Source organism: Melitaea cinxia, chromosome 10, assembly GCF_905220565.1.
Source record: "Melitaea cinxia chromosome 10, ilMelCinx1.1, whole genome shotgun sequence".
NCBI lineage: Eukaryota > Metazoa > Arthropoda > Insecta > Lepidoptera > Nymphalidae > Melitaea > Melitaea cinxia.
The window spans coordinates 16,087,096-16,208,991 of NC_059403.1; the positions used below are offsets into that span (position 1 = coordinate 16,087,096).

General features: G+C 33.2%; 1 protein-coding gene and 1 long non-coding RNA gene across 2 annotated transcripts; both read left to right on the top strand.

Moving 5' to 3' along the window:
- Positions 1-16,869: 16,869 nt before the first annotated feature.
- LOC123657371 lies at positions 16,870-27,111 on the top strand. Its single transcript, XM_045592929.1, has 5 exons — positions 16,870-16,917; positions 17,682-17,864; positions 23,165-23,284; positions 26,172-26,318; positions 26,665-27,111. The coding sequence occupies exons 1-5, from the start codon at positions 16,870-16,872 to the stop codon at positions 27,109-27,111; spliced, it is 945 nt and encodes a 314-aa protein (XP_045448885.1).
- Positions 27,112-44,690: 17,579 nt separating this feature from the next.
- On the top strand, positions 44,691-120,519 carry LOC123657172. Its single transcript, XR_006743668.1, has 4 exons — positions 44,691-44,905; positions 111,159-111,305; positions 119,937-120,039; positions 120,361-120,519. It is a non-coding gene; the product is annotated as an uncharacterized LOC123657172 (long non-coding RNA).
- Positions 120,520-121,896: the final 1,377 nt, after the last annotated feature.

A 121,896-nucleotide genomic window follows, 5' to 3' on the forward strand; every position in this document is an offset into this window, starting at 1 on the left:
TCTAAAACATCTTCGAGCTCGTCAAAATAATTTATTTTGTCCTTTGGGCAGTATAGGACACCAAGCAATATTTTTTTGTGACGGACTACCAGTTGCAAGAACAGATATTCAAGAGGACTCTGAGGGCTAGAGTGGCAAACAACACTGGCGGGGATGTGGCTGCGTATGTAAATGCCAACACCTCCACCACCCCGATCAGCGCGATCATTCCGATACAACTGGAAGCCGGGTAGAGAGCAGAAAGTGGATGGGATTGAGGGCTTAAGCCAGGTTTCAGATACGAGGATACCGTCGATTTTGCCAGTGCTAAAGGATGTGAGAAGGTCTGAATAATGAGACATAATGCTCTGCGCGTTGATATGCACAAAGTAGAGGGAGTTAAGGTTATCAGGAAATGCTTTTGATAATTTCTCTTCTAGTAAGTCCGAAACAGAACTAGAAGAATCAAAACTATTTTCGGCGCTTGCGTAATCGTCTGAGGAGCAGGTAATGTAATCATCATCATCACAAAACATAATATATATTAAACATAAACACTAAATTAAATATGTATAAATATACTATATACAAATAAAAAAACTAATGCACAAAAAAAAAATAAAAAAAAAGTATTGTAAATTAAATAATAATAATAAAAAAAGTGTCAAAAAAAAATTAAAAACAAAAAATATTAATAAAATAATAATAACAACTAAAAAGCAACACACCATTTCTGATTAACTAAATCAAAATACGAATTACTTTGTACTAAGTAAATTTATTTTTCACTTTTTTGTTTCCTTTTTGAAGTCGGTTTTTTTTTTTGTTAAAAATTATTTTATTTTATGTATGTTCGGGGTATGTTCGTTGTTTATGAGCCGATTTTGATAATTATTTTTTTGTTAGAAACGAGATATCCCAAGTGTGGTACCATGATAAGAAAACCAGGTTTTGATGATGGGATCCCAGAGAAATCGAGGGAAACCCTTGAAAATCCGCATAACTTTTTACTGGATGTACCGATTTTGACGATTTTTAATTTAATCGAAAGCCGGTGTTTATCATGTGGTCATATTAAAATTTCATCAAGATCTGATTACAACTTTTGGAGTAATCTTTGATAATGCGTATTTATTTGACTATTTTTTCGTCTGCCTACGTTGTATGTGTATGTTTGTGTGTCGATGTAATTGTAGTCGGTTTTTTTCGTTTGCCAGCAAACACAATTATAACGTCAAAATAGGTCCACGCTTTGAAGCTCTAAAGTACGTTTAAATGTTTCTTTTTCCCGCTCCCGCTCGATGTTAATTTATGTTAAACATTTTAAGATTTACGTGAAAACGCGAAACATTTTTAATTATACACAAAATGTACATACATATAAATTATAAGTGTCAAAGGAAATGTTTGTGAGAATTAAAAACGGACTCTGTCTTCGAAAGAAATCCTTTTTTGTTTTGTAACTTGATTTCATTTATGAAACGTTTTCGTCTAGTCTGAGCTTAGGCGCTGAAGATGGTATTTGAGGCTCTACAGTTAAGTTTGAAAATTGATCATATACTAATCTTGACGGACCTGCAAATCTTGGGATGAATTCTGTGACGTATTCTACCAATTAAAGTGAAATAACATGATTTATTCTAAAATTGTAAACAATTTTTTGTTTTTTCTGTTTCATCTTTCGTAATAAAATATAAATGTAATGAGTTAATCTGTGTTGTGTCCAAAATTATAAACCAACGTATATATTTAGGGCATTTAACAAAAACTTTTTTTCACAAATTTTAGGTAAATAAATAAATAATATAATTTTTGGAGAAGTAGTCACTATTTAAAATCTTAACATACTTTAAATTTTCAGTAAATATTCATTGCTATGATGATTAACATAACGACAGTGCCACAATATCAATAAACAAAAAAGTTAAAAAGCAACTAAAAGTTAAGACGATGACGAGCATATAGTAGTCGGTTTTTTTAAGAAATAGTTAACAACAATAGTTTACATAAAGATGAAATAACAGTAGACAACACAACAGTAGATATGCGCAAAAGTTGAACTTATCGCTAAAACAGTGATTTTAGATCAAACATATATTCTTTGATAAACATTGCATCATTCGTATGATAGAACGAAAAACTAATAATCACCCTAAAACTGTCACACGTTAATTTCAACAATTCCAAGACTATTACTATTAGCTTATTAAAGAAAAACTTTGTCCATCTCGTCGGCACTTCGCTAAGTCGAATCTTGTTATATTTAATTACTAGCGTCGAAGTTCCCAACGACGCTAAAAGTTAATTTAGGGGGTTAATTAAAGGCATTAGATGAAAATTCTCATCTTTCAGTTGCCGTTTAGATTATTTTCTTGTTAAATTAACAAAGATATCGGGTAACGTTTTGTATTTCATTGTCAAACTCCTTTTGTTTAGTCGTTTTAGATGAGCGCAGAAAAGCTAATAATTAGTCTTCACAGGAGTTTACAATACTTTAAAAGGTATAAAATTAGAGTCTGTACTGCTGATGGTAGATAAATTTATCTTGCTAACTTACTAATAGGTTGTATAGGGGAAATTTAACAAAGCTCTTCCTATCTCATCTACTAATACAACTTTTAGATTTATATGTTGGAATGAAAAATACCTCAGGAAAGCGTTACCTGTTGTACGTCTGATAGCTTTGTCAGCGAATGGTCAAAGACTATGCTGCATGCTAAGCACAAATTGTAATGCTAAGCTATTAAATTACACATAAAATTTTATCAAAATAAATGAAATTTGAATAACGAATTTCATTTGATGAATATTAAAAAAGAATAGATCCAAATATTACCTGTAATTTAGAAGGTAAAAAGTATTCATTTCAAAATATTAATCAGCAGTCATGTTATTGAAAGCTTTTAAATTTTAATGGTATCTAATTATCTTGTTAACTCACATCGCTTTGGAAATCAATAAAATGTGTATTTTATCTTATTGAAAACTAGCTGTGCCCGCGACTTCGTCTGCGTGGAATTTCACAAATAATTTTTTGTTCAGTTCACAGAGTTATAAAATAAAAAAATTTATAAAATAAAAGTAGAATAAGTTACTCCTTAATATGTCAGCTATCTGCCAGTAAAAGTCCCGTCAAAATCGGTCCAGCCGTTTCAGAGATTAGCCGGAACAAACAGACAGACAGACAAAAATTGTAAAAATGTTATTTTGGTATATGTACTGTGTATACATCCATATGAATGAAGTAAAAAGCCGTTATTGTAATATTACAAACAGACACTCCAATTTTATTTATTTATATGGATAATATTTACGTTATAACTAAAAACATGTTTAAATTTTACCAGCCTAATAAGCTCGAATAAGCCTGTCTACAAGCGTGACCAGACTATAGATACACTAGCTGACTCGGCAAACGTTGTCTTGCCGCTAAACGCTATTTAAAAATAGGGGTTGGTGGTAGAATGGTGAAAATTTAGAGTTATATGTATTTTTCAACGCCAAATCAAAAAATGAAAAAAAATAGGGGTGGACTACCCTTAACATTTAGGGGGATAAAAAAGAGATGTTGTTCGATTCTCAGACCTACCCAATATGCACACAAAATTTCATGAGAATCGGTCAAGCCGTTTCAGAGGAGTTTAACTACAAACACCGCGACGCGAGAATTTTATATAGGTACTAGAAAATACCTAAGCATCTCGTGTGATTTCTTTCATATTTGACATCGGTTTGGCGTTCTTATGAACCAGATGATAGATTGATGCAATGATATAGCAACTGACTTGTGCGCTCTAATGACAAGTATCTATATAGGCGATACATATGTTTATCGTGGCCTAAGCGTTTGAGTATGTGCCGTGTGGAGGATCTCCGACACATTTTTTTTTTTTGAGAAATTTCGCACCAAATAAAAATGTATTAATTTTGAAAACCTTTTTTTTCTTTTATTTAGGAACAAACAGTTATATACAATGTAAAAATACATATATGAATACACAAAAATTAAAAACTTGAAGTTAGATATTGAAAAAAAATCGTATATATTAATACGCTAAGGTTATGATGTTTGCCTCCCTTTTTATAAAAAACCTCACAATTACTCCACATAAATTATATATCATTTTATAGATAATTGCTTGCTCTACCAGCATCAACAACTAAAAAATGTATTATTGCTTTTTTTGTAAATTAATTAATCATTAGAATTATATATACGACAGCATTAATTTTGAAACAACGTCAACATGATTGACGGTCGGTAAATTTTTGGTTCACTTTCATATCAACTCACGTATAAATAAATACTTTTTTGTAAAGTGATAATTATTATACTTATTTAGTGCGAATTATTCGCATGGGTATATATTATTTCATTTAGTATTCTTATTGGATCTCTTATATTATTTGGTTATGTTTAATCATGATTGTGTAACAGTAAAACTTTATTTCAATTAGGTATGTATTTTTTCTTACTTTTTTTATACAGTCAGTGTAAATCAATCAAAAACACTCTGTTGTCACAACACACACAATCTTCAACATATTTTAATTTGTATAAATTAGTCTCTACTTATAATCTATATTACTTTTAATAAGAGCCACCAACAGAATTACATGTTAAAAAAATTACAATGAGTTAAATGCCTATATTATATTGAACAGTATATAATAATGTTAGTTAATTTAATGTTGTCGACATACCACAAACTGTTGCGGTGACGAAAGAATGTTACTTAGTTAACGCTAACCAAATCAAACCTGTCATACATACCGCAGAAGTGAATTTATTAGTGTATATTATTATTGATGTTCGTTAATATAATAAAACACTGATCCATGATATCCATGATAGGTTTTGTATTTCAGATCGACAACCCTATTACTATCGTCAGACGTCATGCTGACAAATAATAGGAAACTCGAGCAAAAAGTAATTAAAACTAATTTTTTGTAAAAGTCAACTTTTATTTTAAATATCTTAAAAATAATAAAAAAACCTTTCCTTTAAATCTTTTACTATTAACATATAAAGTCATTACACAATTTATATGATATAAAAGCTTGTCGCGAGATGTTCGCCATCTTGAGTATTACACCATGGATTAAGAATGACGTCACACAGCTTACCGTGCATTGTTATCCAATGTAAAGGTGTATACGAAATTTCAGCTCAACCGATTGAAGATATATGCTTTAAAACTGAATTCCAAGATTAAACCCTAACCAACTTACATACACACATACATTACAAGTTAAATAAAATCTTTTAAAAACACAGAGCAATCGTAAGAATCTCATTTTAGATCTTTTCTTATCAAAATATAGTTGATTTTTTCTCAATTACTGATTATAAAACTATAAAAATTAAAGAAATTTAAAAACCTATAAACTATGCAAGCGTAACGCTTATGACAGTTCGAAAGACAGGATAACTTCTGTTGGTTTAACTTATTTGTATATGAACAAGAAAGGAACATCCATAAATTATCATTTCAAGAACCAAGCAACGCGTACTTTGTCCCATATAATTAGAACAGATATCCTAATGTACACAACTTTATATTTGACCAAATAACCGGCCCATTAAAATAAAATGCTTAAAATAAAACAAATGCCAGTAATTCGAGTGTCTATACGTATAAATGAGCAGGTCGGCCATTATACCAATATCGACAGCTTGACGTACAATCCGAAGTACGGTACAGTCACACCAAAAAACAAATATTTGAACGGATACAAATCACCAGACCCGTCATAGATCAACGTGAAAAAATATTTGAAGTGTTTGAAAATTTAAATAAAAATGATGCCCTCTTTTTGTTGTCAGTAAATTTACTTATATTAAGTCGATCGCGTATTTCACTTTACCGTTTAATATTATCTATATATTAGCAAACCAAAAACTTTGTACCTCCTTTTACGAAAATTTCGCGGACGGAGGAATTTTGCTCACTTATAGTTTATATAAAGAAGGTATGCTATTGTTTTTTTTTTTTTTAATTATGCATTAACATACATTAAATCAATAAAATTAATTACACAGACTACCATGTATTTGACACACAAACGCATATTATATTATTTTGTCGATTCACAGTCTGTAGCCCAATAAAATTTTTAAAAAAAGGTTCTTTATTTTCATTATTTTTCTTTTTTATTCCATTTAAATTATGGTCGAATTTCGACCTCGGGGCGAAAAATACTTTGTTTTAATAGATAATATATGTATTTAAAACTATACGTTTTCATTTTTAACTGTATCACTATGTTTGATATCAAGAATTTTTTTTCCGTATTATCTAGACATTTTACAAATTATTAGTAAGACTTATGCGTATTATTTCGTATATTGTTCAATCAACAATGGTATCGTGATCCAAAGCCCAAAGGGTCCTTTTTGAAATGCAATTCATCCAATTTCCAAAACTTTGGTCACAAATAAACAACTCCCAAACACCAAGTAATCATACTATATTATTGTAATTTTGGACACGTCGCTCAATAACACGATACACGAGGAACCATTTAGGTAACTTAGTATGGAGAATGAAACAAATAATTATTTGAACTATCAAATGTCTTGCCTAACCCATTGGTGAAGTTTTTAGTGACCCTACTTTCTGCTCTGGGGGTTGTGGGTTAGATTTCCGCCCCGAATCTGGATTTAATATTGGTATGTAAGTATGTCGAAAAAAATGTACTTATATCGACTTCTGCCTATAACAACACAAGCACTTGTTGCTTACCGTAGGAACAGATGACTATGTCCATAGGTATTAAATGTGTTAACATACACTGATACTTCTAACCGTAAGACAGTATCTTTCATCGCACTTACCCTCTCCTCGTATTTGTGGCAGCCCTGTCAGACTTTAGTCAATGAAACGGTACATCTATTTCCACCCGGTGATTCGTAGGAAGCCCAAACCCTAGCTTATTTTGGAGGCTGTCCCGCCACCACCAAAAATAAACTGATTAAGTGACGTGTCGGAGTAGGAAACTGTTGTATAACCCGGTGACTAAAGGAACGGATCGGGGGTTCTTCCGTTCTAGGCGCCAGTTGATATCATCTTGTACCTGGTGTAATCATTGTCTACGGGACTGCTGGAATTTTCATATGACTTTTTCCTTTCTTACCCTTGTTTAAAATTTGGTAATACAGTACAGCTGTTTCTTTCTTTTAATTTGAAAACAATAAAAAACAAGTCGGTCTCCATAGTGACGTATCTCAATACAATATCCCGTATAGGTACATACTCGTGATACCTGTCCCGAATTTTCCCAATACATCAATAAGCCTTATCAGATTATCCAATAACAATATAATAACATTATCTATTGGGTTAAATAAATTCTATAATATTTATAACTAGACAAGCCGCGCGGTTATACCTGCTTTCATGTTAATTTCTTTACTTTCTTTCATAAACAAATAAAATTCATAACTATGAACTATGATTGCGATTCGACAAGCCCGTTGACGCAGTTCCCACTAGAGCCTGTGTGTCATATTTATTTTGTTTTATGTGTAAAACAAAAATAGGGTGTTCTATCAACTGGCTGATATCAATAATACAGGCTAAAAAGGCTATATACATGTATAATTTTGACGACGCGTTGGCACAGCGGTCACAGCACTGGTTTGTGGCTGTTGCGCTGGCGGTTGCGCATTCGATTTCCGCACATGGCATACGTTTATTTTGACCATACAGATATTTGTCGCGATCTGTGCGTTTGTGCGTCTTCGGTGCGACAAAGCCAGTAGTACTGCGGTCACCAACCCGCCTGCCCAGCGTGGTGACTATGGGCAACACACATGAGTTCACGCTATTTTTGGCGTAAACTTGTGGAGGCCTATGTCCAGCAGTGGACTGTATAGGCTGTAATGATGATAATGATGTGCGTTTGTGCTTGTGTATTGTGTGTGTTTCTGCGCCCCCGAAAAGGAGATAAGCCTAGTGGGGGCCGTTGAGTGTGAAGCGATTATTTATATAATTATATAGGTATTATTTATTTATTTATAAACTTTCCTTATATAATATTAGTAGAGATATTTATTCGTTAACATTACTTTATCTTCAGCGACTCAGGCACATTCAGAAGTCTCAATTGTTTGTGCTACATGTATTGTTCTTAAAGTATAGTATATTTATCTACTTATATTTGTTTAATCTGTACTGTTTATTGGTTGTTAATAGTTTCCCTTATAAGTCGTAATTACTTCAGTACTTTTTCGTCTACCCACATACTTTGTATTACTTGTCAATGTAATTGGAGTCAGTTTTTTTTTTCGTTTGCGAGCAAACGCGAGCAAATTATCGGTCTATATTTTAAATTACCACAAAATTAACTCTCAAGACTTTATAATTATATGAGCAATAGGTAAAAATGGGCAGGTTACAAAAATAGATTATTATTAAAAAAAAAGAAAAAAAAATACCCGTGATCCGAAACTGAAAAGAAACTACTCTCACACATACTCATACAATACTTATTTACAAAACGCAAGAGACTTAGTAGCTTTTTACTGCTCGTCAAAATGTAAATCGTTCTAGAACTGTGAAAATTACTAAAACAAACTACGGTTTTAACTAACAAATTCGTTTGTTGGAGTTTGTTGGGAACCGCGCCGAGTGCAACCGCAGGCTGCGACAAATATTCGGTTAGTGGTGTACTTTCATTGAAAACTGGGTGAAAATTTTAAAGTAATAATATTTTTAGAAAATCATGGAAAACTTTAGTAAAGAAAAAGTGCGTGCGTACAAAGTACACATATCAGAAGTGAAACTTCTTTGGCAAACTAATTTTTGAGTCTCGTTTATATTTATACAAATCTAAAGCTTTAGATTTCCGTTGCAGCGCCATCTACATAAACGTTGTAGTTTCATCAAAACATCGCCGTTTCATTCGTAAAAATTTTACCCTCATGGGCCTAAAAAAGTTTCACTTCAAGAACATTTTGAAAAGTTATAAAATTATCAAATCATTCATTTATTAGAATAACCTAAAAATGGCTATAGTAGACCTAAGAAATGACTGTTTTAGTACGATTGTTCTATAGAGCCTTATCGAGAGGGAGTGTGAGCAATCTGGTTGTTCTAGCGTACGAACATCAAACCGCAAACCTGTTATACAAAGACGATTGAATTATAGTAATATAATCAATAGGTACTACTCTAGCACCTATTTTTTAATGTAATCAATTTCTACGCGAGCGAAGACGCGGGCAACAGCTAATATAAAATAAAACCTTATCGAAAAAAGACCCATTTGAAGTAAAATTTCTGTACGCACGCTTGACTTGGGGAGTAAACTGGTGAATACGTAACGAGATCGTTACGAAATGTGTGATCGGGCGAGGCGAAGGAAGTTGAGGGGAAGGTATAAGTTATTGAAGATAGAAAAATAGCGAGTTACGTTTCGTATATTACTATAGGGGCAAGAGAGAAAGTTGTATACTATAGATATATAAGCACATAATATGTATATGTACATATATATAGATGGAGCAAAAACAATTTTACTTCAGTCGTATGGTCTAAAGCACGTTCGTTTTTTTTTATCTCACTTTTCTCGTATTATATTATGACTAGCTGACCTCGCAAACGTTGTTTTGCCATATATGTTATTAACCCCCTTAATCCCCCCCCCCCCCTTTAACTTAGGGGTATGAAAAGAAGATGTTGTTTGATTCTCAGACCTACCCGATATGCACACAAAATTTCATGAGAATCGGTCCAGCCGTTTCGGAGGAGTATCGTAACTAACATTGTGACACGAAAATTTTATATATTAAATTAAATTACGTTTCAATTTTAATCTATCCTGTTGAAAACTATAATATTATTTTGATTTAAAAGTAACGAAATTCCTTCAACCGCTTAAATTAAAATAGGCTTTAATTATAAATCCTTTGAACAAACAAAGGAGCGTTATTTTAAAATATTTCATTTAATTTTAATTATAAATTCTCTTACACTACTACAAATAAAGGAACTGAGGTAGGGCGCAGCAGGAATTTCCTGCTCAAAATATGGAGCAGCCCGACTGGGGTAGTACCACGACCTTACAGAAGATCACAGCAAAATAATACTGTTTTCAAGCAGTATTGTGTTCCTGTTGGTGAGTAAGGTGACCAGAGCTCCTGGGGGGATTGGGAATTGGGACGGTAACGCACTTGCGATGCTTCTGGTGTTGCAGGCGTCTATAAGCTACGGTAATCACTTACCATCAGGTGAGCCGTACGCTTGTTTGCCGATCTAGTGACATAAAAAAAAAAGGAGTATGTATAAAGATCTTTTTAGGCTTTTCTAAAGAATAAAGTTACTTAGAACATTCACTTCATGATTTCGTAATATTTAAATTAGAAAAAAAATAGTCGGAATTGTGGATTAAGCTCTGATCCTTCTCCTACGTGGGGAAAGAGGCCTGAGCCCAAAAGTGGGATATTACAGGCTGATGCGTATAATTGTCAGATATTTACATAAAGTTGACATTTCTTTTAAGCCTTACAAAACGTAATTAACTCACTCAATATACAGGTAGAATCCCCCACATTGGTCAGATAACCCTGGCGTCGTGCCGGCAAAAACAAAAATACGTAATTACTAGTTCATTTTTCGACTTACATTACACTACATTAACCATTGAGCTCACTTCGTCTGTACCGCATCGCGTATTACATTTGGCTAGCTCGCAGAATACTCTGCCAAAACTATTTTGATTTTAAATTGATTCCGCTGTAAAGAATTGGATACGAATATATATTTTCGAGATGATTTTATAACGATATGGATTTATGCATGAATCATAATTGATTTTTCTGCTTTGTTTTATAGATAGAATTGTGAAGTGGAAAATTTTGGCTGTATATTATTTTCTGGTTTTGACTAAATTAATAATAATACTCTTTAATATACACCATTAAAAGAAGCAACAAAATAATAAGATAAAATGAAAGATGTACAAAGGTGGGTGTTATCGCTGAAAAAGCGATCTCTTTCAGACCTTTGGGTATAGGACACAAAATAGAAACTTCGGTTAGGAACTGAAAAAATAGTTATGTGCAAATTCGAATATTTTGCAATAAAATACATATAGATACTATATAATAATAAACGTACTATATACATAATACATGCATTTATAAAATACATTACTATATTAATTAGTTAATTGGATTAGACTCACAAATAGATTGTTTTTTTTTTTTACACAATACTTTTAATAAGGAGTGAATTGAATGCACTTCTTCAAATTTAGTCTTAGAGTTTGTAGTGAAATCATTATGTAGAATTATTCAGTTTAGATATTATTAATGAAAACTTTACTCTGATGTTGTAAAATTCCATAACAGTTTAGCAATATATTTATTACGTAATAAAAGAAAATATTTTCTGCAACTCATAGAGTTTAAGAGAGTCATAAAAAGTCATCACATAATACGAGTATATCTCTTATCTCAATTTCCGGTTCATGAATTCTAAGATCGTCTAAGAAAGCCCTATTACAAGAACTTACGGAATAACGTCCAGTAAGAACGGTACAATTAATTTGTACTGTTAGGCAGTGCCATAGGAATCATGGGGCTCGTGATCCAATGGAGTCCCAGCGGACCACAAACGATTCCATTTATTAAAACGTTTTTACTCCGAGTGGAGCGAAATTAATGGAAAATTTAAAATTTCCACGCAATAGCTCGGAGCACACAGAGTGAACTGTAAAATATTTTGTAAAATTTACTGTTCTAAATCCAAATTATTTTAATCACAGATTTTACATTACCTTTTATTTTTTTATTTTTTTTTTTTTTTTTGATAGTGAAGACAAAGTTCTCACCGATTTATTTTTGAATAATTGTTATTTGTCATATCTATACAAATAAATAAAATTGGAGTATCCATTTGTAATATTAAAATAACCGCTTTTTACTAAATGCATATGGATGTATACACGGTAAATATACCAAAATAACATTTCTTAAAATTTTTGTCTGTCTGTCTGACTGTCTGTTTGTTCAGGCTAATCTCTGAAACGACTGGGCTAAATTTTATGGCACTTACAGATGTAATAAGGAGTAACTTAGACTACTTTTATTTTAGGAACATTTTTATTTTATAACTCTGCGATCTGAACAATAACTTTTGTGTTAAATTTCACGCGGATAAAGTCGCTGACACAGCTAGTATAAAATAAAAATAAAAATTGCTGATTATAATATTTAGTAAATATTATAATCAGCAATAAATAATCTGATAGACGCCTGCAACACCAGAAGCATCGCAATCGCGTTGCCGACCCCATCCCCAATCCTCAACAGGAGCTAAAACTACCAAACCATCATGACGTTAATTATCTCCCAATGATCTTAATTTATTCATATTTTACACACCAATACACAATTAACAAAAGACAAGATTAAATTTGGAACTAACTTAGTTGCATCAGTTCCAATAGACGGCCTTATCGCTAAAGCAGCAAAGTTCTACAGGCAACCTTTGGACATAGGACTGCTATAGAAAGTGTGGAAGGCACTAAAATATAAAAAAAAAGAAAATAAATAGATAAAAATAAATAATATATTATTCATATCTTTTTTATTTATTTTTAGTCTTTCTTTGATTTGCGTATATTGAAGGGTCAAGGGTCTTTTTGAAGAATGTTTATGTAGTCGAAACTAACTTATCCTGAACCTTTAAGATACTTCGAAAAAAATGACAAAGTCGATAGAGTTTACAAATTGCTTTGGGTCGGTTCATCGTAGGTCGATGAATGCTGACTTCCAAATTCAAACTTAAAAAAAAACGAGTGTGCTTTAGACCACACGACTGCGACTGAAGTAAAACTTCTTTTGATCCATCTAACTTATATCTCCCTCTCATCTTCCATTCGCCTCACCCGATCACACTATTCGTAACGCTCTCGTCACGCATTCACCAGATTACTCCCCAACTTAAGCGTGCAAGAAGTTTTACTTCAAAAATTAATATTTGATTTGAAGTTCGTATTGATATTATTTATAGTAATTTGACTCAAATGTAGCATTAACCAAAAATTTCTATAAACTCTCAATATAGAGGTTAATGACAGCTCTTTACTATACTTTATTGTTCTGTGTAATATTTCTTTTAGTGTAGTACATAATGAATAGTACGCGGCGTATTATTATGACGTTTTACAGACTATTAATCATTGGCAAAAATATACAGTGTTATGGTCATCTATAGTTCAATGCAATATCAAAATATCAAAGCACTTGTTAATTATTTTGTATTCTTTATTTAATTCAATCTTACATATTAAATTCTCGTGTCACAATGTTAATTACAATATTCCTCCGAAACGGCAGGACCGATTTTTATGAAATTTTGTGTGCATATCGGGTAGGTCTGAGAATCGGCCAACATCTATTTTTCATACCCCTAAGTTATAAGTGTAAGTTTACTAGCTAACCCTGCAACACAACGTTTGCAAGATCAGCTAGTAATCGTATAAAACTAAGTTATATATTTGTGAGCCTGTTAAAATTAAATAGCAAAAGTTCGAGAGCGGAACTTTGTGGACAATTTTTATGATTCATTTTAATTTAAAATCTGAACCATTTTCCCAGACGTATTTGAACGCGAACGTGTTGAACCAATAAAAACTCTTTAGGGGTGTTTTATTAAAGACTGTTAAAAAAATATCAAACTCTTGAAAGTACATTATCTTATACAATGAAACGAGCAATTCTTGTATAGCATGTATACAATCTGAATCTCGGAAACAGCTCCAACGTTTTTTGTGAAATTTAGATGCAAGGGATTTCGAGGGAGATAAATAAATCTAGCTAGGATTCATTTTTAGAAAATGTCGTTTTATCCCTGTTTTTAGGCAATGAAAAATGGCTACAATATCGTTAGAATACGAAGGTAAATTTCGCAGACGTCAATAAAGTTATAATAGGTCGGGTGGCAAATCAGCTGGTAGCGATCGACCGAAAAGACCACGGTTCAAATCCTCATGATTCCAGATCGATTAATATTTTTCTTTTTTTTTTCTAATTGCACCCTTTATATCTTATTTAAATATAGCCAGTTCATATCTTTTTTCTTATTCTATCTATACCTTATATATTATATCTTCTATATTATATCTTTGTTCATATCTTTTTTATTATTATGTCGGTAAAATCGAAAAATATTATTCATATTTATATTATTTTTATAAGTCTCTATTAAAGAATTACAGACCGATCTCACTTCTGAGCCACGTCTATAAGCTGTTTTCGAGGGTTGTTACGAATCGTCTCGCCAGAAGACTCGACGAATTCCAACCACCAGAGCAGGCTGGGTTTCGAAATGGCTACAGCACCGTGGACCACATCCATACTGTTCGGCAGATTATCCAAAAGATGGAAGAATATAATCAACCGCTGTGTATGGCATTTGTGGACTACGAGAAAGCCTTCGACTCCGTCGAGACCTGGGCTGTCCTGGACTCTCTGCAGAGATGTCATATCGACTGGCGATATATCGAGGTACTAAAATCTATGTACGACGCGGCGACGATGACCGTTCATGTCAATGACCAAAGAACAAGACCTATTTCCCTCCGGCGCGGGGTAAGACAGGGGGATGTAATATCACCGAAACTGTTTACCACTGCGCTAGAGGATGTTTTTAAGACCTTAGATTGGGGGGAACGGGGCATCAACGTCAACGGTGAATTCATCTCTCACCTTCGTTTCGCCGACGATATTGTCATCTTTGCGAAGACGCTGGATGAGTTAGGCCAAATGCTGGCCGGCCTAAACGAGTTCTCCCGACGTGTCGGTCTCTGCATGAACTTGGATAAGACGAAAGTTATGTTTAACAACCAAGTCATACCGATACCGGTATCGGTCGATGGTACCCTTCTCGAAGTTGTTCAGGATTATATTTACCTAGGCCATACTATCCAACTAGGCCGCAACAGCTTCGAGAATGAGGCCGATAGGAGGATTCAGTTGGACTGGGCGGCGTTTGGCAGACTCCGTCGAGTCTTCACTTCGAAGATTCCGCAATGCTTGAAGACAAAAGTTTTCGAGCAATGCGTCCTGCCTGTGTTAACATACGGAGCCGAGACGGGGACACTGACCAAGGGACTGGTCCACAAGTTTAAAGTCGCTCAACGTGCAATGGAACGGGCTATGCTTGGGGTCTCTCTCAAAGACAGGATTAGAAATGAGACTATCCGCGAGAGAACGAAAGTAACCGACATAGCCCACAGAATTAGCAAGTTGAAGTGGCAGTGGGCTGGTCATCTGTGTCGCAGGACCGATGGCCGTTGGAGTAGACGGGTCCTAGAGTGGAGACCGCGTCTTGGCAAACGCAGTGTGGGACGTCCTCCTGCCCGTTGGACCGACGATCTACGTAAGATTGCCGGTGTAGGCTGGATGAGGATTGCGGAAGACCGGGATGTGTGGCGCGAACTTGGGGAGGCCTATGTCCAGCAGTGGACTGCGATAGGCTGAAGTGAGTGATATTTTATCAATATGTAATTCGTGTTTAAATATGATTTCCAAAAAACACGATTTACTAAAAAATACCGAGCAAACCTCGGTCACTCATGTACTATTTTTTTATATACACATACACTCCTGATGATAAATAGCTACCGTAGCTGAAACAGGTTTCAGTTACGGTAGCCACACAACACAGGTAGCAACACCAAAATCATCTTAAGCGCGTTGCCGAAACCACATATCCCCGACCATCCCCACGAGCTCTTAATCACAAAAAAAATAACATAACACCAAATTAAGCATTATCTAGCTACGATCTTTTGCAAGGTTAGGGTGCTGCCCCGGTTGGCCTGACACATTATTATTTTAAAATAGAAATTTTAAAAATTAATTTAACATTATTGAATCATAAACTACAAGGATATAACCGATTATAATTAAGATTTAGGGCCGTCATTATTACTACCGGAATCCTCAGCACTTTAGAATAATGAGGGCCTTCGACAGCTTATAGCCAGGGCCTCCTATTACAGTTAGTAATCATCATTTGATTTAAGTTTCAAAGTTTCGGTTAATGCTTTTATTTAGGTGTCTCCAACCGCATATCAGGCATAATTTGGTTTTTAGAAAATATTCGTACTTTTTTTCAGAGAAGTAGCTATATAAAGATGGACGGACTATCTACGTAAGATCGCCGATGTAGGCTGGATGAGGATTGCGGAAAACCGGGATATCTGGTACGAACTTGGGACATATTCAGCAGTGAACTGCGATAGGCTGAAGTAAATTAGCGAGTGAGCTATATAAAAGAAATATTTATTATTGAATCTAAAGCCCTACGTACTAATTTAAATTGAGCAGAAAGTAAAAGACCCCTTGTTGCTTAACACAAGCTTTATTAAAGCTATACTTAATCCTCCAGGTTCTTAGATTCGCGTTAGACGTTAATTTAATATCGCTGATGTATAACAAATTGAACACTCGACGATCGCTAATGTAAGAATTTTCTCTATTGGATTATGTCGTTTCTAACTTATTTCACTACTTTATATTCTATTAATAGCGATACTAAAAATGGCAGGCAGTAAAATTTCGAAATCAAAAGATATTGATTCTGCTTTCATAAAAAATATACAGAGCTACATTCCTGCCTGCACCGTTTCCAAAAAAAAATCTAAAAAAAATTTTTACTATCAACTTTTGACAGAACGAAGTCTGTCCGGGTAGCTAGTATAATTATGTAAAATAGGGAATCTGTATTTTTGTTTCTTAATAAATAACGAGTGTATCTGAACTACTTATCGCTTCTACTAAAGATAAAAAGATCACGGTTTAAGGTCCACCGAAATTAATTATTTTCGTTTAGTTTTACGAATATTAACGTAAAGAACAGTTGTGTGAGAATGTGGATTAAATTACTTCTTATAACGTTCTTCGGATGCAGCAACATTGTAAGTAAATTTTAATTGTCTTTAAATGTTGCAATCAACTATTGAAATTATTGCGATGTATTTTTTAATATCAATTTTTTATACTACTATGTAAGCGACTTCTAGCTTATAAGACGTCTGCAACACCAGAAGCATCGCAAGCGCGGTGCTGACCTTACCTTCAATCCCCCATAAGAGCACTGGTCACCTTACTCACCACACAAATACAACACTACTTGTAAGCAATATTATTTAGCTGTGATCTTCTGTAAGGTCGAGATTTGATTTTATTTAATGCCAAAAATATTGGGGTCAGCACACCGTAAGACAAAGCTAGTAACTATTCCAAAAGAAATATTTTTTGTAAATGTTTATTTCAGTAATTACTAATCTTATTAAAATATTATATTTCAGTAAGTTAGTCATGCATTACGTGCATGTTTTAAAGATTATATATACTGTACTATCAGCGATCAACTACTAATATAATACAATAAAAGAATCCGTTTGTTTCCTGAACGCAGAAACGTGATGGTGCATCGCTCGAGATTTGATTTGTATCAGACGATCTTTTGTTGTCGATTCAGGGATTTTGTACCCAACGTATAATTTCATACAGAAATATAAAGTATTTGAATTATTCTTTTTCAACTTGTCTATTTAACTCATTTTACTTGTCTATAATGGAATGGGTCAGTGACATCGCATTAAAATTCCGACCCACCAATTTGAATTTTTTTTTCTGTTTTGCTATATTAGAATGAAAATTTATTTTTATATTTCAGCAGTCAACGTCCTTTGACCTTCGGGGCGTTGTATCTGGAAACCGCATGGCGGCTGTCCCTCTAGGGAGATCCCTTGGAGAGGGAGACTTGGACATAGAGGGAATTTGCAGCGAATCTGGAATGGCTTGTGAAAACTGCACGCATGCTATCACCTGCATACCTTTACCTGTTGGATGGCTAAAGGTAAGTACATGCTCGAAGGCCTAGTTTTAACTGTTACGTTTTTTGTTATTCTTGAGAAAGTTCTAAGGAAAAAAGTTCCAAGATGTCAAAAGATGGGTGAATATCATGTCACTATAACTAATTTATGTAATGAGAAATGGTGATATTAGTAAGACGTTACAATCGCAATAGTTCTTTAGAAACATAAGAGCATCATGCAAAAGAGGAAGATGCTATCCATTCAAAGAAACTAGTTTTTCGCTGTTCAGAACTAGAAAAACAACTGATTAACGTGGTTGGGATTTTTTGGGTATACTGTACAAAATTTGAGGTACACTTACAATTTCATCCACATCACCTCGATGTCTGGAGGTCTACGATAGCTCGATTTTTGCGCCATTTTCTGCCACACATGACCCCTCTATGGAACCAGCTACCACCAACGGTATTTCCGAACCGATACGACCTAGGGACCTTCAAAAGAAGAGCACATTCCTTTTTGAAAGGCCCGCAACGCGCCTGCTAATCCTTTGATGTAGCGGGTGTCTGTGGATGTTGTTTTTCACTTACCATCAGATGAGTCCACAGTCCATTTGCCCCCAATTCCATTAAAAAAAAAAACACTTTCTTTCTTTCATCTGGTCATGTTTCATCGACTTTCTAAACACAGACAACAAACAAAGAGCTATCCATGTGTAGTGTAGTGCTGCTTTACTTTGTTTAAAATGCCAACACTCTTGGCATTTGACTTTTTAAGAATAAAATTCCTAGTTGTACCTCTTTGAAATGTAGGTTCTATTTTGATTTACGAATAATATGAGTGCGTACCCAATATTTAAAGTTTATATTCGTAAAACTACTTAAACATTATATTTCATACTAGCTGTACCTGCGACTTCTTCCGAGTTTTGGGTATTTAAACGTTCAACGTGATTCTTTAACAATAACAACAACAATAACAATAGCATTTATTTCAGGACTAGCCCATATAGTGTTAGTAACAATGTTTTTTATAACCTAGTGTTAGTACAGTACTTTAAATTGGTATAACTTTTTTATTCATGAACCGATTGATATGAAACAAACAGTATATTAAGTAATATTAAGTAAAGCTTACCACAATATACTAGTCTAAACTACATCTAAATCGGGTAAGCCATTTCTGCGATAAGCGTGCACAAATGCACAGACAAACAGACAAATAGGCAAACCGAGAAATATTCTAACAATCATTGTTTTGGGTGCAATTTACGTTGATAAAGGTTCCAATAATATTTTTTCTCATATATCTTAGATGTACAGACAGCGGTCCGTTACAGTTTTATATGTATTGATTCGTATTATCTTTTTTACAAAGAAAACGTTTTCAAAAACAATAACTGAAAAATCATTGAACCTAACAATAACTGAAAAATCATTTCAAACAATAACTGAAAAATCATTGAACCAAAATATTAATGTATGGAACGTGACTACGGCCGAGTGGTTTTCTAATAAAAATATTTTTATTTATAAGGATATTTTATTTATATTTTTATTTTTATTATTTTGTAAGGAAAAAATTTGGTCCGCTTCTCTGCTTTTTGTATTAACAAAGTGGTCCACAAGAACTTTTGAAGAATGTTTGCATATACATGACATATATATATATAAAATATATGTAAATAATTTAATGTAACGAATTTATTTATTACAATTAAATAATTAAAAACTGGACTGGAAAAAGAATATATAGATTTGTTGTCACTGTGTAGATATTTATTTATTTATTTATTAATCTTTTTATTATTAATTCGCAATATCAATAGATCTGTATTGTCACATCTGCTCTATGACGAAACAAACCTATCTATTATCCTTATCTTATATATAAAATTCTCGTGTCACAATGTTAATTAACATACTCCTAAGAAACGGCTGGACCGATTTTTATGAAATTTTATGTACATATCGGGTAGGTCTGAGAATCGGCCAACATCTATTTTTCATACCAGTAGGTTATAAGGGGGGGGGGGGGGGGTTAAGGGGGCTAATAACATATATAGCAAAACAACGTTTGCGGGGTCAGCTAGTAATCATATATTCTTCACTGCACTAAATATTTTTTCAATAGTCATTGTAATATAGAAAGTTTGCAAGGGCGAAATTATCTCTAAAAGAGATCTCTACCAGCCAACCCATTATCATCTCCATATCACAAAAGCTAGAATACATATGCTTTGCTGCTTGTGACTGTTCTAATAATAAATAGTTTAATTAAATATAAGTAAAAAATAAAAATAAATACCTAAAAATAAATAAGAGCTAGTTTAGATTCAACTTAAAACTTACGTAGTTATTTTTAGAAAAACTGAACCACAAAGTAGTATTTACGTAATACCCACTAATTACTGAAGACATTTTTTTTAACTAGGTCGGCAAATATGCGTACGGCTCACCTGATGGTAAGAGATTACCGTAGCTTATAGACGCTAGCAACACCAGAGCCATCGCAAGCGCGTTGCCAACCCAATCCCCAATCCCCCCAGGAGCTCTGGTCACCTTACTCACCAACAGGAACACAATACTGCTTGAAAACAGTACTATTTAGTGATCTTCTGTAAGGTCGAGGTACTACCCCAGTCTGGCTGCTCCATATTTTGAGCAGGAATTCCTGCTGTGCCCTACCTCAGTTATATATTTCCTACATAGTAAATCACACCACAACATATGGAGATGAAAACTTTACTGTCTACTTACACACAAACAGTTGTAAAACAATGACCGACAACAAAAAAAAAACCAATAATATGCCAAAATATTATAGAAAAGATTCATTAGAAAAAATGAATTGTGATAAAATATCCATTTTTAACTTTTAAAAGAGCGCACTTCATTATCTCTTCGTGATAATTAAGCGTTAATTGGAGCAAGATAACAAAACACTAAATTTTTTTTATTTCGCATATGTGTGACGTTTCAACTACGACATAGCATGACTTTATGGTTGGCCTCACCATAATAGTGAGCTTATCTTAGATGAAAAAAAAAAATTGTCCGAACTACCAATCGTATCATTGTTACAAACGGAAGGAAATATCAGATCAATCTGAAGCAGCCTGACTGAGCCTTGTTATCAAGTTGTAATCGTGTTAATTAAGGTAGCCAAATCTCCTGGGCTCCGTTTTGTTAGAAGGGTCAGTAATGGACATAGTTATAGGTCCAGGTGATTTAAGTATCTAAGGCATGGCAAAGCATCTACGTTACTATAACCACATACTTAATCTTATATTACGTTTCCTGTACTCGTCACGATTGAGGAGTTTTTTATTTAATTTTAACAATTTGTCTCAGGCTATCGCCATATTTTATAAAAATAACAAAGATATACAAACTCTTTAACGAAAAAATAATTACTTAATTCAAATTCAGAAGTATGTTTATGAGGAATGAAAGAAAAACTATTTTTGAGGATTTTTTTGAACTTTCCTATTTCAACCGTCCGTATCATAAATTGTTGAAAATGAAAGGCCCTCGGGCAAATATTCATTCAATACGGTCAACATCAAAAGGAGATAGCTCCGAACTTTAAAAAAAATACAGACGAGCGTATTGTCAGTCTCCTTCAGTTTTTGATGGCTTTGGAAATATCCTATTCTTGATATTTCTATAAATTTTATTAAGTTCAAAATATCTATTAATTTTTTTTATAACCAAACGAAATGACGTGGCAAAAATTATTTTATGGTAGTTTCACTAGTACGACCTGCAGATACCAAAAGTTTATATAAACATTATCAGATGACGTTCATTATAGAGATAACAATATTATTTTTTATACGTTTCCAGAACTATTCACTAAGTAATCTTCTTCGCTCTTGCTTCATTGTCTGCACTTTATGTATTAGTTGACAATTATGGTTAAAACAATTATTCTTTGGAAGTACTCATTACCTACTGTCTAGTATTATTAATTGTGTTTGCTTGCAAACGAAATAAAAAACTGACTTCAATTACATCGACAAGTAATACAACGTAAGTAGACGAAAAAATAGACGAGTAGATGCGTGTTACCAAAGATTACTCAAAAAGCAAACATCAGATCTGGATGAAATAAAACAAGACAAGCATCAGCTTTCGATTAAAACAAAAATCACCAAAATCGGTATAACCAGTTAAAATTTATGCAGTATAATAACAACGTTGATCGACGAAAAGTAGTTAAGAAAGTACGCATTATTAAATATAACTCGAAAATTTCTTGTTAGATCACAATTAAAATTAAATAATTAGCCACATGACACGCAAAACCTTTCGATTAATAAAAAAATCGAAATCGGTGCACCCAGTCAAAGTTCTCATCATTACAGCTCATACAGTCCACCGCTGGACATAGGCCTAAACAAGTCTACGGCAAAAATAACGTGAACTCATGTGTTTTACCCATAGTCACCACGCTGGGCAGGCGGGTTGGTGACCGCAGTACTGGCTTTGTCGCACCGACGACGCTGCTGCCCGTCTTCGGCCTGTGTATTTCAAAGCCAACAGTTGGATGGTTATCCCGCCACCGGTCGGCTTTTTAAGTTCCAAGGTGGTAGCGGAACTGTGTTATCCCTTAGTCGCCTCTTACGACACCCACGGAAAGAAAGGGGATGGCTATATTCTATAGTACCGTAGCCACACAGTACAGTTCACAGTTCTAATACAATCGAATTGAGAACCTCCTCCTTTTTGAAAGTCGGTTAAAAATTGAAGGTTCATGCTAATGAAGGTTATATGCTGTAAGACAGACCTAAATACGAAGGGGGCGTTCATAAAATACGTGAGATGTTTAAGGGGGAGAGGGAGTCGAGTCAAATCTCATCTAATCTTACGTTGGAGAGAGGGGGTCTTCCTCAAATATCACGCAATTTTTTTTCTGATTGAAAAGTATTATTAAAGTATTCTATTGTTAAATTTTTATTACACTTATAATTAAACTCTCAACATTATTGATTAACTAGTAAGTAGTAGTAGTAGTAAATAAAAGCACGAAGCATTTTTTTTTTCTTTTTACAATAACAATCCAACGCGTTTACGTAAGAAACCCACATTTTGAAAAATCTCACGTGAGATTGGGCGATGGGGGTTGAATAAAATCTCATGACATCTTACTAGGGGGGAGGAGGGACAGAAAATTTAAAAAAACACCTCACGTAATTGATGGACATAAAAGGAAAGGAGTATACATAAAATTCAACTTGGGTTCATTCAGGAATGGAATTCAGGAGTCTAATCTAATACTATATTAAAAAAAATTAACAATATAATGCAGATTACAAAACCTGTACTTTTCTGTTTAGGTACCTCTTCAACAGTGTCCTGACGGTCAAACTTGCAACGCACATCTCCGACAATGCTCCAACGAATCCGTACCTGAATGTGAGGTTGTAACGAATAAATTTCAACATATCTGCGAACAGGTAATCTTTATTCTTTTGCTATATGATTATTGAATATTATTTATAATATTATTATCGAATTTAAAAAAAAATCAAAAAAACAACTATAAAAACATATTTAAAAAATTTTTTTTAGACCAACATATAGAGAGAGATTGAAATTGCCGCACTTATTATTTTTATTATGATTATTATTATTCTTTAACCACTTGATGTTAATTTTTTTTCCAATTATCACATGTATAATCTATTATTTGTATAGCTTTCTATCATATTTTTATGTTAGTATATAATATCGTATGTATTTTAATATTATTACTTTAGAAACACAGTGCACTGTTAAACTGTTCATTGTTTTTGCTGCACTGTTTATCACATAAATTGTTTCTTTTTTTTCTGTAAATAAGTAAATAAATAAATAACAAATAAATAAATAATTTATAACATTTCTATTGCTTCACGCTTCAGCCTTATCCACCACGCTGCTCAATGCTGGTTGGCGGTTCGGACTTCAATTATTTACATCATTTCAATACTTAGAATGAAACATCTTTTTCGGATTTTATCGCCCCTCTATAGAGTCCTCCCGTGATGGTTGCTGTAAAGTATCCGAAACGTCGGGTTTGTACTTTAAAACCCGCGATAAAAATCCGAGTGAATCGTCTTCGATATATCTAATGTAAGCAAATTACAACTTAAAATCAAACTTACATAAATAGATATATTTTAGTAAACAGGAAAAGAAACGTTTGAAATGTTTTTATGAACTAGAAAAATGTCCGCATATCAAGGTCTATGAACGTGAACAAAAACATCGTATGAACTGTCTTATTGACCTAAATTTAGCTTAATACTTGTGTAAAAAAATTTGAGATACGAAATTATTTATCGAATTCAATTAGTAAATATAAGATATAACAATTATAAAAATCTCATCGTGATCTAGTACAGACATGCTATTTTAATCGAGATAAAATTGAAACTATTGTTTAAGAAGAAAACATTTACAGCACGATGAACGCCAGACAATCGAAACGGAAAGGAAATGTCAAGGCGAATAAGTGTACTGTGAAATTGATAGTCATGATGCGTTTAACCTAACTGTTAAACTTAAAAATATACCCAAAAAAAAACTAAAATATATTCCAAACAATAAGAAATTGGCTAACTAAGACTAGAATATATCTATAGATAGCATATCTAATCGAAAAGTTTATCGTGCCGAAAGGCAGTCTTTTATACATAAATAATTTTATTGATTAAAACATTAATAAAAAAAAAATAATTTTAATGTACAGAGACATTTTATTGCAAGAGCTATCTTGAATCACTTTTAGTGTACAACCTAGCTAGTAGAAGTAGAGATCATACTTAGTAATTACTTTCAAATTACATCTAGAAACTAATTGTTCCTTTTTAGTTACTTGTTACTTGAATATGTTGTGTAAATACGGAAACAAATTAATAAATAGTTTTATAAAGAATCGTGTTTAATCCAGTAAATAGGGAGCACGAGGGAAACACCATTGAGCTGTTATTGCGGACTTTCCAAAGTTCATTAAGATTACACCCACGTTACCAAAATTAATTCGGCTTGTCTAAAATAACCCTAACATATTTTTTACTGTTAATCAGAGAACTTTGTACATAAACTACGTTTTATTTCGAATAAGACACTGTTACGAAATAACACAAGACAGAGTTTTATAAATATAAAAAAAAAAAAAAATATTTTAATTTTATTGTTGTTATAAGAAAAATGTGTTACTAACACTATGTGGGCTAGTCCTGAAATAAATTTTATTATTATTACTATGTGATTGGATGTCATGTTATAATGTTATGATGTGATAATTTTATTATTATTATTATTATTATAAAGATTCTAAACGTAAATTAAGAGAGACAAAATCGCGGGCATAAATGACAAATACATTTGATAGGCAGAAAAAAAAAGTTATCAACGCCGTTGACAAATATTTGTGTAGTTTAACCGTTTACCGCCTGAACGCAAACGGTACTTTGTTAAGGGCAATTGCGCGAATAAAATTTATACACCAAAAAAATCTATTTATATTTTCACACATCATGTATATATTGTTATTTTTTAAATTATTTTTTTAAGATTTCTGTTTTTTTTATATTCATATAATTTTCTATTTACAATTAATCGTTGAAATTGTTTTGGATTATCATTAATTTGATTTTAAAACTAAAAATGATACACTGGCGATTTTTTAAAAAATGTTTTTATCGTTCGTGAGAATACTATTAATAATATTAGGATAAGCGTCCATGCTTTGTACGGAGCATGAATGGCTGCAATGAACGGATATGCTATTCGAGCTATAATCGACGTTATTTCAGTTCTACTTTAATAAATTAGTAACTTATACCAACCATTACTGAGTTAACAACTTTATTGAGTTAGATTGTAAAATATTAAGATCAGATTATTATAGAATCGACGCAGTATACAATAAAAGACATAATGTTACAACATAAGCTCTTTTTCAATAAACTAAATTGCTTATGATGAAAACTGAAAATTCAATAAACATAATTTGAGATACCAATTAATCAAACAAACTCAACACATACAGTAACCATTAACACAAATATGATAGTGGGTCAATGAATAGTTACTTACTTAACATATGTAGGTATATTTGTTTTTATCTATTTATTATTGATTTTTCCTTCTTAATTTGTGCACACTTCTAATCGCTGCTACTGTATCGTGTCCAGTATCCAAAGATTATCTGGAAGAAATCGCTATTTCGATATTTCTTTATGTGTCTGTATTTCGGTGTACATTAAGAATAAATAAATAAATTAAAATTATTCTTAGTATTTTAACAATTTATCTCGAATTTTCTTAAAGTAATTCATCTTATATATTTTCTAGGTTGGCATATTCCCAGATGCGTACGACTGTCGAAAGTTCCACCTCTGTTCACCACCTGATGGGCTCCCTGAGGGCAGACCAGCCGACCACAGATCAGCCTTGTGTCCCAAACAATATGGCTATAACCCAAGAACAGCTCAATGTTCAGTAAGAATTTGAATTATTATTTTGACAACTTTTATATCCACATTGTATTGTATTGTATTAATCTTCTAAAACGATTTCTTCATAAACTCACTTTAATACTTTGAATGTCAAATTTGATTGATTGGAACTACAGTGAAAAAATATCAAATATTTGTTCAATGTCGTTGAATTATACTTCATTTGATGCACCTGAATTAATCAAAACATTAATAGAATATGAAAGAAATAGGAAAATAATTGAAGTTTAATTCACAACACTATCCGATGCAGACAATTCTCATTACAAGAGTTTTTGCTACCAACGGTTATCAAAGATAGTAATTAATCGGGCCATTTTTATTTGTAGATAATTCTAAAAAATGGACAATGCGACAAGAAACCAGTTCCTGACTGCAAGAAAGTTGGCCAATCCGGTGCTTTGGAGAGCAGTCCGAATCATTACTACGTGTGCCTTTCAAGGCACGGTAACTTGTACCCTCAAATATTTATCTGTCCCCACGGTTGGTACTTTTTGGATAACTATTGTCAACCAGAACTTAAAAACCCAGTTGAAGAAATTAATAGTAATGGCCATGAAAATAATAAAGATCAAAATAACTATAATGCTGCACCAACTGTAAAACAAGTTGCGTACAAAATTGATTCATTCTTTTCAACTGAAAAAGCAACGACATACCCAGTCGATTCTTTCTTAGCAGATAAATTTGATTTAACAAATTATGAAACAACCGATGACGTTGCACAGAATACAAATGATGAGTTTGCTAATTCTTTTGAAGCCGATTTTTGGTGATTTTTTAAATTCTATTATAAAAATAATAATTGTATTATAATAAGTGTAATAAAGAGTTCTTAATAATAAACATTTGTTACAAATAGTTTTTTAAGTTTTTCAATATTCAATAATATTCAGTCTTACAAATTGTGTCAGATCAATAAACCATAAGAGTCATTGAATGTCAACAAAATAAAAATAAATTAAGATAAAATTATAATTGAGGTACATTTGATGTAGATTTTTTGTAATGGTTTTACCAAGCAAATTAAAAAAGAGCAACAGAGTAGACAAAATTTTATAAAATAATCTCCATGTCAAAGTTTGTAAGCAATTTGATTGAAATAAAAGCGTGATCAATTTGACAATCAGACAAAGGTATCTGTAGTATAAAATCTAAAATAAAAGAAATGCAATTCAAAGAGGAGCAAAGAAATTAAGCCCACCACGTTTCTAATTGACTGTCTGCCAATGCACTTACATGATTACGCTCTTAGTTCTCCCCTGACTTCCTTGTACACAGCCACAGACTATACCTGCAATATATCGCACTGCGCTACCATGTTAACAAGCAAGCTGTCTTCAACCAATGGTATTGAGCACAAAACTTTTGCTTGACGCATGAACTATTTATCTTTCAATTCATTTTCTGGCCTGACTTCACTCGGTTAAAATACTTTTTTGTAGTTAAAATTATTTTAATATTACTTACTTTTCTTTCTGTCGGCGCTAATGTCGAGAAGCTATCCTTACTAGAACACAATGAACGCAATATTTACGTAAAAGACGCGGTGAATAGACACAACAACTCCATACAAAAGTACCTTATTTTCTATCCTATTTTTTTATCAGCCAACTTTTTAACCGATTTCAAAAAGGAGGTTCTCAATCCAGAACCAGAGATTTTTTTAAGTATGTCACCTCATAAATTTTTACTAGGTCTACCGATTTATGTGATTCTTGTTTTTATTCAAAAGCTAGTGACTATAGTTTTATTTTAATTTAATCCAGATCGCACAAGTAATTTCGAATTATCCCTAATTATGCGTTTTTATTTGAGTATTTATCTCGACTCGTTAATGATGATCTCATTCTATTACATGAATACCAACGATTAATTCGTTCATTGATTAACAACATTCTATTTCAAAGTATAGAGAGTCACGAATGGTCTGAAGAACTAATATTTAATTTAGTCGATTTAGTAGGTCCTAACATAATACATATATACTAAGCCCACCATACTAGAAATAAAAATTTCAAAGTAAGATATAGATGATGAATAAACACAAATCCATGCTACGTGCCTTCTGTCTAGGTAACCTAATCTGTCCCAGTATGAAAATTGTTTGAACAGGAAATGGTGATTCCGAATGAATCAGATTATACGATTAGTTTTTTTTTATCTGGTTAATACAAAACATCTGAGATTGATGTTACGTAAAGATTCTTGTCACATGATGATTAAGTTTAGAATAATGTCATAATTAATATAAATTATTAATTATAACAACTTGTCTATGACTATATCAACAGATAAAAGTTGTCATAATTAATAATGTCATAATTAATATAAATTATTAATTATAACAACTTGTCTATGACTATATCAACAGATAAAAGTTGTCATAATTAATAATTCATAATTAATATAAATTATTAATTATAACAACTTTTACCTGTTGACATTTCACGTCATTTTGCGGCATTTTTTTTATCTACAATAACCCTTACAGTATATAAAAATATAAAAAACACATTGGTTTAAAAACAAGAAATGAAACAAAAATAGAATCTCGTTTTACATATTTTATTTTTGAAATAACAAAATGTCTTTCAATGTAAGCGACACCCAAAAAACTTTATCAAAAATAAATACTTATTATCGACTGTTATTATTATATAATTTCCATAACTTACTTTACATAATTGAAAACTAATAAAGTACGAAATATTACATGAACATTTATGTTTTTCCGGACGATATAAAATCGCTTTGATGAACGAAAAATAAGTAAAAGAGTAGCGAAATATTCCATGAGACTGGAAAAATTTAAAAAGGCTTTGCTATTGAAAATTTCTGTAGCCAATGCGGGCTTGTTTTGTGGACGCCGCACCAATATTTGCGATCCTTTGGCTAATATAGGTGATGTTTTTCAAAGCTTCTTTAAATGAAAGCTTGAAAATTCTTTACACATACACTATAGCCTGCGGAAAACATTACCGTTGCCTATAAAACGTGCACAAAGTTTGTTTTTAAAAACATGGTCAAAGTTCATTACATCAATGTTATTTACTATAACATTAATTGTTAAGCGTAGTTCTAATTCATTTTTATTTTACAAAATTAGCAATACTTAATCATTTTTTTTTTACTTATGTGCTAGCTGATTACTCATACCACAGTATTTTTGAAGTTTACTTCTTACAAATCAATTTTCATTTAAGGCCCCCAGTATAAAAATAATATGATCAGTAAAATCTACTGAACGAATGATCTCGTTACATTTTTGGACAAGGCGTTATTTGTATCGTTTATTTACCATTTGATATGGTATTCATCTGATTCTTATACTAGAAAGCCTTTTTTGTACCTATTTAGACAGTCGATCTGATGGAGTAAACTCCAGTGGTGCGGCGAAGGAGACACACACACTTTTTTATATATATGCCAATTGTGATTGATTTTCTGCATTAAGTACTGGCAAACGAGGAACAAGCTGAACAATGTATCTGAGTCACAACTCGACAAAAGTCTAAAGAATTATGTTTCATAACGTATGTTCGCTGTGTGTTCACCAACGTTCGACAGTGTTTTTTATTCTGGTCACTAATTTCAATTTCGTATGGAGGCTTTCCTTTCACGCTAGGAGACACAAACAACTTTATTTACTAATATCCGTTTGATACAAAAGCAGGAAGTATTGGCAAATAATTTAATAATATCTCAATATTAATTACAAAATACAAACAATCATCTGCTACCAGATCAAAAACATTTGCTGCGCCAACCTTCATCTGTAACATACATACACGTGCAATTGGACCAAATGTTTCAAAGTCAAATGTAAATTTATTAGTCACAAATATATTGGAATATAAGGCCGTTGAGTTTCTCTTTAAATGCAATCTCAGTATAGAATCTATAGGTACTATACAGTTTTATTACATTATATGTACATAGATTTGAATTTAAATTCACCGATAAAACGTCGGAACAATGTGAGTGGATGGTCCCATGGTGATCCCAAGCTACAATCATACCAGACCTTTGTCCCTGAGGTTGCAGACGGTCTTATCTTGTAGATCTTCGTTTGCGTGTGGAGCAAATAACAAATACAATGAAGTATTACTTGGTAATGCAATGTGTGAACATTTAGACTACAATCTTAATTCAACAGCAACACAGCGTATTGACGATATTTTTACTATAATAATTGAGCTTTAATGTTTAAACCACATTTTTTATTGCGCTGGTTGAACAGGGGCGGTACTAGATCCTTGCAGAAAAAACTAATGAAATAACTAGGATATTAGCATGAGGAAATGATAGCATATTATTTCTTTATCCTTATCTCTTCTTTTATCTTTACTGAATTGTTTTAAATTTGAATTAAATAAGTGGAAATAGACACATGTTTAAGAATTTTATTTTATACTGAATATTATTTAATATTTGGTAGAATTCATTTATCTGTCGGGTTTTGACTCAAATCAGGCTTATACTGGTCTTCAATATATATGGTTAATGCTCAACTTTTCAGATTTGTATAATAATCTTTTTTGGAACTTTTAGAATGCAATGTAAAATTCTAAACAGAAATAACAAACGAACTAATATAGCCATCTAGCGTCTGTTACGTTGGAGATGGACCTCTACTGATGCAGATCTCTTGGATTGCATACCAACGAACTTAGTCTTTTGCATCGTCTATTAAATTAGTTTAAAAAAAATCTTCCACTGCATAGTTCTCATTATGCAGCAGCTATCAGTGATTAACTACTTTTTGGATTTGGTGTCTCCGTTTCAATATTATAAGAGTAACATTCCGATGATCACAGCTAATTAATACTGCTTTCAAGTATAGTTGTGTTCCTGTGGTGAATAAGTTAACCAATACTCCGGGCGGGGGGGTTAGGGTCAGGAACGCTATGTAAAAGATACTGGTGTTATAGATGTCCATAAGCTAAGGTATCTTGTTTGCTAATTTAACAGTGTAACAAAAATATTTAAGAGACCTTATCTCCAAACTTTTCTTTTCAAAATGACTTTCAGCATGTATAAGTTGATAAGCGATTTGCAAAAGCAAAACAGTTTTAACCGGTTTATTGCTACAGATAAAGCAAGATGTGAGATGGCTAGGTTTTTTCTTGGCCGAGACCCAACGAATTTGGCAAACACGAAATATTCGCCTGCAAGTTATTGCATCTCCGGATAAATTTCGCCCTTAAATTTTCATAAACTTGCAATTTTAACGTGATAAAAAATATTGTAAATTGATATTTTATCCAACCAAAATATCTTTAAAAAATTACATGCCATCAAAATATATTTACCTAATTACAAGAACAATCATGAAATGTTACAAGTGTTTCATATTAAAAAATTCAGCGCTAATGTGTAAATTATGTCAAAGAATAAAACGCAGCAGAATTTGAAGTCGAGTTTGATCCCTCGAGTTTGACGTCGAAATTATTATGTCAATTACGCCAAGTGTCCAGGAACCAGCTATGACGATACACTTGGAACATTTTAGTACAATAGGCACTCTATAGTTGACTCTCTTATTTCTTACTCTCTTGCAGTACTCGTAAAATTTTCCGTCTAATAAAAGATTTATTATATTTCGCTAAAACTCGTTATTATTAATCAATATTTTGACAATTATTTTAGAAAGCAAACAGATTAAATATTATGGGCAAAACACATGAGTTCACGCCAAAAATGGCGTGAACTCATGTGTTTTGCCCATAGTCACCAGGCTGGGCAGGTGGGTTGGTGACCGCAGGGCTGGCTTTGTCGCACCGAAGACGCTGCTGCCCGTCTTCGGCCTGTGTATTTTTAAGCCAGCAGTTGGATGGTTATCCCGCCACCGGATTTTTTTATATGTAAGTGATATATCCACAGGCTTATAATGCCCGTGCTTTTGTTATTCCATATTTTTTAATTTTTTTCTTTTAAAACATGCATCGGTACTTCACTGTAACTTCAGAAAACTTAATAGCTAGCCTTAGAATATCTAAAAATCGACGCGAGTCCACTGACCAAGACTATTCTACATATTGTTTTTTTTTTAAATAGTTTTTATTTTTATTATATTTACACTTATTTGTTAACTACAATATATGTACACCTATTTGCTACTTACAATGTACCCTTAATCTATATTATTGTTAGTAGGCACTTTTTTTGTGTACTTAGAAAATCTGTCACCTTAATCTGGTTTTCATCGTAAGCTGACACAGCAGAATTATCGATTTAGATACAAGAATATAAATCTTAAAAATCCATAATAGTTATATTTAAATAAGCATATTCATTGGCTCCAAATGTCCCTTGCGTATTTGTGCCTATTTTCATAAGACATATGTGTGTTTAATTAATGATATAACTGCAGATGGACAGTCAAAAATAAGACTTGGTAACTCAAACTTATTTAATGTTTTTAACCAACAAAATTTGTCCCTACAACTCTGAACACATCAAAAATATCATTTATTTTAATGGGTGTTATAATGTTGTAATTAAAAGTATTAAAACATTATTATTGCCGCTGTAGCTTATGACTTGTGCCACATTATAACTGATCTTTACGCGCAATCGTGACATTTCGTAGATTTGCAAATAACTTTACAATATACTCGTAGGTGCTCAATAAGTAATTATCGTCTATTCAAAATCTTTATGTATTTTCCAAGTTGTAACAAAAAGAAAATGGCATGTCAACATATAACATGTCACATCATTTTATTAATTTCCTGCCACAGTTAATGTAGAAACCTCTAACTTTACAATCCAATTTATAATAAATTACACTAAAGTTCATATTGGAATTTTGTTTGTAAAGAAGATCAATAAAATTGAGAACTCTAACAGTCGCTTGAAAAATACTTAATTATTCATCATCATCATCATCATCATCATCAGAAGAAACTCAACGTTTCGGAAAATCACAATCTAACAATGTTAATCTCAAATATGTGTTCTATTTCAAAGAAATAAAATATGTATTTATATAACTGGTCGATAAAGAATACACTACCAATGGTCACCAACCCGCCTGCCCAGCGTGGTGACTATGGGCAAAACACATGAGTTCACGTTATTTTTGGCGTACACTTGTGGAGGCACCTATGTCCAGCAGTGGACTGTTTAGGCTGTAATGATGATGATGATAATGATGAAAGAATATGAACCGAATATATAAAAATAAATTCATAATATTCAAATTAAAACTACTGCACTGCTTTATCAAATGTAGTTATTCTATTGTATAATAGTCATGGTTTTGAGGTGGGAATCATTAGAAAATATCCTGCTCAAACTCTGAAGCAGCCACTCGGTGGAAGTATCTTAACCTTACAGAAGATAACAGAATAATACTACTTTCCAGCAGCAGAACACAACGTTTCTGTGGTGAGTAAGGTAGCTAGAGCTCCTGGGGCGGGTCGGGGATGGGGTTGGCAACGCATTTGTGATACTTCTGGTGTTGCGAGCAAGTTTATAAGCTATTCTAAACGTAGCAGTTAGCCATAACCATATTAACCATAGTTAGTATCAGGTGAACCGTACGCTTGTTTTCCGACCTAGTTATATAAAAAAGTGGATTACTAAAACGCTATCGCTTTCCACATAGACCACAAAACAAATAAATATATCTGTTTTGTACAATCTGTAAATATACATCTGTCAGTCAAGTGTCACTATTTCTAATGTTTCAATGTTGTAAACATACAACATTAAGAGAAATCGAACATTGATAGTTTTGAGCATATCTGAGAGATAATCTCTATAACTTCATCTGCTTGAAGAAATAGGCTATAAAACAACATGCTACGATATACTAGAATATTTAAAAAAAATATTTTGTACTAGAAACAAATATATATTCTTGCAAAAATACTGATTGGACAGCAAAATAATTTATGTTCGTGACTAATCGCTATTTATTTAAGTGTACAGCTTTTTTATGAACGCACATCCAATAATCTATCGAACTGTAAACTTATTGCATCATTTTTTTTTAAACTAGATTTCTATTTTTATCACATACTTTCATCTAAGTGAAACAGCACTTTATTCGAAAAAATAATCTAAATATCAATTAATTATAATCAATGTTAGTTTACTTACTGTGAAATATTTGATGTGAGAAACATTTAATTGCTAGACTAATTTATGTAAATAATGGAGTCAAATAATGACTATCCTTGTGTGTGTCTATGGATGTGTGTGAGGTTTTTAGTGTCCTATAAAAAAAGAATCTCACCGCGTTGGCGCAACGGTCACAGCCATGGATTGTACCCGTTGTGCTGGCGGTTGCGGGTTCGATCCCCGCACATGACAAACATTTTGTATTGGCTGTACAGGTATTTGCCGTGGTCTTGGTGTTTGTGCAGTCCTTGTGGGTCTCCCTACCGTGCCTCGGAGAGCAAGTTAAGCCGTCGGTCCCGGTTGTTATCATATACACCTGATAGCGATCGTTACTCACAGTAGGGAATATATCCGCCAACCCGCATTGGAGCAGCGTGTTGGATTAAGCTCTGATCCTTCTCCTACATGGGGAAAGAGGCCTATGCCCAACAGTGGGATATTACAGGCTGAAGCGAAAAAAAGAATCGCAAATGCCTTTGTAATTCCTACTATATTTCCTAGCAAGCTGTCATATCTATGACCTAGCACTAACTTTCCATTGCCCGCTTAATACACATATAGCGCATATATACACATACTCACACATACATTCATACACACGCGGTAATCTGTTGAAACGGTAAACAACTTAAGACTTGTGTGAGCCTGCTGATATAGCTAGATATTTTTTTTTCGATAAATACCTACCTATAAACAATACTACTATATAAATAAATATAATATACCACACCTAGATTCGATGCGGGAATCGAACTCATAACCACCGGAGCAAAACGCAGGGTCACTGCAAACTGCGCCAACGGGCTATGTTCAGGATGGTAAGATAGTTAAGAACGGTGACGGTTAAGTAGAAATTCAAATTTCGTATTCAGACAATCTTGGTTAAATCTAAAACTAAGCTGGTAGATTTAATATATGGTATGTTTATCGTATATAGATATCGGTACATGAATTTTTTAAGTGATATTATTGTAATGTCATTCTGATCTGATTAAGAATTAGGAAAATGCACAGTCAGCGTATAAACGTCGTATGCTTTTAACGTGTTTACCAGTTGTGCTTTTTTTGACGTGCTCTTATAAAACCCTTTTTTTTTTCAATATATAATACCAAATTTTTTTAGATTTTATTTAACTAATTAAATCGCCACCGCCTGTAACTTACACCGTACACAGCGCAGGGCTAACGGTGTACAAAAAACAAGAACCTCTGACATTAGACAGTGGAATTGCATCAGAGGCTGGCAGACGTGGGAAACCTAGCTGCGATCGATTCGTCACTGTGGAAATAGACTGTTTTTACAATTAAATTTTGTTTTTTTATTTTATTTATTGAAATAAAACTTCTTTACGTATGCTTGACTTGGGGAGTAAGCTGGTGAATGCGTGATGAGAGCGTTACGAAAAATGTGATCGGATGAGGCGAACGGAGCAAGAGAGAGAGAGGTGCGAGCACACGTTCCTTCCTCTCTTTCTCTCATAGCCAGTAACGTTTCGTATATCTAAGACACAGTGCAGGCATACTGTGCAGAAATTTCACTTCAGGCGTGGGGTCTAAAGCACACTCGTTTTTTTTTATATGTTATTTGTTATTATGTAATGTATGACTGGAATTCACATTTCAATAAACGGTTATAAAAAGTTTCGAATATTTTTACCGACTTCAAAAAAGTAAGAAGTTCTCAATTATATTGTGCTATTTTAATGTGTATTTACCAATTTTGATAACGTTTATTTTTTTAGCATTGTCATGACTACACTTTTACCTGGGTTTTCTCATCCTGAGTCTCTGTACCTTCGAGCTCAGTAGCATCAATATGTCGTAATGTCTGTCTAAATTTCAAGCGACATAATAATATAACGATACCACATCTTGTTTGTACGATACCAATTGCGTAATCTTAGTACTGACAGAGCGCAAAGTCCTAGTCCTGGAATATTATTAATTCATGAGGTACAAAGGGCGGCCCTATCGCTTAAAAGCGATCTCTTCCAAGCAACCTAGGGTCAGAGGAGATGGTATTGTGTCGGTGTGGGTGTACAAATTGAGACATAAACGTGTGAATATATTTACTTAAACACATACATATAAGTACAAGTATAAGACAAAATAATGTTTTAATCAAAATTATTATCGTTATAACTTTGAAATTTTTAGTAAAATAATCACTCTTCCTTAATTACTTACCCTCTGTGTCGTATTTAAATTAAACATATTTTATGTACTTGTGTAGTACACGATATGAACGGTAGCAGTATTTCGAAATATAAACCAGTCCAGTAACGTCAAGGAACGCATACGTGTACATATTATATAACAAAAAAAAGTGGTCAAGTGAGAGTCGTTATAGTAATAATAATAATATATTACCAAAATAGCTTTTCAAAGCGCTGTATATGCTGTGCGGATACGGCAGTAAAGAATATAGCCACCCCGTCTCTTCCCGTGGGTGTCGTAAGAGGCGGCTAAGCGGTAACGCAGTTCCATTACCACCTTGGAACTTATAAAACCGACCGGGTGGGATAACCATCCAACTGCTGGCCTTCGAATACATAGGCCGAAGACGGGCAGCAGCATCTTCGGTGCAACAAAGCCAGCCCTGCGGTCACCAACCCGCGCTCGCAGCGTCGTGACTATAGACAACACACATCACTTCACGCCATTTTTGGCGCGAACTCATGGAGGCCTATGTCCAGCAGTGGACTGTGATAGGCTGAAGCGATGATGATAAGCTATGTCAATGTGTATATAATATGTAACAACCAAGTCATATCGAGACCAGTATCGGTCGATGTTATCCATCTCAAAGTTGTTTAGAATTATGTCTACCTAGGCCACACTATTCAACCGAAATAACTTCGAGAAGGAAGCTAATAGGAGGATTCGGTTGGCCTGGGCAGCGTTTGGCCGGCTTCGTCAAGTCTTCACTTTTATATCTATACAAGGATGTTGTTGCTATACAAATAATAACTACAAATTTATTATTTTTATGACTTATAAATTAAACTATCATAAAAAATAATCTTCATTACCTTTAAAATAAACAACAAAATAAATAAACAAAATAATAACATAAAATAAAAGATATACAAAGGCGGTCTTGAAGCTCAAAGAGCGATCTCCTCCAAGCAATCTCTGTGTATAGAAAATCACATAGAAACTGCGGTCCTGAAGTGAACAAAAGTAAAGTAATTAGGGAAGTCTTATTAGTTCAATTGCTTTTTTGTTAGTGGGTTTCGTTTTTATATTTTGAGTGGAGACCTTTTAAATTATTTCTACTAATATAAATACTACTGTACTGTGTAGCTACGGTACTAAAGAATATAGCCACCCCCTCTCTTGCCGTGGGTGTCGTAAGAGGCGACTAAAGGATAACACAGTTCCACTACCACCTTGGAACTTAAAAAGCCGACCGGTGGCGGGATAACCATCCAACTGCTGGCTTTGAAATACACAGGCCGAAGACAGGCAGCAGCGTCTTCGGTGCAACAAAGCCAGCCCTGCGGTCACCAACCCGCCTGCCCAGCGTGGTGACTATGGGCAAAGCACATGAGTTCACGTTATTTTTGACTTAAACTTGTGGCCTATGTCCAGCAGTGGACTGTATAGGATGTAATGATGAATATAAATATGTAAACAAAAGAACATTATAAAACTATTCTCGTATTTATAGTTCTTGGAGCGTTTAATTGTGTTTATCACTATCGAATAGTCGCAAATTAAAACCAAATCCTGTAATATTCTTTAATTTAGTATTTATCTCATAAATAAATTAAAACTAGGTCGGGTACTTTTAAAGATATTAAAAATTTTCTAAACGACACATTGTCTTTGCGGTAGCAGTGTAGTCAATAAATAAAGTCGATAAATATTCAATCTAAGAAACCAGAAACAGCAGCAGCAGCGTAGGCCAGGAGCAGCGTAGCCAGGAGCAGCGTAGTGGACTAAGCTCCAATCCTACTCCTTTATGGACAAAGAGGCCTGTGCCCAGCAGTGGAATATTACAACTGAAGCATGTGTATGTAAAATTTTACAACCTTTTAGGTAATATTTTTATAATTATATAGGTACATCAAATATTCTATGTTTAGACTACCGAAAGCAAGATTGACGTACAAAAACAGATAATACGGCAGACTGAGAAAACTAGTAACAAACAAAATACTTAGAAAGTACTCTAGCTTATTTTTAAAGCTAACGTTTAATATGAAAGTAATTAAGTTAACTGTTGTTTATTTAAACTAAATCGCCACAAGAAAAAATGCTAACAAGACAAATTCATCTTTAGAATAAAAAAGAATCGTCAATCGTCAGAAAAGGTACATCTAGTAACTGAAAAAAAAGGAAACACCGAAATGAAAACCTCCCCCTTAAGTCGGTTAAAAATGAATCGAGATAAAATGCATACAAATTAAAACCTCCTTTCCCGAGCCAATTAAAATCTTAATCGAACAGAAAACTTAAACTTGCATTGTATTTCATAGCCACGTAATATCATATTGATATGAAATCACGTTTGAAACGTGACTACCGAGTTATTTTTCCATCCCTTGGGAAAACCTTCGATTCGGCGTTAAAAAGTGTCGTAAATAGTGTATCAGGGTTTTCTGTTTCATGTATTTTTAAGGACTACAGATGTTGGATTATGTTTTTGTAATATCTATAGTTTATTTCTGGGTAATATATATAATATTTATTTTACATAATATCATTACATAGTATAAAACAAAGTCGCTTCCCGCTGTGTGTATGCTTAGATCTTTAAAACTACGCAACGGGTTTTGATGTGGTTTTCTTTTGTAAATAGAGTGATTTCAGAGGAAGGTTTATATGAATTTTATATAAATGCATAACATAGTAGAGGAAAACTGATAGTTTTTGCAATTTTGCGAAGTCGGGGCGGGTCGCTAATTTATATATAAAAATCAGTTGCTGAAATAAGCTCGCATAACATCTGAGAGTGCATCAAATTGAATAATTATTTTGTTTTTATGTTCATTATTTTAATGGCAAAGTTAATATAAATAATAATTTAAAAAAAGTATATGTCATAAAAAATTGCGAATTGAAATTCAGCAGGTCAGCTAGTTGTGTAGACTAGAGTGGCGTTCTTCTTATGCACGCCTGGTACAAAACGACAATACCTTACGTATAAGTAAGTGGCTCTAATTCAATTTATGTTACGTTTTTTTTTTTCTTATAACTTGGTCGGCAACAAGCGTACGGCTCACCTGGTGGTAAGCTTATAGCCTGCAACACCAGAAGCATCGCAAGCACGTTGCCGACCCCTACCCCTAATTCCTCTCCAGGAGATCTGGTCACCATACTCACCACAGGAACACAACACTGCTTGAAAACAGTGTTATTTAGCTGGGATCTTCTCTAAGGTCAACTTAGCAGCCTGCCCAGTCTAACTTGCCCAGTCGGGCTGCTTTAGATTCTGGGTAGGATAGTTCTTGCTGTACCCTACCTCCGCAGCTTATAGAGTCTCCCTCCCCAGGAACTCTGGCCACTTTACCCAATACAGAAACATAGTACTTGAGAGTAGTGTTAGTTTGCTATAATCTTCTGTAGGCTTCGGTCTGCTCCGAATATTGATCAGACTTTTATTTCCCACTGTGCTCTCCTCAAAGAATTAAAGGGTACTTCTCTCAATATTTCTTACTAACGTGACGGCCTGTCACGTCATACTTAATTGCGTGATAATGTGTCTAAGCCCTTATTAAGATCTGATAAATATCATGTTTGCGAAAATCGTTTCGGTGGAGTTCCATCGGGCTCACAACTTGACCCTTATTAAAAAGGATTTTATTCATTGCTTGGAAAGAACCTTTGCATAAAATTTGAACATTTAAAATGCAAAGGTAGATTTATTTACATTATTATTTAATTACTTAAATGTAACCCGAGGAAAATGACATTGAGATTTAAAAAATTGACAGCTTCGATAAATTTTTCTCAATTGGGTCGAAGTATAATTTTTTACAGCCTAATTATTTTTAAATATTGCATTTATTTTTGTAAAATTATAAGGATTTATCACTTTATATACATAACTTCTATATTATCTTTTCATATAACCGTATAATAGCTTCTTCTTTTAAATTATTAGTCTAAATACACAGCCACAATATTTTTATGTAGTAATCTTGGCGTATCTTTGTCACACACAACTTTAAAAATATAAATAAAAATCCGTCTAATTACAAAAGACACAGCGTTTCCATCTTTATCATACAAAACTAAATAATTAGTAGTAATATTTTATTTGTCGTCATAGCATCGCTTTGTAAAAAATAATGTAGTGTTCTAAAAAATTCTATTGCTACAAAATGAATCTTATTGCCGTTGTATTTAAATCTAAAACGCTCTGTATCACGAGCAATATGAAAAAAGCTCCAATTAGAAGCGTATATCTTTTGTTTGTGTTTTCTTTGCAAAGCTACCCACGTTACATCAAACAGAACCAATATAGGACATTAATGACTTTTTCTATCAATTCATTTATATAACACATATACATATATTCGTGTATATATGTGTGTATTGTCAGTAGGCTAACGACTTTTTTTCCATATATAAAAAGTAGCGTGCTGTGTGGCTACGGCACTAAAGAATTTAGCCACCCCCTCTCTCCCCGTGGGTGTCGTAAGAGGCGACTAAGGGATAACAAGGTTCCACAACCACCTTGGAACTTAAGAAGCCGACCGATGGCGGGATAACCATCCAACTGCTGGCTTTGAAATACACAGGCCGAAGACGGGCAGCAGCGTCTTCGGTGCGACAAAGCCAGTACTGCGGTCACCAACCCGCCTGCCCAGCGTGGTGACTATGGGCAAAACACATGAGTTCACGTTATTTTTGGCGTAAACTTGTGGAGGCCTGTGTCCAGCAGTGGACTGTATAGGCTGTAATGATGATGATGATGAAAAAGTACTCAAAGAAGATTTTTGTTGTGTCTGAGGGCATCGTGCTACTTACCTATTTTATAGAATAAATTATGTTACACTATCTAGTCATTATTTATTATAATGAAACAACTTTTTCGAATTTTATCGCGGGAGGTCTTCCCGCAACCATGGTTGCTGTAAAGTATCCGAAACGTCGGGCATTTAAAAAACCTAATGAAACGAATAAAATTTGTTTCATTATGATTTGTGAAATTTGCGTAAACATTAGAAAACAATAGTCATTATTTAATTAAAATATATGTAAAAGAAATTGAAAGAAAATTAACCTATTTTTATACGCTTTTAGTTATTTGGTGAACTTGAATAGAATACTACTATATATATCCTTGAACTACAACCACAATTTATAAAAATGTTCTATAGTTTTTTGTCCTCTTGTACTTAATTGAAAACTTAACTTACTATGACTACATCCATATCTTCTTTTCAATCTATCTTCTGCTCTACTTCAGCCCATAAGACTAGCTATAGATGCGAAAGAGACAAAAAACGATCAATCTATGACTTGGAAACCCTCACATTTATCAGATCAGGGTCAAGGATAAGCCATGTATGGACAAACTCATACATTTAAAGCGATGGTTAAAGATAAACCGCTTGGCCATTTACCTTCCTCAATACTGGAAACAAAATCATATAAATTGATAAAAAGTTAGGCTTTGTAAAAATTAAGCTTGGTTTGTCTTAACTGTGCCTGGTAGGTTGTTATAGAAATGGCTTATTAGTAGGTCCAGAAGTTATATAAAAATTTCTCAGTTACTCTTCAACTATATATATTTTTGTTAGTGTCCGTCCGAAAGTTTGGTTTCGGTTTCGGTTTCGGCCGAGTTTCGGCCAAAAATCAAGTTTCGGCGTGCTGAAGCCGAAACTGATTTCGGTAGTTGTCGTGCACGCTAACCTTACTTCGTTACTCGCGGAAACGCTTTAGATTGATGATTCTTCTAAGTACAAATACAAAACAAAGTATTAATTGATAAGATTTCAAAATAACAATACTTAGTATTTATTATTTAATGAAACAGTAACAATTACTGATTTGATTATTATTGGATAACTGATAAACATTTTGCTATGAGAACTTAATTTGAAAAAATAATAAAAACATTTTCAATATTTTTTATATAATATTAAATAAATGATAACAATAAAATAAATATACTGTGTTTTCATGTCATGTCCTAATTAAAGCAGAATAATGGGTAAAATGCACAAAATTTAAATATTTTAAGGAATTTTATACTTGAACACGTGAGTTTCGGTTTCGGTCAAATCTGGAGCCACGCCGAATATTCGGTTTCGGTTTCGGTTTCGGCCTGAAACCTAACTTTCAGTCGAACACTAATTTTTGTGTTATTTGACTGCATTTGACGTACGATTAGGCTGCTCCAGATTGTAAACAGATATAACCCTACCTCAGACTACCTACGCTACTCTAGTCGAATGGATTGAGTTTCTAAGCCATTACTATATACACATATATGTATGCACATATATGATAATTCAGTTAAATAATAAAATTGTGTCAAAATCTGGAACTCAACAAACACACAGGTATCTGTATGAGACAAAATAACATTTGTCACATGTGGTAATGCGTACGTACCCTACGGTTCAAAAAAAATTAGCTTGAACAATTTATCGTAAAATTTGTCAGCTGGAAAAATTGGTTCTAATTTTTTTAGTTACACAGAATTTCTCAGAAAAATTATAGTAACGCCACTGTCACACTTTAAAATTAGTAGCATACGAAATCTGTCAAAAATGACCATTAAAGTGTTATTATCTACTAGCTGACCTAGCGAACTTCGTTCCGCCTAACAGTCAAAGAATGGGCAGATTTGACCCAATTGAACGGCTACACTGGGGTTTGGATTTTTTTTTAATAATAATTTTTCATATTTATAATGGCATATTTAATAGTTATTGGTCTATTTCGGACAAAGACAAATCCTAATACACAAAAAGAATAATAATTTGTCCAGCCGTTGTCGTGTTACAAATGGTGTATGTAACCCGACTTGTCTAATATGTGATTTTATATATATGTGTGTGTATGTATATACATATAGTATATATAGATACTAGCTGATCCGCTGAACGTTGTTTTGCCATATATATTAACCCCCTTAATCCCCCCCCCCCCCTTTTAACTTAGGGGTATGAAAAATAGATGTTGACTGATTCTCAGACCTACCTGATATGCACACAAAACTTCATAAAAATCAGTCCAGCCGTTTCGGAGGAGCATGGTAACTAACATTGCGACACGTGAATATCCTCGCCGTGAATAGCCTCGGTATATTTTAATATGTAAAATATTAATTGTTAAGAAAACTAACAAAATACTCTGTCATTGTGAATCGTATTACTTTTATGAATCTGTAATATCATGAAGGTATTACAAGATTCGTTTACTAAGTTTTTATCCATATCTCATTAGGTAACTTATTTCTAAGAATCAGTTACCTATTACGATCACAACCAAAAAGTTTGTATAAATAAAACTGAAACCTTTTTTAACAACAAATATTCACAAGAAAATGTCTGTTGCATATAGAAACTTTTTTTAAATTTCAAAGAGACAAAAAAGTTTATAGCTAAAAAGTTTAATATGTTATAATAAACATTAATTATCAAAGTTAATCGGATACAGTAAAGCAGACGATAAAATCTTTAATCGTTAACACGAAATCTCATCAATTTTACAGAATAATGTACTTGAATGCGTTTATAAAATATCGTAAGCGTCTTCTAACGGTACTTCTAATGTTTATAATTAATAATACCAGTCTCTTGAGAGCAAGCGAGCATTTGTCAGCCGAAATGCCAAGTTGAATCGTAGTTCTATGGATTACACTATACAACAAATGAACAATGTCGATGTAGGTATGTACATATTAAAGTTTTCTTTTTTTTTTACGAAACGGTGTAATGAGGTTTCACTAAAAATACAGTTAATATTTGGTATTGTTTAAATATTTTGGTATTGTTTACTATTATTTTCACTGTAACTGTTGTTATATAATTAATAGATTTCAAATAAGGTTATTACCCCAAACATTAAATATATTTAAAAAAAATCACAGCTAATTGTATCCTTTTTTTTGTACAGTAATTTATATATTAGTGGCAAATGTATTAAGACGGCAATGTAGAGCGAATAATTTATTTAGTAAAAATACACATAAAAAATAAAATACACTAATGAAAGCATCAACAATCATTACTCCCGCCACATTTTACACATTTACTGACAAAGCCGCCGAGCACCTCACTACCATTCATTACAGAACCGACGCGAATCGCGATGCAGTCGCGACACTAGTTCGAAATTTTAAACTTTTTTTTTATTTCGAATCAGCCATTTTGACAAGCTGTCAGTTTTGCGCGCCATTTTTACGTTTGTGTTTTTTTTTTGTTTATGTTTTGTTTTGTCTGTATGTGATTGGCTGTTCCGAGGGAAAAGGTGAGTAATATTTTTTAATATTTTTTTTAAATAATAACTGAAAGGCTGCGGATAAATAAATGAAATCCGCATTAATTAAGGCTTTTGGTTTATTTCGTTTCGGCTTAGTTATTATTAAATAATAGAATACCAGGCACGGGGAATATGACGCAATTTGTAACTATGATTTATCTACGTCGTAATTTCGTAAGCTGAAAATGTTTTTGTGCATTACGCGACAATTCTTTTTTGTTTTTTGTGAATTATTAGATAACTTTAACAGAAATGCATGTAATAAATCGCGAATTAATTATGATAGAATTCTTAGTACTCGTTTTCTAGATTTTTTTTCAAATCTACATAGTATATTAAAATTGATTAAATGTAAAAAACTATACGGTATTATTATTATTATTATTATTTTGGTAATATGGTATATATCCCTTTATTCTAGTAACACTTTATTTAAAAGTTGCATTTCAAAATCATATACATCAAAAAAATCACATCTAGAAATCCTGTACATATTTTTTTTATTCTTTAAAAAATAGTAGGTATATATTATTTAACAACACAATCATCTTCAAATCAACATAAAAACAATTTATCTAAATAAAGATCCAAATTAAGAATGATCAAAAAGTATATTCAAACATACCTTTTTACAAACGCAGGTATAATACTTGTCGATTATACCACCCCATAAAAATACAATTATGATTAAATATATTTTTAATATTGTATTTTAGTTAGTATTACCTTTAAAATTCCAGTCATGTTTTTTTTCTATATTATGTAAAAAACAAACTAGAAAGCCCGGACAGATTTACCTGACTTTTAATTGTAATTTAATATAAATATAATTTATATAAAAACCTTATTATATAACACACTTCAGCCTGTCACAGTCGACTGCTGGATATAGGCCTCCACAAGTTCGCGCCAAAAATGGTGCGAACTCATGTGTGTTGCCCATAGTCACCACGCTGGGCAGGCGGGTTGGTGACCGCAGGGCTGGCTTTGTGCACCGAAGACGCTGCTGCCCGTCTTCGGCCTGTGTATTTCAAATCCAGCAGTTAGATGGCTATCCCGCCATGGGTCGGCTTTTTAAGTACCAAGATGGTCGTGGAACTGTGTTATCCCTTAGTCGCCTCTTACGACACCCACGGGAAGAGAGGGGTGACTATATTCTTTGCTGCCGTAACAACATAGCCTATTATAACCTATTATATTAACAAACTTTTAATAAAATATCGCATCGTAAAATTCAGCGCGCTTAACTTATTGCAGCAGTGCAACATTAGTACAAGCAGCTCAATTGTATTATGCACTAAGGTCTCAAGAGTTATGAGAACGAAAATAATAAGAAAATAAATCATTATTTATTACTATAGTATTAATTGGATTTCATATTAATTTTTAATACTTTTTGTATTTTAATTTTTACTACAGTAATGCTGATCAGCATAAACTTTTAATAAAAATTAAACAAGTTTACTATCAAGCTGTGCGTATTATTTACTTTATGAGACATATTATTATATTTATGAGACATATGTTATAGCTAGTTTAAGAGATACTATGTTCTTTTAAGTTCAAATATATTAATTTTAAGCATCGAACAAAAAGATCTTTATATTTTACTAGCTGTGGCCGCGACTTCGTCCGCGTAGAATTTATTTTCAAAAAAAAAATGTTTATTTCGCAGTTATAAAAAAATAATAATAATTCTAAAATAAAAGTAACACCGAACTATACTAATATAACTAAGTTACTCCTTATTAAATCAACTATCTGCCAGTGAAATTCCCGTCAAAATAGGTCCAGCCGTTTCAGAGATTAGCCGGAACAAACAAACAGCCAGACAGACATAGATAGATAGATAGACAAAAATTGTAAAATATGTTATTTTGGTATATGTGCCGTGTAAACAAAATTGGAGTGTCTGTTTATTTTTAAAAAGAGGTTATTTATATTAAAATAACCTCTTTTTAAAAATATGAATGTATATACGGTACCAATACCAAAATAACATTTTTTACAATTTTTATCTGTCTGTCTGTTTGTTCGAGCTAATCTCTGAAACGGCTGGACGGTTAAGCTCTGATCCTTCTCCTACACGGGGAAAGAGGTCTATTCTCAGCAGTGAGATATTACAGGCTGAACCGAGATTAGCACAAATATAATTAATAATTTAATGACATCGAACCTAAAATCTTAAATCAGAAAGCAGGGTCAATCCAAACTACACAAACAGACCGTTCTCAATAAATACAATATGTTGTTACTTGAAATAATAATACTAATATTTCAGAACAAATCAAAGCATTCCAAACATCAATTTACTGAAACAATAAAGTAATCAATTTCACATGAAGTTGTAAGTAACGTTGAACTATAACAGAGTAGCGATAAGCAACCTTTGTGAGAATGTTTTAATTACATTTAGGAGGGTGGGGTCCTGAAATATAGTCCAGTAAACCATAAATCGTCTACATATATACTTTATATTTAATTTTATCCTATAGGATGGATAGCAGAAAATATATACATTGTTTAAAAGTGATATAATTGTTCTATTTGATATCATCATTACAGCCTATACAGTCCACTGCTGGACATAGGCCTCCACAAGTTGACGCCAAAAATAACGTGAACTCATGTGTTGTGCTGTGTGGCTTCGGCACTAAAGAATTTAGCCACCCCCTCTCTTCCCGTGGGTGTCGTAAGAGGCGACTAAGGGATAACAAGGTTCCACAACCACCTTGGAACTTAAGAAGCCGACCGATGGCGGGATAACCATCCAACTGCTGGCTTTGAAATACACGGGCCGAAGACGGGCAGCAGCGTCTTCGGTGCGACAAAGCCAGTACTGCGGTCACCAACCCGCCTGCCCAGCGTGGTGACTATTTGATATGATTTTTGTAAATAGCTGAATATATAAGAATTTATGAATCGCAATCATATAGGTAATAGTAATCTGTTTAATTTATATACAATATTTCTATACTGTATTTTTATTCTAACTGTAAGTTACTTATCATACTTATTTATTTATTTATTTGGTTTATTTGGTACACAGCACAGGAAAAATTATAAAACGAACAAGAATGAAATATAATAAAAAAAGCCAATTACGACCATCCATCCGTTTAAAGTTTAAATAAACAAACGTGAAAAAATAAAATAAATGGAAAAACAAAAAAAAACTTATTTTTATATTAAACCTATAAATACCATATAATAAAAAATATAGTTAAATATTAGTTACGTGACGCAAATCAATACAAAATGAACGATAAAATGACAAGTTGAAAAATCAGCAAACGTTCACGGGTTCGACGTTATCGTTGGACAGATCGACTGTCCCTACGTACAGTATCGGAACTGAATTTTTTTTTTATTGCATGAAAAAACTACTTTTTATGTATATTTTCAAAGAAAAAAGATAAAATGCTATAAAATACACATAAAATCACATTTTTACTTAACAAATCATTCAGCGTAAAAAATGTAAAGTGCCTTTTTTCAATTTCGATATTATACGTAGGGACAGTCGAGATACTTAGATTCAGCCTGTAACATCCCATGCCGGACATAGGCCTATTTCTCCATGTATGAGAACGGTGAAGCCTCCATCACGATGTTTCACTGAACTTTGTACTTTATATTCTTTCTTTTATATATATTAATAATACAAAATAAATAATCTTAATGTCAAGTAATCTGGTCAGTGCCACATTAAAGTAATCCCATAAACAATCACAATATTTTATGGAACACTAAAAATATTAATAAAAAAAAGGTTTGCTTGTCGACGTTACCAATTCGCCAATATTGGTTTACGATAAATTATCGTTTGCCCACTAAAAGTGGTAAGTGACTGCTGTCATGTTCTGAAGTAATATAATATTTATTTATTACTTTATTTCTTTATTCAAAATCAAAATCAAAAACAGCTTTATTCAAATAGTCCTCAAGAGCACTTTTGAATTTACAAATTAAAACTTAAAAAATAAATTATTATTTTTGTAAAATTAAAGCTACTACCGATTCGGAATGTAGATTCTACAGATATGATATTATTTATGGATATTTTTGCTAGAAACAAATATTTCTGTCCGGTCTGGTTGTCCATCCTTGTCTTCCTACCGTGCCTTAAAGAGCACGTTAAGCCGTCAGTCCCAATTGTTATTACATATTACCTGATAGCGATTGCTACTCATGGTAGGGAATATATCTCTTAACCCGCAGTCGAGCAACGTGGTAAATTAAGCTCTGACTGAGGATGCTATTGGCTGAATTTGATTACTTCATTTCATACACTTAGTAGAATATATAACAGTACAAAAAATACACTGACAGCAAGCAAAGGCGGTCAGTCAATCTTATTATTAAATTATTATAATAATGTAGTATTATATAATTAATAGCATATAATATACAGCTACCACCTTATCTTATATTATTAACAATATTAATTAAAATGTCGTCGTGGCTTTATGTCCAGACTGGCAACAACTTAGAATGATTGATGAAAAGACCTTTAAAAGCGAAACGTCCTGGTCGATTTAAATTTTAAATAAGATAATCATTAAATATTATAATTTAATTTTACTATCTAATTTAACAAAATTTGTACACCAATAAGTTTTATATATATAATTATCTATAATATATATAACCGCGAAAGGTCATTCATCACGAAATCTCCGAAACTATAACACCTACAAACTTGAAATTTGGCAGGTAGGCTCCTTATAAGACGTAGGCATCCGCTAAGAACGGATTTTACGAAACTCGACCCCTAAGGGGGTGAAATGGGGGTTGCAAATTTGTATGAACGTCCTATGATTTTGAAGTAAGAGACTTGAAATTTAAAATGTGTGCTCTATAGATGATGAGAAGGTATTCAAATAATATATCTTTAGAAATCAACTCTCTTTTGGGGTTAAAACGGGGGATGGTAGGTTGACTCACTCATCACGAAACCTCCGAAACTATAACAGCTACAAACTTGAAATTTGGCAGAAAGGCTCCTTATAGAGTGTAAACATCCGCTAAGAACGGATTTTACGGAATTCAACCCCTAAGGGGATAAAACGGGGGTTGGAAGTTTGTATGAAAGTCCCATGATTTTGAAGTAAGAGACTTGAAATTTAAAATGTATGCCTTATAGATAATGAGAAGGTGTCCAAATAATCTATCTTTAGAAATCAACTCCCTTTTGGGGTAAGAACGGGGGATGGTAGGTTTACTCACTCACCACGAAATCTCCGAAACTATAACACCTAAAAACTTGAAATTTGGCAGATAGACTCCTTATAGGGCGTAAACATTCGCTAAGAACGGGTTTTACGAAATTCGACCCCTAGAGGGGTAAAACGGGGGTTGGAAGTTTGTATGAAAGTCCCATGTTTTTGAAGTAATCGACTTGAAATTTAAAATGTATGCTCCATAGATGGTGAGGAGGTCTCTAAAAATGTACCTTTAGAAATCAACTCCCTTTCGGGGTTAAAACGGGGGATGGTACATTGACTCATTCATCACGAAATCTCCGAAACTATAACAGCTACAAATTTGACGTTTGATAGGTAGGTTCCTTATAGAGCGTAAACATCCGCTAAGAACAAATTTTATGAAACTCGACCCCTAAGGGGATAAAACGGGGGTTGGAAGTTTGTACGAAAGTCCTATGTTTTTGAAGTAAGAGACTTGAAATTTAAAGTGTATGCTCTATAGATGGTGAGGAGGTGTCCAAATAATGTATATTTAGAAATCAACTCCTTTTTGGGGTTAAAACGGGGGTTCGTAGGTTGACTCACTGATCACGAAATCTCCAAAACTATAACACTTACAAACTTGAAATTTAGCAGGTAGGCTCTTATAGATCGTAGACATCCGCTAAGAACGAATTTTACGAAACTCGACCCCTAAGGGAGTAAAACGGGGGTTGGAAGTTTGTATGAAAGTCCTATGTTTTTGAAGTAAGCTATTTGAAATTTAAAATGTATACTCTATAGATGGTGAAGAGGTATCCAAATAATGTATCTTTAGAAATAAATTCTCTTTTGGGGTTAAAACAGGGGATGGTAGATTGATCATTCATCACGAAATCTCCGAAACTATAAGAGCTACAAATTTGATATTTGACAAGTAGGTTCCTTATAAGGCGTAGACATCTACTAAGAACTGATTTTACGAAACTGGACTCTTAAAGGGGTAAAACGGGGGTTGGAAGTTTGTATGAAAGTCTTATGTTTTTGAAGTAAGAGACTTGAAATTTAAAATGTATACTCTATAGATGGTGAGAAAGTATAGAAATAATGTATCTTTAAAAATAACCTCCCTTTTGGGGTTGAAACGGGGGATGGTAGGTTGACTCACTCATCACGAAATCTCCGAAACTATAACAGTTACAAATTTGACATTTGGCAGGTTGATTTCTTATAGGGCGTAGACATCCGCTAAGAACGGATTTTACGAAAATCGACCCCTAAGGGGATAAAACGGGGCTTGGAATTTTGTATGAAAGTCCTATGTTTTTGAAGTACGAGACTTGAAATTTAAAATTTATGCTCTATAGATAGTGAGAAGGTGTTCAAATATAGTATCTTTAGAAATCAACTCCCTTTTGGGGTTAAAACGGGGTATGGTAGGTTGACTCACTCATCATTAAATCTCAGAAACTATAACACCTAAAAACTTTAATTTTGGCAGATAGGCTCCTTATAGGTCGTAAACATCGGCTAAGAACGAATTTTAGGAAATTCGAGCCCTAAGGGGATAAAACGGGGGTTGGAAGTTTGTATGAAAATCCTATATTTTTGAAGTAAGAGACTTGAAATTTAAAACGTATGCTCTTTAGATGATGAAAAGGTGTCCGAATAATGTATCTTTAGAAATCAACTCCCTTTTGGGGTTAAAACGGGGGATGGTAGGTTGACTCACTCATCACGAAACCTCCGAAACTATAACAGCTACAATCTTGAAATTTGGCAGGTAGGTTCCTTATAGGGCGTAAACATCCGTTAAGAGCTGATTTTACGAAAATCAACCACTAAAAGGATAAAACGGGAGTCGACAGGTTGTATGAAAGTCTTATGTTTTTGAAGTAAGAGACTTGAAATTAAAAATATATGCTCTATAGATGGCGAGGTAGTGTGCAAATAATGCATCGTAATCTATATATATAAAAGAGAAAGGTCTCTAACTCACTCATCAAGAGAACTCAAAAACCGCTGGATGGTCTATCCATCCAGGTTGGACAAAGATAAAATTTGGCAGCGTGGTAGATTATAGTTAGCAAACGTCCGATAAGAACGGATTTTACGATATTCCACCGTTAAGGGGGTATAATTGGGGTTGATAGTTTGTATGAAACATATACAGCCTGAAAATAAAACTAAAAATTGGTGTATAGAGAGATTTTATAAAAATAACTAATAAATTATACTAAATTGTGACTTTTAAAAAGTTACTCAGTTTGATAAGCATTTCAAGTGACTGAAATAAAAAAAATAATTTGCGTTAAACATCTTAATAGTAATGCATATCTTCATAACCACGCGGACATAGTCGCGGGCAACAGTTAGTGTATTATAAAACAAAGTCTCCAAAAGTGTATGTGATCGATTCGCTCAAAATCTACTGAACGAATTTTCATGCGGTTTCACCATTGGAGAGAGGGCTCCACCATTGGCAAGAGGAAGGTTTACGGTACGGCTAAACCAAATTTGATGAGAGTTTCACTGGAAGTTTGCCGGGAAAACTTTGTGACACACTAATTTCAACGCGGGCGAAGCTGCGGGCACAGCTAGTATATATATAATACGATTTTTGTCCTGGCAGCATACAGAAAAAAAGGACTGTCCAATTTAATGCAGTCATTCGGAAATTATTGGCGTGTCATTACTTCAGACTTGGTTTCGGCCTTTTGTTATACTGAAACTTACAAATTCAGACTAGGCTGTATGGATTATAATCCTTTGCCTTTCCCTATTGGTATTAATTTTAAAATAACAACAAAAATTGTACACGTGTCACATAATATAAACAAAGTAAGTGTTATAACAATAGTTTCGATTAATATACAATTGATTTAAATAAAATTATATAATAAAAACTTGACATTGCACCAGTAAATTGATTTGTGAAGGTAATGACAATACAATATATAGCAAACAACTGAAATTTTAAATTAAAAGACCGCAGCATGAAAATGATACAACGTTAACTCGCTATCCAGTGAAGTGTGCGATGCTATGCGGTAAATATAGCTTATAGAAACAACAAAATTTAAAATCCTAGCCTAGTATACGTTGGGATTGCAACAAAATAGTTGTTTTACTTCATCAAATAATTTATTCTATTTACATATTTAATGTTAAAATAAAATACTAAAAAAATTATTATTTATAGACTTAAAACTAAAAATGTGCCCATTATAAATGTGTTGTAAAACTAATTACGCAAAAAAGAAAAAAATATATATATTTACACACAACGAAAGGATTTTTTTTTTTCTGTTAAGCTTAGAAAAATTAGGCGAGATCTCTTTTTCATAACATCTTTTGTATATTTACAATTACGCTTTGAAAATATATTTGAAAATAATATACGATTTCGACTGTGAAACTATAAATGGCTATGACTTGCGTGTGGTATTGATTTCATTGTGAAAGAATGAATGTATGTGATAATGTGACATGGTCGCATCATTAATTTTTTTGAGACCGAAAGTTAATTATTTTTTTACAAGGGTTGCAAATAAGCTTATAAATCGATGTAGATATCTCCTATCCCTCTATTATCCTAACCAACTACCAACAACTAACCGGACTATTATCCTAACCAACAACTAACCGGTAACGCCAGACGCATCAAGCGCTTTGCCGACCTTACCCCTGCGTATCCCCATTGCGTTACTAACAGTTACAAACTCAAATCTCAAAATATTTATATATATCAAACAGGCATCCTGATCTTAATTTTTCCAAACGATATTTCCAATCATAACCTCTTGGTCACCATTGCATTTAATATATTTTATATGTTCAAGTGGATAATAAGCATAATAGAACGGCACCTCATTTTTGGTAGTCGGTTCATTAAATCCAGCCTTGAGACAGTCGCTTGGATGGTATTTGACATTCTTAAAAGTTGCGATTTTATGATTTTTGTTGTATCGTAAAACTACTCCTTAGTGTTCGCTTTATCGATTACGGTGATACTTGAAGTGAATCATAGGACTCGAACGGGATAACTCACGGCCGTAATGTCGCACTTTAGTTAAATTTATGTTTAATGAACTTAAACTGGTTCCTTTACGTTTTTATATTTTTCGTTGATGGTTTTTGTTGACGCATAGCAATATTATTTGTATAAAGTTCTTGTGAATAATATAATTACGCTGAATAATTTGTTTGTAATCTTTAATACCCGTCATTATTTTTTGCTGATTATTGTTCTGAAGTGCGGCCCTGCTTATATCCAAGGGTTTTAAAAACCGAAAATTAACTACGTTTCATCATTTCAGTTCACTGCTGGACATAGACCTCCATAAGTTCGCGCCAAAATTGGAGTGAACTCATGTGTTTTGCCTATAGTCACCACGCTGGGCAGGCGGGTCGGTAACCGCAGGGCTGGTTTTGTCGCACCGAAGACGCTGCTGCCCGTCTTCGGCCTGTGTATTTCAAAGCCAGCAATTGGATGGTTATCCCGCCATCGGTCGACTTTAAGTTCCAAAGTGGTAGTGGAACTGTCACTACTAAATGAACTAGATTGATATCTAGCAAAAAATTATTAAAGTCCAAAAATATAATTTGTAAGTCCTTCAATAGTCACTGGCAACTATATCGAGAAAAAAAATTATTTGTCATTAATATAATTTAAAAATAGTAACAGAGAACATATGTCTCATTGATGGATGGCAGCAGTAAGTCTAACCAATCTGGTGATTCTAGGCCTCACGAAAGTCTGTTGCTCGACTATATGATAATGGAAACAGTCACTCTAAGTAAGTGAAATGTTAACATTACAAATTATGTCATAATCAAGAGTCAAAAACAACTCTGAATTCTGACAAAATTAATAAAACAGTAGTAGAGTAGTAGTTGATGGTGATCCATGAAAGCTATGATAGGAAAGAGGTCGGATTAGTGTGCACAGTAAAGTGTAAGGTGTAGACTTTTGATAAGATAGTTGTGGTACATAATAGTGACGTAGATTGACGCGATCCAAGAGATTGTTAGCAAACCACACAATGACAGTTACTCGATATCAAAAACAATTGATCTAGTATTTTAATTCAATTGCATCATAACTGTACCAAAATTATTCTAAAATGTTATCATATAATACACTAATCCATAGTTTTGGCATAGTTCCAATAGGCCCAGAATGTGGTCGAACATTGCGGGAGATATTATCAGAAAATACTTGTAAAGCCCCGGATGCGCGGTAACACGGATTCGAGTGCATTTATTGCGAGCGTTTAGAAAGTGGGTAACCAGTTCAAATTCCGATTGAGACGTATTGATACGAGCCGCCGATAATTACGTACGGCAGCTTAAATTACCTTTATCTCGAAACATTTATCATTTTTAACTTCGAAGCCTTTTTTGGTAAGACGATGTTATTATTTATAAATAATAATTATTGAAATAGTTATCCTATGCGAGAATAAAAACATTAACGAGAAGGAATTTCAAATAAAACATCATTGATCAAAGTAAAGTTTTCATTGGTAACTATTTTTTTTAACTGTGCTTTACTTTTACCAATAAAACAATTTTTGTTATAACTTTGCCAGTACTGCGGTCACCAACCCGCCTACCCAGCGTGGTGATTATGGGCAAAACAAATGAGTTCACGTTATTTTTGGCGTAAACTTGTGGAGGCCTATGTCCAGCAGTGGACTGTATAGGCTGTAATGATGAAATAAAATACACTCACACAATACCGAGAAACAACATATAACAACAACCGAGATAAAGGTTTACTTTTTTCTCACTATGACACCACATTTAATTAATTCTTAACTAATTATAGCTGTATCACTATACTCCCCTAAAATACCCATGCATTTAATTAAACATCATGCATTGTAATTAGGCTTGTCCAACAGACGATTTATTACTTAAAACTACAGATCGACAGTCCATTGACTGCCTAGTAAAGCTAGGATGTGGTCCGATACTAATGGAATTATTCTGTTACAATATCTTAATTTTTAACCGACTTCCAAAAAAGGAGGAGGTTCTCAATTCGACTGTATTTTTTTTTTTTTTTTTTTTTATGTATGTTACATCAGAACTTTTGACCGTGTGGACCGATTTCGACAAATTTTGTTTTAATCGAAAGGTGGTGTGTGCCAATTGGTCCCATTTAAATTTATTTGCGATCTAACAACTACTTTTCGAGTTATATCTAATAATGCGTTTTTACTTGACGCTTTTTTCGTCGACCTACGTTGTATTATACCGTATAACTTTCTACTGGATGTACCGATATTGATAATTCTTTTTTGTTAGAAAGGGGATATCCCTAGTTTGGTACCGTGATAAGGAAACCAGGATCTGGTGATGGGATCCCAGAGAAATCGAGGGAAACTCTCGAAAATCCGTAATAACTTTTTACTGGGTGTACCGATTTTGATAATTTTTAATTTAATCGGAAGCTGATGTTTATCATATAAATTTTATCGAGATCTGATAACTACTTTTTGAGTAATCTTTGATAACGCGTAGTTGCTTGACTATTTTTCCGTCGATCTACGTTGTATTACTTGTCGATGTAATTGAAGTCGGTTTTTTTTTCGTTTGCGAGCAAACACAATTATGTTAATCTGTACATTTTTTTTTTTGTGTATAACTGTATAGCCTAAGCGGCCGTGTACTGTTTTTAAGTTTTTTTTTTGTTTTTTTTTTTTACTCACACACACACTCAACATTCACACGTAGATACACACTTAGATATATACATTTTTTTTTATTTTCCAAAGTATTAGTTTTCTTCCTTTGTTCCTATTTCACACCTCTCTATGGAGCAGCTATTCTAGCTAGCTCTGTTACATATATATAATACACTACCTTTTCGCTGGTCGTCCCTTTCTTATCATGTAATCAACTTATTTATCCACCAACCCATTTTCAGTTTCTTGATTTTAGTAAAATTTATAGACAGCGGTTGTTACATAATCCGATGAACTGCCCTCTCCAGTTCGTACCAGCTATTAATCATGATATCTCATGAAACTATTACTAATATCGGATTACCATATATCTTAGTTCCTCTAGCTGGCACCTCTGCCAACGTATCGGCTTGGCAGTACGACTACGTATAATTTGTTGCCAAAATTTTTGGCACTTTGTCTAGATATCGCGTAGCTTTAAAAACAAACCTTACAATTTGTTTCTTCGTTAAACGTTAAATGTTATATTATTCTTACATTTTACATTTTCGGAGAATTTACTTGATTAAAAAAAGTGTAGAATTGATTTTTTCTTACTTGTCGTTTATTGAATTCGCTAAATCCGTGTGAACTTTTTATTCACTTAAATACTATTCTTTATTAATATAATATCATACACGTGAATATAGGCTACAAAACATCAAGTTATGTTGCTTAGCTTAGCACACTCACACAATCAGCACAACAGACCAATCTAACAAGTCTAAGAATTGCACACCATTGACACGATCATCTAATATCGATATAAATATTTCGATAATTTATGAAACACATAAATGCCTACACTATACTACTATATGTAAACATTAACTTGTCTGTACATGTCATATACGATTATATTAATCAAACCCCACATTAAATCAACAATGAAACATTGCGATTATAAAAACTAACGATAAATCATTGAGATAAATAACATGTAAATCTAGATCTGAGATAAACAGGAAAACAGTATATTTAAATTTCTTTCAAGCCTTATAAAATCGTAAGCCTTGGTGATAACTTATTAGTTGATTAAGGCTGGCTACATATTGTCAGACGAGTCAAGAATCGTACTATACTGTTAAAAAAGTGTGCGTGTCAGCTGTTCGATTTGAGTCTACTCTTTAAGAACGGTTGCCGTGATTTTTATTTTTATTTATTTTATTTTTATTTAACAATTTTTTATACGTACAAGATTATACACAATATTTTGTCATAGAGACTCACGTATAATGGGTGTGCTTATCCCTGTGAGAGATTTCTTCCAGCACACCCAAAAAGGAACGATTACAGACAGAAATTAAAGTAGGTAGACAGACGTACAAAAGAAAATATTAAATAATTGATATATATATATACACACACATACGCGCGCACACACACACACATACATATATATACACACATACACACACACACATACAGACACATATGGACATGCACACGCGCAAACATATACTCACACAGTCCATAAAGTTCTAGTTTTAAAAATATGTTTATCTCTTTCTCGCGAGATCATCACTGACAGGGCCTTGTATTGCTTGACACTACAACCTTGCCAATTTTTTTTCATACCAGGGGCTTTATATCATTTCGTAAGGAGTAAAGTACAAAACTTTGTTTTTTTAAATAAAACTAGGTAGATAAACAACCGTAGCTCACCTGGTGGTAGGCGATTACCGTACCCTATAGACGCCTTCAACACCAGAAGCATCTTAAGCGCACTGCCGACTCTAACTCTAGTCTCCCCAAAAGCTATGGTCATCTTACTCACCACAGGAACACAACACTGTTTGAAAGTAGTGTATTAGCTTAGTGTTAGTATTTAGCTTTGATCTTCTTTAAGGTCAGGTACTTCCCCGATCGAGCAGCTCCAGATTTGAGCGGATACTTCCTACTGTGCCCTACCTATATATGTACTATGTTGGCTCATTTATAAGTTGTAGTGAGCCTAGCACGTAAATCATTTATATTATACGAAGAGGACATTTTTAAATCAAATATTTTTACAGTAGCCATATCATGATCAATATAATAAAATTTTAACTATAAAACGAACAAAAATAATTATTATTATACGTAAATTGATAAAAGTTTTAATCTATTACGAGCGAATGAGGAGAAAGAGGGAAAAGAGGGCAAAAGAATATTTTCCGCAATTGGGATAACTTTTAGATTATTTTTTAATGGTATTGAGAAATTTACAAAATATTCATTATATTTTTTACATGGAATGCCGCCTGTTTCCTTTTATATTCAAAAATAAAAACTAAATTTATTAATAAAATGTTTTTTAGCTTATAGCCTGCCTTAGAGCTTATTACCTTTCCTTCTCTGTAGAATCTACATGTAAATCGGTGATAACTTCACTTCAACAAGAATTAATTCATTAAAACAAATACTATGTTTAATTGGCGATACAAAAGTGAGGCCTACTTAAATAAATTAATCATTTTCTTAAATAAATTTTTAATGAACAATAAATCAATCAATCACTACAGCCTATACAGTCCACTGCTGGACAAAGGCATCCACAAGTTCACGCCAAAAAATAGCGCGAACTCATGTGTTTTGCCCATAGTCACCACGCTGGGCAGGCGGGTTGGTGACCGATAACCATGAACGTGTACAATAAATACTAGGCATAAAAAAGTATTCCTATAATTATTCTGTAACCCAATCTTATTATGGAGTAATTTTAATAACAACTCTAAACCAAACATAACCTTCCATACTGTTTTGTAATTGTGCATTTAACCCTTAATTACTCGCACAAAGAATATTACATTACTGCTCGCATGGGGTCACAGATGACCCCAAATAGTATGAGTAGTTTTTAATATATTTTGAAATATATAAGTAAATGAAACTATTTTATTATTAAAGTGCTTTGTTTATTTTATAATATCTATAAGTAATAACATGAGTTACTTATTAATTGTACAAAAACAAGTTAAACTAAAATTACTATCAATAATCAACAATTTGTACTTAGGTATACTGAGATCATAGTAAATACTCGTATTTTTTAGGAACTATCCAAATCACTCTCGTTACACTGTTGACAGTATATGTCAGAATAATCATAGCACACAAATCTTGTACCTTTCTTGCATTTTTCTTGCACTTTGATCGCATTTCTTCGGGCAGCTGTCGCAACGTCCACGTTTTGCAGTGGTTGGCGGGACGCGATTTTCCAACTCGTGCACTTCCATCAGACGTTTAGTCGTCGTTTTTGGTTATTATGAATAAGTTCAACAGACAATTGCCGCAAAAAATTACGCCTCATGTGAGTACGTGATTTTTCGGTATTTACTCGATGTACAATGAGTGCATTTATGCCTGAAACATTTATCAGGTGGAAGGAAATGGCTAACGGCCACCGTTTGGTTCACCTCCCTACGTTGAATGTACCACACAAATGATCATTGGTGTCCACTCCTCCATTAGTGCTGTTGTAAAATGTTATTATTTCAGGTTTCTGCTTGTCAGTTGAGGCTGGGTCGATATGAGCTACATGATGCATGGAAGATAACAACACAACAGCTTTAATTGGTTTTTGAACATAAGAAACCTGACCTTCCTTCTTCTTCTTCATCAGAACCTCCTTCATCCTCTATCAACCATTGCGCAATTCGCTGTTCTCTCCTATCCATGACTAATTCTGACAAAAAGACAAAACTCGTAGTAAAACGGAATTTTTTGATAATTTCATTGTATAAAGATGTAAAAAACATATTTATAACAAACATTTATTCACTGAACATACAATAACACAAATATAATTCATAATACACAAAAAAAAATACATAAAATAAAAAACTTACCTTTTCCAAAAAAGTAACATCGCACGGGGTCACCGCTGCAGAGTGCAGCGACGCATCCTTCCACTCCTGTGACTTGGTCGCTACTAAAATACAAACTTAGACGTGCGTTATGAAGCTAGCGAGGGCGCGGGGGAAATCGGGCCGCGCCAAATGCTTCATTTTTTAATCCGAAAATTAAGGGTTAAAACTTGTAAATTACATTATTCATATTTGAGTATTCGCCATCTTGTTAATAATTACAACTCGAAGTCTTGACGGAGTTCCATCTATCTCTGTCATAAGGAAGTACCACCCACCCTTCAAAGGGCTTGAGTTTTCTTCACTTACCCTCTCAATATTCATATTGCTATTGGCCACATCAAGTTTGCAAATATTAATCCCATACCCTAAATTTGAATACGGTAATTGCGAATTCGAAGGGTGCGCCGTACTGCAGTCAACTCCATGACCACGAAATATGTAACTAAGTCTCATTTCAGTCAAACCAAAATTAAGTTACTTAATGACAAAAAGTATATAAATAAATAAGCGCCTTTTAATAAACCTTTCATACTCAAAGGCCCTAGTAGGGTTTTCTCCTGTGTCGGCGATCCGGAAACACACACACATGGCCCCAGATCCCGCTCGGTAACATATTGAACAAAAATAATTATATACATTTTATCGACGATTTCACGTAATGCGCAATCAATCACGAAGTATTTCATACTTTTACGATACGATTTATTTACGACACAGGCACTAACATGTTAAGTCACTTGAAATGTCCGAGAAATAATTTTTTACAGTCAATACGATGTACATTTGTATCATTTTGACATTGTAAAAGTAATCGTAAAGATCAATTAATTTTATAACGTCAAATAAATTTTATATATTTTTAACAACTCAGAATTGGGCTTGCGTTTTTATGAACAAACATAACAGCTGATTTTACTTCCTTACGTATTGCATCTTATATTGCATCTCATATTATTATTTAGTAATTATTGAAAATTACCCATTAAGGGTATAATACTTTTAGACGCAAACTGGATAACTTTTGTCGATATTCCAAAACGCATTAACAAAAATTTCGAAAAATTCTCATGCGTTGACTACTTTCATCACTAGCTACTGTCTAAGTCTTTTTATCCGACTGTAGGTGTTAAAAAATTACCAATCGGGCTTTAATAGCTGCGTTGTTGAGAATTTCGAATGTGAAGTAACTGATGTGTTATACCGGATCTCGAACAAGCTTCATTTAGGCTTATTTAACTGATCTAGTAAGATTGAGTAACAAACATCTATCTAGTGGCGTAGCGTGGGGGATACCGAGGGAGCCATAGCCCCGGGCGGCACACGAAATGGGGATGGCAAAATCACCACGATTTTTTCAATTGAGGAAAAAATTCAAATCGCGTCCGCAATGTAACAAACAGTAGAATTGAGAACCTTCTCCTACTTTGAAATCGGTTAATGAATATTATGAAAACAGTGCTTGCAATCAATGTGTTCAATTAATTTGGTAAAAAAAAATCAATTGGTAGGGGCGGCAATGTTTCGGTGGGGCCCTTGCGGCTAATTTTCGGTGGGCCCCGGGCGCCAAGTCCACGCTATGCTACTTTATTATTATACTACGAGTATTAGCGTTCATAGTTTTCTCCTCATAACTACTTATCCTTTGGGATTATCAGGATAAAAATAAATTTATCCTGATATCCCAAAGGATATCCTATCGGTTTTCCAGCCATCTATGTACAAATTATCAGTACTTCTCAGTATTTTAATTACAATGCATTTTAATAGATTTTTGTATGAAAAAGTAACGATAGCCATTAAAAAAATTTTTGCTCATTAGTTCTGGCATTAGCAGAGACTAATTTAACTGCTTGCAAAATGTATCAAGTACCATTTTTAACCGACTTCCAAAAAAGGAGGAGGTTCTCAATTCGATTGTATTTTTTTTATGTATTTTACTTCAGAACTTTTGACCGGGTGGAGCGATTTCGACAAATTTTCTTTTGATCGAAAGGTGATGTATGTCATTTGGTCCCATTTAAATTTATTTGAGATCTAACAACTACTTTTCGAGTTATATCTAATAATACATTTTTACTTGACGCTTTTTTCGTTGACCTACGTTGTATTATACCGCATAACTTTCTACTGGATGTACCGATTTTGATATATCTTTTTTGTTGGAAAGGGGATATCCCTAGTTTTGTATCATGATAAGAAAGCCAGGATCTGATGATGGGGTCCTAGAGAAATCGAGGGAAACTCTCGAAAATTCGCAATAACTTTCTACTGGGTGTACCAATTTTGATAATTTTTAATTTAATCGAAATCTGATGTTTACCATGTGGTCACATATAAATTTTATTGGGATATGATAACTACTTTTGGAGTAATCTTTGATAACGCGTAGTTACTTGACTATTTTTTCGTCGATCTACGTTGTATTACTCGTCGATGTAATTGAAGTCGGTTTTTTTTTTCGTTTGCGAGCAAACACAATTATAAAGAGACACAATGAATAAAAATAAATCTTAGTAAAACCTTAACAACGAGTTCCGCGGAACTCAAATGCTACTAGCATGTACAAGTAATTACTAGTTTCCAGTTAAACAAACCAGACACAAAAAAATGGCAATCACTTCTAATGCCACATTTCTAGGTTTCAGCTTTCTACAACTAGGTTCAAAGGCCCTGTTACTTTCTCATACCAAGCTCGTTCAAGATGGCACAGACGGTATGACGCTTGGATTTTAAACCAATCAAATTCAATCTCTTATTTATTGAAGAGCGCTTCAAGAGTAATTTTGAATTGTAGTTTTACAAAAAATGTTTTTTAACCGACTTCAAAAAAGGAGGAGGTTACTCAATTCGACCGTATATATATTTTTTTTATGTATGTTCGGAGATAACTCCGTCGCTTATGAACCGATTTTGATAATTCTTTTTTTGTTGGAAAGGAAACATCCCTAGTTTGGTACCATAATAAGGAAAACAAGATCTGATTATGGGATCCCAGAGAAATCGAGGGAAACTTTTGAAAATCCGCATATCTTTTTACTGGGTACCGATTTTAATGATTTTTAATTTAATCGAAAGCCGATGTTTATCATGTGGTCACATTTAAATTTCATGGAGATCTGATTACAACTTTTGGAGTAATCTTTGATAATGCGTATTTACTTGACTATTTTTTCGTCTACCTACGTTGTATTACTTGTCGATATAATTGAAGTCGGTTTTTCTTCGTTTGCCTACAAACATAATTATCTAATTAATTATTATTTTTAATTAATGTCCATCCAACTATCAAATTCTTCGTATTGTTTATTTTGTTGAGCATAATCAACAAATACTAAATAGTTTCTCCTTAAAAAAAAACGTCCATATAATAAGTGACTTAATAAGTTTTTATACTAGGTTTTAAAAAAAACATGCTATAAATATTCAATTTATCAATTTATTTTTCAAAATTTTAAAAAAAAGTCTCCTTATTTCCGCATTAATGCTAAAAAACGTTGAATGTTAAAAAACTAACTTATAGGCATTCAAATTATTATATAATACTCAAAGAAGAACCTCCCTAGAAGCCATGCAGCGTGTGTAAATAAAGCTGCATTACATGTTACAGAGTCATCCCCAATAACAGTTCTGCTCTTGCAAAGCAGATTTTTATTAAGATAAGGCGCAGCAGGAATTATCTTAATAATAATAATAATAAATACTCTTTATTGTACACCACATACAAACTTTACAAAAAAGTGATACATGAAAAGAAAAATGTACAAAGGCGGTCTTATCGCTAAGAGCGATTTCTTCCCGACGACCTTTGGGCATAGGACATAACGTAGAAAAGAGAAGCGGTAGGGAAGTGTACAAACAGTTAATAAAGAATTGGCATATAGTTAACGAGCAATATGATATTAAAAGAATTAAATATACATACATATACACACAATATACATACACATACATATATGCAAATAATTATATACATAACAAAATACTACATGATATATTTATTATCTTCCCCAAAGGTTGGAGCAACCCGACTGGGGAGTACCCGAACCATACAGGAGATCACAGTTTAATAACATTGCTTTTAAGTAGTGTGGTTTTCTTGTAGTCAGTAATGTAGTCCAAGCACCTGAATAGTCGGGAATAGGGTCAGCAACTAGCTAGTAATGCCCTGGTGTTGCAGGCGTCTATATATATAAGTATATATAAGTTACAGTATTCGCTTACCATCACGTGGACTGTATGCTTTTTTCATCTTTTTAGTGTAAAAATAAAATAAGGCTTTGTGTTTAGGTTGTAAGAATATACAAGCAAGTATCTTCTATACAAAGAAAAAGAAATTTTTTGTGATAGCACAAAAAAATAATAATAAAATAATACTTATTTTTTAAACGACTTCATTCCAATATATTGTCCATTGGACAATTTGCAAATTCATTGCTATGCCTACCAAGTCCCTCTGGTGCGGTAATTAAGAACGCGGCAGAAAAAGCCGATTTTATTAAAATGCTGATTTATCGCTTGTGCTGTGAAATCATATTTACTTTTCTTGTTTTTTGTATGTATTTTTAAACCACAAAGTTTTTACAAGAAGAATAGCTTTAAAGCTATTGGAGCAGCTACTAGTATAAATTTGGATAGTAATTATTAGCACCGATCTATCTCTAACATTTTGCTAAAATATAACATACTAGCAAGCTCTGTCCGTACATATTTGTTTACAATATAATACATTATAATCACCAAAATATCATATACTAAAACCTTCTCCGAAACACGCTGCATCTTATGGTATAAGTATTATTTCGATCGGTTCAGTAGTTTTCGCAGTATAAGCGAACAAAAGAAAACCGACTCTCCATTTATTAGTATAGATATACAAGATTACATTTTTTATCCATATTTTTAATATTATTCATTTCATTCATTCAGATTAATGGCTTCCAATATTTAATATTATTAAGCCTATAAAAACAATACGAATTTCTTCAAATTTTGTAATAACTTTAATGTAAATAAAAAAAACAGTTTAAATAATATAATAATTTTATTTAAAACAATATTAATATGCTTTATTTATCTTTAGTCTATTTGTCAAGGATTACTATTCATTTATCAAGTATTTCATATTTATATATGTTAATATTGAATGATATATTGATAAATTATATTTATGATTACCTTTATGAATAATTGCTTGAATTTTAGAATTAAAGAAGCATTTGACCTTTCTAAATTTCAATACAATTTAATACAATTGATACATATGTAGGATATATAGGATACATATGTAGGATATATCATTATATATACATATCTAATATATAAAATTCTCGTGTCACAATGTTAGGTACAATACTCCTCCGAAACGGCTGGGCCGATTATTATGAATTATTGTGTGCATATAGGGTAGGTCTAAAAATCGGCCAAAATCTATTTTTCATACCTCTAAGTTATAAGGAGGGGGGGATTAAGAGTGTTAATATCATATATGGCAAAACAACGTTTGCGGGGTCGGCTAGTTTTAATATAATATTATTTTTAAGGTTAATGTTTTAACTGACGTAAAATGTTCATGCATTATTTGTTATTCAATGTTCAAGAATTTTTTTAAAATGTATTTAAATAGTAAGTTGAGTGTAAATTCCATTTATTCAAAACCGCAACAATTATCGCAATAATGACTAACACAAAAAAAACAACAAATATTTCTTTGATAGAATAACAAAAAAGTTTTTGCTTCGTGACATATGAACAATTATCAAAGCACTGGAAATGAATCAGTGCGGTTGTATGAGTAATAATTATTGTTATTATAAGTTACTGCTTATTAAAAGGCACATTACTAGTAGTCTTATAGTACTTGTATTGACTAATATCGCAAGTTTGACTATGCCGTTGGCGCAGTTTCTAGTGGCGTACTTTCTGCTCCGAGTATGGTCGCTTCGATTTTCGCCTCGAGTCTGGATGTGATATATGTATTTGTTTAGATGAATTTATCGAAAAGACAAGCATATAGTTGCTTACCGTAGGGTCAGACGACAGTTTGCGTATGGTTATAAAAAATAATCTATCTAGCTTTCTATCTTTGTAAGTTTTAGATAAATATTTAAAAAAAATTGTCTCGTGTTCCGTGATGAAAGAAAACATTTTAAGACTGAATTTATTACCTGAATAAAAATCAGAGTTAGACAAAACTGAATTGGAACAATGGCATTTCAAAATATACTCAATTACACACAACTACAATTACAATTTAGTTTTAAAGTCCGATATTCCGCAGTCCTTTCAATTTCAACATTACTCTTTGTAGGATGTCATACAATAACACTTAGACATAAAATACTACCAGAAAGCGAAATAACAATGCATATGCTGCTAAATGTCAGTATCCTGAGCCGTTTATCATTTACATATATTACAATATTTATGTTTTGGTTGTAAATTTCATCTTTCACTAACCAATGAACAAAAATATGGTTGGAAACTGACATCCATGTATCTCTCTATGACATTACAAATAAGGCTCGCCATCATTATCAACTCAGCCCAATACAGTCCACTGCTGGAAACTGGCCTCTACAAGCTCTTACCAAAAATGGCGTTAACTCGTCTGTTTTGCCCATAGTCACCACGCTGGGCAGGCGGGTTCGTGAGCGCAGGGCTGGCTTTGTCGCACCGAAGACGCTTCACACAAACAAATGGCAAAAGACTTTTGCTAGAAACAAGACATACATTCTAAGATAGCTGACTTAACTCTAAACGTCAATCAACCTGACAAAACTGTGACTATTGTTGACAAAATGTATGCGAATATCCGCAAACCGCATACTTATCGACATTGTCGTGCAACAAAGACACATTTCACTCTGTGACGATGATTCAGTGCGATCATACGACCTTCTGATGACGACGGAGTGACAAGGTAATATTTAGATAGTCATGTTTTCATTTTATATACGTAAAGTCATTTTAATAGCGTAACTTTAACATATTTCTATAATGGATTGACAGATACGCCATTTACATTATAAAAACTATTGTGACGTATTTGTTACGTTAGTTAAGCTTTCGTCAGTTATAACCCAAACTGTAGCTGTTATTCAGCAGGCCCGACCAACAGGTTACTAAAATCTCATACAAAACCACCCTCAAATGTCTACGTTAGCGATAACTGTCCTAATAAACGCTTCATACTTACCAGCATCTACTAGGGTTTTCTACTGAGTTGGTTGATAGTCAAAATACACAAGAACAAGCGCCCACATTACGATACAAACTTCCACATGACCAAAACATATGTTTGTCAGGAGCTGATATCGAACCGGCAACCGCAAGCACTATAATTAGTGCTGTGACCGTTGCGCCAATCACTTCAGCCTATCGGAGTCAACTGCTGGACATAGGCCTCCCCAAGTTCACTTCAAAAACGGCGTGAACTCATGTATCTTGCCCATAATCAATACGCTAGACAGACGGGTTGGTGACTGCAGGGCTGGCTTTGTCGCACCGAAGACGCTGCTACCCGTCTTCGGCCTGTGTATTTCAAAGCCAGCAGTTGGATGGTTGACCAATGCGTCGTTGAAATAACAGTAATAACGCACTAATGACTCCTCAGCTGTGATCAATATTCTAACACAAGAAAATGATCACTCACCATCTCGTAAGCTGGCTGGTTCAAGGAACACTATTTACCTTTAATAAATACCTATAATTTTTTATAATCAACCTTGTTTTATTATTGAATCGATTACGCTTTCGTAATACTTGAGTGACCCTTATGACGAATCGTACTGATTCAAGTCTAAAAAGTAGAGCATTATTCATAAGACGTGGAAAAATGTTGCCAATTGTTAACAAACTGATATAAAAGGTTCTGCAGACAGATAAAAATGATCGCTTATATATTATTTTATAATGTTTACGCGAATTTCACTCATTACAACGAAACAATTTTATCTGATTTTATCGTTAAGTTTTTTAAATGCCCGACGTTTCGGATACCTTACAGCAACAGTCCTTCCGTGACGATGGAGCAGCCCGACTGGAGTGGTACCTCGACCTGACAGAAAATCACAGCTAAATAATACTTACTTTCAAACAGTGTTGGTGAATAAGGTGACCAGACCTTCTGGGGGGAAATGGGGATAGGATCTGCAACGCGCTTGCGATGCTTCTGGTGTTGCAGACGTCTATAAGCTACGGTAATCGCTTACCATCAGGTGAGCCGTACGCTTGCTTGCCGATCTAGTTATATAAAAAAATTACAAAAACATTAATTTTTATAACACTAATAAAATTGAAATTCGATTAGAAGCAAAATGATGTTTTTTATTATAGTATTAGAGTAAATACAAGTGCGCTTTTAATTAAGATTGTTTATTTAAATTGTCCTTAAAAGAGACAAAAAAAGTCGAACAATCGTCAATTCAACGAGCATTAAAATAATTACATTTTAGAGGTCAATGGATGAATTTTGTCTCTTAATTTTTCACTTCGAATTGCCTGCGATAAAAAAGAGATTTATTCGTCTTTAAATATTTTAAAATTACGATATCCATAAATTTGAATCTCTTCTAAGTAAACATTGTTAAAAGCGATTTTTGTGAGCTTTATTTCTGTATTTACCATTTTTGGATATTGTTGCAAGGATATGTTCTGTTTCATCATCTAATTGATACGCCGATCACCGTATCGTTGTTTTTTTTATGAATATACGATTAATATTTTTTTTATATAAACATTGTCTTGATATTAACGCTATGTTGTTCATCACTCATCATCACTTCAGCCTATCGCAGTCCACTGCTAGACATAGGCCTCCACAAGTCGCGCCGAAAATGGCGTGAAATCATATGTGTTGCCCATAGTCACCACGCTGGGCAGGCGGGTTGGTGACTGCAGGGTTGGCTTTGTCGCTTTGAAGACGCTGCTGCCCGTCTATATGGCCTGTGTATTTCAAAGCCAGCAGTTGGAAGGCTATCCCACCATCGGTCGGCTCTTTAAGTTCCAAGGTGGTAGTGGAACTGTATTATCTCTTAGTCGCCTCTTACGACACCCACGGGAAGAGAGAGGGTGGCTATATTCTATACTGCTGTAGCCACATAGCTAGTTGTATTGTTGCTAAATGCTAAAAAAATAAACAATTGGTGCAGTCGTTTAGAAATTATTCGTACACATACATTTCGGCGATTCATTTTATGTTTAGGTAAAGAAGATAACAGTACAGGAGTCTCTACTGATAGTGTTTCTACCAGTCCAATTTGAACGAAACTTGTATTAGACAGTATACTAAGCAAGTTAAGTTCAACAATAGATTTTATGCTGGTGAAACCGGGAAGTTTGTTTTTTTTTTTTTTTACACACTGTCGTCTGTTCCTAGGCAAGCAACTTGATGCTTGTGTTATAGGTAACAGCCGACTAGTACAGCTATTTTTTTTTCGATAACATACATATAAATTATACATATATAAATAAATATATATGATTACACCCAGGCTCAGGGTGCACATCGAACCCACAACCCCCGAAGCAGGGTCACTACAAACTGCGCCAACGAGCTAGTCGAGTGTTTAACAAAACCGTGCAACATTAAATAATGTCTCACACCTCACACCTATGTTATTTAACTATAAAATCACTAACTGAATTATAAAAATTTACGTATGTACAATATTCATTCTACATATTTTTTTTTTTTTTGTAAATAAATATCTATGTATTTCACTTTAATTATTTTAATCCTTTTATCCTTTCCACTTCTTGCACAAGATATTCTTAACCTTGGTAGTTGAAAGAGATCACACACATACAAGAATATACCTAAATATCCTTTCAAAATGCTTTCTTAAAAAAACCTTCTCATCCCAGGGGATATAAATTTTTCTAATCACATACGCTTTCCGGCTAACCCTTAAAGCCCTGTACGAAAAATGTATCGTAAAATACCTATTCTTAATCACCATTAATTAAAGGGTTGGACCCGAATCGATTTATCTAAAACGAACACAGTATCGACATATTCAATCTATGGAGAAAACAGGGCCCATTTTCAATTTAGGGCATCTCCACACCTAGCGTTTAAATAAACGTTGGTATTTTGTCAACTTGTGGTTTCGCTAGCTAACGATAGGTTTTTGACACAATTTGTATGGAGCACGTTAAGCCGTTGGACCCGGTTGTTATCATTTACACCTGATAATAGGAAATAATACGCATTGGAACAGCGTGGTTAATTAAGCTCTGATCCTTCTTCTACGTGGGGAAAGAGGCCTATGCCCAGTAGTGGGATATTACAGGCTGAAACGTATGGACCGTACATCAAAATCAGTAGTAAGCAAAATCAGAGGTAAATAGAGTATTGAAACTGGGCGTTAATCAATAATGCGGAAAAGGTATTACGACCAGAAATATTAGTTTAATTGATTAATTTAGTTGCTAATATTTATTGGAAAAACTAAATAAATTGCAACAAACCTTGCCGTTAAATGATTACTCGTTTTGGAATGTAGTTATTTTTTACGTGAACTAGACAATTTAAATGAAGGTCACACTTTAATAGTATTATAGTATCATGCTATCACAATTAGTAATAAAATAATGCTATTTTCTTGCTTTATTACAATATTAACACGAATCTAATATTTAATTATGGCTTGGTGGAGAGGTCAAAGTTACAGGATTTCGTGCTATCAGTCATGGCGGGTCAGTCTTGACTTCAGTCTCAACTGTCAGAGAGATTTGTATCGTGGCGCTTAGGTTTTTGTGCATGTGTGTTGTGTTTCCGGAGACAACACAGAATTCTCATCCTGTTGGGAGTCGTAGTCCTTGAGAGTGATTAATAAATAAAATTTAAAAAATAAATAAATGAAATAAACACTAATTCGTTGGGAATAGTACACAATAATTAATTATATTAAGCCTAACAATATACATTACATTGATTATTTGATTTCACGGTACTTATTATCTTTTTACACATTTTATTACGGTTTGGTACGGTTTTATTTACTTTAATTATATTCAAACAGATAAAAATGTCGTAACTGCTATACTTTTAGTACTTTGGCATAAAAATATAAACATTAATTGGTTAATACATATTGTTCTGTAATAGTCCTAAATTAAGGTTACGAGTACACCATAGATTATTTTATTATTTGCTTCTAACAATAATTTATTTATTTATTTAACCATAGATTATTTTATTATTTGCTTCAAACAATTATTTATTTATTTATTTTAAAAGTTTATTACACAACAAAGCACCTTTTTTCGCAAAAGTTGATCTTTAATCCATACAACCTAATCTACCGGTCAACCTTAAGACGTACAAAAACAAAAAAAAGGGTTGAGATAGGTTTAAACAATAATAAAAATAAATAAACAAATAATAGTAATGATAATAGTAATGATAAAAACAATAAATAAAAATTTAATATATATGCTAATATATTTCTATTGGATTGGCTTTTAAAGTGACATTTTACTGATCTCATCAAATAGATTTTTTTTAAATATATAAAATATTAGATTATACTCATTTACATTTTAAAATTAATTAATAAAAAAAATAATTATAATTAATATATGTTGGATTTATTTAATTATTAATAACGAACGTCTTCTCTAACGTCCAGTGTAAGAGCGGCCTTAATGAATACGAGTAGAATAAGTTTGAGGTTATATTACGACCATCCTCTTTTATTAATTAATTGTCAAGATGAATATACAAATTATAATATGTATAACATTCACCTATTTCACTTATAACTGAGGTAGGACATAGCAGGAAATTTACCGGCAATTGGCTCGCCTGATGATATGCGATTACCGTAGCTTATAGACATTTGCAACACCAGAAGCACCAGGAGCTCTGCCCACCTTACCCACCGACAGGAACGCTGCTTGAAAACAGTCTTATTTTCTGAACTTCTGTAAAGTCAAGCTATTGACCCTGTCAGGCTACTCCATATTTTGAGCGGGAAATTTCCTTGCCCTACCTCTGCTACTTAAAGGCTTTCCTGCCTTTTACCTAAGCACAGCAGCGTAGTTTACAGTGTGTTATGGCCTTATTTCTACGAAAATTTATAAACAATTACAGTTAGTTATTGCTTCCGATTAGATTGCGGGTATTATATAATTAAGTTGTTATTCCGCGGTTTAGTATGCAAATTACTCTGAATAAAATCAGAATAATACAGTCGGAATTCGTGCTAACGTAAAAAAATTGTCTAGAGCACCGGTTCGGAGCTAGTAAGTATCACTCTGAGAGAACTTGTGTAACGGAGTACAGAGATAAAATTTTAAATTTTAAATTAAAAAAAAATGTCTTTTGTTATCTTTACATAGTACAAAGCAAAGTCGCTCTTCACCTTTGTCTGTCTGTTTCATGTTCCTTCTTTTTAACAACGCAACGGATTTTGATGCAGATTTCACTATTATTTAGAATATTTATTCCCGAAGATTTATACACACATATTTGTAAAATAGAGAAAATTCCATGTTTTGTGATGAAACCCTCAAAAAAGCGATTTTTCGAGCGCTTAAATAGTGATCGTTGACGAAAGCGTATGAAATATATCAAAATAACGTAATACGGAATGGTATTAGGCCTACAAAAAGTCCGCGATAGCATATATCTATCTCCCAAAGTTGACTCATAGTAACCATTTTTATCTTTAAGTATTTAATATAAAAACATTATTTTATTTCCAAAGCTAATTTCTACTAATCAGTATTAATCCTTATTCAAATAAGTATAAATAAATATTTATAACATACACACACGGTCGTCTGTTCCTTAAGTAAGCAACCCAATGCTTTTCAACTTCAACTTTCAAATTCAACAGCCGACCGCTATAGCATTTTTTTAATAAATATGCATAAAAATAATACATATTACATAAACAAATACTAATATCATACTCAGACTCAGGCGGAATCAAAACCACAAACCCCCGAAGAAGCAAGCAAGGCCTCAGTCTGTTATACAAACTGCGCCAACGGTAGTCATAAAAATCAGTTCAATCTATAAAAAAATAATTTGAAATGAAAAAATAAACAATATAGGTATATAATTTTACATAAAAAAAGGTCGTGTGCTTAATAAAAAATTACAATGTAATAAAAAATTATAAAATACGAAATCCAGAGCAACCGACGAAACAAATTATCCAAACACAAAGCGTCCTATCCATTTATGGTTTACGGAAAAAACAAAAAAAAATCGAACCATACCATCGGATACATTCACATTGGCAGACGTCCAACTAACAATATGGTACCATCAATCACTGGGAGGACGATGCCACAACCTATGCTAATGGTCCAGCCGTCCGAGTTTTTTTCGATATTTTTAACCGACTTCGAAAGAAGGAGGATGTTGAAGGTGGGTTTTCAATTCGACTGTATTTTTTATGTGTTATACCTCATAACTTTTTACTGGGTGTACTGGTTCCAATGATTCTTTATTTGATCGAATGTTGTTACTTGTCATGTGGTTTCATTTCAATTTGATCGTGATCTGTAAGTTGTATTACTTGTTGATATCATTGAAGTCAACATTGAAGCAATGCAACATTATTTAAACGATTTTTTTAAAAATTCTTAAAATAAATATTTGAACTATATATATTGTTGTGTTGTAATAAAGTTTGGTAAGGATTGTCGTTGTTTCGATGATGAATGAATAAATGAGCGCCTGTTACTATTTGTAAGATTATTTATTTCAATTCTGGCTTTTGGCTGGTCTCCCAATAGCAGCTTAGGTCCCTGTTGCTATCATAGACACCAGATAACTTAGCAGTTAAACTTGATAGGGAAACTATACACTAACCCGCACTAGGCCAGCTTGGCGAGTCAATTTAAGATTTTCTAACATCTTTTCTACGATATGATTAAAGAATCCACGATAATTGTCAATTACAAGAAAAATACGCAAAAATCACTTGACAGACACATCTATGTTACACTTGCGAACCAACTTCGATCGATCGATCAATCCACTGCTGGGTAGACCTCTTTCTCCGTATAGAAGTAGTGGAGCTTAATCCACCACAGATAAACGTTCGCTATTATGTATTTATCATAACAACCGGGACCGAGCACTAACCGTGGTCCCCGAGGCACGGTGGGGAGATTCACAACGACGAAATCCAAACTGGAAAGATATATTTGTACAAATACAAATATTGATTCTGAGCAAAAATCGAACCTACAACCCGTCGATGCTTAAGTCCCTTCACGTAAGAGCCACCAGAGCGATTGTTAAACCAACTTGACAAGTAATAAAACATATTGCAGGTGTGGAAGCCGCATATAGGCTGTGTCGCATAAAGGTAGGTGTAATTTTGGAAATATATGAAACTGATAACGTTCCTGTCGTTACGTTGCTATGTATAATTAATTTGTATTATTACTTGTTAATTTACAACGCAACTAGCGAAACAATCCATCTTCACTTGAATTAATAAATTAAAAATAATAATAATAATGATAAAATTAAATTTACAAAATTTCGCTAAATATTTGCAGTGAAACTTCTCTACGCACGCTTGACTTGGTGAGAAAGCTGGTGAATTTGTGACGAGAGCTTTACAAAAAGTGTGATCGGGAGAGGCGAACGGAGCAAGTAGAGAGAGGTGCAAGCACACATTTTATTTCTCTCTTTCTCTCATAGCCAGTTCAGTTTCGTATATCTAAGAGATAGTGCAGGCCTATTATGCAGAAGTTTTACTTCAGTCATGTGGTCTAAAGCACATTCGTTTTATTTTTACATGTATTTTATTAATCCATACATACAATATATCGTAGGGATAACAGTAGAGTTTTATCAATTTTTTAGTGTTGGATAGCCCGTTTACCGATAAAGGCTATAGGCTACTTTTTTCTCAAATTAACGCTTATGAAATCGCGAGCCACATCTAATATAGTATAAATGGAAGTACAGTGTTATTTAGGAAGTTAACCCAAAAGAAAAAATAATGCGTGCCAAAATAAACCCATTACGGGTCTCACACAGATTACGGGATTTCCTTGATTCAACCACGATTGTCGCTGTCACTTAAATCGTTATATACTACATATGTATATAAATTTGGGGAGACTTGCTAGTCTACTTATATAAATAAGAATGAATCGCTAAATATATAACTTCAGAACAACTTACAAACTACAGTCAAAAAGTCACATTCAACAGTTTCCATACTTCACAGACTGAATTTTAGTGAAAGAAACTACTAATTTTTAAAAAAAAATGCGAAGCAAAAACTTTCTACCCCTTTTTACGAAAATTGCGCGGACGGTGGGGTATGAAATTTCGCACACTTATAGTTTATATAGAGAAGGAGTGCAGAATGCTATTTTTTTTTAATTATGCATAAAAAAATATATATATATATTTTTTAATTATACATAAAAAATACATTATATCAATAAAAAATAATTACACACACTACCATGTATTTGACACACACACGCATGTATACTCTTTTGTTTATTATTATAGAGATGTAGTCTTTGACAACAGAACCTTATTAATATTCAAACTTATAATTTAAATAAATTATTGTCGAATTTCGACCACTGGGCGTCCACTAGTTATAGGAAATAGAAAAATAAATATAAGGGACGAAAACTTATATATATATTTATGTGTCGCGCTGACAGTAATAACGAAACATGATATCATATATAGATTCACTGATGGAGCTAACAAAATAAAGTAGGATAGACATAGGATAGGCTCGCTGCTGATTACGTCGTGTCTCGTAAGGCTGGTGTTTCCCTGTGAAAACGATAGATACAAAAGCTGTACTATAAATAATTTCGTATTTTTATTATTTTGAGGAAATAACGTAAGTTGAACTAGCAGTTCCTTGTCTGAGATTTGCATCCAAACAAACAAACAAACTCTTCAGCTTTATAATATAAGTGTAGAGAAAAATCCATAGTTTCTTAGTTTCGTGACATAATTATTGAGTAAAAATATTAATAAATGCCTCATACTACCGCGACTATATAAAATCTTGACACGCAGATTCTAATATAGGTACATAGCATAAACTTTTTTATGGCCAATGACTTTTCTTAACCACAGTTTACCTAAGAGAACTAATATAAAGATTTAAATACGAGTACAAATCCCTTTAAACTACATTTTATTTATAACCAACTTATTAGCTATAGGCTCTAAAATGTCACGCCACAACTTACATATTACATATACATAAGTTTAATTTTCAAGTATTGCCTGCCTTTTACGTTCTTGTGTTTTATGTTATTAGCAATAAATCAAATCAAATTAAAACCAACTTTATTCAAATAGGCTTCAAAAGCACTTCAAATCGTCATTATTCACGTTTTATTAAACATGTCTGTCCACTTTACAACATAAAAAAAAAGCAATTACAATATCAAAAAAAAACAATAAATTTATAAGTTAACATAAAAGTAAAACCTCGCGTATAGTTTAGTTCAAATAATTGACAAGAAAACGCTTCATTAATTAAATCAGCTTACATTTTTAAATAATGTAATTCGAAAATAATTAAGTCGAAATAAAACAAAGAAATTACTACGATTAAAGACACGACGTATTATTAAAAATTGATAAAAATCTCACCAACGTACAGTTAATTAAATCTCTTTCAAAAAATTTACATTCACACGATAAATCAAAGCTATTGTTTGGTTCAAAATTTAAGCGATGCACGGACTAAACGTTATAAGTATATCTTCGCGTTGTCTCGCCATCTAATACGCGTATAGCGTGTGGCTTTGGCTAATATTTAAATCGCACGATCTAAGTCGTTAAATTGAACGACTAGCAATTCCATGGACAACTAAATTAGTCATCCAATAAAAGTTGAATAACTCAACTAATTAGAAAGACACTTATACAATGCAAAATGTATATATGAATAGAACACGGCACGAGCTTCTTAGGCACTGTTAGTAATATTATCCCCTTTTGAACCTCGAAGTGCATTTGCTGTGCACGTGGTCTCTACTCCAGGACACGTTTGCTCCAGCGACCATCGATTCTACAATACAAGTGACCCATTTTTCGCCTACCTTCGTTGCATTAATTAAAAACGTGCGTAATTCTACCACTTTTCGTGTTCTAAGTTCTAAGTTTTTATTAGCCATACAGGTGTTTGCCGTGGTCTGGGTGTTTGTGCAGTCCTTGTGGGTCTCCTCACCATGCCTCGGAGAGCACGTTAAGCCGTCGGTCCCGGTTGTTATCATGTACACCTGATAGCGATCGTTACTCATAGCAGGGAATATATCCGCCAACCCGCATTGGAGCAGCGTGGTGGATTAAGCTCTGATCCTTCTCCTATATGAGGAAAGAGGCCTATGCCCAGTAGTGGGATATTACAGGCTAAAGCGATATAAGCGATACGTGTTCTAAGAAGAATTTATACCTATTTAATACATTATTAAAATTATTTCCTAGAGTTATATAACTAATTTCAATAAATATTTGTAAATTCATTAAAAAAAATACATCGACAATGATGTAATTGAAGGCGGTTTTTTCGTTGGCAAGAAAACACAATTATCAAAATTACAACTGCGCTAAGTCCCGTGCAAGTAGAAGTATTTCATCGGAATTGCTGTCGAACCTAAGCTCTGTAATCAACTAACTACATTTCAGATTAAGCACAGTACAGTTAAATATATATCTTCGGTACATCTCGTTAAAAAGGCTTTGTAACATAAATCAAATGTTGAATCTCTTTTATCGTTTGATTCGTTTGCTTTCTATTACTCCGAACCGGAAATTTTCTCCTAATCCGCTTTAATCTGATTGAATATAACATTATTTCAATACCAACGAACAAAATTCTTATTTAAAAATAATAATATTTCATTAAATTAACACAAAAACCTTAGTATTTACGGGTGTATTATTTGGTATACAGAATGTTTTTTGATAACATTGATAAACTTTTTTTTAACTGAGGTAGGCTATAGTAGGACATATCCTGTTCAAAGGCTGGAGCAACCTGACTGGGGATGTACTTTGACTTAACAGAAGATGACGGTTGGTGGAAGTTCCTACTATAAAACATTTACGACCTAATTTTAATACCAAAATGATTACACGATTAGAATTACGCGAGTAAAACCAGAATATTTAATTAGTTAGTTATAAAATAAACACCCTTTCAGATCTACGAATTATTACATTAAAACGCGAGATAATAGATCTTATCTTAATCTTTTAATCTTATTATTTTTTACAAAACCTGTGTGTTATTTTTAAGCAGGAAATTATTTGTTTCGTCGGCTTAAAAGCTCAGAGAAAAAAAGGTTTAAATTAACCAATTTTTAAGGAAATTTTAAATTAATCGCCGACTACATTAGCTCAAGATAAGACTTTGCAGTTTATGCTCAAACTGCGCTGATCATGTAGTACCTATAATGAAACAATAGCTGTGTAGATAACTGACAGTGTCAGTACTACACTGTCAGTTAACTACCCACAGACGGCCTTCTCACCACGTAGAAGAACAGTTGGAACTAAATCCGTTGTGATGTTCCACTGATAGCAGACAATTACTTTTTTTTATACTTTATTGTACACAACAAATATATTACAAACAATAAAGATAGTTACAGACAGTGAATTACAATGGCAATTTCTTTCAAACCACCCAGATCATAATTAATATATTGAGTATCGAGAGTAACATAATATAATATCAACAGAAATCTACGGCTTTACATGTTCTCCTAGACATTGTAAAAAGATTCAGAGAGAAATACAAAATTCTGCTAGAAGAGGGAAGCGAACCAAAATTAAAAATAACTTACCACTATACCAGAGGAATTATATGGTATAATGAATTGTAGAGCATCAATTAGCAATAAATCGCTATCTGAAATTGTTATAAATACAAAAATCTACTCCGAAACAGACCTCAACCAGAAATTGGAACTTACTGACCAGTTGTTGCTGTGTGTTGTGTTGTAAGTAAGTTGATATAGCATTGTATAGCATCAGATAGTTCATCGCTCGCTATCCGACCGAAGCCTCCCAACACGTTTTTGTTATTGAGACCGCGGATCAACCGCGTATCCACTTTCGATTACGAACAGGGTTCGATATGTCTAGTATTAGATTTTATTAGTTTTTGCTTCCAAGTTTTCTCAATACACTTGTACGTCTAGCCTATATTCCATTCGAATAAATGACATCTATATACACAGTCCAGTCATATTAAGGGTTTCACATCAGAATGAGGAATATTAAGCTGTAAACTTGTAAGTCGTAGAGATACACCTTCATTTTGATGTTGAAAAGGTTAATATGTACGATTTTATTTTTGTGTTACCCTCACATTAGGAATTCTAAACATTTCATTTCATTTTCATTGTAATATGAAACTTTGAATTGTTACGGGTCTCTGTAAAGAACTCACTATAGACGGCGCCACGGTTCGCTTAAACCGAAAATAAAAATCATCATATCAAAAATTTCGCTCTAGCGGGTACAACGTTCCATAGCTTAATTGGCTAGAGCGCCGACACGGCCAGTCGGAGACGCGGGTTCGAATCCCGCTGAAGCGGTCAATTTTTGATATGATATTGAAAAATGTTGAAAAGGTTCTCACAAAAGTCTAATAAAATCTCGTGTCTGAGCTGTAAGTTATTCAAGGTCAGTGGTCATAAAAATCAGTTTTTCGCGTTGGGTTTTTATAGTATAAGTGAAAGGACTTTAATTCTTTTAATATTTGCGAAAATTGAAGAAATAAGCAACTGATAATTAGATTTCTTAAAAATAAAAAGGAATTATTGTAAATTATTTGTAGGCAAGTACCCGTTTGGAACTATTGAAATCGACTAATCCTAAAGAATAAGAGAAATTATTTTTTCATTTGTTATATAAAAATTTAAGCATTTGTAATTATTAAATTACTGTATAAATAATTTTTTATTGCCTTCTTAATTATGGTTGAAAAATTAATTATGTAAACAAGCTTTGTGATTTTATTTGACAAATTTTCATACTTGCCAAATAATTCAATTTATGTTAATAATGAAATGTTTTACATGAGTTATTTTTCAAAAAGCTATGTTAGTTTGATTTTCAAAGATAGTATACACTTGCCATATAGTTGTTAAACATACACATATCCATATGCTACATTGTTACAGCTTACGATTATTGTAGCTTGAGCCTGATTTTTTTCGGACACAATAAATGGTAATATTGTTTTTATTATCACGTACTTTTAACGCGAACGATTCACCAAAACTAATAAAATTTAAGATTATACCATCGCTTAAGTATTAATATTCAAAAATACAAATTTAAAACTAAATTAAAAAAAAAAAAAACACAAAATAAAAGCCGCCATACATGAATAGAGTTCACTAGAACTTCGAACAAAAAAATTCGTCGGCGAAACGTAATAAAAACTACGAAAAATAACACGTAAAGCAATGTTTATAAATAAAATTAATTACTTTAAAGCGAATTTTAAATGTGACGCAAAAAATATGTAAATTCAATGTGACCGCGAGTGATATAATTTATAACTATATTTTTAAGCTAATCTTAAACAAAACAACATTAATTAAAAACTCTTTTATAATTATCTTTTTAAGATCTATATTTAAATTTAAGATCTATGTCACTGAACGTATTTCAAAGTAAAACAAATATTGATTTATATTGGCTTATGACTATAGTATTTTTTAATTATTTTTTTTTTTTATAATTTGTTTGTATATGTTTTTATGTTTATGTGTATGTATGATATTAGTTTTAAATATATACTGAGCCTTATTATTATATGTATTACATATACTTATGCCTAGTTTTATAACAAAATAATTATAAAAAAACCGTGTTGTGTCGTGGGACACTTGATAGGAATGAAGTTCCTTATTATAAAATATTAATTTCAAGTTCTATTCGAGGTACAAAGAAAATAATTATTCGTGTTGTATTATGATATTTTTATCGATAAAAAAACTACTTTATAAAATTATCTTAACATCTTTATTTTATTTAAAATGATTAAAAAATGTGTAATAATTATCGAATGATATAATAATAATAGCGAATTGCAATATTAACAACAGTCATTCTTAGACTATACATTAGACACCATCATACATGACAATACATAAGAATCTTACGCTTTTTTAACGTTACGGACGTTTTTTGTCGGTTATGGTACCTCTCCGCAACGCCCCATAAGGAATTTCGTTTCAGTAAGTTTACTGATGTTAGCTTTTAATAGTGATTTGTATCTGGCAGAGAACATGCTTTCTAGTATGGGGCCGTCGGATATTGTAAAAATTTGTAAATGTCTTGTTTTCAATAAGTATTTTTATTTAGATGAAAAATTAGAACTACAGAATATAATAGTATTTTTCCCTTATGTTTGTTGAAAATAATTAAACAACTCGAAAACTATTTATCAAATTATTCTGTTAATTCTTTTAACATACTATTGTAAGTATTACATAAAATATAATATTAAAATACATAAAAAATACTATATTAAATTAGATTAATAATTAGATAATTTAAATGAACAATTGAATATATATTTGTCGACACACATACAAACTTTTTTATTTCAAATAATAATCAAACCTCATTTCAGGTTTTTTATATTTTTTATTAAAATATTTTTGGTAGATATCAAGAATTTCGTATTTTGAATTCTTCTTCTTAATTTATGTTTTACAATTTATTAATTCTAATATATATTTTGCCACCTGAAGGTTGTTTTTTATTTTATTATTAATTAATAAAAAATCGTTGGAGATATCGAAGCGGAACAACTTTCTTTTATTATGTTTTTTGTTAATATATTTTAAAAATTATTTCCTTCAATAACATATTTTAGTATTTTTGACAGTGATACTTACGCAAATAAACAATATTATTTAAAACGTATATAAACATTTTAAATGAAGTATTTTTTTTTTCACTAACAAAAATGTTTTACAATGTTATAAAGATTATATATATTAAATAGTCATTTTGATATTAATTAATTCCTGTAATGACAGACTTTAATTAGAATAACTGTTGACTTTCTTATCGTTTCCTCTCATCACTATTTACATTCCGAACAAGTGATTCTCATTAACAATTAAATTTATATTTATTCATAACGATGATTCAGAATTGCTTTTGAAATATACTTAAATAAAATGTATATTAATTTCGATTTTAATTTACTATACTTCTCTCGTGGTTTTACTTGCATTAAGTTTAAGTAATATTGTTACTTTTCATTGACACTGCGAATAAAACCTTTTTTAACAGAACATACTAAAACTATGACTGGTAACTGGTAACTACAGGAGAGGTTTTACCAGTGTGGGGCCGCCAGATATTGCAATAACTGTAAATGTCTTGTTTTCATAAATATTTTTAATTTTTCTAATCTTTTTAAAGCTATTCTGTCCTGCAAACTTTCAAACGCATAAAGTTAAAATATAAGTTTTGAAATATTCATTGAGGTAAGGCACGGCAGGAAACATCCTGCTCAAAATCTGGAGCAGCCCGAGTGGGGAAGTACCTCGACCTTACAGAAGATCACAGTTAATAGCTCTGCACTCGAGCAGTGTTGGGTTCCTGTGATGAGTACAGTGGTCAGATCTCCTGGTCTCCTGGTCGGAGGTAGGGTCTGCAACGCGCTTGCGATGCTTCTGTTGTTGCAGGCGTCTAAAGGCTACGATAAACGCTTACCATCGGGCCGTAAGCTTGTTCGTCGACCTAGTTGTATAAAAAAAACTTATCCTGAAATTTTATAATTTTCTGAACCATAATATTAATTTTTCACTTCATAAGAATCTGCTACAAAATATGAAAAACATAAAAAATAAGTTAACATTACACACACAGTGCAGCATTTCTCGAAAGGAGAATGGGACTTTTGGGCCAAAATGTAATGAGTAAAGATATTGTTTAAAAAATTGGTCATATTTTTTTATTTTAAAATATAAAATAACAGCTCAATTCTGAATCTAGAAGCGGAGAAAATTGAGAAAGATAGTTTTCATCAAATTATTTGGGTATCGATTCAACTATAATCGATTACAGAATTCAAAAAAAAAAGGTTTGCACTAGTTAATTAATTCAAGATATTTAGATGCACAATTAAAGCTGTAAACAATAAAGTGCATTTAAATAAAGTTACATTAATATGGACAATATCAATTAATATCTGATAAACCAAAATGATTATCGATTTCATATCGATTTAAAATAAATCATATTTTTAATGACAGCTTTGAAAGCTGACTAACCAAGTGACTAACAATAATACTGTGTCCGTCACTCGTTTCGTGTTTACTATTTTCCGATGCATTCTGAGTCCATTCCTGATATTTATTTATGGTTTCAAGTGTATATCAATATTCGTAGTGAGTTTTCAAACAGTCTTCACTAAATATAACAAATATGAATGCTACAAGAACTTAGTGATCGCGTTTTTTTATAGACATTGTAACATAACCTCACTGTTACAAAAAGTCTAATAACTCCACTCTCAGATAGCCAAAATATAGATAATTTTCAGCGAGGAAGCAATAAGCCTAAATGCATTAATTGATACCATTTTCATTTCATTACATTTTGGCCCAAGAATGTATGGAATCGTATCATTCTCCTTTGTGGTTAACAACAAAATTAGAGGTAGTCAGAATGTTACGTCATCTATCTATCATAAAGTAAAAAAAAATAGATAAAAAAACATACTAAATTTCTATATCTATAAATAAATATAATCGTCTGTAAATAGTAACAAAAAAAAAATCATAAAAATCGAACAAACACCATAACACGAATGTTTTATATATTTGATTTCTCACAAAACAATTGGATGAAAATATTGAATGAAATTTAATATAATATTTCGAAACCGGATAGCAAACAACTTGTATGGGTATAAGTTTTTCTATGAACACCGGATGTTCGACTTGTACGGTTCAACGCCCCCAGTTACTAATAGGCCATTAGATCGGCGGGCTGTGTATGTGAGCTGAAACACTTACAAAGTCATTTTAACTCTTAAAAATAATAAGCCCTGCGGTCGCGAACCCGCCGTTGTCTCGTGTGTTTTGCCCAACGCGTGACTGTGGGCAAAACACACGAGTTCACACCATTTTTAGCGCGAACTCGTGGAGGCCTATGTCCAGCAGTGGACTGCGATAGGCTAAAATGATGATGATGATGATGATCTCGTACATTTTAAGGTTAACTGGTAGATAAGGCTATATGTTCTTAAGAAGCCTTTTTACGTAACGTATTATGACTTAGTTGTTTTATCAAGTTAAAATAAATAAATTAGTTAATGTATTTTCGTAAATAACTTTGTAAATAAACTACCAATTTGTTAATAAAGGCAATAGCCCCTTCATCATTACAGCCTATACAGTCCACTGCTGGACATAGACCTCCACAAGTTTACGCCAAAAATAACGTGAACTCAGTTTTGCCCATAGTCACCACGCTGGGCAGGCGGGTTGGTGACCGCAGGGCTGGCTTTATCGCATCGAAGACGCAATAGACCCTTGCTCAGTACTAATACACTTTACAAACTGTTGATTTTTGTTTAGCGTGAGACTAACACAGTATGCTACAGAACAATACCATATTAATATTTAAATAATAAAAAGTACGTTTTTACAATTCACGAAGAATGAGATTCATGAAAGAGAGAATTTTTTTCATCGAGACTATAAAATACTGTGTAATGTATTCTATCTCATTCTCTCGCTGACTTAACCCTACACACTTATAGGTGTTTTCTTTATCGTAATGCATTTTTGTTTCATCGAGTTTAAAATCACAACCATCCTCAAAAGGTTTCGCTTAAAAAATGACACAAATCGCTGTTTTCATAACCACGCGTCCCCAAGAATTGGCACACAAGTTTACTAGACCGACTACTGCACCCGCAATAGTAAATAGATAAATTTACGAAATACGGAAACATCACTATATATATACATATATATACGTATATAGACTATTCTCGTCATTCATCTTTTTGTTAAAGAAATTTCGCTTTGTGGATTTTTACAGGTTAAAACATTTAAGTACACACATACAGTTATTATTTCGTAACCACAAATGAAATGGTGATTTGTGGCCAGCATCAAAATTACCACATACGTATTAACCGACCTGCGAGCCTGCCCAGCGTGGTGAATATGGGCAAAACATATGAGTTCACGCCATTTTTGGCGCGAATTTGTGGAGGCCTATGTCCAGCAGTGGACTGCGATAGACTGATGTGTGTGTGTCTGTGTGTGTTTGTTTGTGTGTATTAACCGAGGTAGGACATAAAAAAAATATCCTGCTTAAAATCTGAAGCAGTTTGACTGGGAGAGTACCTCGAGTTTACAGTAGATCACAGTCAAGGTAGTCAGAGCTCATGGGGCGATTCGGAGGATCGATTACCGTACCATAGCTTATAGAAATCTGCAACACCAGAAGCATCGCAAGTACGTTGCCGAACCTCCCAGAACCTCTCTTACTCTCACTACAGGAACAAGGAACGCAACACTGCTTGAAAAATAATTGTGTTTGGTCGCAAACGAAAAAAAAACCGACTTCAATTACATCGACAAGTAATACAGCGTAGATCGACGAAAAAATAGTCAAGTAACTACGCGATATGAAAGATTACTCAAAAAGTAGTTATCAGATCTCGATAAAATTTCAATGTGACTACATGATAAACATCAGTTTTCGATTAAATTAAAAATTATTAAAATCGGTACACCCAGTAAAAAGTTATTGCGGATTTTTAAGAGTTTCCCTCGATTTCTCTGGGATCCCATCATCAGATCCCGGTTTCCTTATCACGGTGTCACTAGTGATTGTAATTTATATTCTATCATGTACCTAAATAAACTAAAAATAAAATAAGTAATGGTTGTCACTAAGATTGCAATATTGTATCGGGTACCCACACATACAATACAAACACAAATTCCAAGACATTTGTATGACCTATACTAAGATTTGTTATCCCATTGGGAGCAATGACTTACTTATGTGTTTATTTATTTTTATTGAGATGTACCCTACATCAGAAAATATTTTATTAATAAATATTTTTTTTTACCAAACTAGGGATATCTCCTTTCTATCAAAAAAAGAATTATTAAAATCGGTACATCCAGTAGAAAGTTATGCGGTATAATATAACGTTGGTCGACGAAAAAAGCGTCAAGTAAAAACGCAGTACTAGATATAGCTCGAAAAGTAATTGTTAGATCTCAAATAAATTTAAATGGGACCAATTGACACACACCACTTTTCGATTAAAAAAAAATTGTCGAAATCGGTCCACCCGGTCAAAAGTTCTGAAAAAAAAAATTAAGTCGAATTGAGAACCTCCTCCTTTTTTGGAAGTCGGTTAAAAAGTATTATTTAGCTGTAATATTTTTTTGGAGGCCTACGTCTATGAATCGTTATCGTAATGAGAGTGATGAGTCAGGGTTATTGTTGTATTTTATATTGCTTAATTAATTAAATAGGTATTAGTATTAAGTAACTTCGATTCCCTTAAAGTGAAATCTTGTGGAAGTCTAAGTATCTTGTGTCGTACTCGTACAATTGTGAAATATACAAGATATGATATTTTAGGATATCATGAAGTTCATATAATACTAATTGAGGTTAGGGCGTGGCAGGAAATTTCCTGCCAATAATCTAGACAAGGTGTTTGTGCAGTCCTTGCAGGTCTCCCCACCGTGCCTCGGAGAGCACGTTAAGCCGTCGGTCCCGGTTGTTATCATGTACACCTGATAGCGATCGTTACTCATAGTAGGGAATATATCCGCCAACCCGCATTGGAGCAGCGTGGTGGATTATGCTCTGATCCTTCTCCTACATGGGGAAAGAGGCCCATGCCCAGTAGTGGGATATTACAGGCTGAAGCGAATCTAGAGAAGTACCTCGACCTTACAGAAGCCTCCGTGATTATAATGATTAAAGAAAGAAAAAAACTTAGTATTTAATTTTATTTTCTTAATCAAAACATCATTATTACAATTATGAGTTATAAAAAGTTACATTTCTTACTAACTGTAAAACAATTCTGGTTTTTCCGTCAGAGTTCTTTTTTTTTGATACAACTAGGTCGGTAAACAAGCTCACGCTTGCTCGGCTCACCTAATTTGAAGCAACTACCGTAGTTTATAAACACCTACAAAACCAGATGCATCACAAGCGTGTTGCCAACCCTACGACTAATCCCCCGGGAGCTCTGGTCACCTTATTCACCACAGGAAGAGCACTGCTTGAAAGTAATATTATTTAGCTGTGGTCTTCTGTAAGGTCGATGTTCCCCAGTCGGGTTGCTCCAGATTTTGAGCAAGATATTTCCTGCTGTGTGGCTACGGTACTAAAGAATATAGCCACCCCCTCTCTTCCCGTGGGTATCGTTAGAAGCGACTAAGGGATAACACAGTTCCGCTACCATCTTAGAACTTAAAAAGCCGATCGGTGGCGGGATAACAATCCAACTGCTGGCTTTGAAATACACAGGCCGAAGACGGAAATATTTGTATATTACACCCAGACCCAGGCGGGAATCGAACCCGCAACCCCCGAAACAGAAAGCAGGTTTTGTAGTAGACAAACTGCGCCAACGGGCTAGTCCTTAATATTGTAAGTACCTGAGTGACCGAGCTTAGCTCGGTATTTTTAGTAAATCGTGTTTTTTGGAAATTATATTTAAATACGAATTACATATTTATAAAATATGAATAACATTTTTTTTACCGACTGATAAAAAATATAAATAAATATAAAAAAAAAACAAAAATAAAAAAATCATTAAAAAATAATAATGATAAAATATAAATAATATTTTCGAATTTACATACATTATTAAACAAAAAATAACGAGTGCAATAAGAAAAAAAAAGAAAACATAATAATCGATAGAGGATTTGAACCATGGTCTTTTCGGTCGATCGCGACCGACCGATTTCCCACCTGAGCTATTAAAACTTACTGACATTTGCGAACATTACCTTCGTATTCTAACAATATTTTTTTTTTTTGTCTAAAAACTGGGATAAAACGACATTTTCTAAAAATGAATCCTAGCTAGATTTATTTATCTCCCCCGAAATTTCCTGCATACTAAATTTCACGAAAATCGTTGGAGCCGTATTCGAGATTCAGATTCTTATATGTATAAGAATTGCTCGTTTAATAGTAGTACCTGGGTGACCGAGCCTAGCTCGGTATTTTTAGTAAATCGTGTTTTTTGGAATTCATATTTAAATTCGAATTACATATTTATAAAATATGAATAATATTTTTTTTAAAATAACGAGTGCAATTAAAAAAAAGGAAAAAAATAATTGTTCAGGGACATTGGGATTTGAACCATGATCTCCTCGGTTAATCCCGACTGGCCGATTTCCCACCGAGCTAATACAACTTTAATGACAGTTGCGAAATTTACCTTCGTATTCTAACGATATTGTAGCTATTTTTTTACTCCCTAAAAACAGGGATAAAACGTCATTTTCTAAAAATGAATCCTAGTTAGATGGATTTATCTCCCCCGAAACCTCCTATATACTAAATTTTATGGAAATCGTTGGAGCCGTTTCCGAGATTCAGATTATATATATATATATATATATATATATATATATATATATATATATATATATATATATATACAAGAATTGCTCGTTTAATAGTATAAGATAAGATCGAACTATCTGTAACTTGAAAAAGAAAATATATTATTCATGATCATATTATCTCTCAAAGGACAAAACTAGATTCAATTCATTAAGTTTTTGTTACTTTTCCATTAAAAAAAAATTAAATCAATTTTTTTACCACAAAATTCCATTCAACAGTTATTTTATTATTTATTTACAAACAAAATGTCCACTTTCACTTTTCCCACAAATATTTAGTATCCTTGATACAGGCAGGGAAAACCACAGACGGCATCTATCTCGAGAGATACAGGCTATGTACTCTGGTTTCCCCCACTATCGTCCAGAGCGTATTTTAGCGAACCCGGATGTGGTAAGCTACCGTTACTTCAAAGTATTTAGTCAATAAATACATATAAAAACGCGTTTACATAGTACTGGCACTATTTCGGTTACTCCGTTCATTGACAGACGCTAATGTTCTGATTAAGGACACCAGTGTTGCTATCGCTGATTTTTTTTATTATTTACTATTTTAATTGTGTGAAATTAAATATAATTTTTTATTACATTAAAAGCATAACAAGTGCTCAGTACCCATTCTGTGACAGTGATAGTGTTGTTAGAGAAGAAAATATACGTAAGTACGGTGTAATATTAATTCATAATTAATAAACATGGTAAAGCCTGGAAACTTCCTAAAACTTCAGCATAAAATATAGACATTTCCGTGTTAATTTCACTTTTCGGGCATCTAAAGATAAAGAGAAAATGGAACTTATACTGCTTCAATGCTATTCCTCCCTGAATTGGTAGCCTCGTATCGTAAGCTTCATATACGTTTATTTAAAAAAAGTGTGTGTTTGTGTACGCACGTAAGAAGTTATACTTCATTGGCTAGCTCACTTCACTTTCACTTGTTGCTAACTTCCTCTTCGTTGACTAGCTAACTTCGGGGTGTCGGTTTTTTGTGACAGTGTGCGCGCGCATCGTAAAAATTTACTATCATAATTTTTTCCTGACGCGCCAAAAAAAAGTATAACTTCAAAAAAATAAATAATTAATTTATAATATATAGGCCTCTTTCCCCATGTAGGAGAAGGATCAGAGTTTAATCCACCACGCTGCTCCAATGCGGGTTAGCGGATATATTTCCTACTATGAGTAACGATCGCTATCAGGATTCAGGCTATCAGGAAAGAGGCCTATGCCCAGTAGTGGGATATTACAGGCTGAAACGTTATAATATGTAATAATATGTAAATATTAATTCTTTAACAGAAGTGTTCCGTGTTTCTATGTAGTATGTGTCCGTGTTTCAAAACATTTCTTTTCATCCCAAGACAAAACTACTGTAACAAGGGTATTACTAGCCATGTCTTGAAAAATAGCCACTTGTTATGAGTCTCAAGAAAAAACTCAGGATAGTTCAGCGCGAAATGGAATGACTATTATTGACATATCTCTAAACGAATGGAGATATCCATAAAAGAACGGTAGTGTAACATGGAGAGATAGTTAACCTGTCGAAAACCTGTGTGTATGAGGATGAAAAATATTTAATAGATAACGAATCAGCCTATAACATTCAACTGCTGGGCATAGGCCTCTTTCTTCATGTAGGAGAAATATCGCAGCTTAATCCACCACGCTGCTCCATAGCCGGTTGACGGATATATTCACTACTATGAGTAACGATCGCTATCAGGTGTATAGCTGGGATCGACAACTCAACGCCTTAACGCGGTGACACACGGAGAGAGACATCAAAATGGAAACAAATATTTGTAGAATTACAAATATCGATCCCGAGCGGGAATCGGACCCACAAACCGCCAGTATTTAGGCGCCTGTGGCACACGCAGCACAAAATCAGAGCGGTTGTTGATTTCATAGAATCTATGGCATTATTTAATGGTGTGTCAATAACGTAATAATGAAACACTACTTAATACAGTTGCCCGTTTGCCAAATCTTTTTATCTATGGGACCATAATTGGTAGAACCAATAGAAAAGTATTAGACATTTACTTTCCATTCTGTGTGTTTCCGAACACTCCTAGTACTCGATACAGCCGAAAATCCTAGTGGCCACTAAGTATGAGAAATTTATTTATTTATTTATCAGCAGAACCAACACGTAGGCTTTTAGAAAAGCTAATTTACAATTACAGATTTTATGATTCGGAGACAGTCACAATGGAACATGATACGACCTTTTGATAACACTTATTTATTTATTTATTTATTTAGGATCACCAGTAATGGTTAACACTAATTACACAATAACGTAAACCTAATCTTAATAAATACTTTAGAGCTATGTGTTACAATTTCTTAAGGTGAACACCACATGCAAAAAGAAGATGATTATATTATATGAGTAATAAGACTGAGATTAGAGCTAATGGTAAATATTTAGTTCTAAAAATGCATTTTTTAAATCATCTTTGATGGCTAAGAAAACCAACTAGTAGCTTTTGGGAAAATTCAGCGATATATACCTATGTAGTTCTTTCTGCCATCATGGTGGATGAAATTATTTCCGAGAAAGATTTTCATAGAATAAAAGTACCAGTTGTGAAACATTTACAAACTATTACAGTGCATTACAGATCGTTATCAGTATGGACGTGTAATTACACATTGCGTGGAATCCAGTAAATTAATTTAAATTGTAACTTATAAATAATAATGTGTCAACAATCACAATGTCAGATATTACAGATTGGGCTGGCGATATATTTCGTACGTGTTGTCCAAGAGCATAAATTCCCAATAAGTATTTATAATTTTACATTATTTTTTTTTTATTAAAATACATTACTAATTATTTTGGTAGCTCGGATTTATGATAAATTTATTTCATAAATGAAAACTGATTTTGAGTGCTAAGCAGTCAAATTAATGAATGACAAAGCTGTTACGATAATAACTATGTCTATGGCAATTGTGTATGCTCTATGGCATAGTTTTTTTTTTTTTTTTGAAATATGCCCTAATATTCAATGAATATTCTAAAGTCTGCCAAACACTAACATACAATATTAAAAATGGGTAAAAATACGTTGTTTCTTCCAAAATATTTTTCCTTTTTCATACAACTAGGGCGGGAAACAAGCTTACGGCTCACCTGATGGCAAGCGATTACCGTAGCCTACAGACCTCTGCAACACCAGAAACATCGCAAGCACGTTGCCGCCCCTACCCCAAATCGCCCCAGAAGCTGTGGTCACCTTACTCACCAACAGGAACACAACACTGCTTGAAAGTAATATTATTTAGCTGTGATCTTCTGTAACGCCGAGATACGCCCCGGTCAGGCTCCAGATTTTGAGGAGGATGTTTTCTAATATACTCCTTTTTTTACGTGGGGAAAATCCTTCATGGATACCCTCCAGCGCGGGGGCGCCAGAGGGTTATGTCAGACTCCTACTGACTAAAAAACCACCACGTGTGAGCAGTCGTCCGCCTGGATGGGGCGAGATGGGGTCGCGCTAGCATACGCCACATCATTCCTAATGGGCCCTACCTGAGTAAAACGCCGTTACCTCAGATGAACTGTTAGCTTTTCGACTACAGTCCGAATTTCACATAAAAAAAAAAAAAATTCCAGCACGTTGCTTTTAATTCAACTTAATTACAAATACATTACTTGCCGTAATTACACATACACATTAAGATAAATGACACTTCCTGATGGAACGAGAAGTGAAGATAACGTCACGGCTTTATTGCTTAACAGCACGTGTATTCAATTTATTTTAATTTACACATTAAAAAATTTACCGTGATCCTTTTTTCTGCATTTTTTTCTGTTATCGATGAAAGCCTTAATATTAGGAAATGTATTTTATTTTAATTCGATATGCGAGTACATAATGGTAACAACCGCTCTGGTTTTGTGGTGCATGCGCCATGTACGCGCCTGAGCACCGTCAATTCCTACTCGGAATTAATATTTGTATTTGTAAGAATAATTCTTTGCGGTCTGGATGTATTAGACCACATTGAGCTGTCGGTCCCGGTTGTTATCGTGTACACCTGATAGCGATGGTTACTAATAGTACGGAATATACCCGCCAACACGTAATGAACCAATCCGTAGTTTTGCAGTGTGCTGTGTTGTCGTGTTGTGTCATGAAAGCAACATTTTGAATGAACTAATTTTAGTTATTTTGAAGGTACCCCTGGATTAAAATGTATATTCTGCTTATATGAATCGGAAACTCAACAGTTGTTTTTAAAAACTTAACTGTGGTAGTGCACAGCAGGAAATATCCTGCTTAAAATATGGAGCAGCCCGCCTGGGCAATTACTTCGACCTTATAGAAGATCACAGCTAAATAATACTGCTTTAAGTAGTGTTGTGTTCGTGTGGTGAGTAAGGTGACCAGAGTTCCTGGGGGGATTGGGGGTAAGGTCGGCAACGCGCTTGCGTTACTTCTTGTGTTGCGGGCGTCTATAAGCTACGGTAATAGCTTACCATCAGATGAGCCGTACGCTTGTTCGTCGAACTCGTTGTATCTATAAAATAAAAAAAAACCGAGGCACGATGGGGAGACCCACAAGGACTAACAACCAGACCGGAAATAAATATTTGTATAAAAACAAATAAATATCCACTTCGAGAATTCGAATCCACGACCGTCAGTGGTTAGGCACCGCCGACAAGACACACGCATCATTAAAATACTAGTGTACAGTATAATAAAAATATTAATTGCTATGCCTTTTATCAATAAAAGTTTTATCAATAAGTGTTTTGTTATCCTAAAAGACAATACTAAAAGTCATGTTTTAGTTAAGTAGCTTCTTTTGTTAAGTGTTAAACAATGGCTGTGACAGCCATTAGCAGAATTAAAGGTAACGATACTTTCAATTTCTTACTATTGTAGGCTTCATTGCAAAGTTTTCTTAAAATATTCTTTGACTTAGTAAACTGTTTTAGGATGTAATGTACCATTATTGGACAAATCCCTTTTCTCCTTACATCTGGCTCTCCTCCTCTTTTTTCTGGCCTGGCTGTTCGTTCCAGTAAATTATTTCACCGTACAGCGAAGTACATCGGAACCCGCTTTCCCAGCACGATGACTATGGACAAAACACATGAGTTCGCGCCATAATGTTTGGCGTGAACTCGGCGAGGCCTATGACCAGCATTGGACTGCGATAGGCCGAAGTGGCGATGATGATGTTGACATCGGAGCAGTATGGCAAAACTGTCGGACCTAGTTCTAATAGATATAGGTGTCTATAGCGAACATTGTTATTCTTGACAGAAAACTTCCCCAACCCGTCAATTCAGCTCCAACGTTTCTTAATTATATCCTGTAATATTTATTACAGCCTACTGCGTTCCAAAATGCCACTCAGCCATCATTGAGAACTGATCCAGATAATGGTCATATATGACGTGATGGTTGACAAAAAACTCTATCTATTATATTCTATGCATTATCCATAACATTAAGCTAAACACTTATCAAGAACGCGAACCGGATCGCAACAGGACGTCCGGGTTGACAAGCGAGGGATTTCGATTTAGTCATTCAGGATTTTGTTAGACGTCGTTCTTATTTCCACATGAATAATTAAATTAATTTGTTGTATTCACTTTATACGTGTCACATTAGCATATTCTGCAAGGATCGTTGAATGTTTTAAAGGAGTGATAAATAATCTGCACTAATAACAGAACTATGATTAGTCTAGTTCAGTACACTGTACATTGAAGAAGCGTAGGCTTCTATTACATCAAGGAAAAAGCGCTATACCCAGCAAGTGGGATTTTACGAGCTGAATCGTTATCAATCGTTAAAACAAATACATTAAAAGGGTATTTTATAGATTTTTATTGCTTCTTAAATTTTTACAATGATATGGACCGAAAAAGTTTGGACCACCCTTAACTATGATGGCTGTAACGACGCCAAAATCTCAGAAGTTTCAAAACGACAATTTCAAATTATGGAAAATCGAAGTGTGAAGATTTTTTTAGGGTACTCTTAAGTTCTTACTGAAACTAACGCTGTTTTTTCTTTATCCTTATTGTTTTTGTGAGTTCAAATGTCACACGGAAATTGTTGAATGGATTTGAATGGAATTTGTCACGAATATTGGCTAGGAACTAGAACAATAAATACTTTTCATGTTGATATTTAGAACTATTCTCTTGAAAGAGATAACGCTCGTTAAGTAAATAAATTAACAGAAATTTGAGAAATAGTTATAAATTATTATTCACTTTAAATGTGTCCTCCAAATGACCTCTATGTATAGTATACCATAACTATTGTATTCGACCGATTTGTATGGAATTTTCTTGGTTAAAATTCATATATTTTGCCATTTTGGTGACAATTCTTTTGTGTTACTTCAACTGAAATGATAACGAAAAGACGGTAAAAGTATGTTTACATAAGATTTCCGCCATTTTTTTTTTGCTCAAAGAATAAAACCTGATATGTGAGATGTTTATTATAATAAATATATTTATTACTAGCTGTGCCCGCGACTTCGTCCGCGTGGCATTTAACAAAAACGTTATTTTTACGTTATTTAAACGTTAAAAGTAGCCTAAGTTACTCCTTATTACATCAGCTATCTGCCAATGAAAGTCGCGTCATATTCGGTCCAGCCGTTTCAGAGATTAGCCCGAACAAATAGAAAGACAGGCAGACAAAAATTATAAAAAATGTTATTTTGGTATATGTACCGTGTATACGTTCATATACATTTAGTAAAAAGCGGTTCTTTTAATATTACAAATATACACTCCAATTTTATTTATTTGTATAGATTATAACTAATTGAATAATTATTTAGATTAAAATAAAGTTGAAAGTGAATGTTTTAATTTAAAAAAAAAAATATTGAAGCGAATCCTTAAATTTAACTTTTTTATAACTCAATTTATTTCTAATATGACTTAGGAACAGTAGACTGTGTGACTATATTAAACAAAAAAAATCTTTAACAATATTCATTCATTTTTGAATATCATATCAATAATTTATTTAATTAATTAATATTCCTTCAATTATAAAAATGGATGAGCTTACTTATTAGCAGACATTTATTTTTACAAAGTATCTAAGCTAATTTCTACTGTACAAAGTTATATAACTTCATACTAGCGTTTTTGCGAGGGTAACTCTAAGCTTTTTATCCACCATTCTCAGCACAATCTGGATTCCAAGTCGTTGCGTTTTGTACTTAAGATTCTTGTAAAGTGACAATTTAAAAATCTACTCAACGCTCAAATTCAGCTCAAAAAGAGCAGCCCGACTTGGGTAATACCTCAAACTAGTAGAAACCCACAGCTAAATAATACTATATCAAACAGTGTTCCTGTAGTAGGGTGTCCAGAGTTCCTGGGGGAGATTCGCTTACCATCAGGTGAGCCGTACCTACGTTTGTTTGTCTTACGCTTCAGCCTGTAATATCCCACTACTGGGCATAGGCCTCTTTCCCCACGTAGGAGAAGGATCAGAGCTTAATCCACCACGCTGCTCCAATGCGGGTTGGCGGATATATTCCTTATTATGAGTAACGATCGCTATCAGGTGTACACGATAACAACCGGGACCGACGGCTTAACGTGCTCTCCGAGGCACGGTGGGGGAACCCACAAGGACACAGGACGTTTGTTTGTCGACCTAGTTATATAAAAAAAAAATCCAAGTAAAATCCTCGCCCATTCTTCCTAAACTTTCCACCTTTCGAATTTCGAACCCCAAGCATGTTCAAACAATTTAAAAACAGAACAACTCTCAAACAAACATTGCAATTCAATATTAAAATTAAATTACAATAAAACCGCATTCATTACATTTAATAACGATTTTTACGTAAACGAAAAAAAATCTTTACAACAGTGAAAAGCAATCGCTTTTATGGAATTTAATGAAATCACCTCGCGTTCGACGAATAAGGTGAAACTGTACTGACTTAAAAAAAAAAAAAAAACTCAAATAAGTGGAATATTTAAAGTATAATGAAAAGAGATATCGTTTTATATGTAGATCGGTAAGTGTAGCAATGCGGTAAAACGCCGAAACTCGGTTTGAGAGTGTAGTAATACGATTTTGGAACTTATCTCCAATGAAATGGAGTCTAAATTCTTTTGTTATTATGATAAAAAAAAATGAATGCATTTATAATTGTTCCATATTAAAATCGCAGACCAGTTAGCCCTTTCAAGGCAATATTCGGTTACTAAGAGATTATTAAAAAACCTGTTGTTGTAACTTGGTATCGGCCAAGTATATTATTGTTGAAATATTTATAAATTGCAGTATTTGTTTCGTAAAATTGTATAAAACAAAGATATCAATTATAATTAATTAACAAAATGAGATTACTCCATGTTGTATCTTTAATATTATTGAAATTTTATTATTTATTCTTTCGACGAATGATACGGGAGATTAGATCTGTTTAATTTTACCGATTTCCGTGTTATCGAAGTTTAATTCTTATAAAGACACATAAAAAATATTTAAACCGTAAAAGTAACTACTTTCTTCGATCATATCTGAATATAAATAATATTTATTGTCTATATATGTTACCTACTTAACGTTGGCTTTAAAACAGACCTAAAAAAAAAATTACCTTAAAAATCGTAACTATACGATAACTCATCGTGATTACACAAAAATGCAATTATATGTATTGTAAGAAAATTATACTATATTTATTGCATATAAATAGAATTTTTTTGAGGTTGTGCAAATAGGAAATATCCTCAAAATCTTATGCAGCCCGACTATACACACATCACAATAATAATGCTTTCAAGACACACCTAAATAATAATGCTTCCAAGCAGTATTGACTACCTGGTGGTGAGTGAGGTGACCAGAGCTTCTGGTCAAATTAGGGTCGCCAACACGCTTGCGAGGCTTTTGGCGTTGTTGGCGTCTATAAGCTACGGTAATCGCTTACCATCAGGTAAGCCCTCCGCTTGTCTGCCTACCTAGTTGTATAAAAAAAGGCTGGAATCCTCACCTCACAAACAAGCAAAGAAATTTCTTATCGTTATTATTGTCGTTTATACGTTACACGTAACGAAAATTAAAAACTTCTGTTTAAAAGTTAAATGTTCGTAAATTTTCTTCTTAATTACCTTTTTGTTCTATATAAGAAAGCACTACATTACACAATTGTGTTTGCAGGCAACGAAGATAAACCGACTTCAATTATATCGACAAGTAATACAACGTACGTAGACGAAAAAATAGTCAAGTAAATACGCATTATCAAAGATTACTCCAATAGTTGTAATCACATCTCAATGAAATTTAAATGGGTCCACACGATAAACATCGGCTTTCGATTTAATTAAAAATTATCAAAATCGGTACTCTCAATAAAAAGGTATGCGGATTTTTGAGTTTCCCTCGTTTTCTTTGAGATCCCATCATCAGATCCTAATTTCCTTACCATGGTACAATACTAGGGATATTTCCTTTCCAACAAAAAAAGAATTATCAAAAATCGGTTCATAAACGACGAAGTTATCCCCATACATACATTATAATTATACGGTCGAATTGAGTAACCTCCTCCTTTTTTGAAGTCGGTTAAAAAACAAGCTTTTCATTCGTAATTTCGCCTGCTCGGACTACATAAATTTTGCTGTTTCTTTTCAAATATAGCCTATATCACTCAGTGATAACACAATTGATCTATTTTTAAAATCGGTCCAGCAGTATCGAGTGACATTGGAAATAAACAAAATATCAAACATTTCCTATTTATAATATCACAAATAAATACAGATGTTCCTGAAAAGGTATAAATAATGAAATCTACATTGTCATCCAAAATGGCGATGGCATCAAGTTTTATGACGTCATTCTTCCACATGACATTTAATAAAATTAATAAATAATAACGAAAAAGTATTTATAACGATTCTTCGGTTTTACTATTAATAATACATGACCTTTACTGGCAACGCATATTTTTATTTATTTATAGTTTTAATGAAAAATATTTTATGAAACAGCTTATTGGTACCAAGAATTTCTTAACGAATGTAAATCGATAAAAAAAAAAACAACAATATTCTATAATTCCTTAATTATACCATCATCATCATCACTTAAGCCTATCGCAGTCCACTGCTGGACATAGACCTCCACGTGGTCACCACCCGGGGCAGGCAGGTTGGTGACCGCAGGGCTGGCTTTGTCGCACCGAAGACGCTGCTGCCCGTCTTCGGCCTGTGTATTTCAAAGCCAGCCGTTTGATGGCTATCCCGCCATCGGTCGGCTTTTTTAGTTCCAAGGTGGTAGTGGAACTGTGTTATCCCTTACGACACCCACGGGAGGAGAGGGGGTGGCTATATTCTTTACTGCCGTAACCACACAGCTTATTATATAAACGAATTTTTTTACTTATGTAGGGCACAGCAGGTGGATCTAATCACTTACCACCAGGTGAGCCGAACGCTCGTTTACAGGCCTAGTTGATAAAATAACCCTTCCTTTGCAGTCGGGTAGTAATGTTACTAAACGTAAGTAATTCAACACCAGACTAGAAATCCTACCTGGCTCATACATAAGTGTTTATAGATTAGGATAATACAAATTTAAGAGGGGTATATAATTTATTACTTCAATATAGATTTAAGCTTAGCGTTAAAACAATAATGTAAAAAAATTAGCATAAACAAAAAAATAAACTAATTAGTTAAAAACATCAAAACAACGAAAATATTCGCTAAAAGAAACAGGCTAAATGTTTGATATATCAATGTTAAAAACAACCTGTTCCTAATTAACGGTAAATGAGTATTTTGTTTCTCTTTGAAATAAAAAATAACAAAATAAGAACTTGGTAACATAATATGTTTTCTTCTATTTCATAAAATTCTCTCTAAATAAACATTTCGAACGATCCATATATAATTATGTTAATATAAAAATAAGTATTTTATAACTGTATTTTATTATATTGAATGGAGTCACAGAATGACTATAAATATCCTATTAGCTTGCCTTAGTATCCTATTGTCTATATAAATAATAAAAATTAATCTCTGAACGTGCTTGAAAGCAGTATTATTTGGCTGTGACTTTCTGTACGGGCGAGGTACTTCCCAAGGCGGGCTGCTCAAGATTTTGAACAGAAATTTCCTGCTGTTCCCTGCCTCAGTTAAACGATTATTGAGTACAACGACCACGAGTTCCTGAGCGGGTAATGTGATCAGAGCTCCTGGGGGAATTTAGAGACAAGGCCAGCAAAACCTATTATAATAAATATAGTGTTACAGGCGTCCATAGCTACGACTATCACTTACCATCAGGTGAGCCGTTCGCTTGTTTACCGACCTAGTTGTATTTAAAAAAGTCTCAAGAGATTATCTTTTTGCCAGTTCACTCAAAAGCCTGATAAGTATGTTTTTATACATTTGTATTATTTCAGCTACAGTAAAGTGATAATATAAAATAATATAGTTAATAGAGGCATGAGTGATCCACGTAATATGTATAATACCTGGGTACTACCACTCCATTGTATCCGAGTTGGATTTAAAATTTACGGTATTTTATTGACAAAATTAATATATTACTCGACTAACGTATTAATTTCACACTCCCATATCAACTAACAATGCTGTCAAGTATTAAAACAGGTGGAAGACAGAATAGAGAGGCTGGTTATAGCTGCGTTTACTATACACATGAATTTGGTATTAAAAAAAAGTATATTTAATTTATTTATTTAAAAAAAAAAACTTTTCATAAGTTTCTCTGTATCAACTGTACAGTATCATCTTCTATCATAATATGATGGTAAAATAATTTGGCGTCTGTACTTTACAAAAAGATAATATATGTGTAAGAATGTAATGTAATGTATGTGTGTATCTATGTGAGTGAGTGTATGTATACATTAAAAAAAAAGGAAAAAAAAATGACAAAAGGAAAATCGGATCCATTTTGACTGAACACCGAAAAATTTCAAAACGTTGATATAATTCATAAACGTCAAGCGTTTTATCTATGAGCGGACTCATAAACGTAACTAAAATTAAGTGCGAGGGAAACAACGTAGGATTTCATATCTCAGTACAAGTTGTGATGCTGATTAGAAATGCAAATAAATTTATAACCACTATCGCGTTATCACTCATATTATTACTACAATAATAAATATTAAAATATTCAAAACTAATTTATCTACGTCTAGACGTTATTCAGATTTTCTAGATTAAATTAGTATTATCGTATAGGGAACCTTTATAGATTGACAGTTTCCTGGATGTACTTTGATAAATAATATATTAACCGACAAGCACCTATGATTCTAATTACATGACTCTAAGTTCTTAATACCACAACTGGAATAAATCTTAAAAACAATCTCACTCACTCACTTCAGCCTATCGCAGTCCACTGTTGGACATAGGCCTCCACAATTTTGGGCCAAAAGGGCGTGAACTCACGTGTGTTGCCCATAGTCACCACGCTGCAGGCAGGTGGGTTGGTGACCGCAGGGCTGGCTTTGTGTGTATTTCAAAGCAGTTGGATGGTTATCCCGCCATTGGTCGGCTTTATAAGTTCCAAGGTGGTAAAGGAACTGCGTTATCCCTTAGTCGCCTCTTACGACACCCACGGGAAGAGAGGAGATAGCTATATTTATTTTTACCATAGCCACACAGCGAACAATCTACTGAAAAACATTATAAATTATGCTTTATTGAATGCTCTGTTAGCATTCTTTACATAAACAAACAAAAAAAATAAAAACAATTCATCTTCCTGCCCTTATCCCACTTATGTAGGGTCGGCACAACATGTTTTTCTCTTTCATTCCTTTCTATTATTCGTCACTTCAGAGCTTACCCCTTTCTTTCTCATATCCTCACTCACACAATCCATCCATCGCTTTTTCGGTCTGCCGATCGCTCTTCGTCCTTCGACGTTCATCCCTAACATTCTTTTACCAACATAGCGTTCATCCCTCCTCATTACATGCCCATACTAAGCTAACCTATTGCTCCTCATTTTCTCCGTCACGGGTGCTACTTTTAAATGTAAAGATATAAAACAATTAATTTATTTATTTAACTTACCCTATAAAAATACTTTTATTAGAAAGTTACCCAAATATTTTAACATATTCATTAGAATTACGATTCAAATTTTACTATAAAAAAAAAACACAAACTGCAAGTAATTACAGTTCATACATGAGCGCGACTACTAACGGAATACGATGTTCGCAGAGCCTTCGAGGGGAATATCAAATTTCGTAGCTATACAACAAAATTTACATATGAAACCGGAGGATCCAAACTAAGAACTTGCTAAGACACAAGTGACCAAAAGCACGTACATTAAAATACGGAAGCATTTCTCTATACGATAAAAATAAAATTTAAAGTCGAAAATTACTTTATACAAGTAAGCGACAAAAGCGCTTTTGAATCACCGCTTCGCTATTTCAATCATAGGTAACATACATGAGTAAGGATAGGTAACATTCATGAGTTTCCTGGTGTATCTTTTTGACTACAATTACGTTCAATGAAAACGTTATGACGAGATCGTGAATCGGCTGAATTAATAAGATACTGTACTGATATTTTACAGATGCTAATCTCATTACTTCTGATATTGTTGCCACATTATCATTGTAATATAGTTCTAAGTTTGTGAAATAAAGATATTATTATTATTATTATTATATTATAAAGAGGAAAGATTTGATTGTTTGTTTATTTACATTGAATAGGCTCCGAATCTACTGAACCGATTTGAAAAATTCTCACACCGTTGAGAAGCTACACTATCCGCGGGTGACATAGGCTATGTTACATTTTTTTTTAATTAGAAAAAAAAATATTTTGGAATTTTTTGTTAAATACCCGTGCGAAGCCGGGGTGGGATGCTAGTTTAAATATAATTAGGATCGGTTTCCGTTTCTGCAGATAAAGGAAGGGTTGAGAATGGTGTGAAAATGGAAAGCCTGTGTTATACAATTCAATAATGTACAGTTCGTGCAGTAAAACATTAACTAATGAATAAATTAATTAAAAGTTGTTAATCAACCAATGATCTAACAATGCAATGTGTGTTCATGTGTAAATTCTTATTTTAATTATTTAATAATTGTATCTATAAACTGTAGCTTAAAGTAGGAAAGTCCTGTATCTTAGGCGGTGATTTCTAGTAGTATAGATTAGTGGGTAAAGCATAGATCAGTATATGTTAATATTTGGAGATTTTCTGTTTTATTATAGTAGCAGACATATAACATAAAAGTTAAGTAGTAACTAAAAAACCGGCCAAGTGCGAGTCGGACTCGCGCACCGAGGGTTCTGTACACATAAAATTATTTAAAATATTTTTATTATATGATGTAACTTAAAATTTATGCTTTTCGCAATTTCTCCTTTATCTGTGCTATAAGACATTGCCGTACCAAATTTCAAGGTTCTGAGTTCACGGGAAGTACCATGTTGGTTTTGATTCGCTTGCGAGTGTCGAAAATTTGCAGCATAAACGGCTGTATCTTTTAATTGCTGGCTTAGAAGTTTGATTTTTTTCACAACTCTAAGGGACATTAGACCTAAATATTTAATATGAATTTCAGCTTGATACCTTCACGCGTTCCTGAGAAAAAGGGCCTTAACAGACAGACGAACAACAAAGTGATCCTATAAAGGTTCCGTTTCTTCCTCTTGACGTACGGAACCCTAAAAATCAGCGTGTACTAAGAAATACCTGTCTGCACGAGAAACGTTTAGCGTAATCATAATAATAATGTTATTATTCTTACAAATTACAGGTTATTAAAATTAATCAATGACAGATCGACATGTGAACCTAAAAGTGTACATTATAGTTGCCGAGTTATTAGCGCTCTTTTGAATAGAATCAACATTCCGAGATAATTATAGCTTTAGAAACTGCTGTTAGTATTTTGTAATGTAGAAAAAAATTCTTATTTCTCTGATAATATAAAATTAAACTGGGCTTTGGGCGTTAATTATTATTTTTGTGATGCAAATATATAGTAAAGTTTTCATCCCGCTCGCATTTTTCCGACTTGATTTACATATATTATTATTTTTCAGTGAATTTTTTGTTCAATAACAATAAAATAAAGCCTATATCACTCCTAAATAGGTAGCTTTTTGTTAGTGAAAGAATTTTTATGATTGGATCAGTATTTTCAAAGATTACCCCCTACAAACAAAGTTAGAAACTTTACCTCTTTATAATATTAGATAGATTTTTGTGAAAAATGCGAATTAATAAAAATATTAATGTAAACATATATATTTTGAACTTCTGAGATACGTAAAAAACATGTATGTGTGTATTGAGTGTGTGTGTGTACATATATGTTTTAAACTACCATCTAAATAGATTTATATGCAATAAGTGTAAGGTTAAGAGTACGAGTAAATGCATTAGCTTTCAGTAAATCTATCGGTAGGAAAGATGCAGCGCCGGCTTGGGAATCTAATTTCTTTTATCCTCGCCATTACAAACTAGAATTGAATTTAGGATAGAAATTGAAACAAACTCTCAAACTGCTAATGCTCGAATGAAGATTTATTGTAACGAAAATAATAAGTGTTATACAATAAATGTTATAATAATATAAATAATAAGGGTTATATAATAAGTTTAATGTATGTACTGTGTGGCTACGGTACTAAAGAATTTAGCCACCCCCTCTCTTCCCGTGGGTGTCGTAAGAGGCGACTAAGGGACATCACAGTTTCACTACCACATTGGAACTTAAAAAGCCGACCGGTGGCGGGATAACCATCCAACTGCTAGCTTTGAAATACACAGGCCGAAGACGGGCAGCAGCGTCTTCGGTGCGACAAAGCCAGCACTGCGGTCACCAACCCGCCTGCCCAGCGTGGTGACTATGGGCAAAACACATGAGTTCACGCTATTTTTGGCGTAAACTTATGGAGGCCTATGTCCAGCAGTGGACTGTGATAGGCTGTAATGATGATGATGAATAAGTTTAATAATAAGTTTATATAAATAATAAGTGTTATATAATAGCACACTAAACTGTAAAGGTGGGGACTGAAAAGCAGCTATAAGCCGAGTCTACGACCTTTTCACCAGCATTTTTTTATAAAATCTCTGTAAATTAGACTAAGAAATCTTTTGTTGTTTTTTATGCTTGGTGAATAAACGTCTATATTATTATTATTATTACTATCCTTGAAAAAAATAGGAAGGACTATGATTTATACGTAAAATGGCATATTTTTGGAGTTTAATCTTCCTTACTCCTTAAGAATCGATTTTCATATAAGGCCTCCAGTATGAAAAAAGTATGAGGAGTATAATCTACTGAATGAATGACCTCGTTACTTTTTTGCGCGCCATCTATTATGTTATTATGTTTTATACAATAGGGTTTCGATAGATGGCGTTATTTAACGTAATATTCGTTTATTAGCCATTAGATATGGTATTAATCTTTTTCTTAAACTATTAAAGCCTTTTTGTGCCTATTTAGACAGTCGATCTGAAGGAGTAAACTCCAGTCTCGCGTCGGAGCTGACACACACATTTTTTTATTTATTTTTTTTCTATAATTTTCATTGTACACCAAAAACGATTTACGAGACCATATCGCTAAAGCTGTGCTTTGGGTACGGAATAACTATAAGGTTATATTTACCATTTGTTATTATATTTACCATCTCTGTTGGATTTTTCAATATTCCGCATTATTTGCGCGGTATTACCATACTATATAAACCACCCCTAGTAGGATGACAAAATTTAATCAGTGTCCTTGAACACACACAAACAAAATTTCTTTGATTAACAAAAATTCTACGAAGTCTAGACAAATTTTATTCATCTCTCCTCATTTGCTGTACTTACTAAGCTACTGTGGCAGTGTTGCCAGCTCTTTATCAAATATCAACGCAAGCAAAATCCTCAATGGACAAATCTCTTACAACTTGACCCACACAACTAAATGTACATCTCGGCATCTTGTGTTACATTTACTGTTAAATAACAGCACTGGCTCCCGAACTTGCTACAGTTTTGGACAGACCCAGTTCTTTTTTTTTTTTTAATTGCCGGCCGCGCTCAACGGAGTCAACACTTTGATTGCCGGTAGTTACATTTTTAAATTAATACTCATTCTAATTTTGGATTATTTTCTTGGTTTACTGTTACTTATTTATCAATTATTGCTTTATATTTTTATGTATTGATTGACTGTATTATGTTGGCTATATTATTTTGACTTATACAATTATGCAGCTGTGTGGTTACGGTATTAAAGAATATAGCCACCCCCTCTCTTTCCGTGGGTGTCATTCGAGACGACTAAGGGATAACACAGTTACCACCTAATACCACCATACTCTACCACCTTGCAACTAAAAAAGCCGACCGATGGCATTATAACCATCCAACGGCTGGCTTTGAAATACACAGGCCGAAGACGGGCAACAGCGTCTTCGGTGCGATAAAGCCAGCCCTACGGTCACCAACGCGCCTGCGTAGCGTGGTGGACATGGGCAAAACACATGAGTTCACGCCATTTATGTGCGAACTTGTGGAGGCCTATGTCCAGCAGTGGACTGCGATAGGCTGAAGTGAGTGAGTGAGTGATACAATGATAGTTCTTGTTATTTAATAAAAAATTTATTATTTTATTTTGTAAAAAATATAATAATAAAAAAGTTATTCAATATTAAATTTCGAACATCTACTAACTAAAACATAAACTAAATTAATGAGCATAAAACAATTATATAATTACAGCACCTGTACTTGCATACGTAAAACTATAAATAAAAATGTCTATACCGAACTACAATTTAATAGCAGCAAAAAATTTGGGCGCCCCTGCACTCGGCGCACGTGTCTATCTCATTGTGTTGCCTAAAACTCGTACCAAGTTCGGTCAAACCGCAATAACATATGACGGTGCGTGTCTTTGTAACAAGATACCCTCAGACATCAAAAATATTGACTCGTTTGATATATTCAAAAAGCGACTATCTCATTTTATTATTTCAAAAATATTATGTCTGAGTATGTAGAATGAAATAATAGTGGTTTTCAAATCATGGCGATGTTTTGGTTTTTTTTTTTATAATCCGCGTTCCGGTTCCGGTTGGTTTATGTTGAATAATGTGTGTGTTATTTTCTTCTGTCTTTATGAGAATAAATAATCTTTAAGCCCATTTAGGTATTTAATGCACAAATCTAACATAACAGGAGCCCAATTCGTTAGTAAAGTTCATTACCAAAAACATTATTATAATAATCCCAATATAACATTAAATTTTAACGATTAAAATACAAATCAATTTAAATAATCCGATAAAATCTTGCGTTTTGGCAAACGCAGTGTAGGACGTCCTCCAGCACGTTGGACCGACGATCTACGTAAGATTGCCGGTGTAGGCTGGATGAGGATTGCGGAAAACCGGGATGTCTGGCGCGAACTTGGGGAGGTTGTCCAGCAGTGGACTGCAATAGGCTGAACTGACTGACTGACTGAAAAAATCTTTTAAAAGTCATAATATTAGTTCTAAGTCTAATTAGTTATATAATCTAACATTAAAAGTATAGAAAACAAACATTCAATAAACCGTCATAAATTAAACAATTTATATTACATATAAAAATCAATTTCAACATATCAGATTAAATAATATCATACTTAATTTAATTATCTATACATCTATACAAATAAATAAAATTGGATTGTCTCTTTGTAATAATAAAATAATTGCATTTTACTAAATGCATGTGGATGTATAAACGGGACATATACCAAAATAACATTTTTTACAATTTTTGTCGGTCTGTCTGTCTTTCCGTTTCGTGTCTGAAACGGCTGGACCGATTTTGACGGGACTTTCACTGGCAGATAGCTGTTGTAGTAAGGAGTAAGTTAGACTACTTTTGCTTTAGAAATTTATTTATTTTGTAACTCTGCGAGCTGAACAATGACTTTTTTGTTTTAATTCCACGCGGACGAAGTCGCGGACACAGTTAGTACAGACTAAAAATAAGATTACCTAAATAATTAACTACGACGAACACAGTTTATAAATAAAAATTAGTATGTGTGTATGCGAGTAATTTAACCCATGTTTATTGTTATATATCGCCTGTAAATCGTAGCTCTATCTTAAAGCCTCTATCCTTCACCAATAAATGTTTTTTTAATATCTACGATTTTGTTTTTGTGTTACCCACACATTAGGAATTCTAAACATTTTTTAATATCATATCAAAAATTGACCGCTCCAGCGGGGTTCGAAACCCAAAAGTGCTTTTTTTACAAATACCTAAATTGTAGTACACGAATTAATTATTCACTCAATGTAATATTAGTATAGCTTTGATTAACTTGTATTTGACCCCGTTTTTTGTTTTAATTTGAAAGTAATAATAAACAAATAATGCAAAATTTTCCACAACTATACCCGTGTTAACACTTACAATATCGATATTTATTTGTAAGGTCACGTAGAACAATTTTAACCTTTCGCATTTCAAGTATGTTCCAAATCCAGCGTTTCTGTAAATAAAAAGCTTCTGAGGGGGAATTGGGAATAGAGTCAACAACGCGCTTGCGATGCTTCTGGTGTTGCAGACGTCTATAAGCTCCGCTAATCGCTTCAAATCCTTGTTTGCCAACCTATATACAAAAATTAGGGAGTGTATTTAATAACAACAAAAAAAGCTCTTTTTATTTAGTCTAGCTAATTCATGCCTTAACCCTCGTTTTACTCAGAAGTATAAAATTTTTTATTTTTATTTGTCTTTTATTATTTATTTAGTGTTCTTTGATTCATTTATCAAATATCTTTAATTCACAAACATATGCCAGTATATCATTTTATTATTTGTAAAGATCGAAGTCTGTGCCTCGTCCCACGCGCCAGTTAACACTTCGATATGTGTTGTAAATTTTTATCCAACACTTTAATATAATATGTTGTATATTTGTATCCACAAAGCTAATACCTATCACCTATTAAAGTGAAGAGTTTGTTTGTTTGTTTGAACGTGCAATTTTAGGAACTGCTGATTTAAATTGAAAATAATATTTTTATGTTATATAGTCTACCAAGTACGGTTATAGGCTATATTACATTTTTGTAACTTTTTTCCTCAAATGAACGCGACTGAAACCGATAGCCACAGCTATTTATTTAATATACTCTTAAACTTCACTAACTAGAATCTCTTAGATATTGGTCTACAGTGAGACATATAAGTGTCAATTGCGACACTAACGAGAAGTGACAAATCAAACCAACAAAGTTCTTACACAGCATCGGTCCATTACCGACCTCTGAACTTACATCAATTTACAACGATTCATTTTAATTACGAAACTTCGACTAGAAAAGAGTACAACAAACCAAAGGACCAGAATTTGCAATTCGATGCTTCCGTTTCACTGAGTTCGCAGCTAGATTCAGAAAATGCAAAACAGACTTTTCATTAGAGGCTTTGGACTAAAGGCGTTAAAGTTATCTGTTGGTAACATTGGCTTTATAAAGTAATTAAAAGTTCTTGATTAATGTATAGCGTGGCAAAATCTATTGAGTAATTAAAAGTAGTAATTTAAAGTATTTTAATAGTCTCGCAAAAGGAGAAGTTTCTCGATTCGATCGTATTCCTTTTTTATGTGTGTTAAATCATAACTTTTTAACCGGTGTAATGATTTCGATAATACTTTTGTATAAGCAAGCTCGTACTTATCATGTAGTCCCATTTAAATTCAAGTAATGACAAATAGTTTTGGAGTTTATTGGAATTTACTCTTTAAGTATCGATTTTCACATATAAGGCCCGCGGTATGAAAAAAATATGAGGAGTTAAATCGAACGAATTACCTCGTTACGTTTTTGTTAACGCCATCTATCGGAACCCAATAGTGAATATTTGATTTATTTATTAACCATTTGATATGACATTAATCTTTTCCTTAGAATAGTAAGCCTTTTTTGTGCGTATTTAGACAGTCGATCTGAAGGAGTAAAATCCAGTCGTGCGTCGGAGCTGACATAGCATTTTAGTTTGAAAAAACACGGTAATACGGTGCAGAAAATCTTTGAAATGAAATCCTGTCCTAAAAGGTATACTCACCGGTTTTGTTGATGTAAACGTTACCCTTACGTTATTAACGAAACGCGTAATTCAGTAATTAAGTGAATAATCAATCATCCGTTATTAGGTACCTAACGCTTAAGTGTGAAGTATATATTGAAAATAATATACGAGTAAGTTAAATAATGTTTTATTGATGATATATTTTTTTGCATAAAAAGAAAAAATTAAAATTTTGTTGACAAAAATTATGTTATGTCAATCATTTTCATTGAAACGAAAGTGTCAAAATGGTACGTTACAATTTTTATGGTGGCAAAATATCAGAAAAACAAGTTCGATAACTTATTACTGGTATTTAAGATTTTTTTTTAATTCAAACGTAATTTTAAAAAAAGAAGTATAAAATATACATTGGCCGTATTGATAACCTTGATCGTTGTCATCGAATAAAAAACCTTATTTACAGAACAGAAAAAAAATAAACTTTCGAAATACGAATTTATTCTTTTTCTCTTTTACATATAGGACAATATCCACGGGGTCCGTGCCTTTTTTAAAAACATCTAGCATTTTACAACTAATTATTTCATTAATTTATCTATTTGCATCAGTGTTTTACAGTAAACTGTACTAGGTAATTATCTATTACAAAAACATTAATTCAACACCCATAACGATTTCAGGTGATCATGTCTCAAAACTGCAAATCAACTTACACAGCGGCGACAACGAGGGATGCTAATAACAACACGCTGTACCACGGCGCCACGACGCCAGTGTACGGCGGCCGAGGTTACCCTCCGCCCAGCGTCACCAATGGAAACTACCAGGTGAAGAACAGTCTTGTGTAATTTTTCTTTTGACTTCAAATCAAGTGCGACACACCTGATGGTAAGCGATTACCGCACCTCATAAACGCCTGCAACACCTGAAACATCGCAAGTGCTTTGGCGACCCTATCCCCAATCATCTCCAGGAGCTGAGGTACAACAGGAACACAACACTGCTTGAAAGCATTATAATTTAGTTGTAATTTTCTGTATGGCTGAGGTCACACACACAGTCGGGATGCTCCAAATTCTGAGTTGGACATTTCTTGCTGTGCTTTACCTCACTTGAAAATAGTTGTGTTTATTCTGAAACAAAAAAATCACTTCAGTTTTCATCAACAAGTACAATACATATTATTAGGGATAGCGCAAAAAATTAATTTAAATTAGACCACACGACACACACCAGCTTTCGAAGAAAAGGTAACACATAGAAAACCTCCTCTTCTGTTTTTTAGTCTATTAATAGTGTAATTTTCTCTTAATGTTGTCTTTAATTATTTATTTATATTATAATACTTATTAAATATATTTTCATTTATAACTTAGAAAATAAGAAAACATACGATTACATATACACACATACCTAAAAATATAATATATACTTGTATTTATAAACCAAAACCTATAATAATGTCTATAAGCCATTATTATACGTTGACAACGGTATACAACGAAATAAAGCAAGTAAGACACATTAAAATACATAATTTTAATAAGTATTAGATGTTTTACGTAAAACGATGTCGTTCATATAGTACAGGTAGTGAGCGACGCGGAAAGATGCGTCATAATGCGACGAATATTAAACGGTACGTCTAATCAAGCGATAACGTAAAAGAAGTTTAAATTATAATGAACATTTGACACTTTTAAAGAAGCGTTGCAGCGCTTGTCGCTCATACAGGACAGTAAAGCGACGAGTAAATATGAGGTGCGACATAATGCGTCATAATGCGACAAATATCTAACGTTATTTTAGTAAAGCGATAAAATTGGATAGGTAGTATATATGGTAGTGTCATATGGTGTAATATTATCACTTTGGTCAGTTAAATATTAAGTAATCATTTTACCTAAATTTTTAATACTTTGCCATGTCATATCGCTTCTTACCCTTCTTCGTTGCGCACCTAGGAATTGAAATAACCCATTCCTCTTTTCTTATTAAGAATAAAAATACGAAGCTAAATTCTCTATGCAGATTTCCATAACAATAATAAAAGCAATCTTCAGTATTAACCTATTTTTAAAAGTATCACCATTGTCTACATCAATTAGTTAATAGATCATAGTTCCTTTGTTTTATAAAAGTATCATTCAAATGATAGAAAATGTAGGCCAATATACATTCATTACCCGTTAAAGATATCTTCACAATCTAGGGGAAAAGATAATCTTAGAAAGATGCAGTTCCATGAAAGCGTATCTATTAAATTTCCTATCGCAAAGCCTTTTAACTGTTAACGGGTAGTTACATTTCAAAATTAGATTTCTACAAGCTCTCGTGTATCCGAACGTAGATTATCCAATTACGAGACATTTTCAACGTTTCTATACATAGGTATGTCGAGTAACAATCTGTGAATATCCTAAGCCTGGTCAAAGGCTTCGTATTCTATTGAGGAAGATGATAAAATTAATTTACTGTGCTCTTCAACTACTGAATACATTATTGAAACAAAATGTCGACTGTTATATTGATTCATTGAAAGTAGTTTTAATTTTTATGAGTTGTTTTTGGTTAAAAAAATATATATTCCGAGAGTCTATGGTAGGCTGATCCTTTTTATACATTTATCATTTGAATATTTAGATTATTATTTCTAAAGTCAATTTCATTTAATTTTTGCTAAATAAGTACAGTGTTTATCATATATATGTAATTCTTGTCTATGAATATTTAAAAATATGAATTGAATCTGGGGCAATGTGACATTTGTTTCGCTTCTCCATGTGACTGGAAAAAATTTCTGTCTCAATTTGATTACATGGCTATTTATATCAGCATCAATATGAATGCGCGAAGGTTACGCACACAGACAAACTTATACGATTGCAGATCTTTATCGGAACGTAATTACATTTTGAAGAGCTATCAAAAAACCATAATGTTTCATGCTTACTATTTAAAAAGTATAAATTTTTGCGATACTTTTACCGAATAATCAGAATTCAATAACGATTACGAAGTCACAAACGAGTGATGTGTCGATAATTTTGTCGATAAAAAAACGATATTTACAAACGCTTTTCGATTTTTGCTGCACTTATATATCGATTAACATTTATTTTAAATTTAGTTCAACTTTTAAATGTAATATTTTGCGGATTTTATGATCCTATTAATATGTAATTAGTTGATCAGGCTTTTAACGAATAATATTGGTAAATTAATTTAAATGGGCACCCATATATATATATATATACTCAAATTTTACGCTTATGTAATGTGTGTGTAACCTAAATAATACGGATCACATTTTTTTACTGTCCTTTTCGCATATGGCTGGTGTAGGTGTACTCATTAGTCAAGGCGAGGTGGCAAATGCTAGCGCAACCCCATCTCGCCCCACCCAGGCGGACGACTGCTCACACGTGGTGGTTTTTTAGCCAGTAGGAGTCTGACATAACCCTCTGGCGACCCCTCACTGGAGGGTATCCAAGAAGGATTTTCTCCACGTAAAAAAAGCTGTATTCATTAGTACTTTGAACCTTATATTTTAGCTGAGGCAAGGCACAGCAGGAACTGAGGTAGGGCAAAGCAGGAAATATCCTGCTCTAAATCTGGAGCAGCCTGACTGGTGAAGAACGTTGACCTTAAAGAAAATCACAGCTAAATATCACTGCTTTCAAGCAGTGTTGTATTCTTGTTGTGAGTAAGGTGATCAGAGCTCCCGGGGGGATTCGCGGTAGGGTTGGCAAGGCGCTTGCGATGCTTACAATGTTGCAAGTGTCTATGGGCTACGATAATCGCCTACCATCGGGTGAGCCATACGCTTGTTTACCGACCTAGTTGTATAAAAAAACATATGAAAAATATGACCTATATCAATGACTTTTGTGAAATATTGTCATATTTGGTTTTCAATTAACAGTAAAAATGTCTAGTTATGGAAAAATTGTTAGCTTAGCTCATTATTTACCTTTAGAACCTTGTTTCTCTTACCTAATTAATACAGTACCTAATACTTTATTACATCAGAAGCAACAATACTGACTGAGACAATACTTTTAATTATTGCAATAGTTATCACTGGACTTATATCCTGTGACTGATAAAGTCTGAGAGTCTATCAATAACTTATATGTCAGATATTTTTTAACAGCCTCCTAAGAAAATGACTCTTAGATACTAAGCTAATTATCACTAAAGACTGAGATTATTGTTTCGTACCCAATTACAATTTAAGCACAGCAAAATACACGTACATCTTTTTTTTGCTTTTTTTGCTACAAGTCGGTAACGTTACCTTAATAACGGCGATGTTGCTCCACATTTTATAATTACGAGACCCGAGTTGCATGATTGACAGGTAATTGCAAAGTACGACGAATATATAATACTGACGTCGGTTAAATATTTGTGGAATCTATAAATATTGTAGATAAAATGAACGTTTGTATGAATATTATTAAATCAAAATGTGTATTCAATGAAAACTATGTTTTGGATTTGATAGTGAATTTATTTTAGGTAGGTGATGATGATGTAGTGATGATACACACATGTAAAATGTCAAACAGTCACGTGAGATCTCACTCTCACAAACATACGTCTTGTATGCTTGTAAGCGTGTGAGTACAGAAAGTATAATACAATAGTCAATTAATGATGGATATAAATTATCTATAGGTATTGATACTTGTTGTTAAACGAAATCATTTTAAATATCTCCCTATTCCCCCTGTCTCCCTCAGGAGCTCTGGTATACTATAATACTCATCTCAGGAACACAACACTACTTAAAAGCAATATTATTTAGCTGTGACCTTCTGTAAGGTCGAGGTACTTCCCCAGTCGGGCAGCTCCACATTTTGAGCAGGATATTTTCTGCTGTACCCTATATCTGTTAATTTTAATATGGATTGATCACCCACATACGTACTGACAATACCTCAAAGTAACCTTTTATCCAGCTTTCTTTTCCCAGTAGAATTATCATTTTGAGTTGCTGCCACGCTTATTTATAATGGATGATTTAAAAAAATTTTTAAATCCTTCTTTGATACAGTGAATTTGGATCCGATTTGATTCAATTTTGCCTAAGAAGTACCTTTTTTAAGCTTTTCATTCATGTATTCATTACAGCCTAAACAGTCCACTGCTGGACATAGGCCTCCAGAAGTCCACTGCTGGACATAGGCCTCCACAAGTTTACGCCAAAAATAACGTGAACTCATGTGCTTTACCCATAGTCACCACGCTGGGCAGGCTGGTTGGTGACCGCAGGGTTGGCTTTGTCGCACCGAAGACGCTGCTGCCCGTCTTCTTTTTTTTAACTTTTAAATTTTCAAAATTTTATTTGATATTAGGTATGTCTGTTTTATTTATATTGTTTAAATATTCATTCTTATTATCTACCTTTTTTGGCAGCAAAAATATTTCTCAAATTCTCCCTAAGTATTACCGTAGTTTACGATCTACGGGCGCATTTTACCAAGACCCTAATGACCAAAGGTCACTGAAATGCGGAACACTTGCCAAGGTGGGAAGAGACTAATAAATTCTCTTTAGTCCCTCACATGGTGGGAGACCACACTTTGATAACAATATGAAAGACTTTGCATTCAATATTCATTGTTAGTTAGTTAATACAAAATAAATATATGCTTAAAACAAAAATAACATTGGTTTCGATTTTCTTTCTTTCTATTTTTTTTTTTTTTTTTGAAGTTATACTTCTTTTTACGGGTTAATGATGAGAGCAAATTTTTACGATGCGCACGCACACCGTCACAAAAAAACCGACACCCTAAAGTTAGCTAGTCAACAAAGAAGAAGTTAGTAACATGAAGTTAGCTAGTCAATGAAGTATACCTTCTTAAGTGCGTACATAAGTACACACACACTTTTGCAGAAATATTTACAAAAGTATCAAAACTTTTTTTAATTCATAATAATGATTTTTATAGGTAATTAAAATATATATTTGCATAAAAGTATTAAGTTTTTCTTTTTAGACCTTTCATGCTGATATGGCATGAATAATTAAAGATTTTTTTCTTTTACTTTATTCCAAGAAAATGACAGTAGCACGTTCTATTCAACCAAGATCTGCAGCGTCACTGACGCTAATCAAATTTGCATATTTATGAATACACGCACACGTAATGTACAACCCAATGCTATTTTGTGGATCTATATCGACTACACACATGCACACACACACACACACACACATGAAGACACCGTAAAAAGTTCCTTTGTGATATTTTACACGCACGTTACCTAAAAAAAAAGTGTGTGCGCATTTCACAAACGGCAGAAGTGAAGCTTCTGAAAAGAGAACGAGGATACGAAATACTGTGTAATGTATTTCATTATCTCCTATACATTTATGTCTTTGTTTCTTTATCGTCACGCATTTTCATTTCATCGATCAAATCACAGACTCTAAGAAGTTTCGCCTTAAAAAAGTATTTATTTTAATACCCATCTAATACACAAACTCAAATCACAGACTCTAAGAAGTTTCGCCTTAAAAAAGTATTTAATTTATTACCCATCTAATACACAAACAAATGGACACCCTGTACACACGAGCGTTTCTGGAATACCACAGCCAAATAGATTTTTTGCCTCCTCGACTGTCTGTGTTGCTGTTCTACGACCTATTTTCTAAATGCCTAGACGCTGCGGAACTTTAAACTTTTCAAAGAAATTCAATAAAATTGTCAAATTTAGAGAATTCTTTTAAAGTTTGCTTTTACTGCTATTCCCGTATGAAAGATTGTAATTAATTTATCGTCATCGAAAACTAAGAATATATTAAGAATAAAACAGGATATTACTAACTGCATTTATACGATTTTATTTTTTGTAAATAGTAAGTATATCATTTAACTTTTACAATAAAAAGGGTCCGCTGGCCAAAAATTTTAATTTAAAAAAAAAAATTTTTCATTAATGAAAACAGAGTCTAGTCTATGCAGCGACGCTGATTTCAAGCAAGATAGACGACTTTTAAAATTAATAACTGATTTATTGACAGTTTTTGTAAAAAGTAACCTTTTTTATATATAACTAGGTCGGCAAACAAGCGTACGTCTCACCTGATGTTAAGCGATTACCGTAGCTTATAGACGTCTGCAACACCAGAAACGTCGCAAGCGCGTTGCCGACCCAATCCCCAATTCCCCCCAGGAACTCTGGTCACCTTACTCACCAACAGGAACACAACACTGCTTGAAAGCAGTATTATTTAGCTGTGATCTTCTGTAAGATCGAGGTACTAGCCCAGTCGGGCTGCTCCATATTCTGAGGGGGAAGTTGCCTGCTGTGCCCTACCTCAGCTACCTTTGAGAGAGATTAAACCATTCAAATATAAAACGGCTTTTAGATCCTACTTTGAATAAAATTATTTTTTATTTGAAGCAAGTAGTCGTACAATATGCGACAGTATCCCTAAGTTAAGTACATTTAAGATTTAAAGCTGCTCTTTCGCGTCACATTATTTTCTATGTCGAGATTATCTAGCTGATAAAACGCGTGGTGTAACGGTGAGGTCGCGAGGTCAATCCGAAGCAAGAACCGTTGAAATTTCCAATGATAAATTGATTTGGAAATTCTCGGCCTTGGCGAAAATAGCAAGCTTTTTAATTGTTTCGTTTGAATGCCGATATCATCAATAGATGTAATAAAAATGTAACGGATCGCTGTATATAGGTACATTTAGGATATATGAGAAAAAATAGTATTGGAACCTTTATCAACGCAAATAGCACCCAAAACAATGATTGTCAGAAATCTATTTGTCTGTTGGTCTGTGCATTTGTGCACGCTAATCTCAGAAACGGCTAATCCGATTTAGATGTGGTTTTTACTAATATATTGTGGCAAGCTTAGCTTAACACTTAATCTTTGTTTCATGTCAATCGGTTCATAAATAAAAAAGTTATGTCAAGTTGAATTGAAGCGTTCAGTGTGAAGTTAAAGAATCACGTTGAACATGTAGTCACTATTCCACGCGGACGAAGTCGCGAGCACAGCTAGTATATAAATATAGTAGGTACATGGTTAATGAACTTGCTAAACCTAATTCTTTCTCAGTCTTCTAATAAATACATTAAATTTACAGGCTATTACAGTTCATTACGTATTCCTAAATTTCGATCGTAAAATTATTTCACATAAAATTTTCCTCGGCTCATGCAAAATATTGGGCATTTCGCTTCGGTTATGGGTCTATGTCGTTGGAAAGTTTTCACTTTTGGCATAAAGGAGCACTCTATATGTCATCACACTTCGCGAGGGCTGTAATCAATCATCACACAAATGTGTCATGAAAATTTACGATGTACCCCATATATTACATATTTGCAATTATATTTACAAAAAATACATCGCATATAATTGTGTTTGCAGGCAAACCGAAAAAAACCGACTTCAATTATATCGACAAGTAATACAAAGTAGGTAGACGAAAAACTTGTCAAGTAAATACGCCTTATCAAAGATTACTCCAAAAGTTGTAATCAGATCTCGATGAAATTTAAGTGTGATCACATGATAAACATCGGCTTTCTATTAGATTAAAAATCATTAAAATCAGGTCACCCAGTAAAAAGTTATGCAGGTTTTCGAGAGTTTTCCTCGATTTCTCTAAGATCCCTTCATCAGATCCTGGTTTCCTTATTATGGTACCACACCGAGGATATCTTCTTTCCAACAAAAAAAGAATTATCAAAATCGGTTTATAAACGACGAAGTTATCCCCGAACATACATTTAAAAAAATATAATTATATATATACGGTCGAATTGAGTAACTTCCTCCTTTTTTTGAAGTCGGTTAAAAATCAATTAAATCATCAACAACAATAAAAAATTTCACATCTCTGTACGACTTTAAAATAATGTGCTAAGAAAAAAATGTGAAAATTGTTACTGTATAAACAATATAAACATGTTAAATTATTCATATTATATTTACTTGCAGATTTTATTAAAATGATGACTTGTTGACTGTAACTTCAATATATTAACATTTCATTGCTAGCACAATAAATTATTATAATTTACATCTATCTGTGTCTATATTTACATATTTGTATAAATTAATATTAACGAAAGAAGTTTATATTTGTAACAAATATAGTTTTCTTTAATAAATATTTTACTTATTTAAAAAAAAAATCATATTCACAACATATTCATTCAAGTACAAAGCAACCTTATAAAGGTTGTGAACATCAAAAACCCCGTAAGAATATAACCACAAATCATTTTCCATTATAGACTAATGCTTTTATCCTCTTTGTAACAATACAAGCACATGTTAAACGCAAGTCGTCTTTGATACGCCACAGTCAAGTAATAAAAGTAATCAAAACGAGTACATAACATACGGCGCAAATATTCATCCCATACATACGTATACATGGCGTATAAAGATATATGAATTTGCAGCAAGTGACGGCGAAAGTGCTGTTCGGCAGCATGACGGCGATCAATGACCTCAAGCAACAGAAGACTGGGGAGCGACGGAAGCACTAGCGACATCGTGTGTGACGTGAGTAAAGCTTTCCCTCGCGATGTCATGTTGTAGTTTGAATATAAGATAATAGATAGCACTATAACTGATACTAGATTTTAGTTAATTTTTGGTAATTTTACTAGAGGGCGCCAGTTTTTGTTTTTAACTTGCCGATTCTAAAACAAAATGGATAATTTCAACAAATTACACAAAAAATAAAATATGTTATTTTAATGATTCATGAGTCAAAATTATTAAGTCAATGGCGTTGACTTTCATTTGAAAACTTTATTTTTATAGCAGAAAATTGACTTTACCCAGCTATGTGTTGTATTCTAAAATTTATTTTCTTTACAGATAATGATTGTGATAAGAAGAAATTAATCGAAGCTAAGGAGTGATCTCGGAAGACAGAGTTTTATTATTCATAAAAATATATTTTTGTATTATTCTTAGATTTAGTTAAAATGCTCGAATATTGTATGAGATAAAATTAATAAATAATTTTATAAGTTATGTTTTCGATTAATTTTTTTGTGTACTTACATTCAATTTATATTTTGTTTTATTTATTGTACATGTATCGTTTTTTTTTTATTGGAACGAAGTTCCTTACGGCAGGCTTGACATTTGGCTGGGCGACCGAACTGAAAAAAATGTGATACTAAAACCGTAAGAAAAATATATAACGGAAGTGACGTAATATCAGTCACACGACTATACTATGACGTTTGTTAAACTAAAATATTACTAGTAAACTTTTTTTAAATTATTTATGTAATTTTATACTGTCGACAAAAATAAATAGACACATGTTTTTTATTTCACTTAATACTTTGAATTATTATTATTATTATTATTTTGTTTGATTTATATAATTTTACGGTATTTGTTATTTTCTAAAATACTAAATTTCCTAAACACTTTTATATACTTAATAAAAACCAATCAACAAAATTTAAAAAAAAATCAAGAACTAGAAAATATGTATAAAATTCAACATTTTTTTTTTTTTGTTCAAATTGTGTTGCTTCTATACTATCCGAAGGAACTTCGTTCCTACCTGGTGTCCCATGACACCACATAATTTATGTTTACGCGAATATCACTCATTATAATGAAATCTCGTTCGGAAAGACGTTACAATCACTTTACAGCAACATGATCACGGGTTAACCGCGATAAAATCCGAAAAAGTTTTTTTATTATAATTATTGTACATGTCTATTTTTGTATATGTAATGTAACATTTTTATGTTACCAAAATAAGCTTTAATTATCAGCTACTGAAGTTTGTCGCTCTAATCTATAAAATAAATAAAATTCGAGTGTCTGTTTGTAATGTTAAAATAACCGCTTTTTACCAAATGTAAATAAATGTAAATGTATATATGGATGTACAGGTACAAAAATAACATTTTTTTAAAATTTTGTCTCTCTGTCCGTTTGTTTGTTCCGGGTAATCTCTGAAACAGCTGGACCGATTTTGACAGGACTTTCACTGGCAGATAGCTGATTTAATAAGGAGTGACTTAAGTTAGTTTATTGGAGTGACTTAGTTTTATTTTAGATTTTTCTTTTTTTTTAAGTTTTATAACTGCGAACAGAACAATAAATAATTTGTTAAATTCCACGCGGACACAGTCGCGGGTACAGCTAGTCTTATATATAAAATTCTCGTGTCACAGTGTTAGAGGCCAAACTCCTCCGAAACGGCTTGACCGGATTCTTATTAAAAAAAAATTGTGCATATTTGGTAGGTGTGAGAATCAGTCGTAAACTATTTTTATACTCTTAAGTTATAAGAACGGTCCACCCCAACATATTTTTTAATTTTTTTTTTTGCATTTTTTTATTATTTTTATTTTATTATGGTTTGGCATTGAAAAATAC

Bases quoted from the DNA above. Each gene is read 5' to 3' on its own strand.
- LOC123657371 (XM_045592929.1), top strand. From the start codon at position 16,870: ATGTGGATTAAATTACTTCTTATAACGTTCTTCGGATGCAGCAACATT. The intron at 23,285-26,171 runs GTAATCTTTATT...TATATTTTCTAG, and splicing joins TTCAACATATCTGCGAACAG to GTTGGCATATTCCCAGATGC. The intron at 26,319-26,664 runs GTAAGAATTTGA...TTTTATTTGTAG, and splicing joins CAAGAACAGCTCAATGTTCA to ATAATTCTAAAAAATGGACA.